At 35.3% G+C, this 144179-nt stretch overlaps 2 protein-coding genes and 1 long non-coding RNA gene across 7 annotated transcripts; all 3 read right to left on the reverse strand.

Annotated features, from left to right (window-relative positions):
* Nucleotides 1-5404: 5404 nt before the first annotated feature.
* LOC132905651 (triokinase/FMN cyclase-like) lies at nucleotides 5405-72725 on the reverse strand. 3 transcript variants are annotated; one of them, XM_060957156.1, is made up of 10 exons: nucleotides 72472-72723; nucleotides 72286-72355; nucleotides 66461-66571; nucleotides 64846-64934; nucleotides 51211-51427; nucleotides 42511-42756; nucleotides 34349-34738; nucleotides 31565-31818; nucleotides 9243-9370; nucleotides 5405-5605 (listed from the first exon to the last, which is right to left on the reverse strand). In XM_060957156.1, the coding sequence occupies exons 1-10, from the start codon at nucleotides 72676-72678 to the stop codon at nucleotides 5488-5490; spliced, it is 1830 nt and encodes a 609-aa protein (XP_060813139.1). In that variant the 5' UTR covers nucleotides 72679-72723; the 3' UTR covers nucleotides 5405-5487. The 3 variants fall into 3 exon arrangements, with proteins under 3 accessions (XP_060813139.1, XP_060813142.1, XP_060813141.1); XM_060957159.1 differs by lacking the exon at nucleotides 9243-9370; XM_060957158.1 differs by lacking the exons at nucleotides 5405-5605; nucleotides 9243-9370 and adding an exon at nucleotides 30914-31372 and having other exon boundaries at nucleotides 72472-72725.
* Nucleotides 72726-99489: 26764 nt separating this feature from the next.
* LOC132905660 (ubiquitin carboxyl-terminal hydrolase 16/45) lies at nucleotides 99490-139234 on the reverse strand. 3 transcript variants are annotated; one of them, XM_060957188.1, is made up of 15 exons: nucleotides 139071-139234; nucleotides 138714-138818; nucleotides 136075-136208; nucleotides 135811-136001; nucleotides 133834-133990; nucleotides 133477-133644; nucleotides 123704-123925; nucleotides 110660-110922; nucleotides 107574-107779; nucleotides 107131-107377; nucleotides 106727-107047; nucleotides 105360-105597; nucleotides 104894-105160; nucleotides 103106-103287; nucleotides 99490-100534 (listed from the first exon to the last, which is right to left on the reverse strand). In XM_060957188.1, exons 2-15 carry the CDS (start codon nucleotides 138799-138801, stop codon nucleotides 100462-100464), a joined length of 2757 nt encoding a protein of 918 aa, XP_060813171.1. In that variant the 5' UTR covers nucleotides 138802-138818; nucleotides 139071-139234; the 3' UTR covers nucleotides 99490-100461. The 3 variants fall into 3 exon arrangements, with proteins under 3 accessions (XP_060813171.1, XP_060813172.1, XP_060813170.1); XM_060957189.1 differs by having other exon boundaries at nucleotides 107574-107776; nucleotides 138975-139234; XM_060957187.1 differs by having other exon boundaries at nucleotides 138975-139234.
* LOC132905685 (uncharacterized) lies at nucleotides 103564-104886 on the reverse strand. Its single transcript, XR_009657843.1, has 2 exons — nucleotides 103859-104886; nucleotides 103564-103783 (listed from the first exon to the last, which is right to left on the reverse strand). It is a non-coding gene; the product is annotated as an uncharacterized LOC132905685 (long non-coding RNA).
* Nucleotides 139235-144179: the final 4945 nt, after the last annotated feature.

Genomic DNA, 144179 nt, shown 5'->3' on the forward strand with positions numbered 1-144179 from the left:
TACCAACTGAAAACTGATAAAAGTTACAAAGCAGTAATCAGAGGATTACATCCAAAGACAAATACAAGCAACATATGCGACGAACTAGCCAAAATCGGACACCAGGTAAGGGCAATAAACAACATAAAGAAATTTGATACTAAACAACCACTACCGCTATTTCTAATTGAACTGGAACCGAATACAAATAACAAGGAAATCTTTGAATTAAAACAAATCCTAAACACAATAATTACAGTCGAACCATCCAGACACAAAAAAGGCATACCACAATGCATGCGCTATCAACAATATGGACACACAAAAAACTACTGCAACAGAAACCCGGTGTGTGTCAAATGCGCAGAAAAGCATTTAACAACGTACTGCCCATACACGGGAAAAATAAACGAGGTAAAGAGCTACAACTGCAACGGAAACCACCCAGCCAGCTACAAAGACTGCCCAGCCAGAAAAATACTTCAACGCAAACTATTTCCGCCGCTTCGAAGCAAGATATACAATAACTATCACACACAACAAGACAGCGCAGAAACGGAGACGCCAACAAATGTACAGCACACAACGAATATCATTCACAATAACACCAATACCACTTGTAGTCGAAGCACGCACAAGTAACCAAACAAATAACACTGGTAGTCAAACAAAAGCAGAACAATAACACCATTGACGCTACAGAGATCAAAGAACTACTAAAGCAATCCATCAAAAACACCGAAATGATAACAAAAATGATAAGCGAACTAAACGAAGCATTCAAACAGCAATCATAACAAATCACAGCTATGATACAACTGATAACAAACATGCTAAGCAAAAAATAAAAATGGACATACTTAAAATAGCAACCTGGAACTCTAACGGCCTACAACAAAGGACCCTAGAAACCAAAATATTCATGTATCACAACAACATAGACATACTACTTGTATGAGAAACGCACTTCACAACAAAAAGCTACTTAAACATACCGTACTACACGATATACGATACCAAACACCCCTCAGGAAAAGCACACGGAGGGACCGCACTAATAATAAGAAACGACATTAAACACCATCTACACAGCCAAGTTAGTAAAGAACATGTATATAAGCAACCACCATTACCGTACAAACTAGCAGCAACCGTCTACAGCTGTCAGCAGTATATGCACCACCGCGACACAAAATTACAGCACAAATGTGGGAAGAATACTTCCAACAATTAGGCGACAAGTATATCGCAGCAGGAGACTACAACTCAAAGCACGCAATATGGGGATCAAGAATCACTACACTTCGAGGTAGAACCCTGGAAAAACACATCAGAAGAAACAACCTCAATATACTATCCACAGGAAGACCGACATACTGGCCGACAGACCTGAGCAAAATCCCTGACCAACTCGATTTTGCAGTCACGAAGGGACCAAACGGAAATGAAATAAATATAGCACCCAGCCTCGAGCTTAGCTCCGACCATACACCCATAATAATTACATACAGAAACAAGCCAATACTTTACAACAACCCAGAGACACTATGCAACAAATCCAACAAGTGGCAAACTTTCAAAGAAATAATCGAGAGCAAAATCAACTGCAACATCCCATTGAAAACACCCGAACACATCGAACAAGCAGTAACAACACTTACAGAAACTATACAAGAAGCAGCACGGGCCACTACTAAACCCGAATGAACCATTAGCAAACAAAACTGATCCCACCAGACATCCCCGAAAAAATTAGAGAAAAAAGAAAAGCGAAAGCAAAATGGTAAAAACATAGAAGAAAAAAAACAAAAACACCTAAACAAACTTGCAAAGTAAATAAAAAACAAAATAAAAGAACACAACAACGAGTTTACAAAGTTCATAGAGTCACTATCTACACACGAGAACTACAACTACTCACTATGGAAAGCCACAAAAAAAAAAAAATAAAGATGACAATAAAACCAGCCTCAGCAATCAGAAAAGCAGACAACACATGGGCAAGAAGCAACGAAGAGCAAGCCGAAGAATTTTCCAACCACCTATGCAACACATTTACACCACACAACATCAATAACAGCAACTACAATAGCCATACGGACGACGATGCGCTAACCACTATCACCGCAAATGACAAGCAGCACACCATACTTAAAACAACAGCACAAGAAATTACAAACATAATCGAAAAAACAAAAAACAACAAAGCACCAGGAATCGATCAAATCAATGGTAAAATCTTGAAAAACCTGCCTCCAAAAGCGATACGACTAATCGCTAGAATATTCAATACAATATTAAGAATCCAATACTATCCTAAACTATGGAAACTAGCAGAGATCATGTTACCCCAACCAGGCAAAGACCCACACGAAACAACATCTTACGGACCAATATCACTACTTCCCGTGCTCTCCAAAATACTAGAAAAAGTAATATACGCCCGTCTAAAACCAATAATAGAGAAGGAAAAATTAATACCAGACCACCAATTTGGATTCAGAAACAAACACTCCACCATAGAACAAATGCACAGGCTTGTCAACGAAATAATACACTCAATAGAAAACAAACAATGTTGGACAGCCCTATTCATGGACATAGAGAAAGCATTCGACAAAATAAACCACGAAAGCCTACTACAAACAATCAAGAAATAATTCGCGGAACAAATATACCAATTAACAAAATCATATCTAAACAACAGAACCTTCATAATAAAAATCAAGGACGCATACTCCGAAGTCAAAGACATCAAAGCAGGGGTTCCGCAAGGAAGCGTCCTAGATCCAATACTATACACACTATACACGGCCAACATACCACCAACTACCAATTGCAAAATACTGACATTCGCGGACAACACAGCCGTACTAGTCAGGCACAATAACCCTGTAACAGCAGCCACAATATTAGAAAAACACATCACAAAAATAGAAAAGTGGCTACAGGACAAACAAATTAAAGCTAACCCTAACAAATGCAACCACATCACATTCACACTGAGAAAACAGATAACACCAAACATCTTCCTGAACGGCACGCAAATAACACAAACAAGGCAAGTCAAATATCTTGGACTTCACATAGATACACACTTCACATGGAAACAGCATATCAAATCAATAATAGACAAATTACAGACAGCAAGGAGACAAATGCACTGGCTAACGAGCCGAAAATCCAAACTAAGCACAGAAAACAAACTAAAAATATACAAAATAATCATAAAACCGATCTGGACATACGGAATTCCACTATAGGGAACAGCAGCAATGAGCCATATAACCAAAATCGAAGCAATGCAAGCCAAAATCCTTAGGACGATAGTAAACGCTCCATGGTACGTTAGAAACGAGGACATTCGGAAAGACCTGAGAATACCAACGGTCAAGGAGGAAATTACCAGACTCGCAAGAAGGTACAGAGAAAGAATAGAAACACACCCGAACCAGCTGGCAGCGGAAACGAAGAACACAACAAACATCGCAAGAAGACTAAAAAGGAAACACCCAATAGATCTCATAAAAGATATAACCTAGCAAGCACGAAGATGGCACCCTGCTGGGGGTAGCCATTTACATGCTATATTTTTTTCCCCTTAATAACTAAGATATAATACTTTACCAAATGTCCTTCAGGACAAATTGTAAAAACCAAAATAAACTATAAAAAAAGAATGAAATTACTGATGTTGAACTGCAAATACGTAAAATCGCATATTTGACAGAAATGTGGCGAATGGGTGAGAGGAGATTGAATTTAAATTTTAACGCCAAAAAGAGTGCTGTTGCGAACGTCCAGTATATTTCGAATAGATATTGTTGTAAAAGATTATAAGTTCCGTCGCTAGACGTTCGTACGATCGAAATCACGAAGATAGATAATAGAATGTTCGCGGATAACTCAAAGACTCGTATACGCCGTTAATTGATGTTAATAACTGCCCGCTCGCGATCGTGTCTGTTTATTTATACTAGTCAGCAGGGAGTAAGAGTCGGAAGATTCAAATTAGTCTTAGAACGACGGTTGCCCTCCACGGCGACATTGTTTTTGCTTTTTTTTTGTTTTTTTATTCTTTTCATGGAGGAAATCCGCACGAACACCCGCCGCTTCTAGGGGGAAGAGCGGCGTGGTAGTGTCGGACTCCAACCGACTAAAACCTCCACGATGACCGTCCCTCTTGCGATCGAGGAGTGCCCTGGAACCGCTGAGGCGACACACCAGGCCCCCCCGCGCTCAACATTCTGTCCGTAAATGGCGCGGCGTGCTGCCATGTCACGTCGCGTTCTCTCCCAGGGGCCGTCCGGATCCCCAACCGGACTGCTTTAGTGACTGACCTAATTTCAATCCCCTTCGGAGGTCGCGGCGGCCTTCGCGCGCCTCGTGTAGGCGCGTCCACGGCCGATCCTTTCGGAATGGGTAACCCGCTCCCTCACCTGACACTGTTTTTTCCTAGAGGTAGTCTAACGCTATTTTCGTGTGTCGAAGCGGTGTCTTTGTTCCGAGGCACAACAAATGAGACGCCTTCGCTTCGCCTCGTCGTATGACTCATATGTCGCTACAGAAACATTCTATAAATTGCATTTCGTAGTGTCCTGCGTATACCTTTGAAAGAGTACTAACAAGTTCAGTCTATATAACGATCGCAAATAATCGAATTTTTCATGTATTAATTTTGTTTCGTGTTTCAAGCGTAATCTGTGATATTGGCATTTAAGAACTTGACTGTGTGTATGGAGCCATTTGGTGCAAAGTTTCAAGCGAAATTTGAATTAGCAATAGAGCGTAATTCTTGTGAATTTTCTCGGAAGCAAATATTCGAATTCATTCATATCTGAATTACAGTGTGTCCTTCGTTCTTTAAAAAAAAAAATGTATTTGATGAGGTTCTATGTTCGGTGCAATGATTGCTACTTACACGATTTTAACCAACTCGTAACCTACAGTTTATTGCATAGATGACCCTCTGGACAGCTTTGGCATTCCAAGATTCACAGTAAAATTGTCACTCGCGGCCAGTGTGCAGTTACTAATTCTGTATCTTCATTGTGTTCGTGGAGTGTTGGAAAATTTCAACCTAGTTACCAATTTTATGTTGGATGCTATGGTGTGTCTGAAAGTTAGATTTTACAGTTCGAAGACATTTATTTTTAAATAATAGCTATAAAGGTGTACGAGTTGATACGGTATGGCACGCGATTCTTAGATTTAAAGGAAAAGAATACAATAATTATGCAAGGTCAACAGATTAATGTATGATGATTGTAGAAACAACTTTCATTAACCTTATATTTTATACTTTATTATATTTTTTAAATATTAGTTTTCTTTGTAAATTGAAGCAAATAATACATTTATTTTTCATTATGAAATTGTTGAAATTTTTTGACATATTTGTACCATTTATAGTAACATGTCGTAATGCGTTAATGTATAATTATGTATTTAATAAAAATATCATAAGAAATTACAGTACTATGTTTCTTAATGACATAATAAGCAACATTAATTGAAATTTTTAAGCACATTTGTAATGGCTTCAACACAAGTCGCAACAGCATATGCACCAGCATCTACATTCTGGAAATATTGTGTTTGTTTTACATAACTAGCTCGTCCTACCCTGTAACACAAGTTAAATAAACAAATCAATTGAATTTAATGCAAGTGAATAAAAGTCATGTTTATATATATATATATAATATAGGATGAGTCATAAATAAATGTTCATACTTCGAGAGGTGAATCTAGACACTAAGTAAACGACATCTTATGTACATATATCCTACATATCTTAGTTTTCGATTTACATATGGATGTTTAAAGAAAATGTTCGAAATTTTCGTTTCCCTTCTATTTTACAGTAAGAACATTTCTTAACAGCACGTCCGCAAACTATTAGGGTCAGATGGAGCCATTAAATGGCAACCACGATTTAAATCCATTAGGGGGCGATTTGGTACAGTTTAAATTCAATTGTGTATTCAACACAAGTGAACCATTTATACGATCTATGGAAAAGATGGATTTAAGATAATTCGAGGAATACCTGATATTTTCAAGTACTTGAGAAATCAATTTGGATACTTTTAACATTTTTTTTTTTTAATCAGTCATAATTGGAAAACTAAGATATGTATATAATATATAGCGGCACGTGAGTTAGAGGACAATTCAAATCATGTTGTTATTTTGCCTCGGAGTATCAAGATCGTTAGGATACACGTAATGTAATAATAAATAAATTCCGGGCAAAACAATTTCGCTGCTACGTGCAACCGTCGAACAAAGACAAATTTGAATTTTCCGACTCTCCCCCGGCCAGTATAAATAAACGGACGTAACCGAATCAGTTCGGTTATCTATCGAGTATCCAACGAGTTATCGACGAGTACCTAACGAGCATTTATCGAGTATTTATCAGCGATCTTATTTTGCGACTTATACGCTGTATAACTACATTATTTATATTTATTTATTTATTTAATTTAAATATATTTGACGGGTTGCAACAGCAAGTTCTCATTATTCTAACTACCAATCCTCTACAAGTTCTCTACATTGATAACCCAGACGTGATAAGTGAACAAAGATGATAGTAACGAAGCTGCGGATAGCAAGTCCTCAGCTAATATAACGACTAGTATGCCTCTATTGCAACCCTCGAACATCACGGTGTGGTTCGTCTTATTGGAAACACAACTCGATGCGGCGGACATCACGACCGGCAAGTTAAAATTCGCAACCCTCTCCAAATGTCTCGACGGTCAGCTACTACAACAAATTGAGGGCATATTGACGAATCCCCCAGCCACGGGACGATATGCGAAGCTAAAAGAGGAACTCATTCGCATACTAACCGATACAGACAGTGCTCGGGTAAAGAAGTTGGCAGAAAGCGAAGAGATGGGGTTAGGCTCTCTCGCTAGCCCCTCCCCCTCCGAACCTGATGATATTTGAACCTCACGCTGTGGAGAAATCGACTATCCGCCCGCATGAGGCGTATCCTGGCCGCGGTCGACGATACGAACCCAGAAGAATTAATGCGGTCAGCGAACCTGATAGCAAAGGAATTTGGAGAGGAGTACCAGCGTACTGCCCGAATAACGACAGTAATTGATCCACCAGTTCAAAACGTTAGAACAAACGAAACTTGTGTCGCCCTTTCAACGCGTTAAGTGACCAAATGAACCAACTGAGGGCCCCGGTGAGTGCGCTGAGTTTCAATCATCGTCCTCGTCGGCGATCGAGATCGAGAAGTCGGAGTAGATCGAGGTCACGAGAAATATCGTGTGACTCCGGTCTATGTCATCATCGGACATTCTGGGACCGCGCACAAAAATGTCGGTCCCCTTGTAAATGGAAGTAGAGAAACGGGACCAGTCGTCCGTAAATGCGGCATACGACGACGGCTTGGGAACCCGCCGCATCTTCGTCATGAACAAGAGAACGAAAATTTCATTCTTAGTGGGCACCGGTGCGGACACATGTGTGTATCCGCGCAACAAGATACACGGACCTGCGAACAAAAGCGATTACGAACTGTTCGCAGCCAACGGAACGCGAATCGCAATTTATGGCACCATCACAATGTCCCTCAACCTATCGCTACCGTCGAGTCTTCAGGTGGAGTTTTGTAATTGCTGATGTACAAACGCCCATCGTCGGTGTCGAGTTCTTGAGCCATTATGGATTGCTCGTAGACCCACGAAATAAACGGCTCCTCGGCAAATATATATAATTGATGTATATAATTCACCTGTTAGGTATAGACATTACATTTATGACTCATTTTGTATATTAATACTACATTTAAGTATCATTATTAAATATAGCAGCATTATTGAATTATTAAATGTATTATTTTCTTTAATATAGCATAATTTCTTCTTGTACATATATGTACAATAACTAAACACAATAGTGTTTACATATATAACATGCGTAATAATATATGTAATGACATATACTATGTTATAATCTATATATATACATATGTGGTATACTTTATATATACAGACATTTATTTTACATTTAAAAGTTCTGAATGTTTTTAAACATTTGTACTTTGAAATGAATATGTTTCAACGTATAAAGAATAAATAAGTAACGCTACAAGTATAAGCTTTTAATTGTAATTTCGCCTCAAAATTCGTATTTAAACTGTTGTTAACTCTAAGTTAGTTGAAATGACGTCTGCGCCAATCTTAGGAATGTTGGTATAAGCATGTGAGCAAATGAATTTATAAATGAGTACATATAAGAACAATTGAAATCCACATAAATAGCATTAAGATAATAACAATAACAATGCGGTATCGATTGTTCATAGTTATTTTTTCGGAATCATGTGGTTATGAGATCTCAAAGTTATTTTAAGAAATGAAAGATTTCAGTTTCCTTTGTTTAATGATTTATGTTACCTGTTTACATGATTGAATGCTTACAGTTACCAATATGTATTATGATCCATAAAAACATACAACTCAAGAAATTACTTTCTGCATTATTTAGAATATTATATTTGTTTTCTCAAATCTATCAAACACAGAAAACAGAAAGTAGTGTTCTAGCCAGATACATATGTTTTGTTCTCTCAATTTTGTTATACAGGTACATGATTATATGGGATCGTGATACAATTAGCTGGTGGATACTACATGCAAAAATAAATCAAGAAAAAGAATAACATTTTCTCATTTCTGTTTCCTAACATTTTCACTAACTTGGAATTAATATATGGGTACTGGCAGATTTTTTAACTCATCTTTTTCGGGAATGCAGCTTTAAATGAAAAAATGTGATTCATTTTTCTAGATTTATTTTCGCATGTCGATCATCGTCCGGCCACGATTTTACCACGATTTTAAGGGCACCCTATATACAACTTCTGAGAAAACAAATGACTTACTTCTACAAATTTATTTATAAAGAAGTAAACGATAGCATTTATAATTACAAATAATAATATAAATTAAAAAGTATATGGAAATTAAAAAATACTCCAATTCTCATCATGTTTTTTCCATTTCTCAATTTATAGAGTTGATCATTATGACTTTTGTTATGAAATAAGATCTAGAACGCATACGTTCAGTTCGAAGTGTTTGGGCTTATGGCAACCCAAGATTGTTATCAAAACCTTCCGACTCGACATAACATACAAAACAATCATCATTATGTAAAAATAATACAAAACAATTATCGCTAAAAAGTTTTGATTCTTTCTACAAAAAATATACAAACTGTTCTGCACTTACTTAGCTTCCATATTCTTCGTGGATTCACATGCTTTCCAAGTTACTACCTTTAATGCATCACAAATTTCTATTAATGGCTTGTGCAACAGGTTTTCAAAAGTATCACAAAATGCATTGAGAGCGTCAACCTAATAAAACACAAAGTGTATTTAAATAGCGTTATAGCAAATTGATATTAAATGTATAAACGATCTTTTCACATATATATACAACATTTTATTTTTAAATTTTAAAAATACCTTAAGGGGATATCATTAATTAGTCGCGAAATTTAATTATTATAAAAGTATTCATATCTATAAAAAGGCTATTTTTATTAACATGTAAAGTAAATATACGTTATTTTACAGCATCATATGTTATTTAAATAAAATATCTCTTATATGTGTAGGAATGATTGAAAGTTCTGCTGGAAAGAAATAAGCCAAAAAAATTTCAAATTAATATAATAATAAATAGAATATTTCAACACAAAGCTATTCTTTTCACGCTGTAGTGGCACGTGAGTGTAAAAGAAGTCTACGGAAAATTCGAATCTGGGAGAGACCCATATTATTGTGCCCTTGAATACTAACGATTGTTTTGGTTTACAAGGTCTAGAAGCAAATGAACTCTGGACAGATTGTTATTGCCGTTTCTTGTAATCTTCAGTCAGAGTTACATAAGAAGGTTACCTTTTTGTGGTAACGTCCGTCGATATAAATGTATGAACGTCTTCCCTAGACAGAGTATTATTATCCTTTCTTCGATCGGCATAATCTCATTGAGTGAGCGACGATTACAACTACCATACACTATCTCTGTATCTGTACTTGTATTTATACTGATTTTAATACAACTGACTATTACAAATTCATCCACTCGTTTCAACGCAATACTCGAAGACTATCTTCCATTTTTTCGTTGGTCACACTCGCATACACACAGACGCCTTCGGTCAGTCGACTGCGAACCTCCGAGCCAAACGGACCTCTCAGCCCTAAAAAAAAAAAAAAAAGGGACAGCTGACCCAGACCCGAACAGTGCGCGCGCCAACTAGACAATCTTTCGCGTAGAGAAAGTCTAAGTGAAAAAAAAAAAAAAAGAAAAAAGTGACAGAAAGTGGAAAATTGATTAGTGACACCATCGCTATAAATAGGAAAAAAAAAATAATAACAACAAAATAAATAAAAAAATAGGCGACATCGATAATGAAGCAGAAAGCAAAAAAACGGAACCCTCCGTAATCCCAACAAAAAAAACGAGTAAAAGAAAAGCAATCTCGCCAAAAACGGACAAAGAAAACAACATTAGCATAAGACTTTCCACGCAAAAAACGCGGAAACTCAACCCACAACCAAAACTAGTGGGAAGGTCCAAAAGACTACCAGACACCCCGGAAAACACAGAAGAAGATCTCGTTCTAATCCAAGAAGAAAACAATACACAAGATCCCACCGTCAAAGAAAGCAAAACCATGAAAACTACAAGAAGCCCTCCCTCACCAGTGATACCAACAAAAAACAGATTTGAAGTGTTACAAACACAGGAAACCACTATACCTCAACAACAGAATCACACTCAAGCAACGTCAACAAAAGAATCAACAATACAAAATGCGATCGTGGAAGCCATAAGAAAGAAGAACAATGAAATGCGAATCAAAGCAAACAGGAGGACTACGTCCACATTGGGAACACCACACACCCAAGAAAAATCAAACGACACACGAACAAACAGCCCCCTCGCCCCACCTAGGAGGCCGCCGACACCACAAAATCAACACACTCATCTGATCAAACCAAAAGAGCAACCCCCACCGACAAAGACACCGATGGAACAAGCACAACAGGAACAGCCCACCAACCACCCCACAGAGGAACAACAGGACGCCCCCTCACCCACAAAAGGTAACAGGCCCCCGCCAATCAATATAACTCATCAAGACCCAAAAGACACCATTGCTCTCTTACAAGACGCTCTCAAAATCAAAAACTTTCACATCAACAGAATACACGCGAACAAACACGCTCTATACCTACATAATCTAAGCGACTACATTAAAGCAAAAGAATTACTGATAACAACAAACACAACGTTCTACACATACACACCAAAAGCACAAAAACATCACACGTTCCTATTAAAAGGACTAGACATTAACCTCACAGAGACAGAAATACTAGAAGACTTACAAGCATTAAAAATAGACGACATACAGTTTACGAAAGTATCGCGCTTCTCGACAAGAAAGTCAAGGGAAAGTAACAGACTGCTCCCAATATACATAGTACAGGTATCCCCCAATAGCAACGTCGTGAAATTACAAAAAATAAATAGACTAAGCTACTATAAAATAACGTGGGAAAAAATAAGAAAAAATGACATTACCCAATGCCACAAATGCCAACGATTAGGCCACACAGCACAAAACTGCAACCTAATCTACCGCTGTGTAAAATGCACCGAGCCCCATGGCCCAGGCGAGTGCAAAATAAAAAAAGACGATACAATCACAAAGGATAAAATATTCTGCGTCAACTGCAAAAGCTACGGACACCCCGCGTCATACAAAGGGTGCCCCAAAATCATAGAGCTGCGCCAAAAACTTTCAGAAAAAATTAAAAAAGACAAAGAAACAAAAATCAAACGACTAGAACAGATAAGCCGAAAATACACCCCAGAACTAAAGTTCTCGGACGCAGTGAAACAACAAGCAAGACCAAAGCAGGAAATCGAAAACCCCCCTCACACAATAAAACCAAAACTAGATTCGCGGGCAAACCAAATCCCAATTACAACCGAGATCATCCCTCAACAAATAATATTAAACGCTTTCGAAGATTTTAAAAAATGTATCATCCAAGCACTAAATCAACAACAAATACAACTCAACGAATTAAAAAATGCAATATCATCGCACGAAGACAGGTTCAACACCATCTTCAACTCCTTAGATATCGCAGTCGACAATTAGCCAAAACACACCAAACCAACAAACACAACATAAAACATCCAAATTAGATTTAAAACACCTGAAAATAATTGCAATAAATGCAAACTCTCTAATCTCAAACCAAAAAAGATACAGTATGCTAACCCTAATAAACAAAGAAACCCCCGACATCGTATTCATCTCAGAAACAAAACTGAACAAAAGACACAAAGTATCCTTCAAAAACTACTCCATAATAAGACACGACAGACCAAACGCTATCCAAGGAGGAGGAACGGCAATCCTCATAAAAAACCCCCTGAAATTCAAAGAAATCCAAAACGACAAAATAACAAATTTTAAAACCCTGGAGACGACAACCATAAAAATAAAAATAAACAAAAAGGAAAACTTACTCATCACCGCAGCCTACGCATCCTACAGAAACGAAAAAGAATTTAACGACGAATTCAATAACCTCTTCGAACTTTTACAGCTCGACAAACAAGAAAACTTCCACATAATAGCCGGCGACCTTAACGTAAAACACACAAGCTGGAAAAACCCACTAAACAATACGAGAGGAAACTTCATCAGAAACTGGCTAGACAATAAAAGCATACACTACAAAACAAACCTTTACAGCTCCGAGCTACCCTCCTACCCAAAAGGAGGCTCATACCTCGACATATGCCTAACAGATGCACGACTAAAAATCCAAAACTTACGACCAAATAACACGCTCAAAACCCTAGACTACGACAGCGACCATAAAGCCATACTCTTACAGATAAACAAAAACACATCCGACTACCTAACACTTGAAACACAAACCGAAACCCCCAAGTACAACTACAAAAATACAAACTGGAAAAAATTCCAAAAACTACTCGATCAGAAATGCGACCTAAATATCTACAACAACGTCAACCTAACAAACAGACAAATCGACACATACATAGACGAAATCGAAAAACACATACAAAGCGCACTCCAAAAATCCGTCCCAACCTTCAAACAAAAAAACTCTTGCGATCTATATATCAACAACAAAATAAAAGAACTACAACGAGACAAAAGCTACATACTCTCCAAAATAAACAATATAAAACACAACTACTCTTACGACAAAAGAGAGGAATTAGAATACCTAAAATACCTACTACACAAAATAAAATTACAACAGAAACAAGAATTCGCAAACTCTATAAACCTCTACTGGTCAAACAAAATAAAAAATATCTCCAAAAACGACTCAGCCAACATGTTCCCACAAATAAATCAAATCTTCAGACCGAAAGAACAAAACCCCAGCACTCCGCTCAAATTGCCCCCAGAGAAAGCTCCCCTCATCCAAGAAGCAGGTATAGAGATACACAACACCAGCAAAGACACCGAGAATAACTTCATAATAACTAAAACAACAGAAAAACTAGACATCATAGGCACCCACTTCTCCAAAACACATACCCAAAACGAACACATGGACCGAGAAGAATTAAACAGAATCATCATCGCAGAAACGAACAAACTCAAAAACGAAATAGAACAAGACATAACGTTAAACAAAACAGTCTGCACGTTCTCAAACGAAAACACCTCAGACAATCCCAAACAACCAGAAACAGAAATAAATTACTTTACAAATTATAACCAACTAAACAAAATCTTCGCCAAGCTAAATAATAAAAAATCCTCCGTCTTCGACGGCATCCCGAACATCTCACTTAAGCACCTACCAAACAAAATAAAATGGTACTACACAGTAATATTCAACAATGCGCTAAACAACGCATACTTCCCGAGAAAGTGGAAAAAAGCCAAAATAATAGCAATCACAAAAAAAAATAAAGACGGCTCATCACTCACAAACCTACGACCAATAAGTCTCCTCCCCAACATAAGCAAAGTATTTGAAGTAGTCATCAATAACCCCCTAACTACATTCTGCAAAAAAAAAACATTATACCAGAAAACCAATTTGGCTTCCGACACAAACACTCCACACTACACGCGACAAACAAACTCACGTCAGACATCTGCTGGGCACTAAACGCAAAACAACGAGTAGCCGCCTGCTTAATAGATCTCGAAAAAGCCTTCGACACAGTCTGGACCACAGGCCTCATTTATAAATTAATAAAAAAAAACTTCCCGAGATACTTAATCAAAATAATATGGGACATGATTACAAACAGAACATTCCTAATGACCGAGGGCTCCCATACATCGAACAAAGAATTCACCATAAAAAACGGACTCCAACAAGGAACTGTAAACTCCCCGCTACTCTTCAACATATACAACAGTGACATATTAAACCTGTTCGACATGAACAAATCTACCCACAAACGCTCCATAGCCTTCGCAGACGACCTAATCATCTACGTAACAGGCCGCAAAACTAAAACAATAAACACAGACCTCCAAGAACTATTCGACAAAATCAATGATTACTACCACACATGGAAACTAAGAATCAACGCAAACAAATGCGAAAGCATACTGTTCAAACCCAAAACCAGCGAAATCGGCCCAGCAGAAAGAAAACACTGCAAAAATTTCCAATTAAAAGAAAAGTCATCCGAAGAGACAATCATACCACACAAAAACTGCGTAAAGTACCTAGGCATAAACATAGATGACAAACTAAATTACAAACAACACATAGAAACCCAACTCGCCAAGGCCAATAAAGCATTCTGGAGAGCAAAGAGACTATTTTACTCGAAACATCTCAAGAATAATGTAAAAACATTATGCTACCAAGCTCTAATTAGACCAATTATAACATACGGTTGCCCAATCTGGTACAACATACCAGCATCGCTAATGGAGAGAATCCGCGTTTTCGAAAGAAAATGCATTAGAGCTTGCCAAAATGCGTACAGATCCGAACAGAGCGGATACAAAAAATATATAAAAAACAAAAAAATCTACGACCTAGCCAACATTCACCGCATTGACTGTCACATACTAAAACTAGCAAGAAATCATTTCGCACAAGCGTCAAAAATAAAAGAAAACAGCCTAATCTTCAGCGGCTTATACCCAAACGTTCTATATTACAAAAACACAATGAAAACAGGCTACATCCCCCCAGAAGCGTTCCTATACCTAGACGAAAAAAATTACCTCCAAGACCAAAACAATATCCCGATAATTTTCCACATAAAAAGAAAAATAGGGATAAAAACGATACTCTACGAGGAAAACCTAAACGGACTGACTGCAGACACCAGGTGGAGGTACAACATGGCCCTCCCCCAAAAAGACACTAAAGACAAACACAGAAGAAACACAAAAAAATATTGGTGGATTCCAAACCCATAAGAAAATATAAGTGAAAACTACCAATTCGACAAAAAAAAAAAAAAAAAAAAAAAAGAACCATTCCTACCACCGTATAACCTAGATGTAAGTACTGTAAATATGTAAATACTATAATCATTGTAAATAATATAAATTAACACCCCCCTCCCCTTCCCACTCATCCCCCCCACCCCAAATTCCCACAACGCATAAAAGTAATACACCGAGGAGTCCTGTTTTGCGGCCAAGTTTCAGGACAAAATACAACACACACAAGAATACACAAAAATCACGCACCAATGCGACTTAAACCCAAAAAAAACAAAAAAATAAACGCAAAAACCGAAAATCCACGACACATATTAGACCATGGCTACGTCGTACCGACGCGTATCGGTACTTTTGCCTAAACACACTATACTCAATTCATTGTTTATTGTGAATCTCAAAAATGTACAAAAAATCAAATATTGGCTAAATAAACTATTTAAAAAAAAAAAAAAAAAAAACAGTCGCCTTCGGTCAGTCGACTGCGAACCTCCGAGCCAAACGGACCTCTCAGCCCTAAAAAAAAAAAGGGACAGCTGACCCAGACCCGAACAGTGCGCGCGCCAACTAGACAATCTTTCGCGTAGAGAAAGTCTAAGTGAAAAAAAAAAGAAAAAAGTGACAGAAAGTGGAAAATTGATTAGTGACACCATCGCTATAAATAGGAAAAAAAAAATAATAACAACAAAATAAATAAAAAAATAGGCGACATCGATAATGAAGCAGAAAGCAAAAAAACGGAACCCTCCGTAATCCCAACAAAAAAAACGAGTAAAAGAAAAGCAATCTCGCCAAAAACGGACAAAGAAAACAACATTAGCATAAGACTTTCCACGCAAAAAACGCGGAAACTCAACCCACAACCAAAACTAGTGGGAAGGTCCAAAAGACTACCAGACACCCCGGAAAACACAGAAGAAGATCTCGTTCTAATCCAAGAAGAAAACAATACACAAGATCCCACCGTCAAAGAAAGCAAAACCATGAAAACTACAAGAAGCCCTCCCTCACCAGTGATACCAACAAAAAACAGATTTGAAGTGTTACAAACACAGGAAACCACTATACCTCAACAACAGAATCACACTCAAGCAACGTCAACAAAAGAATCAACAATACAAAATGCGATCGTGGAAGCCATAAGAAAGAAGAACAATGAAATGCGAATCAAAGCAAACAGGAGGACTACGTCCACATTGGGAACACCACACACCCAAGAAAAATCAAACGACACACGAACAAACAGCCCCCTCGCCCCACCTAGGAGGCCGCCGACACCACAAAATCAACACACTCATCTGATCAAACCAAAAGAGCAACCCCCACCGACAAAGACACCGATGGAACAAGCACAACAGGAACAGCCCACCAACCACCCCACAGAGGAACAACAGGACGCCCCCTCACCCACAAAAGGTAACAGGCCCCCACCAATCAACATAACTCATCAAGACCCAAAAGACACCATTGCTCTCTTACAAGACGCTCTCAAAATCAAAAACTTTCACATCAACAGAATACACGCGAACAAACACGCTCTATACCTACATAATCTAAACGACTACATTAAAGCAAAAGAATTACTGATAACAACAAACACAACGTTCTACACATACACACCAAAAGCACAAAAACAACACACGTTCCTATTAAAAGGACTAGACATTAACCTCACAGAGACAGAAATACTAGAAGACTTACAAGCATTAAAAATAGACGACATACAGTTTACGAAAGTATCGCGCTTCTCGACAAGAAAGTCAAGGGAAAGTAACAGACTGCTCCCAATATACATAGTACAGGTATCCCCCAATAGCAACGTCGTGAAATTAAAAAAAATAAATAGACTAAGCTACTATAAAATAACGTGGGAAAAAATAAGAAAAAATGACATTACCCAATGCCACAAATGCCAACGATTAGGTCACACAGCACAAAACTGCAACCTAATCTACCGCTGTGTAAAATGCACCGAGCCCCATGGCCCAGGCGAGTGCAAAATAAAAAAAGACGATACAATCACAAAGGATAAAATATTCTGCGTCAACTGCAAAAGCTACGGACACCCCGCGTCATACAAAGGGTGCCCCAAAATCATAGAGCTGCGCCAAAAACTTTCAGAAAAAATTAAAAAAGACAAAGAAACAAAAATCAAACGACTAGAACAGGTAAGCCGAAAATACACCCTAGAACTAAAGTTCTCGGGCGCAGTGAAACAACAAGCAAGACCAAAGCAGGAAATCGAAAATCCCCCTCACACAATAAACCCAAAACTAGATTCGCGGGCAAACCAAATCCCAATTACAACCGAGATCATCCCTCAACAAATAATATTAAACGCTTTCGAAGATTTTAAAAAATGTATCATCCAAGCACTAAATCAACAACAAATACAACTCAACGAATTAAAAAATGCAATATCATCGCACGAAGACAGGTTCAACACCATCTTCAACTTCTTAGATATCGCAGTCGACAATTAGCCAAAACACACCAAACCAACAAACACAACATAAAACATCCAAATTAGATTTAAAACACCTGAAAATAATTGCAATAAATGCAAACTCTCTAATCTCAAACCAAAAAAGATACAGTATGCTAACCCTAATAAACAAAGAAACCCCCGACATCGTACTCATCTCAGAAACAAAACTGAACAAAAGACACAAAGTATCCTTCAAAAACTACTCCATAATAAGACACGACAGACCAAACGCTATCCAAGGAGGAGGAACGGCAATCCTCATAAAAAACCCCCTGAAATTCAAAGAAATCCAAAACGACAAAATAACAAATTTTAAAACCCTGGAGACGACAACCATAAAAATAAAAATAAACAAAAAGGAAAACTTACTCATCACCGCAGCCTACGCATCCTACGGAAACGAAAAAGAATTTAACGACGAATTCAATAACCTCTTCGAACTTTTACAGCTCGACAAACAAGAAAACTTCCACATAATAGCCGGCGACCTTAACGCAAAACACACAAGCTGGAAAAACCCACTAAACAATACGAGAGGAAACTTCATCAGAAACTGGCTAGACAATAAAAGCATACACTACAAAACAAACCTTTACAGCTCCGAGCTACCCTCCTACCCAAAAGGAGGCTCATACCCCGACATATGCCTAACAGATGCACGACTAAAAATCCAAAACTTACGACCAAATAACACGCTCAAAACCCTAGACTACGACAGCGACCATAAAGCCATACTCTTACAGATAAACAAAAACACATCCGACTACCTAACACTTGAAACACAAACCGAAACCCCCAAGTACAACTACAAAAAGACAAACTGGAAAAAATTCCAAAAACTACTCGAACAGAAATGCGACCTAAATATCTACAACAACGTCAACCTAACAAACAGACAAATCGACACATACATAGACGAAATCGAAAAACACATACAAAGCGCACTCCAAAAATCCGTCCCAACCTTCAAACAAAAAAACTCTTGCGATCTATATATCAACAACAAAATAAAAGAACTACAACGAGACAAAAGCTACATACTCTCCAAAATAAACAATATAAAACACAACTACTCTTACGACAAAAGAGAGGAATTAGAATACCTAAAATACCTACTACACAAAATAAAATTACAACAGAAACAAGAATTCGCAAACTCTATAAACCTCTACTGGTCAAACAAAATAAAAAATATCTCCAAAAACGACTCAGCCAACATGTTCCCACAAATAAATCAAATCTTCAGACCGAAAGAACAAAACCCCAGCACTCCGCTCAAATTGCCCCCAGAGAAAGCTCCCCTCATCCAAGAAGCAGGTATAGAGATACACAACACCAGCAAAGACATCGAGAATAACTTCATAATAACTAAAACAACAGAAAAACTAGACATCATAGGCACCCACTTCTCCAAAACACATACCCAAAACGAACACATGGACCGAGAAGAATTAAACAGAATCATCATCGCAGAAACGAACAAACTCAAAAACGAAATAGAACAAGACATAACGTTAAACAAAACAGTCTGCACGTTCTCAAACGAAAACACCTCAGACAATCCCAAACAACCAGAAACAGAAATAAATTACTTTACAAATTATAACCAACTAAACAAAATCTTCGCCAAGCTAAATAATAAAAAATCCTCCGGCTTCGACGGCATCCCGAACATCTCACTTAAGCACCTACCAAACAAAATAAAATGGTACTACACAGTAATATTCAACAATGCGCTAAACAACGCATACTTCCCGAAAAAGTGGAAAAAAGCCAAAATAATAGCAATCACAAAAAAAAATAAAGACGGCTCATCACTCACAAACCTACGACCAATAAGTCTCCTCCCCAACATAAGCAAAGTATTTGAAGTAGTCATCAATAACCCCCTAACTACATTCTGCAAAAAAAAAACATTATACCAGAAAACCAATTTGGCTTCCGACACAAACACTCCACACTACACGCGACAAACAAACTCACGTCAGACATCTGCTGGGCACTAAACGCAAAACAACGAGTAGCCGCCTGCTTAATAGATCTCGAAAAAGCCTTCGACACAGTCTGGACCACAGGCCTCATTTATAAATTAATAAAAAAAAACTTCCCGAGATACTTAATCAAAATAATATGGGACATGATTACAAACAGAACATTCCTAATGACCGAGGGCTCCCATACATCGAACAAAGAATTCACCATAAAAAACGGACTCCAACAAGGAACTGTAAACTCCCCGCTACTCTTCAACATATACAACAGTGACATATTAAACCTGTTCGACATGAACAAATCTACCCACAAACGCTCCATAGCCTTCGCAGACGACCTAATCATCTACGTAACAGGCCGCAAAACTAAAACAATAAACACAGACCTCCAAGAACTATTCGACAAAATCAATGATTACTACCACACATGGAAACTAAGAATCAACGCAAACAAATGCGAAAGCATACTGTTCAAACCCAAAACCAGCGAAATCGGCCCAGCAGAAAGAAAACACTGCAAAAATTTCCAATTAAAAGAAAAGTCATCCGAAGAGACAATCATACCACACAAAAACTGCGTAAAGTACCTAGGCATAAACATAGATGACAAACTAAATTACAAACAACACATAGAAACCCAACTCGCCAAGGCCAATAAAGCATTCTGGAGAGCAAAGAGACTATTTTACTCGAAACATCTCAAGAATAATGTAAAAACATTATGCTACCAAGCTCTAATTAGACCAATTATAACATACGGTTGCCCAATCTGGTACAACATACCAGCATCGCTAATGGAGAGAATCCGCGTTTTCGAAAGAAAATGCATTAGAGCTTGCCAAAATGCGTACAGATCCGAACAGAGCGGATACAAAAAATATATAAAAAACAAAAAAATCTACGACCTAGCCAACATTCACCGCATTGACTGTCACATACTAAAACTAGCAAGAAATCATTTCGCACAAGCGTCAAAAATAAAAGAAAACAGCCTAATCTTCAGCGGCTTATACCCAAACGTTCTATATTACAAAAACACAATGAAAACAGGCTACATCCCCCCAGAAGCGTTCCTATACCTAGACGAAAAAAATTACCTCCAAGACCAAAACAATATCCCGATAATTTTCCACATAAAAAGAATAATAGGGATAAAAACGATACTCTACGAGGAAAACCTAAACGGACTGACTGCAGACACCAGGTGGAGGTACAACATGGCCCTCCCCCAAAAAGACACTAAAGACAAACACAGAAGAAACACAAAAAAATATTGGTGGATTCCAAACCCATAAGAAAATATAAGTGAAAACTACCAATTCGACAAAAAAAAAAAAAAAAAAAAAAAGAACCATTCCTACCACCGTATAACCTAGATGTAAGTACTGTAAATATGTAAATACTATAATCATTGTAAATAATATAAATTAACACCCCCCTCCCCTTCCCACTCATCCCCCCCCCCCAAAATCCCACAACGCATAAAAGTAATACACCGAGGAGTCCTGTTTTGCGGCCAAGTTTCAGGACAAAATACAACACACACAAGAATACACAAAAATCACGCACCAATGCGACTTAAACCCAAAAAAAACAAAAAAATAAACGCAAAAACCGAAAACCCACGACACATATTAGACCATGGCTACGTCGTACCGACGCGTATCGGTACTTTTGCCTAATCCACCCTACAACCGAAATTCATTGTTTATTGTGAATAACATACACATGTAATACTCATCTTCTTGGACAATAAACGTTATAAAAAAAAAAAAAAAAAAAAACAGTCGCCTTCGGTAATCAATCCAACTCAATCGTCGCATCACGACGTCGGCATCGGTACTTCAAACATGCTTTACACTTTCGCCGCGATTATATTCAATTCTTACATATATTTATTAAAACTGTTGTGTGCAATCACGTATATTAGTTGCAAATTATGTAACGATATGTAATAGTTTCTTCTATACTTAGTTAAGCGTTACCATTTATCACATTTCCTTAAAATATACTATGTTAAAAGATTACTTATGTTATAAACATTATGTGGCAGCAACACACCTTCATGCCGATATAATGGGTGATAGCCTGCTGCTATTTAGCCTTACAATAATTTATGACTGGGCCGAGTGCTCAGTAAGAACCTCTGCAGATTGTTTGAGCAAATGTTTAGAAAACCGATAGCCGGCGACTTGAAGTCACCAAGCTATGAGATGTCGATGCCATGACTGTTTAGAGAATGTGTGAAACAGTTTGACGAAGGATAAGTTGATACACAGATGGACTAATGACAAGTAATCCGATGTAGCATTACCAAAGAATAAAGAAATAAATAATAGAAGACTTTGAGTAAAGGATCTGACCACGGAGTGGCAAAGGCAATGATGCTTTTTGGTAAGCGGGCTGTGAGGCACCGCGCGACACTTACTTCAGAAGCTGGGAAGCACGAAGTATTCACAAAATTAATTTCTAACATGTATGTCTTATGTGAAAGAAATATAAAAGAAGAATAATAAATGGAAACAATCAAGGAAATTAAATTTCTTTAAAAGTGCACCTTTAATAATATAATTTAGACAGATAAATAATAGAAATACATTCAGCCAATCTTACAGTATACACATTGTTTGAGATAGGCAGGTGTGGATTATAAAATTTTGTAAAAACTTCGATGGCTGTCATGGACACTATTCTATCCTCTTCTTGTCCACTATTCTCTTGCTCGTCCGCAAAGGGCTAAATCTACAAATGACACGGGTCTAAACAATGCATTTGAAGAAATAAAGTCAAATCCTGATCCAGTTCCCTTTCGACTGCCGAAGAGTGCAGACGTGCCTGGTGCCCGGAGAGGTCTCTCAGTCGAAATCGGACGTGGAAAAAAGTGCCCCCGAAAGTGCGAAAAGCGGGGAAAACAAAGCAATGCAACGAGTGCCACCGCTCAGGATATCAAACAACGGTGAAACATACGCCATATACAAAACCATGGAAATCCATGAATGCACAGAAACCGAAATGGATACGACTCAGATGAGTGACGAGAGAAACACCACCAACAACGATCTAACACAACAAGACGAAAGCTGGAAGCTCGTAACTCCCAGCAAAAGAAGAAAAATTACAACAAACGCAAATACTAGGAGGGCTGCAGAAACAGTAAGTAAGCAGTGGCTCCAAGAAATCCCACTACAAAACCCCTTCAGCATACTACCACAAGAGAAGGAACCAGAAACAACTGAAACAACTGAAAAACCAATAACACACAACCCCAAACCACCGCCAATATACATCGATGCGCAAATAATAGACCCCCTCCTCGAACTGCTAAACAATACGGCAGGCAAAGAAAACTACTCAATAAAACAATTAAAACTGGACCAGGTAAAAGTGCAAACCAACGCCCCAGAAACCTACAGAAAAGTGGTAAAAGTGCTAAAAGAAAAAAACGCCGGGTATCACACCTACCAGCTCAAAACTGACAAAAGCTATAAAGCAGTTATCAGAGGGCTACACCCAAGAACAAACACAAGCAACATATGCGACGAACTAGCCAAAATCGGACACCAGGTAAGAGCAATAAACAACATAACGAGATTTGACACCAAACAACCACTACCGCTGTTCCTAATAGAACTAGAACCGAACAAAAACAACAAGGAAATCTATGACATTAAACAAATCTTAAACACAATAATCACAGTCGAACCACCCAGACAAAAAAAAGACATACCTCAGTGCATGCGGTGCCAACAATATGGGCACACAAAAAATTACTGCAACAGAAACCCGGTGTGCGTCAAATGCGCAGGAAAGCACCTGACAACTTACTGCCCATATACGGGAAAAATAAAAGAGGTAAAGTGCTACAACTGCAACGGAAACCACCCAGCCAGCTACAAAGGCTGCCCAGCCAGAAAAATACTCCAACGTAAATTGTTTCCGCCGCTTAGAAGCAGGACATATAACTACCACCACACACAACAAGACAGGGCAGAAGCTGAGACACCAATTAAAGTACAGTACGTAATGAACAACAACCACAACAATATCAACACCACTGGCAGTCGAAGCTACGCGCAAGCAACCAAGGAAGTAACACCAGTAGCCAATCAAAACCACAACAACAACACCAACGACGCTACAGAAATAAAAGAACTATTAAAACAATCCATCAAAAGCACCGACATGTTAACAAGAACGATAAGCGAACTAAACGAAGCATTCAAGCAGCAATCATTACAAATCACAGCTATGATACAACTGATAACAACCATGCTAAGCAAAAAGTAAAAACGGACATACTAAAAATAGCTGCCTGGAACTCTAACGGTCTACAACAAAGGACCCTAGAAACCAAAATATTCATGTATCACAACAACATAGACATACTACTTGTATGAGAAACGCACTTCACAACAAAAAGCTACTTAAACATACCGTACTACACGATATACGATACCAAACACCCCTCAGGAAAAGCACACGGAGGGACCGCACTAATAATAAGAAACGACATTAAACACCATCTACACAGCCAAGTTAGTAAAGAACATGTATATAAGCAACCACCATTACCGTACAAACTAGCAGCAACCGTCTACAGCTGTCAGCAGTATATGCACCACCGCGACACAAAATTACAGCACAAATGTGGGAAGAATACTTCCAACAATTAGGCGACAAGTATATCGCAGCAGGAGACTACAACTCAAAGCACGCAATATGGGGATCAAGAATCACTACACTTCGAGGTAGAATCCTGGAAAAGCACATCAGAAGAAACAACCTCAATATACTATCCACAGGAAGACCGACATACTGGCCGACAGACCTGAGCAAAATCCCTGACCAACTCGATTTTGCAGTCACGAAGGGACCAAACGGAAATGAAATAAATATAGCACCCAGCCTCGAGCTTAGCTCCGACCATACACCCATAATAATTACATACAGAAACAAGCCAATACTTTACAACAACCCAGAGACACTATGCAACAAATCCAACAAGTGGCAAACTTTCAAAGAAATAATCGAGAGCAAAATCAACTGCAACATCCCATTGAAAACACCCGAACACATCGAACAAGCAGTAACAACACTTACAGAAACTATACAAGAAGCAGCACGGGCCACTACTAAACCCGAATGAACCATTAGCAAACAAAACTGATCCCACCAGACATCCCCGAAAAAATTAGAGAAAAAAGAAAAGCGAAAGCAAAATGGTAAAAACATAGAAGAAAAAAAACAAAAACACCTAAACAAACTTGCAAAGTAAATAAAAAACAAAATAAAAGAACACAACAACGAGTTTACAAAGTTCATAGAGTCACTATCTACACACGAGAACTACAACTACTCACTATGGAAAGCCACAAAAAAAAAAAATAAAGATGACAATAAAACCAGCCTCAGCAATCAGAAAAGCAGACAACACATGGGCAAGAAGCAACGAAGAGCAAGCCGAAGAATTTTCCAACCACCTATGCAACACATTTACACCACACAACATCAATAACAGCAACTACAATAGCCATACGGACGACGATGCGCTAACCACTATCACCGCAAATGACAAGCAGCACACCATACTTAAAACAACAGCACAAGAAATTACAAACATAATCGAAAAAACAAAAAACAACAAAGCACCAGGAATCGATCAAATCAATGGTAAAATCTTGAAAAACCTGCCTCCAAAAGCGATACGACTAATCGCTAGAATATTCAATACAATATTAAGAATCCAATACTATCCTAAACTATGGAAACTAGAAGAGATCATGTTACCCCAACCAGGCAAAGATCCACACGAAACAACATCTTACGGACCAATATCACTACTTCCCGTGCTCTCCAAAATACTAGAAAAAGTAATATACGCCCGTCTAAAACCAATAATAGAGAAGGAAAAATTAATACCAGACCACCAATTTGGATTCAGAAACAAACACTCCACCATAGAACAAATGCACAGGCTTGTCAACGAAATAATACACTCAATAGAAAACAAACAATGTTGGACAGCCCTATTCATGGACATAGAGAAAGCATTCGACAAAATAAACCACGAAAGCCTACTACAAACAATCAAGAAATAATTCGCGGAACAAATATACCAATTAACAAAATCATATCTAAACAACAGAACCTTCATAATAAAAATCAAGGATGCATACTCCGAAGTCAAAGACATCAAAGCAGGGGTTCCGCAAGGAAGCGTCCTAGATCCAATACTATACACACTATACACGGCCAACATACCACCAACTACCAATTGCAAAATACTGACATTCGCGGACAACACAGCCGTACTAGTCAGGCACAATAACCCTGTAACAGCAGCCACAATATTAGAAAAACACATCACAAAAATAGAAAAGTGGCTACAGGACAAACAAATTAAAGCTAACCCTAACAAATGCAACCACATCACATTCACACTGAGAAAACAGATAACACCAAACATCTTCCTGAACGGCACGCAAATAACACAAACAAGGCAAGTCAAATATCTTGGACTTCACATAGATACACACTTCACATGGAAACAGCATATCAAATCAATAATAGACAAATTACAGACAGCAAGGAGACAAATGCACTGGCTAACGAGCCGAAAATCCAAACTAAGCACAGAAAACAAACTAAAAATATACAAAATAATCATAAAACCGATCTGGACATACGGAATTCCACTATAGGGAACAGCAGCAATGAACCATATAAACAAAATCGAAACAATACAAGCCAGAATCCTTAGAACGATAGTAAACGCCCCGTGGTACGTTAGAAACGAGGACATACGGAAAGATCTGGGAATACCAACGGTCAAGGAGGAGTATGTCGGCCAGTATGTCGGTCTTCCTGTGGATAGTATATTGAGGTTGTTTCTTCTGATGTGTTTTTCCAGGGTTCTACCTCAAAGTGTAGTGATTCTTGATCCCCATATTGCGTGCTTTGAGTTGTAGTCTCCTGCTGCGATATACTTGTCGCCTAATTGTTGGAAGTATTCTTCCCACATTTGTGCTGTAATTTTGTGTCGCGGTGGTGCATATACTGCTGGCAGCTGTAGACGGTTGCTGCTAGTTTGTACGGTAACGGTGGTTGCTTGTATATGTTCTTTACTAACTTGGCTATTATCTGCGCGTCGATGTAGATTGGTGGTGGTTTGGGGTTTTGTGTTGTTGGTTTTTCCGTTGGGTCTGGTTCCTTCTCTTGTGGCAGTGTGCTGATGAAGTTTTGTAGAGGAATTTGTCGGAGCCATTGTTGTCTTTCTGTTTCTACTGTCCTCCTAACATGGTGTTCCTCTCGTCACTCATCTGTGCTGCCTCTACTTCTGCCTCCTTTGGAAACGAGCAATCGTGATCCTCGTTTGGTTGGTTTGTTGTATCCACAGCTCCGTTTATAACGTATGTCTCGCCGTTATTTGTTATCCTGATTGGTGGCACCCGTTGCATTGCCTTGCTTTCCCCACTTTTCGCACTTGCGGGGGCACTGTTTCACATATCCGATTTCGAAGGAGAGTCGTCACTTGTTATGAACTTGACTGGGCACTAGGCACACGTCTATTCGTTTCGGCAGTCGAAAGAAAACTACGTATTCATATTTGACCGTCGTTATATGAATTGACATTTAGCTTTAGTTGCTAAAGGAAGAGACATAGAGTGGTGACTAACTCATTTGTGATAGGAAAATCTATAGAGTAACAACCAACTCTGCCCCGCGAATCGTCATTTCGTCACTCCTGCTCTTCTCGAAAGGTAGTGGACTTTATCAAATCCGTTTAGATACAGATCTTCTCCCTGATATCAGTAAGACATTTAACAGAGTAGCTAATAAGTTAATAAAGTCTCACTAGATTCTGAATCATATTATTCCTAATGATTAATTCGCTTTTCATTCAGAATACAACACCATTTATGCTATCAATAAGTTTATGTTTGATATTTTCTGGGTAACGAACGCTGATAGATTTGTAGGAGTACTGCTAATCGACCTTGAAAAATCCCTTGAACACAGTATGGTTGGATGCGTTGTTCTACAAGCTATTGAAGCAGAAACTCCCGGACCACTTAACTCACTTAGTCTGATGTACGACTCACTACAAAGAAAATCTTTAAGTGATATGAGTTCGTCCATAATTTTCTCACTTAATAATGGTGTGCAATAGGACACGGTAAATTCACCCTTGCATTTCGATATTTATTTCGGCGTCTTACTATTACTCTTTGACCTAAACAATCAGGATGAGAAATCTGCAACCGCTTTTGCAAATAATCTATTATTATGTGTGTATTTTCGTCCGGTCGCGGGGAGACGCGTTCGCTTTGAGACGCGTCAACGGGAGTCGTAAATTCCCGTTACGATGCACGAATCGACACCGCGAGCAGGGCGATCCCCTGATTTCAGTTACGAGAATAGGGGTGGTTGTGTTTGAATAACTGTAGTCTACAGTTACCTAATATATGTTTATTTAACACCATTAACAAAACGTGGGACTTACAGAAATTATTTTTCGATCTGACCCGAGGGTTTAGATGTTAGCGCGTTATAGCCCGAGAACCTGACTGACTGTCTGCTCTACTGCTCTTACTGAGGAAAACTCGGTGAGGGTGTGTTCTTCTGAACTAAGGACGCGGATTCGCTGTTTACTCTTTTCGGTAGAATAGTGAGGGTAACGATCCGCGATGCCCATTGGTTTTGGCCAATATTAATACATACAAGGAGAAAGTCTCCTGCACATTTGGCTCATGGGTGTCCTTGTTCTTGGGAAAAACCCAGCAGTTTCGCAGGGCACATCTGCTTTCTTCGCAATTAGCAAGGATGTGCTATAAACTAACGGAATTTTGGGACCTTCCAGAAACCGGCGCTGCTTATATGACTGTAACTTAATGGTTACCAGATGCGGTTTATGGGGGTTCCTTGGGCCTAAAACGGGTCACTGTGACGATGGGTAGGCCTAGGCGGCCTGACCATAAGGGATGTCGCGCGGACCATCTCACGCGACGTAACAATGTGCTTCCTACAGGAAATTTTCCCAAATTAACAAAATCTCCCAAAATACTTTTAACAAGCTTCAGTTCTATTTTCATAGTTGGAAGCTTCGATTTAATATGGGCTATTTCTCAAAACATTACAAAGTCAACTATAATGTGGTTAAATACTCTAACAAATTTAGCATTCTAGGGAAGTCATTTATTTTCAGTTGCCCTAAACCAATTAAATATAAATCCTCGATTAAATATTTAGATTTAAACCTTTTAGAATCGTAAAGTTTTTGGGTCTTAATTGTTATAAAAAATTAAGATTTCTAAATAATTTAAAGTTGGAACTCTATAGCTCAAATAACCATGCTGTCAAACAAAAAATTATTGTATTCAAATTTTTAAACAACAGTGTATATCTTTTATATTATAAATTATTAGTTGTCTATAATTATATATGAAATACTCATATGATTCAATATCTTCACTAGCACGTTGGAGAGAAGCAGGCTCGGCCGGAGGAAATATCTAAAACAATGCACAAGATGATTCAACTATCCTAGTTCCAATTTAAAAAACTAAAATACTAACTTAGAATTGTATAGCTATATGAATATTATGAGAATTTATTTATTTGAGTTAAAGCAAATAAGGAGTTATTGGGTGAAAATTAAAGATATCTCAAATAATGACTGAATTAAATACCGCGCGTTCTCAAATTCTCTTTATTTTCAAAAAGCTACGAAAATCGGATATCGAGTAGATAAAAATTGTCGGATCCGGAATGAGGAGCTATCTATGTTGAAAGAAATCCGTACAATAAGGAGATAGGCATCCTAATCACACATTGATATACAAAGTTATCCACTTAACTCGAAACCAGCGGTTGCAACAATATTGAAAACTACAACAGTTTAGTATATACGTCGCGAGCCACCTGTGAGCTGTTATTAGAAGTATAATTAGACAGTGTGGTTGTCGCTGAAAGATCTTAAAGTTGGTGTTACAATAAGGAGAAGACAAGCGAAATGAAATGAAGCAAGAAGGAAACGTACCTCGCGGATTTTCGCACAACGATTCCATGTCCTTGCACCCTTTTGAATCCGTCCTTCCAAACAAGCAAGTGCATCTGGTTTTATACACACATACAGCTCAATTTTTTTTCTTTTTTTTTTTATTATATTGCAATATTTGGATTTGGATTATCTGATATATAACTGCAATTTTTTTATTTAAACTCACATTCAACTACCAAAATTATTAATGAACTACAATAATATTGTCCCAATTTCTACAAACATTGCGGTCTTTTTTTTTATTTCGCCTGATAATTTTCATTTTTAATGTATTAATCATTTTCTTCTACATTGTACTTTAAAATTTGTTAACGATCACTTTCTACAAATTAATCTCTATTACCTCGTTTTGGATCGCTCTGTTGTGAATACATAGAGTGTAAAAATAAGGAACAAATTGAGAAACAACAAAACACCTCACAAGACTCAGATTTAAATAAATTAGTTAAAAAATAAAAATTAATTTAACTTTCGTACTGCACTACCTGGGCTCATTCGGACTAGTTGATGAACAGCGGATGTATGTTTGAACGATAAGAAGCCGAACGGTCTCTAAACCGTTTCACATCAGAATTCGACAATTTATATACAGGTTGTTCTGCTATAGGTGTAAAAAAATGTAAGGGGTGTTTCCTAAACTAAAGTAAGATAAAAATCAAGAATTAAAAATTGCGTCTTCAGCTTTGTTTTTTAGTTATTGACAATTGAGAATTAGCCGAAATATCCCTGTGTGCGAGCAAACCTCCTTACACGAAGGTCAGCCTGACCAGCAGGGTGCGCAGGAATCCTCCAATTAAACGGTACATGGACAGCAACTTACCTCGTACAAGTAGTAAAGAAGAAGATATACAGAGTAAATGAAATAAACAGAAAAGTTTATCAGACAATTAATTAACCTACGGCAGCTGCTAACATATTGCTAGTGTACAATTAGATTATATAAAATTTGAAAAAATAAATGACATTTCCGTACACAAAGTTTCTTCATTACCTTAATACGTAGAATTACACCTTATAAATGTTACCCACTACGTTTTTTAACAGCCTATACGTATTTTGTTTCTGTTAATAAATTATATTGCTATACATCATTGTTATTCTGCAAGTAATTGTTCTTCAGTTTATTGTTTTATAAGAACAATCGAATAATGTGACATGTTTGATAATCCAACCATTTAGAAAGTATAAAAAGTGTATCGACAGATCCGCATTAGAGTACAGTTCAGTACTGAAATTAAGCGAGCAGCATTCAAGATAAGCTTTTGTTATTGCGCAGCGTAATATACACATGTATTCGATTCGTCGTCGTCGTGACAACTAACGAAAATATCGTAGAAGCAAAAAAGATTATCGGTCATGTCACAGGTGGCGTAGCAAAATTTAAGTAACATAATATGCAGATTTAATTATTTACAATGTTAAACACCAACTATTGAAATCCCTAATATGCTTGGAAAATTATCGAAAGTTTATTGTAATGGTATATAATAAATATTTCTAAAAACTTACCATGGATCTATCACCCGGTTTCGCTTTCCCATATTTTATTAAGCAATTTAAACCACTGCGAAATGCACGTGCCCAAATTTGCAGCCAACCTTTTTCTTCAGAAGGTGAAACTAATTCTGTGGTAATACTAGTAAAAAATAAGCAGTACAATGCTCCAGAAGTGCCACCCATTTCTTCTTCGGCTATATGAGCTAGTTCAGTAAAAACTGACGATGGATGTGAGAACTGAAACTTGTCTAGATTTCCTAAAATTCCTGAAAATAAATGTTCATCAAAAATATTTAATTAAATTCGATCGTATTTTCTGCATCAAAAAAATGATATTAATTAATAAACTACAGACTTTTATTCAAATTCATATTTGTACGAATATAAGTAAAAAATAAAATCTTAATAAAAATTTACTTCATTTTGTCACCGAGATATTACAAAATGTGTATTTTATTTCGGATATTTAATACATTTCTGCATACTATGCTCATTTTGTATATTTCTGCACATTACAATTTTTTATAAATACATAAAAATCCACAGTCTAGTAATTAATTATATACAGGGAGTGTTTACGTTGCCAAAACCGAACATGTAAATATCTCCTTTACTATTCATGTTTAAGTTTTGATATAGCTCTCCTCGGCTTTTTCTTCTTGTAATATATGAATAAGTCAGGAATGATATTGCATACATATATTTGTTTCTGTTTTGTTTAAGATTATGCGAGCGCAGATGCGTCAGACAATTATTCAGTAGATTTTATCAGAACCGAGTCGCCGCGTATGTCGTGTGCATGTTTTGTAAGCAACAAGAAGTAGGAATATTATGAGAATCATTGAGATTTATAAGATTTATGAAAGGATACCTTTTTTATATTGAAACATTATTTATTAAGTCAAGTCTCCCTTGTTATTTAAACTCCAATTCCTTAAATGAACTTGTCTCATTACCAATCCAACAATTTTAATACAAAATCTATATATTATACACATATTTCTATATCATATTGCCTTTAATAAAAATTACGACAAATTGAGGGAATTATTGAAATATGAATTTCTATACTCATTTTTTTTAGAAAATATATGTTTGCAGTAAGTGTTTTATAACTACAGAGTTCAAGTTGAATGCGCCTATCCAAAGTACCTATTGCAATATGTACATGCAAATAATTGAGTAATCATCTTGGATGTACTGGAGCACCAATTGTTAGAAATATTGGGAATTTAATTCAGATTTTTTCTATGGGTTTAATTAAAGATAAGGTATAGCCATAATCTTTAGATTTTATAGAAAATGTAAATGAACAATAGAGAGTAAATTGTAAAGCAATAATCAAAGATCAACTTAAGTCGTTCATAAAAACGACTAAAAAACATTATATTTAAACTAATGGAGAGACATTTGTGTATCTTCTTTAATTAAAACATTTTTTCTAATTATATATGTATATTTTTGCAAAAAACGATATGGTCATGAATATGTAGTCCACTTTGAATTATTCATCTCTTTTCTTTAATATCATTTTTTTCTGGCTAACCAAAAGCAAAATATGATCTTTTACAAATACTCAAATCACCTTGTATATGATAACCAGTTTCACTTCGCACTTTTTTATTTAATATGTTGTCTTTAAAAATCTAAAGAAATATCATCATATTTCTTCAAATTGTAGTTAATTTATGATATGTACATAAATTTGTTATGTATTTTGTTTAGAAATAATTATCGTATCGTAATTAATTCGTACAAGAAACGAAAATAATCACGAGGCATTGTTAGAAACTTGCAAAATACATTAACATATAGTGTAATATTTAGTATATCTGTAGTTGATTCTGATATTAATCTTCAAAACTTGATAAGTTTTCCTTGAAATTGGAAAATAAAAAATATTTCCAATAAATATTATTTATTGGAAAATATATCTTATTGGCCGTTAATTGAAGATATCTTACAAACTCTTATTTGAAAAAACCTTACAAGTTATTATTAGAATAAATTTTAATATCTGGACGTGTTCGTCCTACTGAATATGACGTTGGATGATTACTTAATTAAATCAGTGGCTATCTTGCCGCTTACGCAATTCGTTTAATACCCGAACTCACCAAAGTATTCCAAAATCAGAAAGAGAGAGATGTGAGATAGGTACAACAAGGAGGAATCTCATGCACTGATTTTCTATGTGTGAATTACGGGTTTATGTTGCGCCATTGCTGTACATGTGTAAAGGCAAGGGTCTAGAAAATCGTCTAGTTCGTAGATATGTAATTCCGCAATCATAAAGTAATTTCTAGATCTCAATCTTCGATTCCAAAAAGAAAAAATTAAACGAAAACCAAAGGATTTAGAACATTTCAGCAAAATAGCATCCGTGACATAAACCTAAGTAGTTGTGCGAAGATCTAACAACATAAATGTTGAAATTGATCAAAACAGTGATCGGAAGATAAATAAAGAGAAAAAAAATTAGTTTTTATTATATCAAATTGAATGTTCAATATACGAATTCTTTATAATTCAACGTTTCATAAATAATAGTTAAATAATAGTTAATAGCCAAGTTTCATAATAAATTGTTAATAATTTTTCAGGCTTACTTAAGTTTAGGAGTTATTAGTATTAGAAGTTTAGGACTTGCATAAGACCTTAATACATAAAAAGGATGGTATATACCGATAAAATGCAGACCAATAATGTTGAATCTTGGTAGAAGGGTTCAACGATCATCATTAAATAATGAAGGAAATTTTGTATTTATTCCTAGACATGATATGGCATACATACCAGTAGCAAGTCTGTTAAGCGTCGATCCTGTGTCACCGTCTCCACATCCTCTATCTAGATCATTAAGATGAATTTCTTTCTGAATGATACTTTCACAAGCACTTTTCAAACATTGCTTTAATAAGTTCTGTAGTTCGACAGTAATTTCCATTCCAATTGTTTCCACTGTCCGTACTACTAGATCTTGAACAACCTTTCGTGCACTTTCTGTAGAAATGCTATATACGCAACCTGGCCACTTTGGTGCAATAGTAGGTGCATCTAGGCAACCAAGGAACAAACTTTTATTATCTTCGGATAATTTTAAAAGAGTGATATGCACTCCAGCACTGTTCAGTGACGTCATCAGTAGTCCCGCATACACACGAAGAGGCTCGATATTCATACTTCCTATATTAACAAACATTCTTTGTAAAACATTACAGTGATTAATGAACTTTATTATTAAGATTATTTATTCAGCTAATTTATTTAATTGTTAAGTTTATGATATATCAAACCGTTTCTTATGTTTTGTCATTTTCTTTTTTTTTTACGTTTTCTCTCACTTTAAAAATTTGGCGTAAAATTACAGAAAAGCATTATGAGCATAACTAAAGATCAAGACATATGAATTTGACCCCAAATTCAATACCCAAGATTCACTTCACAGCAATTGAATACTATCTGTAGGATATAAAGATTTGTCCATTACGTCTTTCAAGAATTCGACCTTCATAAATTAATTTGAATTAGGTTGGGTTAGATTTGGACTTCCTGCGGAGCTCCGCAGAGGGACAGGGGGTTTTCGCCGGAGAACGAGCCGCAATTACGCGGTTGAACCCAGCATGCGTAAGCCCATTGAGTATGGCGAGCCGACGAACCCGAGTAATTCGTGCGGACGCGCGTGAAAGGCGAGAGAGCGTCACAAAGAAAGCTTCTAGTCGTCATTGGAACTGAGTACTCCGACCGGCTGATCTGACTGCGAAGTGAGCAACATAGGAGGGTCCTAAATACTCTCCTCCCATGCAAGGCGGTCGGAGTGACAGCGATTCGAGCGAGGGGTCGGACGTCAAAGTGGATGTAGACATCAGTTACCTCCGGTGGTGGGAAGGGGGGATAAAATCGTATTTTTAGAGGAAAAACACCTCCCTGAGGAGAACAGTGGCGTGGGGATGATATTCGTTGAGTTCATGTGGCTACCCCATCGCGCTCGATGAAAGTCATTGTGAGGGTTTTAGTGGGTAAAAATACCATACTACATGAAAACAAAAGAAAAAATTTAAGCCTCACTAGTGAAGTCACTCCGAGAACCCACGTTCGATTTCCACAAAAGTGGAAAAAGTATTTTTTCCGCCACCACTTCAGGAGAAAGTCCGTGAATGCAAAGTAATCTGCGAATCAAAAAGCGAATTTTCCAGTACGAAAAAGAGGCACTGTGGCGAAAAGGACATTGACTTCCGCCAGTCTGCCCATCGCCATGGCTTAGGACCGTCCAACTGTACACGAAGAAATAACGGTGATATACGACAGGATGGAAAGGAGAGCAACAATGGAACGGAACCGAACACGCTGAAAGAAAATACTCCGAGCAAAGAGTACCAAGAAGACTGGCAGTGACTATGGCTAAGCGACATGCGTGCGGTCCAGAACTAGTCGGAGACTGTGGCGGGTCACCCTGGCCGTGAGGAAGTACCCTGAAAAGATAGGGGTCCGGTTTGTCATTGAACACAACCGAACCCCCAAGGATGGTTGCATCGGATGTGCATGGAGAGGGGCAGCCCATCCAGCTCCAAGAGGAAGGACCTTCGTAAAAACAAAGGCAAAGGCGTGAGAGGTACTGGTGATGTACCTCAGTATTCTCTGTGCCTCTCCTATCACGCTCGAAGACGGACACCGAAAGAGTTGAAATAAAGAGAAGTAAAAATCTTGTATTTAGAATCCGAATCTTCAAAGAATGTCACTATGAATTTTGAGAATTCGTTATTATTATGATCTTTTATTTTAATTTTTATTTCCTTTGCAAGTTTGTTTAGATATTTTTTGTTTTCACTTGTTCTATGTTTTTGCCATTTTGCTTTAGCTTTTCTTTTTCCTCTGATTTCGTCAAAGATGTCTGTTGGAATATTTTTGTTTGCCTGTTGTTTGGTTCATAAATAGTAGTTTCCCATGCTGCTTTTTGTATAATTTCTGTCAATGTTGTTACTGTCTGATCGATGTGTTCGGGTGTTTTAGTGGAATATTGCAGTTGATTTTGCTCTCAATTAGTTCTTTAAACGTTTGCCATTTAGTAGTTTTAATGCAAAGCGTCTCTGGATTGCTGTAAAGTATTGGTCTGCTTGTGTATTCTATTATTATCGGTGTATGATCGGAGCTAAGCTCAAAACTGGGAGTTATTTTTAATTTGTTTGCGTATAGTCCTTTTATAACTGCAAAATCAAGCAAGACAGGAATTTTGTTTAGATCTGTCGGCCAGTATGTTGGTCTTCCTGTGGATAATATGTTGAAATTACTAGTTATAATATATTTTTCTAGTGTTCTTCCTCGAGGTGTGTTAAATTTGAGCCTCATAGCGTGTGCTTTGCATTGAAATCTCCCACTGCGATGTATTTGTCACCTAAGGATTGAAAATACTATTCCCATTTTTGAAATGCCATTTTATGTCATGGTGGTGTATATACTGCTGACATCTGGAAGTAATTGCTGTTAGTTTGTGTTACGGCGCGCTAGACGGTCAGTGAGACGTACCTTTCGGTCTGACCGCCGACGCCTATCTCTCGTCAAACTGACCTGCAGTAACCTAAGGAACCACCATAAACCGAATCTTTTCAACTTAATTTCGATTCATACAAATATTATTCGGTTTATGGATGGTCATTTGAACAGTCATTAGGTTTATTGCACTCTCTTGCTAATTACGGGAAAAGCAGATGTGTCCCGCTAAATGGCGGGTTTTTCCCAAGACCAAGGCCACCCATGAGCCAAATATACAGGAGACTTTCTCCTCGCATTATGTTTATTAACTTCGGCTATAACCAATGGGCATCGCGGATCGTGTGAACAACGAATCCGGGTCCTTGGTTCGGTAAGGGCACACCCGAACCGATCTTTCCCCCTAAATGGCATGAGATGAGTCAGTCAAGTACAATTCTAGCCACCGAGGCAGTAACTTCAATTGACGCCAACGAGACAGTCGATTCTTCGCGTCAACATACTTCGGACGGTTCTTGCACTCATTCGGCAAACTAGTCTAACAGTTTCACACGATATCGGGATTCATCGCGTTAACCGGTATCAATTTCAACTTATTTCTATATACGTTCCAAGTGTTGTGAAAAGTGCGAAATAAATAAAAATATATAACTGGAGACTACAGTTATTTCAATATAACCACCCCTATTATCGTAACTGAAATCAGGGGATCGTCCTGCTCGCGGTGTCGATTCGTAGATCGTAACGGGAATTTACGACTCCCGTTGACGCGCCTAACGGAGACGCGTCTCCCCGCGATAGGACGAATAAACAGTTTGTATTTTAACGGTGGTCGTTTGAACGCGTTCGTGACTAATTTCACCATGCAACTGGTGTTTGATATCGTTTCTTATTATCATTGCAGTCCCTCCGTGTGCTTTTCCTGAGGGGTGTTTGCTATCATAGATGGTGTAATATGGTATTTTCATGTAGCTTTTTGGTGTGAAATGTGTTTCTGAAACAAGTAATATGTCGATATTATTGTTATACAGAAATGTCTTAGTTGCGAGGGTCTGTTGTTGTAGGCCATTGGAGCTCCAAGCTGCTATTTTCAGTGTGTGCATTTCTATTTTTTACTTAACATGTTTGTAAGTAGTTGCAGTGTGACTGTAATTTGCTGAGTATTGCATTTTGCTCACTTATCATTTTTGTTAGCATTTCAGTGTTTTAGATAGATTGAGCAGTTACCTAATTTCTGTAGCGTCGTTATTGTTGTTGTTTTGGTTGTTTATAGGTGGTGTTGGTTAGTTAGTTGTGCATAACTTCGGCTACCAAAGGTGTTAATGTTTCTATGGTTAGTGTTCGATACGATTTGTACATTGGGTGTTGGCTCTGGTTCTGCAATTTCTTGTTGTGAGGGATAGCTGCCCTATGTTCTGCTTCGAAGCGATGGAATCAGTTTTCGTTGTAGTTGTTTTGTGACTTCGCAGCCTTTATAGCTTGCTGCGTCGTTTCCATCACAATTATAGCATTTTACTTCGTTTGTCTTTCCTGTATATGGGCAGTTTGTTGTTAGGTGGTTTTCTTCACATTTGACACACGCTGGGTTTCTGTTGTAGTATTTTTTTGTGTGTCCGTAATGTTGACATCGTATGCATTGCGGTATGTCCTTCTTATAACGAAGTGGCTCAATTGTTACTCTTGTGTTTAGGATTTTTCAAATGTCAAAGATTTCTTTGTTGTTAGCTTTGGATTCAAGTTCTATTAGAAACGGTGATAATGTCTATTTCGTATCGTATCTGGTTATATTATTTATTGTACCTGCTTGGTGTCCGATTTTTGCTAATTCCTTACATATATTTTCTGTGTTTGTCCTTGGATGTAGTCCTCTAATTACTATTTTGTAGTTTTTTTTCTGTTTTGAGCTGGTATGTATGATACCCAGCGTCTTTCTCCTTTAGTGCTTGCGTCACTTTTCTAAAGATTTCTGGAGTTTTTGTTTGTACTTTTACTTGTTCTAGTTTTAATTGCTTTATACTGTAGTTTTCTTTTCCAGCAGTGTTATTTTAGTAATTCCGGAGGATTTATTTTTTGGGCATCTATGTAGATCGGTGGTGGTTTAACGATATGAGATATGATCTTTCCTTTTGGGTCCGTATCTGTTTCTTCTATTATTGAACCAAATGAATTTTGGAGTGGGATGTTTTGTAGTTACTGTTGCTTTTCTGTATCTGAAGTTTTCATGACGATTGTGCCTGGTATTATTTTACACTTTCTGCGCGCTATTGCTATCTTCCAGTGTTCATCTTGATGCGATAGTTTGTCATCATAGTTGTTTTCTTCTTAGTTTTGCATCGTTTCTATTTCTTTTGTAGCTTTATTTATTTAATATATTTTACCTTTTTTTGTTATTTTGATTGGTGGTATTTGCTGTTGCATTTTGTAGCTTTACCATTTGCCAGTGTTTGTTCTTTTCGTTCATCTAACTTCACTGCTTGTCGCACTTTCACACAAGCACAGTTTCTTACGTCTGTCTAGCTCGGCTGCTGAGACAGAACTGATTAGCAAGTTTCCCAAAAATTTCATCTGATCATGTTCAAACAGTAAATACAAATAAAGTAACAATTGACATATAAAACAAGATATCAGTAATATGGTATCGGTTTAACGTGTTGAACATGATCTATGATAGAATATTTAGTAATAGATATTTAATAATACTTTTGCAAGTCTCGTAACATGATAGCATCAAATAACTCGTAACATATTTTGCTGTATTACGGGTCGAGGCTTTGCGAGCTATACGAAAGGCCAGCGAAGGTATTTTATGACATATAGTTACAGTGTATTAACAAATATGTGATCGCATCTAACGCTAAGTCAGGCAGCCGCTAGGAATAATCAATAAACAATAAGTTTACAAAGACGAAACAGATGGAAATCAGAGAGCCTTTCGGATGGAGACATGCGCAAATTGACCTATAGCTAAATCGGAAAGTCATTCCAGGAGAGTAAAATTTCATGAACGAACCTGATTCGAAATCCAGCAAATGTTAGGAGATTGGAGGAAATACAGAGGATTCTGATGTGAAATAAAGGAGTTGTTGGATGCTAACGAACTTAATGCGAAATCAGGAAGCAGCAAGATGAGTTTAATTTTCGTGGACAAACCTGAGACAAAGATACTAGGTTGGAATGATTTCTTTCGGACTTTGAGACGTGCGAACGAACCTGATTAGAAATTAGCGAGTCGCAGGAAATATTATTACAGGCCACATAACTTTAACTAATAAAAGTTGACATGATTCTAGCGGTAAAGTCACGTTGCGTGAGAACGTTTAGCTAGGTTGTACGAATTGTGGGCTTAAATGTTAGAGTTTAAAATAATTAGATTCGAATTTATACAGGAAACCCAAATATGTATATTGTAATCAAAAGACTGTTATAAGCTTTTCTGTTGAGAATAAAAATGAATATATGTATACAGTATTGCTTGCTTGGATTTTTGGTTTGGACTGACAATGTGAAGATTAAGAGTGGTGTCGAAATAATAATGAATAGAATTTAGGTGCTTGCGAATTCTGCAGTGTTAACGATTAATTCGAAAAGGATCTTTATTCTGATCTCACTATACTACCTCTTAAAAAACGCGACGCGATGTTATGCAGAGACTTTCGCGACGTTCTGTCCGGGGAAAATAATTTCTCGGCTGGTGATATACCAGGAGAATACAGAAATTTCATGGTAAGATAGAACCTGTCTTTACCATTTACCAATTAACTCCTTCTGGGAAACGGTGCTCCCGGATATTTTCACAGTAGGTCTTAATAGCAATTATTTTCCCCATATCATTTTAGGATATTGAAATATTTATATGCGTATAAAGTACAAAATTGGTGTCCCAATTGGAAAAACCATACATATTAGAATTATAACCGAATCTGCGATAACACTATTTCGCGCCCATCAATATATACATTCAATGTGTCGCGAAAAGACTCACTTATGACATCAAAAACTAATAAATAATAAAAGTTTATTTTACATTGAATAGACCGTTATTAGGATCTATGTTGACTAGGTATGTTTTAATCATCCCGGTCAGTACTATAAGCTCTTTAAACATTATATCTTTTTTCAACGTCCTGTATAGTATAGTCGTTTGTCTCATAATAAATTACGAGCCCCTTGCTCGAATCTACAATTTTTACCTGCTAATGTATGTAAAATCCGAGAGCTCGGTGATAACTAATGTACACTCGTCTGTATCACGAGAATGGAAAGAGTTAAAACTCTATGTGAGTACTTATTTTATAGCTACATCCCTCTTTTATAAACATGGCAATAAGTTTGTTTGACGCAATCACGAACAGTATCATTTAGAGTAAGGTTGAATATAGATGCGACATGAATGAGATTTACACATCAATGAGAAATGAAAAAACTTGTGACGTGTTGGCAAAAATCTAAGCTATCGGTGATTATATCCAAAAAATTTTTATTTCCTTTTGATAGTTGCCTTTTGTTCTCGGGATACAGACGAGTATACATTACTTATCAGCCAACTCTGACATAATACTTCTTTACTATTTCAGATATTCGTTTAAAAAAAAATGTAAAAAATTTCTAGTATGTTTGCTGCCTGTTTATCATACAATGCACGTTACAAATAACGATGTGATGAACTCTATCAAGATGAATTATCTTAATTTGAAAGTATCTACCATTGCATCTTACGCGTAAACAACCATCCAAAATATATCATTTGCAAATATAGGAGTTAATGTGGTCTATATTCAACATTAATGACTATTAGAAACCTCTATTAGAAATCTCTTCGCCAGTTTCGGTAATGTACCCAGTATATACCGCTTAAAGTTAAAAAAGTTTACTAAATTTAGCTCCTCAATCCTCATACAAGAGAAAGGACGAGCAAATCATCGAATATTCTAAATATGGTCTGATTTTATGGGAAAATATTACATAACGTACGGTGTTTGTCGAGACAGGACAGTCTGCTACAAAAGAGAAAGAAATACTATTCTTTGACAACAGCGTCACGCAGTTTGAAATCGCTGTGTCTGCGGCAATGGTAAGTCGAGAGAGTTCAAAAAATAGTTATTTCGCATTCTCAAATATCGTAATACTTTGCCCGAAGCTTAATTACATTTGAGAATATTGTTTTAAAAGAAAGTACTCGCGGACTAGTATACTTTATTGCACAAACTGTATTATGCTGTATTATGTATGCACTGTTGTATTTCGTCGGAATTAATATAATTTATTTTCGATTTCATGAAATAAAAACTTGTTGTTTCATCACACTAGATCCCCCTCTTTTTCGGTTTGATTTATCTTAAATGAGTCCGACTCCGATAAAACGATTAAATACGCGATCATCGCTGTTATCTCCTCGTTGGATTTACCATTGGGAATTTTATTTTATTTAAAATTATTTAACATTTATGTATAAATATTTGATTGTTACTTACGAAGATGTTTCACAACATCATAAACTACAATTCCTTGTTCCAGTTGACTTAACGCTCCGAAGTTATTAATGATAACTGCAACTGAGTCTCCACTCTTCAAAGATAATGCCTCGCGTAAGCGTTTGAGCATGAATGCAACTATTTCACTGCAGGGTTTCAATTTCATTTTTTCATATCCAGCCTCTCCATGAATTCCCTGACCAACTTCGATTTCATCTTCTCCGAGCTCGAACATTGGAGATTGGCCTAAAAAAGTTAATATACGCTTTTGAAATTTCAACGGTGTTGAAAATTAAAGGATCGCTAAATATTCGATAGAAAAGATTGTCTATATTCAAGCTATTGTAATTTCATGAAAAAAAAATCGTATTACAATCCATCTCGGCTTGTGAACCTGCTCTTCGGCAATTTGAGACACAAAGCTTCCTCTTTTACAATTCTATATCTTTCAGAGATGTTTTTACTTTTTTTCTCCAATTCTATATCTTTTTAGACGTTTTTTAATGGATACAAGTGAGTGAAAGTAGATATGCTTCTTTCCTTCAACAATTTTATAAATTCAAACAACTCTATGGAATTTGCAACATTTTATTCGACATTTTAAATGAAAAATGAGCTACGCCATCATTCGAAGTGCATAATTCAAAGTGCACCACGAGGAAATGTGGAAGGAAGATAATATGTGTGTGTTTAGTGCGTGTATATTGCACTAAATAGTATGTATGATGCACATATAATGTGTGTGTTCAGTGCACGTGCTGTCTGTTTGTGCGTGTGTGAATTTAGTGTGTTTACAAGTAAGTATTACCTAGTCATTGCATTATACCTTCTTGACATTGCTCCTTCATATTAATGATTCGCTAGATTAATTCTTAGCGGATATTTGTCCACAGCCCTCAAAGTACATCTCCCAAAATTTCACAGTATGTTTTCTCTGATTTCGTAATCGACCTCCAAGAATAAAAATTAATACGTGGGAACAAGAACATGCATGAACGATGTTAAGAAGTCATAAGGCAATGGAAAGATAATACACTAAATACCTTTCAAACACACTAAATACTAAACACACGAGACACAAATTAGACCGTGATATATCCTGCGTTATACCAATATAGTTTTAAGGCTCACATTGAATTGCTATTTAAATTATGGATTTACGTTAAACTATGAATGTTTATACAGAATTTCAAATTCAAAGTCAAATATTCTGACTGAATCGTATTCTATTAATGATGAAATGATTGATGATGATGATAACTGATGATGAAGATGAAAAGATTGCAACTCAACTGTAGCGGCACATGAGCGTAAAAAAGTTCAAGTGGAAATGGAAAATTCGAATCTGCGAGAGACCCATATTATTGTGCCATTGAATACTAATGATTGTTTTGGTTTACAAGGTCTAGAGGCAAATGAACTCTGGACAGATTGTTATTGCCGTTTCTTGTAATGTTCAGCCGGAGTTAAATAAAAAGGTTAACTTTTTGTGGTAACGTCCGTCGATATAAATGTATGAACGTGCTCCCTGGGATAGAATATTATTATCTTTTATTCGATCGGCATAATATCATTGAGCGAGCAACGACTACAATTGGCACACAGTATCTCTGTATCTGTACTTGTACTTATACTGATTTTAATTGAACTGGTTATTAGGAATTTATCCACTCGTTTCTTTATCAAACAAACTTACACGTTTAACCTTTAACGCTCCGACTTTTAATTGTGAATATCGACAACTCCAACTTATTCTCATCATACTTCGACTTGCAAGTTTTTAAGTGTCAGATTCTAAATGCTACAGTGACGTGTAAATAATAATATTAAAGTCATTCAAAACAATCCTTATTCGTCTCAGAAGTAATATACCTTTGATTACAATATTATAGTATCGTGGACAAATGGCTTAAGAATTATCGGGTGAACCATAAACAACGTCGCGAAAAAGCCTAAGTGCCGACAGGTCTATCAATGTGTCGTCGATCCTTCAGTCGAATATTATGCGGAAAAAAGGCATTCGTGACCATGGCCACAGACGGTTACGAAACACGTACATGCTGGGGCCATGAGAAAAGATAAAGGGATGTTTAAGGGAAAAAGACGACTTAACAGGCAGTCGTGAGTTAAGAAGTCAGAGTGTAGTCAGCGTTGTCGGAAAATGTTATCAGCGTTGTCAAGGAGGGTGGTCCGCGTGAAAGACAGCGTTGGAACCGTGGTGACGAGAGTTGTAAATTAACTATTTAGTTGTCTTAGTTATAGCACATTACTGTATTTAGATTATGTTGAATAACCATCGATTCCTATTTAATCCATTCTAAATAAATAAAAAAATCCGACAACATTTATATTAATTATGATTGATATTTTGATTGATATGTGTGAAATTTTTTAAAACATTCATTGGGATGCAAACCGAGTTTGCGTTCACAGGTCTTACAGTAGGAAACTGTTTGTTTTTTCACAGCATTACTTCATTTTACTTCTTTAATTACAGATGTGGCTCATGGGTGTCCTTGTTCTTGGGCAAAACCAGCTGTTTCGCGGGGTACACCTGCTTTCTCCGTATTTGACACGAGTTTTTTTTTTTATTTTATTTTGGTTTTTACAATTTGTCCTGAAGGACATTTGGTAAAGTGATATATCTCATTGGTAAATAAAAAAAAAAAAATAAAATAAATATAGCATGTGGGTGGCTACCCCCAGCGGGGTGCCAGCTTCGTGTTTTCTAAGTTATATCTTTTATGAGGTCTATTGGGTGTTTCCTTCTCAGTCTTCTTGCGATGTTTGTTGTGTTGCACGTTTCAGCTGCCAGCTGGTTCGGGTGTGTTTCTATTCTTATTCTGTATCTTGTTGCGAATTTGGTAATCTCCTCCTTGACCGTTGGTATTCCCAGGTCTTTCCGAATGTCCTCGTTTCTAACGTACCATGGAGCGTTTACTATCGTCCTAAGGATTTTGGCTTGCATTGCTTCGATTTTGGTTATATGGCTCATTGCTGCTGTTCCCTATAGTGGAATTCCGTATGTCCAGATCGGTTTTATGATTATTTTGTATATTTTTAGTTTGTTTTCTGTGCTTAGTTTGGATTTTCGGCTCGTTAGCCAGTGCATTTGTCTCCTTGCTGTCTGTAATTTGTCTATTATTGATTTGATATGCTGTTTCCATGTGAAGTGTGTATCTATGTGAAGTCCAAGATATTTGACTTGCCTTGTTTGTGTTATTTGCGTGCCGTTCAGGAAGATGTTTGGTGTTATCTGTTTTCTCAGTGTGAATGTGATGTGGTTGCATTTGTTAGGGTTAGCTTTAATTTGTTTGTCCTGTAGCCACTTTTCTATTTTTGTGATGTGTTTTTCTAATATTGTGGCTGCTGTTACAGGGTTATTGTGCCTGACTAGTACGGCTGTGTTGTCCGCGAATGTCAGTATTTTGCAATTGGTAGTTGGTGGTATGTTGGCCGTGTATAGTGTGTATAGTATTGGATCTAGGACGCTTCCTTGCGGAACCCCTGCTTTGATGTCTTTGACTTCGGAGTATGCATCCTTGATTTTTATTATGAAGGTTCTGTTGTTTAGATATGATTTTGTTAATTGGTATATTTGTTCCGCGAATTATTTCTTGATTGTTTGTAGTAGGCTTTCGTGGTTTATTTTGTCGAATGCTTTCTCTATGTCCATGAATAGGGCTGTCCAACATTGTTTGTTTTCTATTGAGTGTATTATTTCGTTGACAAGCCTGTGCATTTGTTCTATGGTGGAGTGTTTGTTTCTGAATCCAAATTGGTGGTCTGGTATTAATTTTTCCTTCTCTATTATTGGTTTTAGACGGGCGTATATTACTTTTTCTAGTATTTTGGAGAGCACGGGAAGTAGTGATATTGGTCCGTAAGATGTTGTTTCGTGTGGATCTTTGCCTGGTTGGGGTAACATGATCTCTTCTAGTTTCCATAGTTTAGGATAGTATTGGATTCTTAATATTGTATTGAATATTCTAGCGATTAGTCGTATCGCTTTTGGAGGCAGGTTTTTCAAGATTTTACCATTGATTTGATCGATTCCTGGTGCTTTGTTGTTTTTTGTTTTTTCGATTATGTTTGTAATTTCTTGTGCTGTTGTTTTAAGTATGGTGTGCTGCTTGTCATTTGCGGTGATAGTGGTTAGCGCATCGTCGTCCGTATGGCTATTGTAGTTGCTGTTATTGATGTTGTGTGGTGTAAATGTGTTGCATAGGTGGTTGGAAAATTCTTCGGCTTGCTCTTCGTTGCTTCTTGACCATGTGTTGTCTGCTTTTCTGATTGCTGAGGCTGGTTTTATTGTCATCTTTATTTTTTTTTTTTTTTTGTGGCTTTCCATAGTGAGTAGTTGTAGTTCTCGTGTGTAGATAGTGACTCTATGAACTTTGTAAACTCGTTGTTGTGTTCTTTTATTTTGTTTTTTATTTACTTTGCAAGTTTGTTTAGGTGTTTTTGTTTTTTTTCTTCTATGTTTTTACCATTTTGCTTTCGCTTTTCTTTTTTCTCTAATTTTTTCGGGGATGTCTGGTGGGATCAGTTTTGTTTGCTAATGGTTCATTCGGGTTTAGTAGTGGCCCGTGCTGCTTCTTGTATAGTTTCTGTAAGTGTTGTTACTGCTTGTTCGATGTGTTCGGGTGTTTTCAATGGGATGTTGCAGTTGATTTTGCTCTCGATTATTTCTTTGAAAGTTTGCCACTTGTTGGATTTGTTGCATAGTGTCTCTGGGTTGTTGTAAAGTATTGGCTTGTTTCTGTATGTAATTATTATGGGTGTATGGTCGGAGCTAAGCTCGAGGCTGGGTGCTATATTTATTTCATTTCCGTTTGGTCCCTTCGTGACTGCAAAATCGAGTTGGTCAGGGATTTTGCTCAGGTCTGTCGGCCAGTATGTCGGTCTTCCTGTGGATAGTATATTGAGGTTGTTTCTTCTGATGTGCTTTTCCAGGGTTCTACCTCGAAGTGTAGTGATTCTTGATCCCCATATTGCGTGCTTTGAGTTGTAGTCTCCTGCTGCGATATACTTGTCGCCTAATTGTTGGAAGTATTCTTCCCACATTTGTGCTGTAATTTTGTGTCGCGGTGGTGCATATACTGCTGACAGCTGTAGACGGTTGCTGCTAGTTTGTACGGTAATGGTGGTTGCTTATATACATGTTCTTTACTAACTTGGCTGTGTAGGTGGTGTTTAATGTTGTTTCTTATTATTAGTGCGGTCCCTCCGTGTGCTTTTCCTGAGGGGTGTTTGGTATCGTATATCGTGTAGTACGGTATGTTTAAGTAGCTTTTTGTTGTGAAGTGCGTTTCTCATACAAGTAGTATGTCTATGTTGTTGTGATACATGAATATTTTGGTTTCTAGGGTCCTTTGTTGTAGGCCGTTAGAGTTCCAGGTTGCTATTTTAAGTATGTCCATTTTTATTTTTTGCTTAGCATGTTTGTTATCAGTTGTATCATAGCTGTGATTTGTTATGATTGCTGTTTGAATGCTTCGTTTAGTTCGCTTATCATTTTTGTTATCATTTCGGTGTTTTTGATGGATTGCTTTAGTAGTTCTTTGATCTCTGTAGCGTCAATGGTGTTATTGTTCTGCTTTTGTTTGACTACCAGTGTTATTTGTTTGGTTACTTGTGCGTGCTTCGACTACAAGTGGTATTGGTGTTATTGTGAATGATATTCGTTGTGTGCTGTACATTTGTTGGCGTCTCCGTTTCTGCGCTGTCTTGTTGTGTGTGATAGTTATTGTATATCTTGCTTCGAAGCGGCGGAAATAGTTTGCGTTGAAGTATTTTTCTGGCTGGGCAGTCTTTGTAGCTGGCTGGGTGGTTTCCGTTGCAGTTGTAGCTCTTTACCTCGTTTATTTTTCCCGTGTATGGGCAGTACGTTGTTAAATGCTTTTCTGCGCATTTGACACACACCGGGTTTCTGTTGCAGTAGTTTTTTGTGTGTCCATATTGTTGACAGCGCATGCATTGTGGTATGCCTTTTTTGTGTCTGGATGGTTCGACTGTAATTATTGTGTTTAGGATTTGTTTTAATTCAAAGATTTCCTTGTTATTTGTATTCGGTTCCAGTTCAATTAGAAATAGCGGTAGTGGTTGTTAAGTATCAAATTTCTTTATGTTGTTAATTGCCCTTACCTGGTGTCTGATTTTGGCTAGTTCCTCACATATGTTGTTTGTGTTTGTCTTTGGGTGTAGTCCTCTGATTACTGCTTTATAGCTTTTGTCAGTTTTGAGTTGGTAGGTATGGTACCCGGCGTTTTTTTCTTTTAGCACCTTTTCCACTGTGCTGTAGGTTTCTGGGGAGTTTGTTAGCACTTTTACCTGGTCCAGTTTTAATTGTTTAGTGCTGTAATTTTCTTTGCCGTGATGTTTAGCAGTTCGATGAGGGGGTCTATTATCTGCGCGTCGATGTAAATTGGTGGTAGTTTGGGGTTGTGCGTTGTTGGTTTTTCAGTTGTGTCTTGTTCCTTCTCTTGTGGCAGTGCGCTGAAGGAGTTTTGTAGAGGAATTTCCTGGAGCCATTGCTTTCTTTCTGTTTCTGCAGCCCTCCTAGTATTTGTGTTTGTTGTTAGTTTTCTTCTTTTGCTGGGAGTTACGACCTTCCAGCTTTCGTCTTGTTGTGTTAGATCGTTGTTGGTGGTGTTTCTCTCGTCACTCATTTGAGTGATTTCCATTTCAGTTTCTGTGCATTCTTGAGTTTCCGTGGTTTTATATATGGCGTATGTTTCGCCGTTGTTCGATATCCTGAGCGGTGGCACCCGCTCCATTGCTTTCCTTTCCCCGCTTTTCGCACTTTCGGGGGCACTATTTTTCACGTCCGATTTCGACGGAGAGACCTTTCCGGGCACCAGGCACGTCTGCACTCTTCGGCAATCGAACGGGAACTGATTAGCAAGAGTGTGCAACAAACCCAAGGACCGTTCAAAGGACCATCCATAACCCGAAAATACTTGTGTGAATAGAAGTTAAGCTGGAAAGATTCGGTTTATGGTGGTTCCTTGGGTTTCTTGCAGGACAGTGTAACGAGGAGTAGGCCTTGGCGGCCAGACTGAAAGGGACGTCACACGGACAATCTCGCGCGACGTAACACCTAAGTCAGGCAAAGACCCACACCAAACTGTATCTTACAGACCAATATCACTACTTCAAAATTCAACAACAATAGAGAAAGAAAAATTAATACCAGATCACTAATTTGGTTTCGAAACAAACACTCCACAATAGAGCAAATACGCAGACTCGTCAACGAAATTTTACGAACAATAGAAAAGAAACAATACTGTACAGCCCTCTTCATGGACAGTGAGAAAGCATTTGACAAAGTGAACCATGACAACCTCTTACAAACAATCAAAAACATTTCCCGGAACAAATCCGTCACTTACTCAAATCATACCTAAGCAATAGAACCTTTGTAGTAAAAATAAAGAATGTATATTCTGAAGTAAAAGACATCAAGGCAGGGGTACCGCAAGGAAGCGTTTTAGGACCAATATTATACACACTATACACGGCCGACATACCAACCACTACCAACAGCAAAATACTGACATTCGCGAGCAACACGGCTGTACTAGTCAGGCACACTAATTCAGAAACAGTAGTCTCCTTACTACAAGAGCATATCAAAAAAATGGAAAAATGGCTACAAGATAAGCAAATAAAAGCAAACCCCAGTAAATGCAACCATATTACATTTACACTAAGAAAATGGAAACCACCAAATATTCAATTGAATGGCACGCACATGGCAACACGAACAAGGCAAGTTAAATACCTAGGACTACACTTAGATACACAACATAGGTGGAAATAACATATTAAATCAATTATAGACAAAATAAAAAGAAGACAAATGTACTGGCTAACTAGTGGAAACTCTAAACTCAGCATAAAAAATAAACTAAAAATCTGCAAAACGATAATAAAACCAATTTTGTTGTACGGAATACCGATACGGAATACGGACAGCAACAATGAGCCACAAATAAACTAGAGTCGCTACAATCGAAGGTACTGATGACAATAGTCAACGCTCCTTGGTATGTCAGAAACGAGGATATACGCTAGGACTTAAACATACCAACGGTCAAAGAAGAAATCAATAGGTACGCAGAAAAATACAAGGAAAAAACGGCAAACCAGCTGGTTTCTGAAGCGAGCAAAACTCTCATAGATAGAAGACTAAAAAGAAAGCACCCTACTGACCTCACTAAGAAAATAAAATAGTCAAACTGGTATATGGTATTCCGCTGGAGGTAGCCATCCCCATGTTATTTAGCAATTAAGCTAGAAAAATTTACCAAGTGTCCAACTGGACAAATTGTAGAGTACGAATTAAATATTGAAAAAATAACGTACGCCTTCTTTCGCGGAACTATTCGACTGACGAACCGACGACACATTGATGGTCCGCTTGGCCCATTGAAGTTTCCCGACCCTTTCAGTCTGTCTGCACTTAGGCTTTCTCGCATCATTGTATATAGTTCACACGATATCATCCTCCAGCCTACCTAGGTTACAATACTTTACTTCTATTATATAAAAATATGCATTTTTATGAACATTCTCACAGTAATTATGATGTAGTTACTAATAATGGTAAGATGGGTATGATTTAAAATAAATAAGTATATAACATTTATGATTGAGAAATACATCTTGTGTAATTAATATTTTGATACTAACCGGGTATTGCACAAGCTGTTAATCCAACTGAATAAGTGGCTATATTTTGCAAAACATCATGTGCAGTTTTAGTCACTTCTTCAAGTGATAAACCTTGTTCTGCTAACGCACCAGCTATTTTCATAACAAATATTATTCCCGTTAAACCACGCTTGCCAGCGACACCTTGCTCCTCCTTCGGTATACTACAGTCTTCATTTACAATTACTTCCGAAATCTAAAATGTTAAATAGAATAAATTACACTAAATTACAAATACAATACAATAAAATACAAATAAAATACAGTTCGATACAATAAAAATACAATAAATTACAAATGTTAAATAGAAACAATTATGATTGTCTATTGCACTAAGCAGGACAGCGAGCTTGATTTTGTGTATCACTATCGCCATCGTACCGCCTGCAAAACTGCCTATTTTCTGTTACATCCGGTGACTCTTACACGATGCACATAGAATTAAGCAATAATCCTAAGGAACTGTCATAAAACGAGGTTTCTTAATTTACTGTTAAGGCCGGTAAGTTCTTTCTTTTATTTGGAAGAATTTTTGCAATCAGCTCTCATTGAGAATTATAAGTAAATTATTCTGGCGTGATATTATATCGTGTATAATAGGTGATTATCGTCTGTTTGATTCTAGCTGAATTTAATGTTTAAATCTAGAGGGTAATGTTTTTTTAGTCTGTGGATCTGATCCGTCGTGTCAAGTAATTGAGTAACTAATGGGTTTTGGTGGTTGTTAACTCTTATATCTATTACTGAATTTGGATATTTCTTCTTTAACTGTGGGTATCTTAAGGTAGCGATGTATTGTTTCGTTGGTAACATACTAAGGTGCATTTATTAAGGATCTTAAAGTTTTTGATTGGAATCGTTGGAGAATTTCTATGTTGGAATTACTCGCTGTTGCCCATAGTTGAATCCCATAGGTCCAAACAGGTTTTAATATGGCTTTATATAACATTATTTTACTCTGCATGTTTAAGTTGGAACGTCTGCCAACGATCCAGTAGAATCTTTTTAGTTTTGATTTCAGTTGTTTGGATTTATCTACGATGTGCCATTTCCATGTCATTCTTCTGTCCAGGATTATGCCCAGATATCTGACTGTATCTTTGTTTGGAATTGGAACATTATTTATGGTCACCTGGGGGAAGGATTGTTTTCGCAGCGTGAAGGTTATATGATTGGATTTATTTTCATTTATTTTGAAGCGCCATTTGTGGAACCACTTTTCCATAGAATCGAGACCTCACTGGAGAGGTCAATACCTTGAGGAGGCAATTATCGGGTCTGAGTAGGATGCTAGTAAAGTTGTATCATCAGCAAATGTCGCTGTGGTTATCTCTGTTAAAGTTACACAAGTTATAAAGGACACTGCCTTGGGGTATGCCAGCTTCTATTGGAAATGTTGCGATTATAGCGTCTAAGTATTTAATCACGAACAGCCTATTATATAGATATCATTTTAAGATGGAGTAGCAAGTATGTGGTAGGATTTTCTTTAGTTTGAACAAAAGTTCTTCATGCCATACTTTGTCGAACGCCTGCTGAATATCCAGGAATACCGCAGAGCAATATTTTTTCTTCTCTAAATCTTGGCTGATTAGTTATGATAAGTTAGACGATGAATTTGCTCTATCGTAGAATGTTGCTTCCGAAAACCAAATTGATGATCTGGCATTGTTTTCAAATCCTCTAAGAGAGGAAGGAGTCGTATCGTTAGCATCTTCTCAAATAGTTTAGACAATAGTTTAGACACTTGGGTAGAAGACTAATTGGGCGATAAGAGCTAGTTTCATGTATTCGTTTTCCAGGTTTAGGGATAAGAGTAATCGATGATATTTTCCAAGACTTAGGATAGTATTCAAAGCGAAGAATTGCATTAAAAATAGAAGTAATGAGAGCAATCCCTTTTATGGGAAGCTCCTTGATAGCTTTGTTACTTATCTGATCATACCCCGATGCTTTCCTGGGATTTAGACGATGGATTAATTCTATAACTTCCTGAGATGAGAAAGGTTCAATAGGAGGAAACATCTGGAAGGGAGAGTGCAAGTATTCCGTTATTTCCGCGGCAATAGTGAAGAAATACGCTTTGAAGACATGAAAGTTGAGTGACATGCAAACAAGTTGACTTTTTGTATAGGGCTACGCGCCCATCCACCTTGCAGACAGCGAATTGGAGGGATTATTTGCGGAGGACGAGTGAGTTTCCTGGATGCCTTCCATAGTGAGTAGTTGGAATCAGCTGTGGGAGAGCTGTGTTCTATGACTTTGCCATATTCTTCTAAGTCTGCGTTTTTCTACGGTTTTTTTAATTATGTAATGGAGGTATTCATGTTTATTAACAAAACTCTTAGTAGAGGTGGAAGAACGGATCGGATTTATTATGCTGATGTTTAAATATTCCGTGGCGGCTTCTATATCTTCGTTTATTTTTAGGGATATTGAGGCTGATGTTGAATGATTAAATACTTCCCTAAAGAGCTGCCCGTTTGTGAGTTGGTTATGAATTAGTCCATTAGGTTGAATTTCGATAATTGTTGAGTTAATTGTTACTATGACGGGTAAAGAGAGTTCCACAGAAGAGTTGATTTGGATATATCTTGGCGATATGTTTTTAGTTATAAAGAAGTCTAATAAGTTAGGTAATTTGTTAGTGTCAGTCGGCCCGTAAGTGGGTTCCTTTGTACTGAGGTAATTAAGTCTGTTGGCGTTAATGAATTTCAAAAGATTTTTATCTCTTACTGTGATAAGTCTGCTGCCCATTGCGTATGTTTAGCGTTATAGTCTCCTCCAGCTATGAATATATTGCCAGGTCTTCGAGGAATTTATCGAAGTCCTCTTTGGAAATAGAATGTCTAAGAGTACAATATACTGCTGATGTGGTGATTGGACCATGCCAATCTTTTATCGCTAAGTTTTTAGCTTGGAGGTAGTCCTTCTGGAATGATGGAAGCTCATAGTGTTTTATGCTGGTCTTGATGATAATTCCGGTGCCGCAGTGGGCCTTTCCACTGAGATGTTGGGTATGGTAAAAGTTATAACCATTTATTTTCAGATAATTTTTATCGGTGAAGTGAGTTTCAGATATAAGCATTACGTCAATTTCTTGTTGTTTTAGGAAGAGTTCTAGTTCGTATTTATGCTGAGCTAGACCGTTAGCATTCCAAAGAGCTATGCGTATTGGTTTTATTTTACGTCGGAGCGTGTTAATTTGTCCACGATGATTGTAAGCAATGATAGTAAGTTATTAATTTGCTCTGTTTGTTTCGCGATTAATTTTTCAAGCCAGTTGAAGTTATCCGTGTTTTGTGAACTGAGAATACTATTTTGTGATTGATCACTATAGATTTTCGGTCTGCTTTAATTTCCTTGAACTACCTGTGCATAAGAGGTTGGAGGAGTAGTGAATTAAGTCTGGGTTTGGGGTACTTATTTTTATACAAGGTTTTGTAGGCTGTGCAACCTTTATAGTTCGCAGGATGCTCTTCTTGATATAGAATGCACTTCGCAGGAGTTTCTGAAGATTTAGTGCACTGATCTGTAGAGTGAAGACCTGCACATTTAACGCAGCGGTGATTGTAGTTGCAATATTTCTGCGTGTGGCCGTACCTTTGGCACCTTTTACATTGAACTATCTCTTTCTTAATAAAAGGTGGCTCAATTTTTGCTACATAATTCATTAAGCGATTGATATTATAGGCTTCTTTGTTATTTGGCTTTTGTTTTAAGTCAATAAAGAATAAGGATAGCGGGTTTTTTGTGAATCTATGCCTTATATTGCTAATGTTGGTTACTTCATAGCCATCATTTAAGAATTCAAACTTCAATTCATCTAAGTTAGCGGAGTGGTGGATGTTGCGAAGTACTACACGAAAAGGTCTTTCTTGTTTCAGTTGATATATGTGAAAGTTTGCGTTCAGGATTTTTAGTAACTTTGTTAGTTTTCTATATGAATCTCGATTAGCTGGCAGGATTTTAACCTGATTATTTTTTATTTTAAGTTTATAGTCCTCTTTGTTAACATCTTCCTTGATAGACTTTGTCATTGTTTGAATGTTGATGAAATCATCAATGAAGATTGGCGGTGGAGCGGGATTTTTTTGCGTATCTTGATTTGTTGATGTTTCAACTACGTTCATAGAATCGTCTGTAGATATTGCGAATCTGTTATAAGTGGTAACATTGCTTATTGACAACTCGTTCCGGGTAGTGTTTTCATTTTTTTTTTTTTTTTTTTTTTAACTAAATCTAGCTTGCGTTTTTTGCTCTTGTTTGTGTGATTTGTAAGATGGGACAAGTTATCCTTTTGCCACGGAGGAGGTAGAACAGTGCGGTTATAGTTTTGCTCATGAGAGCCTGATCGATTTACTTGGGCCATCTTTGAGCTAGTTAATTCAAATTGAAATAACTAGTCATGAGGCTATGATATGTATTAAAGATTATAAGTGTCGGATTTTCCTCTAGTAAGTTTAGTAAATACTTGGTTTACTTCTGTTTCAATTCACTTTAAACAGAAAGTGGTCACTTATTATATTGTAAACTTCACTGAGCACTAGACACACGTCTGCACGCTTCGGCAGTCTACGACAGAATACGTGTAAACGAAGTGAAATGTAGATGTTACGCCACGAGGCTTAGCATAGATCGTATTTCTAACCGTCGCTCGCGGTCCTCCAGCGTCACAGACAGATCGTCTTGTCTGCCCGACGAAAAATATACAATGTATCAACGAGCGCATAGTTGTCGCCAAGCAGCGAGTTCCAGAAACGTCGATTTCGGTCCGTTATTTTATTCTCACAAAGAAGGTGGCCTACGTGATCATAGGCGCGAACGGTGGCGTGATCCAAGCGTAGTGTGGGGGTCGTCTCCCCGAGAAGACAAAGAATTGATCTAAGGACAATCAGTCTCATTTGAAGATTCAAACGACATACATAAGAGTTCTGACGATTGAAAATAAAGTCGCTTAGTCTAACGAATTCATTGACAGATGTCGTAAAGTCGAGTCGAATTTCTGTAACGCATTAACTGTATTCATCGCTAAATAATTTGTGACGCTTTTATTATTATACAATTTATTGTTGAATATACAAGCTATATTAACCTGTTAACACAGTGTTAAATTCATTGAACCACCTCTGTTATTTTAACCGAAACAGGGGAACGACTAATTCGCGGCGTCGATTATACGAATCGTAGCGAGAATTTACGCCTCTCGCTGACGCGTTTTCCTCGCGACCGCGTCTCTCCACGAACGATCGTAACAGTAGAAGTGAAAACGGACAACGCACCAAATAGAATAGAAAATTTCAATTTTCAACACAACCACGTGGGACACTCCTACGTGGCACACAGAAAAAGAACAGTAGTTTTATAGAAAAGAAAACACACATCCATTTCAATGAACTTAAAGTATGTTCTCAAGGTCAACATTCTGAATAACTTCTTCCTATGCATATATGTAACCGTAGTTCGGCCTTCGTTTCCAAGATATTCACAAAAAAAATTCAATTAAATTTAGTTTCAATTACACTTCGTTCTGGCATATAGATGACACACATTTTTATATAGCTCAACTTGAACTTGACTCATTAATGCTAATCATCTTTAATATAAATAAAAAGAGATAAAATAATTTTTATTTTATGCGACTTCATAAATGTATCGTAAATTCGATTACTCTCATTTCTTATTATTTATGTATAAGACGAAACATACTTTTATGTAGTTGTGTCAACTCAAAAAATACGATCGCATGTAGTTATCATTAGATTAAATATGGAGGACATGTATACATATCTGCTGGCTCTAATAATTTGTATGTACGTAACAAACAGGTACATAAGTCTTAGTGTAACATTTCAGGAATTCATTTTGTAGAAATTATTAAAAACTTTTCGATAAATAACTTTTCATCACAAAATGTCAAATTAATATTTTATATCATTCCACGAATATAGTCACAATGTTTGCTTCAAAATAAATAATAAATGCAATAGTTGTGCTTCTTTTCTATGGTAGAGTTTCCTTCTAACATAGAGCGTTCTTCTAATCTTTTTCTTTCCACGCTTAAAACACGTTACGGTCATAAAAACTAAAGACGATAAGGTTTAAAAATTGAGATGTTTCCGAAACCCACCTTGTAAACAGAATTCTAGCTATTTAAAGTATGAAGATTGTGCAAAGTAGGTTTCAACTTTCTTTAAACACACCTGGTGCACAGCCTGTCCGCTTCCTCAATATCATACCCTTGTGTTGTAAATTTTTTTTCGAAATGAATTCTCCATCATTACATTTCCATGTTTTGGAATAGTTTTGGAAGAACAGTATCATTCTGACAATCGACGAGGAACTTTCAAAGAACTGGAAATATTAAGTTAGAGTGTTACTTGGGATGTATTGTGTGTGTACTGTAACAGTACTTATATTGTAGTCATACTTACAATATACATATATTCGGAGAACTTCCGGACATGCACTTTTGCTACGGTGCGGCGAACGGCAATTGCACAAAAGCGCAAAATATATACACAGAAAAATATCCCAATAGGACTATACCTGGCGCAAAGATATTTTGCAGAATACACCAACGATTGTGAGATACCGGTACGTTAAAACCTGCGAAGTCTAATGGGCGAATTCAGTACAGCGATTCGAACCTGGGGGATAAAATACTGCATCGTATTCAAGAAAATTCAAGAAGAAAAGATCTTCGCAAATGGATGAGTCAGAAAATCCAAAGTCGTAAGGATATTATTTACTGATGAAGCAAAATTTAATAAATGTGGAATAATAAATATACGTAACGAACGTTTTTGGGCACGTGAAAATTCACAAACATTAAGAGGTGGTTCATACAAGATAGTGCACCACCACATTCTACCAACACAGTGCAAGATCACTTAACCAGCTGTTTTGGAAACAGGTGAATCGGTCGAAGAGGGCCTATACTTTAACCTCGGTCTTCAGATTTAAATCCTCTCGACTTTTGCTACTGGGACACATGAAGTTAGAATACTTACAAGTTGCAAGAAAATGGAGGACATATCAAACATCTATTATAATTTGTTGTATTTTTTGTGGACACTCACGGCCCGGACAATCGCGGTGCGTGTGTGATTTATCGTGGACACTTGCGGTCGGAACAATCGCGGTGCGTGTGTGATTTTGCTGTGAACACTTGCGGAGGCAAAGAGGAGGATTAGAGGAAACAATAATCCTCTCTACGAGTTTCATGTTCAATTCCTAAATACCATTTCTCTTGCAAAACGTCGCGCGGGGTTGTTTACGTCTCTGAATACCATGGTCTTCTTCTCTACGACTTTTATGAGATAAGCTGCCGCTCATCTGTCGCTCGGATTGAGGATCACTATGCGTCTTGCTACTTGGGTTAATCTCCTTTCGTTCGTGTAACGAGATTTGCTCGCGTGCAGGGATATTTTGGCCAGTTCTTAATTGCCAATAAGTAAGAAACAAATTGGTTGCCTCTTAGAAATAAGTCGAGTTAGTTGTTAATCGCCATCCGTAGTTGCTAGTTGTTAGATCTAGTTAGATCTCGATTTCGCTAGTTTACTTATCTCTAGTCCCTAACAATCGTTCTAGTATTAGGTTGTCTGGAAAGTATCTTTCTTTTACAGACACGTCTTTTACGACGATGCATCTTATACAAACATAAAATCTAATCTGTCGAACTTTGTGATCTTTATTTTAATAGAACAAAATGGATCTTACATAATTGAATACAATACTATAAAACGGAAAATGTTGTGCATCCATTATTTCCTTATAAAACGAAAGAAACTTATCGGACGACTTATAGTTATTCCACGCAGTAGTGATGATCCTTCAAGCTAAACACCTAATTTTATAGCGTTTCCGTTCAGACTGACCTACCATTGTTATTTTCGTTACGATCTGTCTGTAAACAGATCGGACACTCGCGGGCATATGTACTTTTTCTGTGAACATCCACGACCGGAACAATCGTGGTGGGTGTGTGAACTTTGTATAGACATTGTTAATATGTGCTTTTATTTATTAATTTACAGATGTTTAGCTCGAAGGATCATCACTACTGCGTGGAATAACTATAAGTCGTCCGATAAGTTTCTTTCGTTTTATAAGGAAATAATGGATGCACAACATTTTCCGTTTTATATTATTGTATTCAATTATGTAAGATCCATTTTGTTCTATTAAAATAAAGATCACAAAGTTCGACAGATTAGATTTCATGTTTGTATAAGATGCATCGTCGTAAAAGACGTGTCTTAATTTATTAAGGATTAGAGAATTTATAAAGGATTAGAGGAAACACTTATATTCGATATGCCGTTATGGATTTCAATAAATAATCAAGTTTAATGCTTAATCTACGATTTTTCTTATAAAACATCGCGCAGATTAGTTTACGTCTCCAAATGTCATAGTTTTCTTCTCTATGACTTATCTGAGGTAAGTTGCTGCCCATATACCGTTCGATTTGAGGACCGCTGTGCACCCTATAGCTGACCTATTTTCTTTCATGTAAGGAAATTTTCTCGTGCACAGGAGTATTTCGGCCGATATTTAATTCTTAATACCTAGTAAGAAAAAGAACATTTGTCATTTTTAACTTTCGCCTTATTTTGATTTCAAGAATTACCTCTTAGGATAGTTTTACACCTATAGCCGAAAGTCCTGTATACTATTGCTACGCTTCAGTTATGAAAGAGGAACTCCTTTTGAATCAATTGTAGAAACTTGGAGACCATGAACTGTCTATACATACGAATATATCTTATATGGGCATGTCAGAATAAGATGTAGATACTCTCTATCCCCCCCCCCTCTTTCTAAAGAGAAGGGCCACTTTCTTATACATGCAGTTTTCATTCTAGGTAGTTTCAACTTTTTTCGGGGCAATTCTGTTAAGCGTTAGGTAGTCTATCGTGGGGTTTTAGTCGGTAAGTCCGACACTACCCCGCCGCTTCCCAGAAGCAGCGAAGTGTTCATGAGGATTTCCCCACGTATAAAGAAAAGAAGAAAAATAGGGAAGAAAAGGTAGTTTCAACTTCAGTGGAGAGCGCTTGGTCATCGAGGCGCAGGCGCTCTACCAATGTAACGCATGCGTGTTATGCGCACAAGTCAGCAGACGCGTTTAAAATAACTCACCTTGAAGTAAAAAGGCAATGGAAATATTTCGAAATTGAAGAAGCCACACACAACTCAAATATAATATATACATATCGACACACAATTAAAGAAAGCTGTACAAACATTCAAAATCCTATTAAGATTATTTTATTTCAAGCACCCAAATAATAACTGCAAAATATTCCGCTACTTACTATTAGTAAGACAAGTAATGGAGTAATGCGAAAACTAACAATATTTGGCATTTTGTACAATTACTGAACAAATCAAATATACCAAGAATCAAATAACATTTAATAGATCTATGTAGAAATCATTTTACCAGAATAACAAAAAATCAGCATAATATACTTGTCGGGTTGGCGTTAGGGGCGTGTAATGAGTCTTCGCCGGTGTTGTTCATTGTTGTTGCACAAACGTTTATTACACTGATATAGTTGGTACAAGATTGACAAGCGGCCGCGGTAACTAGACGCTAATGATAATGACCCTAGGTTCGATATGGCGAATCCACGGTCCACAGGATAACGAATATACTTTGCTTCGAAGTCTAAGTCGGACTCGACTTACTACTCGTGATACAAGGATCGCTTGATTAGCTCTTTGCTAAGACGTAGATTATTCACCGATCGTACAAACACACTAGGCGTATGGCTAATGAGACTGCCAGAAAGGGAATGACTTTCCGTCACGACGACGCTGCAGCGGAAGACTATGATGGAATGTTCCTAAGGGCATGAGATCATCGGATTCGTCAAAGAAAGCCTCCACACGGAGGGTGAGGGAAATGGGCGTTGCTGTTAATTGGTTAATTTCTATATCGACGATTAGCAAAAGATGCTAGCCGCCTTTGAGAAAGAGTTCCTGGCGGGAAGCGTCGCACGTGAGGAAATCTGATCTCCCATATCTTTCCGCAATAGGTGATAGATTTACGGGCGGATAGAATAAAGACTGTTTGTCAATCGGAAGGACTTTAGTTAACTAAGTCCTAAGATTTGTAGCGGCTCCTCAGACTATCTGAGCATAAACTGTGAATGATGCATCGGCACCTGGCGATCATCTTACCCAAAGAATGGGGTCTGTGTGTGACGAACCGCGGGGCCGTTGGAATGTTTTATAGTCAAGTGTCGGTACTGCCAATTCTTTAAAGGAAAGCTATGTAACTTCATATCTCTGTTAGGCGGAACGTTCATCTCGCGACCGTGGCTACGCTTCGGCGACCGATTGTCGCCTCGAGCCTAAAGGCTCATTGTCTCAAGTTTCGAATGACTGTGTTTGGGTTATTTCGTAAATGCTACGGTATTGAGGTCTTCCAAGTAACTCCAACGGGGACCCGGTGTCCTTTCATCTCCGACATACTAATAGTAGGATTATCTTACCCACACCACAATACTTCGAAAAGATAAAAAGGTAGGATACATATCGCCCGTAATGTTCTTCTATTTAGACGTAGACGGAGTCATTACAGATGACACCATTATCCTGATCATATATCACATTGACCAAGAACCTGTCAACCTAAAAAGAACAGTATACCAAAAAACCCCTCACACAGGTTGTGCGCTTAATTAGGAAACGAAAATAAAGAAATGAGACCTAAAGAGAACAAGTGTTGCTGGAGGTTCAATTAACAGTACACAAAACAGTAAATACCGAATAATTACAAATAAGATGTATAGATATACACCTCACAAACCTTAGGCTTGGAATAGTATATAAGTTACTTGATAAGTCATGCAAGAAAAGCGTCATTCTTATCGCCAACAACCCATCTAGAAATGAAAAGACAAAAATGAAATATAGGCGAAAAAAAAAAATGAAAAATAACCCAAGATATATATCAAATCTACAAAATATGAAACTAGTCTACAAGAACGATTTTAGCTATTAAGACTATAAATATAAAATATGTAATGATGTAATTAAATCTTAAAATTCAATAAAACATCTATTATTTAAAAAATATTTATTTTAAAAAATTATATTTATTTATTTATTTTACTTTTTATATGTTAATTATATTTTAATTAATTATATTTATTTATTATATATTTATTTTAAAAAATTAATTAAACATAATAATTATTCATGGATAATAATAATAAAATAATTTATTGAATTATTTTATGCATATTTTGTTATAAATTATTTTTTATTTATTATTAATAAACAGTTTCACAGAAAAGATTGCGAATTGCTGCCGGAGCACTCCTGCGTCCTCTTCCATTCTGAAGGAGCTGTTTCTCAGGTCTAGTTTGGGCATTCAGAGGGACCACCCACCACTCTCAACGCTAAACCCTGAACCGTCGTGCAAGTCTGAGGAGATTCCAGATCCTCCTCGGCGTGTCGTCCCCTATGACCATCTAGGGCGGTGCAGGGCCACCCTTTGGCGCGGAAACCTACAAGGATGGGATGTTCTCACCCTCTCCCACTCTGCCCGCTCCTTTGCGAGCATTGCTTCTTCGCAATAGGAGCGGACTGTGAGGAACTCCTGCTACCCCCTCAGCATTACCTTCCACCACTGCCGAGGAATCCAAATTTTCGCCAATCGCTAGTCGGAGTACACGGTGGGGTGCCTCTCATGGTGGACAAAACTCCAGCGTATGCTCGGTCGTGTCCTCGCCCTCTCCGCATGGGTGACAGATATTCGTCGCCTCTCTTCCAATTTGCTGCAGGTACTCACCGAATACTCGATGCCCAGCGAAAACCTGCGTCATGCAGAAGGATAACGGGAGCCCTCTGCGGTTCGTTCAAACTTCCCAGTTCGGGAGGACCGATCTAACGGGCCGGTGGCTCTAGATCTGACCTTCGGCGTGTAAGTCGGAGCGCCACCGCTTCCATACCTCTCGCCTAGCTTTCCTCCGAACGTCTTGAGCCGCCTACCCAGCGGGGGAGGAGTCCTCGTCCGGACTTCGTACACCCCTTGGAGCGCCAAGACCAGGAGCTGTAACGGTGGAGACGCTGTCAGGAGAGACGCCGACGCATAAGATACCGTCCGGTACTCCCTTATGATACTGATGGCGCTTGTCCTATGCAGCCTCCGCAGCAATATCAGACTGCGACGACTCGCCATCAAATCTTCTGCCCACACCAGAATCCCGTACAGTACCCGGGAACGAACAACTCTCACATATAATCGGCTCGTTCACACACACAAGAGCCTGAAGTGCGTGAGATGAGGCGCAGATATTTCATCTGAAGCCCCACCCCGATGTCCTCCCCCTTTATATCCAAACACAGGTCGGGCAAAGGAGCCCCTTACACCGCCAGTCATAAAATCCGATAGCCTCCAACTTGGCTGCGGACACCCTCAAGCTCAGCTTGCGTATGGCACGCACCGCGCAAGCGACGATGAGCTTGCCGTGACGCAATGTTTCATGCCACCAACATCCCCAGCCAGGAACAACGTGTCGTCAGCGTTAGACGCCATGCCTGTGTCCGGTAGCATGAGACAGCGAAGCATCGCGTCGTAGCTGATGATTCACAGAATCGGTCCCAAAACAGAACTCTGCGAAACACCGTGCTCGAGGGGTCCCCACCCCTCTTCATCCTTGCTGGTGTACCGACCTACCTGTCACTCAGGTAAGGCCGGATAACACGAATAAGGTAAGGAAGCACCTCGAGGAATTCAAGGACCTCCACTATCCCATCCTAGGGTATGGTGTTGAATGTGTGGACTATGTCTAAGGATTTTTTCAAATTGTAAATACATTTTTCTCAAAATTGATTGACCATCTGAGGATGAAATGATTGAAATGGCTGAATTCCTTTGTTAGAGCATTCGGATATTTGAACGTTTCGGCGAACGTTCACCGAACAGTAAACGAATGTTCGGTTACACTCTTATTTTTTATTTTACTAAAATGGGGGAGATCGATTGGTCGCTCTGTTGGTCTAAAGCAAATCTAAAGGTCGGATTTTCTATATGCGTCCAACGCGCACGCTGTATTAAGAACGGTCAAAAACCCAGCATTACTAGATTGAGAGAATAAAAAAATCCTCTGATAGTGGGGGATATAGGATAGTTGCTGCACTAGTGACGTCGTGACTCATACTATAAACAAATGGAGATGCAGGAACAGTATCGTAGACGCATGGAGACGTAAGACGAAATTCATATTATATAACACATGCGACGTAGCTGTAAAGTGAGGTCAATGTGACGTTATATTATCATCAAATTGAGGGTATCGTCTGGAAACCCTGGATAAGCTCGAATCACACAATATCGCAGCAAAAACAGGAGAATGCTTCTCTATTGTAATGGTAAAAATCAGCAATCTCGTAGCGAGACAGTGCCACTTACGTGATTTGGGTTTTAAACTGTTTTTGATGTACATAAGAAACCTCGCCTTAAATGTACCATAAAAACCGACGATGTGTTACATACGTACATAAACGTTGATGTATTAACCCTAACCATATAAAGTATAGAAGCTAAAATTAATCAAAAAATTCAGTTTATAAATTCGTTTTCCTTTTTCTTACCTTTAGACCCTTTTGTCTCGCTTTTTCAATTGCTATTCCAAAATTAAGGCAATCTCCAGTATAATTCGGAACGACCATCAAAATACCAGCTGGAAACATATTATAGACATAAAACATTTTATAATTTAATGCATAACATTATATAACTCCATTTAAGATTTACGATAATAATATTAATAATACATTTCTGATCATGTATGCTATTATTAAATTTTTAAGAATAGCTTCCAAATTTTTCACATTTGATGCATGTTATATAAATAATGACATAGTATTTATGTAATAATAATTGTAATAATGTAATATTTAATTATAAAATGAAACTTCATTACTGACTTCTATGGTAATTAGTAAAACACATGAAATTGTTTGAATTGAAATTAATGAAATGACCTAACGCCTAAACTTTTAGTTAAATTTTCTAATATTTTTTTATATTTCAAAGCTTACGGAAGTAACATGAAATTTTTTATCATCTGTTACTGAACACTCTGTATAGATAATAAAGATAGTACAAAATCTGTTGTTTAACTTTGCGGAACTAAATCGGACATTCTGTGAAGTCTCGAAATTTCCGAAATTAGGATTAAAATTTTCGAAATAAAACCAGAAATTATTATTTCCTTTCCTTTTTTTCTGGAGATATCTAATAGATATTAGGATTAAATTTTAATTAGGATTTTTAGGATTAAAATTTTCGAAATAAAATCAGAAATTATTATTTCCTTTCCTTTTTTTCTGGAGGTATCTAATTCTAGAGGTATCAAGAACTAAAATTTTGTCAAATTGTTTTCAGATAATCAAAGTATTTAATGGTACCAATTAAAATCTAAGCAGAGATGCAATTGAATTATTATCAGTTAAATAAAAATAAATTTATATGTATCGTCACAATACGAGGTGTTTCGAAATTTCCAGGTTCTCCTCTCTATTTTAATTACATATGAAATAAAGAAAGAGAAAAATTGTAAGAGGAACAGAGGTGACATTGTGAAATAGTAAAATCCACCAAACTCCAATGAGTAGAAGTTCACATGTTTCAAAAATCGTACACGTAATTTAGGAGTCACGTCAACGTTAATTCATTCTTTACTTATATCCTGGGTGTTCCAGATCTATGATACATCGTTATACTACCAATTATTATACAAATTGATATTTAAAATTTAATATGAATGACTACGTGCGTATGGGATGCATATGACTGTAAATACAGACCAAATCGGCACCATTTTTTATTTTACGATCTCATTGTATCATTTCCACCAATCATATCAGAAATCAAGTCAAAATAGTCTATTATATCTAATAATATATTGTGAATGTAAGTTTCGTAACAATCGTAAAAAAACTAGTCATTTTTAAGATCTGTATTTTTCAAATGCTTTAGATAAGAGGAAAATTATGACAAACATTTTTTTCGTATTAGTTATAACATATTCCAAATATCAAAAATAAATATCAAAATCAATGTTACAAGAACAAATTGAAACAAATATCAGATATTTAGTACAAAAGTAACTTATCTAACGTAAATAACACGAAATACTCAATTTTGGATTTATTCCATCCTGTTCTGTCTAAATCCAACGAAATTATAAATCTTACAACTTACTATTATTATATTGAGAAACACGGTCGATGGCATAAGAGATATGTTTTGACGGTGGTGCTGCGTATATTGAGCCTGCTACAGCTGCAGCTAACATACCATTTCCAACATAACCTAAAAAAATATTTGAAACTAATTTTATATTGTTTAATTTTACTTATACTATTATATATTCGTTTAAAATTATATTATATGTACATATGTACATATATATTGCATCTACATATATATAATGAAAAACGCCTTCGTATTTTTAATAGTTAAAAAAATAGTAGTGGATAGCATTTATACCGGATATACTATATTTACACATGTACAGTGTACAGAGTTTAAAGATATTGTTGATAAAAATTATCACAGCGTAATTCTACACATTTGATTCGGTGAACATTTAACTAAAAGAGTCCATACGAAATTGTGTTAAGCTTGAAAATCAAAATCGAAAGAACAAATTTTTTTGCATCGTATCTTACTCATCGCGAGAATAAACTTTGCAACAGGAACCATAGGCCGCAACTTAACCGATGTTAAAGTTCTATTGTCTATTGCATTGACATAATTTGTAATATGTTCATATTTAACAATCAAATAGGAAGTAAATAACGGGATATTAATGAAGAAATAGAAAATTATTTCCTGTTTTTAAATCGAACGAAGCACCTACCTTCACGATTTCTAAATATTGCAAGATTACGTTTTATATGAAAATAATCTTCCTAACAAAAGTTAGATAGCCCCGATTCGGTGTTATTAGGTCCGATCCAGACGAATGACTTTTGTCCGTGCGATATTGCTGCAATCATATGTTTTTCTTCATTTTGTCAGTTAAGAACAATGAAGATTAACATATGATGACAGCAATATCGTGCGGATAAAAGTCACTTGTCTACGTCGGGACTTCATTTTTTCTGCAGGTAAATACTTGAAGGACATATGAAGATCCACTATATTTCTTTTAAATAGAATCACATTTCTTTATGAGTTGAACGGTACAACTCGTTATTCCACATAGGAAACTATCAAGTTGGTAATTATGTCAAAAAGCCAGCTCAGAAGGTATTCGTTATCTTTGTTACCTTGTTTCAAAAGTACAATTTATTAAAATATTTCCTGGACCAAGTACTTTTTTAACATAACCAACTTTAATAGTTTCTTGTGTGGAATAAAGAGTTGCCTTAACCAATGTATATAAAAAATGCAAACAGATACTGTTAATTATGCCGAAAAATGTTTCAAACAAAAGTTGAATAGCTTCTATTAGATGTACATTAATCGGTGTAATTAGCATTTTTATAGGTGGACGTGTAGAGGACCTTTGAAACTCAAATTTGTTTTCTTATGCATTTCGATATTCTCTATAAAAAGGTATTCAGCCATGTATGTTGCAAAGTTATTTTGGAGATATTGTAACTTATATTTTGCAAAATAAGAATTAGAACATCTAATGAACTTCAATGTAAGTTGATAACTTTTTTATAGAGAATGTTGGACTGCGTTGTTTAATCTATAAAGGAATATATGATTCCTTTAAAAAAAGAAACAGCTTTGACCATGTTCTCTACGCATTCCCTACAAAAATACTAATTACATCGATTACTGTCCTCCTCGGAATCATTCAACTTTTGTCTGAAGCATTTTTTGATATAATTAACAGTATTGAAAATATTCTAGCTTCCATCTTGGGTTACTCATCTAGTATGTAAACATATATTTAACATTATATTTTAGAATATTTAACGACCCAACGACAGCAATTAGATTTTCGTACAAGACAAATTTCATTTTGCAGTAACTAAGAACTTAACCAACTTATATTTTCTGCTACGAAATAATGAAGATGTTTTAGTTCCTGGGATCATTTTTATACAAATTTATAGAAACAGGATTCCATTAAAACGATCATTACTTATACATATTATCATAATAATGAAATATTATTGTTTACTGTATATAAACTATGAAGCATCAATAAGTTCATGGAAATTTAATGAAAAGTACAAGTTATAATATATACGTGATATTGAGATTTTAGACGATTTTCAAATGTTGCTCATCCCTACCTTTCCCATTCGCTTTATTCCGATTGCTTTTATCATAATGCATAATAGAAAAGCAAATTAGAGGGATACAGATTTTAGGTTCACTAATAAAAGCATAGAGAGCATAGAGAGTGATTGCCTATGATATGGTTGCCATATTTCGGTTACTATACTAAGCTATATTACACTAAAACAAGGCCCGATCGAGATAGAAAGCGTAGACAACTGTTATAATTTTGGCAAATTATAGCGTCGATGATACTGTGCAACAACTTCATATTCTTAATAGTGAGATCACACAAAAGCATTTTTTTACATCAGTCAATTTGACAGTTAAAGCATAATCAGAAATGAACAAAAATATATATATATATATATATATATATATATATATATAATTATAATTATAATATTATACACATATATATTATAATTGTACATTAATATATATATTAATTAATATATATATTAATGTACAATTATAATATTATATATATAAATGCAGTAAAATACTTATGATTTATATTTAATGTTAATAGTTTGTAGTGTTAATAGGTTACTGATGAGTTGATTAAATTCTATGTTTCGAACAGAAACGAAAATATTATGCAGGATATCTTCGAGAAAAACTTAACGGTCTACTGTAAGTAGCGACGTGCGAGTATCCGAAATCACGGACTCGGGGCTTGAGAAAAATCGAGCGCGTATTAGCGATGTACAACTAACCATTAGGAACCAAAGATTTAATGCATCTTCTTAATTCTTCAATTGTACTAAATTATCAATCGCCGACGTAAAGAGCTCATAAGAGTCGAGCAGAGATATTTTTTAGATTCAAAAAATTGCCCCTACAATTGTTACTTTATAGACGTATATATTATCCAGACGGAATATAAAATATACTCCTTCCACACGAATTGCATAACCTTGTACTTTTCTTGAATTAATTTTTTTTATATTTGTGACATCCATTTGACAATCGATGAATTCGGTTGTTGTTCTGTTTTAATTAAATATGTTACTGAAAAGAAAAATTTGAAACAATAAAACGATTAGTTTATATTCTCGTCATATATATATATTTATCTTAACTTTGTTGTCATCTTTGTGACGTCATAAACCTGTTTATGGTGTACAGCCATATCTTACACGACCATGCTCTGATATGTATGCGAATTTAATCAACTCATTAAAAACCTATTAACATTACAAACTATTAACATTAAATAGAAATTAGAAGAATTGTACTGCATTTATTTATATATATAATATTATAATTGTATATTAATATATATATAGTTATAATATATATATACTATATATATAATATATAATATACATATATATATAAGGAAATTTGCAACAACTAAATTGTGTATCACCTCGTACTTTATAACCAATTTTGGCCTATCCTAACGATTCTAATGCCATAAGAATAATAACCAAAGCCACCTGGGTCATCTAAATTGTACAATTAAATTTTTTTTGTTAGAAAATGTTACATTTCGCCATCATCGATAACTCTGTGCAGATTCTCTTCGAATTTTGCTCCGTATAAGGTGTTCACACATTTGTCTATAGTTTTCGTGCCAGTGTTATTTCTAATATACATATTATATATAATAATGTTATGTTACGAAGCACGAAGAATTGTTTTCTTTTTTTATGTTTACTTGTTAATGTCAGTACTCTTGTTTCGTTCATACAATAATTTTTAACATATTCATATTTAGAACACTATGGACATATTCAAAGTATATGAATATTATCGGTATGCTATTTGTTTATGTATAATTCAGTTACATATCACAAACAAAAAATGTAATCTATACCAAGTATGTTCATCACTTATGTTTATGTAGTTACATAGTGCCATTGAATTACATTAATGTTTCATTTAGGCATTAATAAAAACCCTTATTATAATTTATAGCAATTTTTTAAGGAAGTTTTTAACAAAAAGGAAACGATTTAATGATATTATTGATTATGAACTATTTGAAGAAGTGGAAAGAATTTAAACCTTTTATTGGAAAAATTGAAGCGATAATTCAACATACTATAATCGATAATAATTAACTTTATATAACAAAAGGCCCATAAGCAACAAGTAGTTTAATATATAATTATACTTATAATTACATTTAATGCCAGTTTAATTCGAGTAGATTGGATGTCATTTTTCTACAAAATAGAGAATAACATTAAAGAACAGCCGACAATCGCTAATTAAATACCAGAAAAAGCATGAATTAAAATCAGGGCACAAATTTAATCAAGATATATCAAGGAAAGCATAAATTGAAAAGGATTGAATTCAAATAGAAATGTTTAAACAGGCGTCATTTTAATGGTACTAGATTACATTCAATCATATGGAAAGAAAATTTTATTCTTTTTAACATCACATTAAAATTATAAAAAAAAAAGTCCTGTGAAAAGAAATCTATCTAACAACAGAATCAGTTCCATTGTTTAATTATTATGTAGTACTATCTATTTATAAACATTTAAATATATTGTTTTTTAGCATATACAATTTATAATTCATATTCTATACTTTTTATATATTTGGTATAACAAACAGTTAAGCTTTTTAATTTTAGTACAAAATTATAGCAGAAATAAAAATGAAACAGGAATATAAAAGTCGTGTCACCAAATTTGAAATTATACAGGATAGAATACATAAATCGGAACACCAAAATATCTCTGTTATTAATGGCCGTATGAAAAAACTTCACAGAATTAAGTTATACTATTTTAAAAGGCACATGCAATTGGTACATAATGTTTTTTCCGAAAGTTACTTTTTAATGAGATTTCAAAGGACATCACCATTTTTTTTAACAGGACCATATCCTTTAATACATTATTAAATACACTTCGGCATTGTCTATAAAAAAGCATTAACATATGTATGTTAACAAGCTATTAATATGGCAAATATTTTAACTTTAATTTATCAAATTTAATATAGAAAAGTCTCTTTCTAATATACAAAAGTTTCTTATATGTTAAATTTGACAAATTAAAATTAAAATATTTATTAAACTAATATCCTCGATATAAATATGTTAATGCTTTTTTATAGGTAATACAGAGGTGAATCGACTAATATATTAAAAAATGTATGGTCCTATAAAAGAAAATAATGATGACCCTGAAATTTCATAAAGAAATGACTTCCAAAGAAAACATCTATCAAATATCAAATATAACTTTATCCTGTGAAGCTTTTTCATATAACCATTAATAACGGAGATATTTAGGTGCTTGTAATTGCTTCCGATTTATATGTCCTACCCTGTATTTAAGATTACATTTAGTTAACATTTTCCATATATTAAGAATATGTATCCAATGTAGTCTTTAAGTATTTAAGTTTCATTAATCTTGTAACTACATAATGTAGGAAAGTTTCTTAGAAAATTAAGGAATTCCCAAATTCTTAAAAAATTTTGTTTTTTATATTACATAATTAATAGTCTCTAAACGCTTCAAAAATTTATATACGAATATACTTTTATACCGAACTGCAAATAAATTATGTTCTCTGTTTTTTCCCTTGAATGAATTACAGTTTTGTTTATTTATATCTTACATAAAATTCATTAAGTTATTGAATTAATGTATTTAAATGAAATTAGTAAATCCAAGTAGGATATTTATTTTTATACTTGCTAGCATTTAAGAAGCATGATATGACTCAAAATAAAATTGTATTCATAATACATAATAACATGCATATAGTGTTCCGATTTTTTAAAAAATAAAGTAAGCGCATACCAGCCGCGAAAGGTTCGTGTCCACTTCCACCGCCGCATATCAGGGATACCTTATGTTTCCGTTCTTGAAGCTAAAATACAGCAAATTGTTAGTAAAATTGTTCATGGAAACGTCAACATATTACAGTAAAGTTATGACAACACTAGGTGTTATTTATTTGTTTTATATTCAAGGTTATGTACGTACGTTTGGCATCAAAACGACTTTATGAGATTCTTGATACTCCAATTGCGGAAATGCAAACGATAATCCAAAAAGAGATTCCGTGACGGCATTATTAACTTCATTAACTAAGCTCTTCATAGTTCTGAATAAAATTTTCGTAGGATACACACTGTAGTAAACGTAGCTGTTCACGAAATCGTTCTGCTGCGTACTGTGAACGAAGAACATTCAAGATTAATCTTCTATCAGAGGTCAAGAATTATCGCACACGTTGAAATCACAATAAAGACACCAATAACTCTGAATGTATATTCACGAGCTACACGTTACCGTGCGATCCCACTACGATCATATGTCTGACTTTGTCGTATTTAACAGGAAAATAAAGAAAACATATGATTGCAGCGGGTTCGCGCTATAAAATATCGCTCGTGTGTATTCAAGATAATACACATGTATTCATCATGAATGTTAACCAGTTAAGCGAAATGCAATTAGATAACATCGAGTATTTATTTACACTTTGTGTATAGTGAAACTACACCATTTCTTAATGAATCTCGTTGATACTCGAACGTCACACATACTAGCTTGCAATGGCTTATGTAATTTTTGTTTATGTTTATATATTCATTAACGTATAATATCTATGAAACGTATTAAAATTGATTAATATCTTTAACTCCGATTATATATTAACTTCTGATAATCTTAGTTTTGTAAGTGCTACTATATTGCATTTGGATAAACATTGAAAGTACGTGATAATTGGGAAAATTACGAAAAATTCGTTCAGATAATTGAAATGTGTGAGAAAAATTCTAAGGACAAGGTTAAAGTATTAATCTGGATCTCTTTTAATTGTATTGTCATTGATGAACTGTTTAAAACACTCTCGCTATCACGGACGACTAAAGTCGCTCGCCACGATACCTTTGTTCAGATACCACAGGCAACTGAAGTCGCTCGTCACGAAAATAATTCAGTCAAATTAAGCCTAACAAAAGTGAATCCATAAACAAATTGATAATAGAAATATTTTTAGATGATATGATTTGGAATGATATTTAAAACAAAATAAATGACTTTGAAACAATTTTCCTCCGGTATTTCATAAATAAAATATCGATTAAACGAAAAATATATGACTTTTCTTATATTTCGCTTTACATGTTAAAAGGCATTTGTCATCCAACAAAAGGGTTTCAATGGAAAGTTGTGTAGATCATAGAATTATGCGTAAAATGAGACCTATTACACTACGATAAGTCCAATTTGTAGGTTACAAATTAGTAAAAAGTGCCAAGAAATCCTTTTTCTTTAAATCGTTTATAGCTTTAATTAAAAGTAGTATGCAGTATCGAGGAGCTGTGGATAAGCAAGTACTATTAGAAAGGAAATGAGAGTGCTCACGCTCGTAGTTCTGGTAGCAAGTACACGTGCTGCACCATGCGGCCAAGTGCTCAACTCAGCTAAAATTAGCGTATACAAGAACCTATAAAATTAGGGATCTGCCCTGCTTGGTTATACACTACCATAGACAAGAACCTACTGAGTTCCACGCTACAAGAAACTGTTTAACCCCTTAATTTAAGTTCCAATAGCGCTAAGCATAAACAGCAACAAGGTCGGTCACACGTCGAGCCATTTCACGGTTTGGCTGAGCGTTCGGAGTTGTGCAAATCGCACATGTCTTTTGATATGTAAATGCATTTGTAAGGTACAACTAATTTTATTTTGCAAGATGTTTGATAAATAATTACTACCAATTGGCCATTGAATAAGAAAGATTTATTATCTTGAAGTAAATAATAAATCAATAACATCGACGAACCACGTCTCTCACACGATACTGGAGGTTAAAGGATTAATTGCACGGTTCTAGGAAAAAGTTCCTACCTACTCTTCTATCCGAGATAGACAAATAGGAAAATAACAATTTTTTTATTATTATTATTTAATTTGTATTTTACAATTTACCCAGCTGAACATTCGGTAAATTTTTCTAGCTTAATTACTAAATAACATGTTGATGTCTACTCCTAGCAGGATACCATCTTCAAGTTTGTCTATTTTATTTCTTTAGTGAGGTCAGTGGAGTATTTTCTCTTTAGTCCTCTTTTTATGAGAGTTTTGCTCGCTTCAGCAGCTAGCTAGTTCGGATGTGTTGCCGTTCTTTCCTTGTGGTATTCTGGGTACCTACCGATTACTTCTTTGACCGCTGGTATTTTTAAGTCCTAGCGTACATCTTAATGACAAAATTGCGCAATAGTGAAACTAATTCTAAGTTGCCTAAGAAAAAGAAATTAATTGTTTACTATATTTTTATAAAAGAGAAAAGAGAAAATTCTTTTTCAAACGATCAGTGGAGTGATACAATAATTTTTATATTTTTCCGGATACCACTTAAATTTGACATTAATCCTCAGCACTTGGCATATCAATTGTACTGGCATAAATATTTTTTTATTGTCGCATGGAACTATATATTCTTTTTCCTTAGTACGTACGATGGTGTTTGTTAAAACAAATTCAACGACATTGTATATGAGCTCATTTATTGTTGTAAAATGTTATAAATTAATCAGTTCATAAGAAATCAAATAAGCCAGATTCACTACCTACTTATTATTAGATTGAAGTAAACGCTGTAAACAAATATCGAAACCTAACCCCAAACTTATCAAATTACAAAATATTACTGAATCATGAAAACTCACTTCAGTTGACATACTTTAGACGAATAAACATTGTAGATGTTAAAAATATCTATCAAATAAGATGTCACATGTTAAGATTGGTAAATTCGTTGACTCATAAATAATAAAAACTGTCCAAAATCGCACTATTTTCAATTACTAAATATTGAAATTGAGAATGCGAAGTTGAAACTGTATGAAAATGTAGTTCTTGTCGGATCTATGAAAATGTGAAATTCGAACGTCTGGGATAAGCGCCTGGTTTTCGTCATTCTCCACTGTGGAAAGAGAAAACGTCAACACTTGAAGGTTTTGACAAAGTGAACTATGAAAGCCTCTTACAAACAATCAAAAAACATTTCCCGAAACAAATCCATCACTTACTCAAATCATACCTAAACAACAGAACCTTTGTAGTAAAAATAAAGGATGTATATTCTGAAGTAAAAGACATCAAGGCAAGAAGTGTTTTAGGACCAATATTATACACACTATACACGGCCGACATACCAACCATTACCAACAGCAAAATACTGGCATTCGCGAGCAACACGGCTGTACTAGTCAGGCATACTAATTCAGAAACAGTAGTCACGTTACTACAAGAGCACATTTACAAAAATAGAAAAATGGCTACAAGATAAGCAAATAAAAGCAAACCTCAGTAAATGCAACCATATTATATTTACGCTAAGAAAACGGAAACCACCAAATATCCAATTGAATGGCACGCACATGGCAACATAAACAAGGTAAGTTAAATACCTAGGACTACACTTAGATACACAACTTAGGTGGAAACAACATACTAAATTAATTATAGACAAAATAAAAAGAAGACAGATGTACTGGGTAACTAGTGGAAACTCTAAACTCAGCATAGAAAATAAACTAAAAATCTACAAAACGATAATAAAACCAATTTGAACGTACGGAATACCGCTATGGGCGACAGCAGCAATGAGCCACATAAATAAACTAGAGTCGCTATAATTAAAGATACTGAGAACAATAGTCAACGCCCCATGTTATATCAGAAACGAGGATATACGCAGACTTAAAAATACCAACGGTCAAAGAAGAAATCGGCAGGTACGCAGAAAATATAAAGAAAGAACGGCAACACATCCAAACCAGCTGGGTGCTAAAACGCGCAAATCCTATATTGAGAAATATCTGAAGAAAAAGCATTCCACCGATCTCGTTAAAGAAATATAATAGACAAACTGTAAGATGGTATCCCGCTGGGTGTAGCCATCCACGTGTTATATATTAATAAAGTGTTGGAAAAATTTACCAAATATCCGGCTGGACAAATTGTAAAGCACAAATTAAATATTAAAAAAAAAAAGAAACTCGTACAAAAATAGGATACCAAATTTCATACAATCAATTGATACGGTTGTTAATTTTTATACAATCAATCAACTTAGGAAACGAGAAATTTTTAATTTGCAATAAAGGTCTTCGAGCTTATCTCAGTTTATGCTCCGAGTTTGCACGCTATTTGGGAGACCTATATTTATATATGCAGGTATAATAAAATTTTTTCATTCATATGCTTGGGTAAAATCCAGTTATAATTATTTTCGCTTAGATGTAAAACAATTTCGTATTTTGCATACCGTGGTGGAACTTGTTTCTATTAATTTCTGATTTCTTATAATATCGATTTCTATAGATTACAAATCAGTAAAAAGACTTTTTTTTGTTATTAATGATTGTAACATGAATAACCAATCAGCATCAAATAAGACATTTTTAAATACTCGTGCATCAGCTTAAATTTTAAAAAGGATGTCTTTTTGAATACTAGAAATATTTTCTAAATTATAGTTATAATTAGACTGCGGATTTTTATGAAAATTCATATTTTTATGAATATAATCATAAAAATAGAGGCTAAATAGATTTTATTTACTACATATTATAATGAAAACGAATATTAAATTTTGAATTTCTTTATACATTTTTGCTTATAATTATATAATATACTTGCATTCTGTGTAAATTTTCCATAAAATTCCGCAATCTAGTCATAACCTAAGCATATTTAACTTCTTCTTTCAATACCTAGTTCTTTACTGATCTACATTTTATACACAACGAATGGTAACAGCGAATAGTAGCAGGGACGGAAGCAATTCTTTGGATCTTGGTTGTGCAATTCCACTTTCGCATTATGGATTGTGAGATATGGAAGAAATCCTTTTAAAATAAGATGTTTTGCTTGTAAGAAAATATTGAGAGCCAAAACAAATGAGTTGGAGAGGCATACTCAAACCACAATCCATATTATAAATATAAGTCGAAAGAGATCAGAAAGCAAAACTGAATCAATTTCCTCCACCATTCTTGAAAAAGACGTAAAATGAACTGAACCAAGATATATGTGACGGATGATGGATGGATAGGTATAACGAAATGACGAGAATGATTGCTGTTGCAACCGTCAAATGTATTTAGAATAAATAATTAAATAGGTTCGATACTGTTGATAGACGTTCGTACAAAGTGTTTAACAAATAGAATAGGCGCACACGGATAACTTGATAATAACTCGGTATATACTCGATAATCGCTCACAATTGATTATTGGTAATTGCTTCGCTTGCGATCCTGTCCGCTTATTTATACTGGTCGGGGGGGGGGGGGGTCGAAAGATTCGAATTCGACTTGGAACGACAGTTGCCCTTGTCGCGTAAATTTTAGCGATGACGAGTTGACTGACTTCAGTAGATGACTGCTCTAATGGTAAGACTGTTGACTTGACTACACGAAGATTAGAAGAACAGTAGTAGACCCGTCTCGTACTATTAAGGAGGAGAGCTAGGTGTGGGTGTGCCTTTTTGAACTAAGAACGCGGATTCGTTGTCCACACTTTTCGGTAGGAAAAGTGAGGGTAACAATCCGCGATGCCCATTGGTTATAGCCAACGTTAATAAATAAAATTATGCAGGAGAAAGTCTCCTGCAGATGTGGCTCATGGGTGTCCTTGTTCATGGGAAGAACCCGCTATTTCGCTAGACAAACACCCGCTTTCCCGTAATTTGTAAGAGCGTACAATAAACATAAGGACCGCTCTAAGGATCCACAAACCGAAAAATACTTATATGAATAAAGGTGAAGCCAAAAAGATTCGGTTTATGGTATTTCCTTAGGTTTATTGTGGGTCAGTGTAACAATGTGTAGGTCCTGGCGGCCAGACCGTGAGGGACCCCGCACGGACCATCTCACGCGACGCAACAAATGGCAAGCAGAACTTGACCCGTGACACCATCAACGGCGACATTGTTTTTGCCTGGAGATAATCTCGCGCTAATTTCGTATGTCGAGGCGGTATCCGTAATCCGCGGCACAACAACAACATGAGTCGCTCTGTCTTCGCCTCGTCCTATGACTCATGTGTCGCCACATATGTTATAAACTATAGATACCAATATGTTGTAGAACATAATCGAAGTTTTTATTCTCTTAAATATTTTGTTAAAATGACGCAAGATGTAATGCGAGATTCAAATGTTGTAAATGAAAATGACATTGAAAAAAACGGAAATTTCAGCATTAATAAAAAATATTGCTAAGAACACGATTACGACAGGAACATCGTACTTGTTGCAACATAAAGTATTTTTGGTACTTGTCGATGAGATTACAGACATCTCAAAAATGAAAAATCTATGTATTTTAACACAATATATAGATAAAGGAAAAATAAAAACTTTTTATTAGATTATTTTCGGGTGAAAGATGGCACATCCGAACTGTTACGACGCGCTAGACGGTCAGTGCGACGTACAGTAGCGGACAAAAGTTTAAGACGAAATGGAAGAAATAAATAATTGATTTACTTTCCATAAAAAATATAAATACGGTGTTCTACTTTTGGTATTAACTAATTGTACATTTGTTTGTACACTTAGAAAAAAAATTTCATTTTGATATTTTGCTCAATAGCTAAGTTATAAAAAAGGAACGAAATCTGTATAATATTTCGTCGGTCAAAAGTTTAAGACTATACAAAAAATATTAATTTTTGGTTAAAAAATATACACAATTTTTGTTTAAATTCAATATTTTGTTCAATATCCGTTATTTCTTATCCCTTCGGTACATCTTCTTGGCATAGAATCTATTAATTTTTTATATTAATCTACCGTAATATTATTCCAGGCTGTTTCAATCGTAGAGTAAAGTTCATTTAAATTTTTCGGTTTATAACCTTGTACTGTCTTTTTTATGATGCTTCACAAATTCTCGATTGGGTTAATGTCTGGTGATTGCGACGGCCACGGCAGCACGGTGATATTTTCTTCTTGAAAAAACTGTTTCACAACCCGAGCCGTGTGCTTCGGATCATTATCATTTTGAAAAATAAAATCATCACTCATATTGTTGCGTGCAAAAGGTAACATTGTGTTCTTGAGTATGTCCTTGTATTGAAAACGGTCCATAATTCCATTGATACGACATATCGGACCAGGGCCGCTTCGAGAAAAACACGCCCACACCATAACGTTGCCACCACCATGTTTAAGAGTTTTTAAAACGCACTGTGTTTTCAAACTTTCGCCAATTCGACGTCTAACGTACCGTATCCCGTCAGAACAGACGCGATTGAATTTCGATTCGTCAGAAAACAATACCTTTTGCCAATCTTCACTTGTCCAATGCTTATGAGCTTTAGCAAATGCAAGTCGTCTTTTTCGATTCCTAGAACTCAGCAGTGGTTTCTTTTGGGGTTTTCGTCCTCTTAAGTTAAAGTCTTCAAATCTTCTCCTAACAGTTCTAGCACTAATTTGTGTATCGTTTTCATAGTTTATCTCCGCAGCAATATTATTTGCACTACGAAAACGATCCTTTTCGCTCAATCGATGAATCCGGCGATCCATTTTCGGTGTTGTTTTCCGTGGTCTTCCGTTTTTCGGTTGATCGCAATACATGCCTGTCTTTAAACATTTATACCAAGCTTGTTTACAAGCTGTTTCTGACCTGTTCACTATATTTGCTATTTCGGTGAAGGTTTTACTTTGCTTTCGCAGCCTTACGATTTGTTCCCTTTCGTTTTCAAGTAAATTCTTTGATTTACCCATAGTCTGTTCCTACCTAAATGAATTTTAAGCAATAAAAGGTACACTAAACAATGATTTTGACATTCCAGAATCAAAATGTTCAAAAACTGTACTCGTACTCACGTTTTACACAGATCGTCTTAAACTAATGTCCACTGTTTCCAAGTGCTAGGCGGTAACTAACTGTTGTAACTCCTACATTGTTTGTATTTAACAACTGACTGTCTGAGGTTACGAAGGTCAAACATACAGCTACGTTATTCCAAAGAGACAAACCGAATAGAAGAACAATATGCGTATAAGATGTTTGTAATCCGGTTTACAAATCATCGTCTTAAACTTTTGTCCGCTACTGTACCTTTCGGTCTGACCGCCGACGCCTATCTCTCATCAAACTGACCTGCAGTAACCTAAGGAACCACCATAAACCGAATCTTTTCAACTTAATTTCGATTCATACAAATATTATTCGGTTTATGGATGGTCATTTGAACAGTCATTAGGTTTATTGCACTCTCTTGTTAATTACGGGGAAAGCAGATGTGTCCCGTTAAATGGCGGGTTTTTCCCAAGAACAAGGACACCCATGAGCCAAATATGCAGGAGACTTTCTCCTCGCATTATGTGTATTAATATTGGCCAAAAACCAATGGGCATCGCGGATCGTTACCCTCACTATTCTACCGAAAAGTGTGAACAACGAATCCGCGTCCTTAGTTCAGCAAGGGTACACCCACACCGAGCTTTCCTCCTAAACAAGACGAGATGGGTCAATCACTGTTCTACTGTTCATCAGACAGTCAAGTCTCTGCTCTTCTACTAAGCAGACAGTCAAGTCTCTGCTCTTCTACTAAGCAGACAGTCAAGTCTCTGCTCTTCTACTAAGCAGACAGTCAAGTCTCTGCTCTTCTACTAAGCAGTCAGTCAAGTCACTGCTCTTCTACTAAGCAGACAGTCAAGTAAACTGTTCTACTGCTCCTCAGACAGTCAAGTAAACTGTTCTACTGTTCTTCAATCAGTCAAGTCGACTGTTCTACTGTTCTACAATCAGTCAAGTAAACTGTTCATCAATCAGTCAGTCACTGCTCTTCTACTCCTTAGACAGTCAAGTCACTGTTCTTCTACCACGCAGACAGTCAAGTCTCTGCTCTTCTACTAAGCAAGTCATTCAAGTATAATTCTAGCCACCGAGGCACTAACTTCAATTGACGCCAACGAGACAGTCAATTCTTGACGTCAACATACTTCGGACGGTTCTTGCACTCATTCGGCAAGCTAGTCTAATAGTTTCACACGATATCGGGATTCATCGCGTTAACCGGTATCCATTACAACATATTTCTATATACGTTCTAAGTGTTGTGAAAAGTGGCAAAATAAATAAAAATATATAACTGGAGACTACAGTTATTTCAATATAACCACCCCTATTGTCGTAACTGAAATCAGGGGATCGCCCTGCTCGCGGTGTCGATTCGTAGATCGTAACGGGAATTTACGACTCCCGTTGACGCGCCTAACGGAGACGCGTCTCCCCGCGACTGGACGAACAAACACGAACATTTATGCAAATACTTCGAATATACATTAAATAAGCATAATTCGTCCGTGGTTAATGTTATTAGCATTTGTATGGATAATGCATAGTATAACTCAATCGTTCCCCGCTTAGTATAAAATAATAACGAAGTTGCTATGTTGCTCAGTGCACCTCATTGCGTACGATGCATGTAATTATTTACCGATTCGTGTAGAGCAATTGCTGCATTTGATTTATTCGAATTTACTAAAAATTCGATAGGCAAGGCAAGACTAAAAATGATTCAGTCGTCGAGATTAAGATAGTTAGCATTGTTCAAACGTATCGAAGGAATACTGCAACAATAGGAAGCAATATATATGTCGGGTTATGGTTGGAACTTGGGTTAGGGGCGTGGGTATGTGTTACGTGCGCGCCATTCAATTGGATATTTGGTGGTTTCCCTTTTCTTAGCGTAAATATAATATGGTTGCATTTACTGGGGTTTGCTTTTATTTGCTTATCTTGTAGCAATTTTTCTATTTTTGTAAATGTGCTCTTGTAGTAACGTGACTACTGTTTCTGAATTAGTATGTCTGACTAGTACATCTGTGTTGCTCGCAAATGTCAGTATTTTGCTGTTGGTAGTGGTTGGTATGTCGGCCGTATATAGTGTGTATAATATTGGTCCTAAAACGCTTCCTTGCGGTATCCCTGCCTTGATGTCTTTTAGTTCAGAATATACATCTTTTATTTTTACTACAAAGTTGCTTAGATATGATTTGAGTAAATGATGGATTTGTTCCGGGAAATATTTTTTGATTGTTTGTAAGAGGTTGTCATGGTTCACTTTTTCAAATGCTTTCTCAATGTCCATGAAGAGGGCTGTACAGTATTGTTTTTTTTTCTATTGTTGGTAAAATTTTGTTGACGGGCCTGCATATTTGCTCTATCGTGAAGTGTTTGTTTCTGAATCCAAATTAGTGATCTGGTATTAATTTTTCTTTCTCTATTGTTGTTGAATTTTGAAGTAGTGATATTGGTCTGTAAGATACAGTTTGGTGTGGGTCTTTGCCTGACTTAGGTAACATTATGATCTGTGCTAGTAGCTTCCATAGATTAGGAAAGTATTGGATTCTTAAAATTGCATTGAATATTATTGTGATTAAACGTATTGCTTTTGAGGGGAAGGTTTTTCAAGATTTTACCATTGATTAGGTCGATTCCTGGTGCTTCATTGTTTTTTGTTTTCTCGATTATAATTCTAATTTCTTGTGCTGTTGTATTAGGTATGGTGTAGTGCTTGTTAGTTGGGGTACTAGTATATTGTGCATCTTAGACTGAATGACATTTGGTTTTACTGTTGTTAATTTTATATGGAGTAAATGTGTTACAAAGGTGGTTGGAGAATTCTGCAGCTTGCCCTTCGTTGCTTCTGACCCATGTGTTGTCTGCTTTTCTGACTGCTCGGATTAGTTTTATTGGCTTCTTTATTTTGTTCGTGGCTTCTCATAGAGAGTAGTTGGCATTCTTGTGCGCAGAGAGTGTCTCTATGAATTTTGAAAATTCGTTATTATTATGATCTTTTATTTTAATTTTTATTTCCTTAGCAAGTTTGTTTAGATATTTTTTGTTTTCACTTGTTCTATGTTTTTGCCATTTTGCTTTAGCTTTTCTTTTTCCTCTGATTTCGTCAAAGATGTCTGTTGGAATATTTTTGTTTGCCTGTTGTTTGGTTCATAAATAGTAGTTTCCCATGCTGCTTTTTGTATAATTTCTGTCAATGTTGTTACTGTCTGATCGATGTGTTCGGGTGTTTTAGTGGAATATTGCAGTTGATTTTGCTCTCAATTAGTTCTTTAAACGTTTGCCATTTAGTAGTTTTAATGCAAAGCGTCTCTGGATTGCTGTAAAGTATTGGTCTGCTTGTGTATTCTATTATTATCGGTGTATGATCGGAGCTAAGCTCAAAACTGGGAGTTATTTTTAATTTGTTTGCGTATAGTCCTTTTATAACTGCAAAATCAAGCAAGACAGGAATTTTGTTTAGATCTGTCGGCCAGTATGTTGGTCTTCCTGTGGATAATATGTTGAAATTACTAGTTATAATATATTTTTCTAGTGTTCTTCCTCGAGGTGTGTTAAATTTGAGCCTCATAGCGTGTGCTTTGCATTGAAATCTCCCACTGCGATGTATTTGTCACCTAAGGATTGAAAATACTATTCCCATTTTTGAAATGCCATTTTATGTCATGGTGGTGTATATACTGCTGACATCTGGAAGTAATTGCTGTTAGTTTGTGTTACGGCGCGCTAGACGGTCAGTGAGACGTACCTTTCGGTCTGACCGCCGACGCCTATCTCTCGTCAAACTGACCTGCAGTAACCTAAGGAACCACCATAAACCGAATCTTTTCAACTTAATTTCGATTCATACAAATATTATTCGGTTTATGGATGGTCATTTGAACAGTCATTAGGTTTATTGCACTCTCTTGCTAATTACGGGAAAAGCAGATGTGTCCCGCTAAATGGCGGGTTTTTCCCAAGCCAAGGCCACCCATGAGCCAAATATACAGGAGACTTTCTCCTCGCATATCGCTCATTTTGTATATTTCTGCACATTACAATTTTTTATAAATACATAAAAATCCACAGTCTAGTAATTAATTATATACAGGGAGTGTTTACGTTGCCAAAACCGAACATGTAAATATCTCCTTTACTATTCATGTTTAAGTTTTGATATAGCTCTCCTCGGCTTTTTCTTCTTGTAATATATGAATAAGTCAGGAATGATATTGCATACATATATTTGTTTCTGTTTTGTTTAAGATTATGCGAGCGCAGATGCGTCAGACAATTATTCAGTAGATTTTATCAGAACCGAGTCGCCGCGTATGTCGTGTGCATGTTTTGTAAGCAACAAGAAGTAGGAATATTATGAGAATCATTGAGATTTATAAGATTTATGAAAGGATACCTTTTTTATATTGAAACATTATTTATTAAGTCAAGTCTCCCTTGTTATTTAAACTCCAATTCCTTAAATGAACTTGTCTCATTACCAATCCAACAATTTTAATACAAAATCTATATATGTTACGTCGGCCGACTCTCTACCTGAGCCGGACCTCACATCGCGGACGGATGGCAGCCAGATGTCCGCACATCCTTATCGCGTACTCTTGAAAACACTCGCAGCCTGACTATAAATCTCAGAAAACTCTGGCGAAAGTCTTTCATCGCAAACAAGGGCTTTTCCACGAAAGCGTTTTCTAAGGTTTCTGGTTAACGTCTGGAAAACACGTGAACGCTAAGTGTTCACACGTGCGATGCCTCCTACTCCCAACTTTCCATCGAGGGTGGCTAATACCCTTCCTAGTCCATCGATAGTCTTACTAACCAATAGAAACAATTTCCATTACCCTCACTTCTCCAACCAAAAACTGTCATCAACAAATCAGATGATTCCGTGCGTTAGACACACCCTTCCTTAGCTCACCTCCGACACAGCATCGTCACGATCAAGTCAGTTCGTCTTCGTCGTCAATTCAATCAACACGTCTACCACGATCGCTCAGTCCAACGAACTCACTGAGAAGCATCGTAAAGTCGCAATCTAACATTCTAACCGATCAGTCGCAGTCGAAAACTCTCTGTACGGTCGCGTCCAAATCAGTCACATTGTATAAGATATAACTCGAACATTCTAGTGGTAACTTCCGATACTATTTAAACCGACACCTTATATAATCTGTAAGTGTTATTGTGATACAAATATATATTTATTCTACAATCGTAGAATAAGTTGCATTCAGTAAATCACCCCGGTTATCCTAAACGAAACGCGGGGAGCGACCATTTCGCGGCGTCGATTAGCCGAATCGTAGCGAGAATTTACGACTCTCGCTGACGCGTTTCCTCGCGACCGCGTCTCTCCGCGAACGGTCGCAACATTTGGTCCTTCGAGCCGGATCACGTGTCAGTGAAAAAGTGGACTTATCAGTGACCATACAGTGCCACGTGAATCCAACATAATTGGCGGAAGCGTTACCACTCCAGCGAAGTCAGGTGCATCACCTTCGAAGAGATACAACCCGTTGGTCGAGGAACGCAACCACGCAACCTCCCCGCCGCAGCGGGACAATCATCGACATCGCAAGTACAACCATTTCGACTTCACTACCAATGTGTCACCTTCGGGAAGGATCACCTTCCTCGCGAAGCGCACATCAACCACATTCCGCTGCACAGTGACAAGCGATATCTTGCAGCCGGAACAACTTCGGTCTCATACCGCAACTCTAAGGTAAGCTCTTTCAAAATATCGAAATCAGTCATGGCTCCCAATCTGGAAGAGCGCACAAAACAGTTGATACTAAAACGAGAGGGGTTCAGAAAAGAATTAGAGGCAGTTCGCGCAATACTCGACAGTTATGAGGAAGGGGCCCCTATCCACACCATCCAACGTAGTTTGAAAGAGTTAGAGATAGAATTCGCATCATTCAAAAAGAATCAGTGTGACCTAGACGATAGGGAAGAAGGCCCGACACAGCAGGAACGCGTGAATTTACAACGGACATTCTATACTATCTTCGGGGACGCGTCGGCCATCATTGACACCGCAACGAAACAATCAGAGCCGACGATCCGAGGTCCGACTTCGAACATTTCCTCGCCGGAACCCGTCGAGTTGCCGACAATTCAGTTACCCACCTTTTCGGGAGCCTACGAGGATTGGCCAGGTTTCGCGAATCAATTTCGTAACACGGTTCACGACAACCCGCGAATCGACGACTGCAAACGTTTGACATATCTTCGATCCTGCTTAACGGGCGCAGCGGCGCTAACCATACCATCTTTGAATAACGTAGCAACCAATTATTCCGCCGCGTGGGCAATACTAGAGAAAAGGTATAACAGGCCAGAGAAGATCGTGCAGAGACACCTGCAAGAGATATTCAACACAGGCCTCACATCGCGCACAGCACACCTAGACTTGCAATCCTACGCGACCAAACTAGAATGGCATTACAAGGCATTAGAATCGCTCGGACATTTGACGGCAGACTCCGTGCTATTATATCTATGCACCTTTAGATTAGACCGGGATACCGATCTCATCTGGAAGGATAAAACACAACACACACCGTTCCCCACATTCACGGAATTCCTCAATTTCTTGAACGATCGGAGTCTAATCAGCGAACCCTCAAGGACGACGCGCCAGCCACGCGGGCAGGCGTTTGTCACATCACGATCGTCATCAATTTGTCCAATGTGTAGCGGACCGCACAAGATCTGGACTTGTAGAACCTTTAAAACGAAAACCATCGAGGAACGTTTCAGGGCCGCCGAAGAAAGATCGGCATGCACTAACTGTCTGACGACAGGACATACACTCCCACAGTGTTCCGCCGGGTCCTGTCGCATTTGCGGACAACGTCATCATACTCTTCTACATAGATCCGACGCTCAGATTACGAATCGAACCATTTCCAGCAACGGGGCACCCGCGACGACACTCCCTGGCAAAAGTAGAAATACCTTGAAACATCCAAACGATACTCTACCAACAGGCCCCGACCGACGCCTGCAGAAAACACAATTCGGAAGGGTCAACGGGGGGAGCTCATTCTTCCCATTAACCGCAAGGGTCTTTCACACCTCCACAGCAGATCTCGAAGCGGACATCACTCGCCTTGGGGAACTCGACGATAAACCACGAACAAAACCCACATCAGAGGCGAATCAACAATACGAGGAACACATTCAAAATCACGTCCAACGCATCAACGAAGGGCGATCCATCGTCGCACTCCCCTTCAACGAAAAACTGCCTTCACGCGGATCATCTAAGACAATGGCAATGAAACGACTTGCCTCTCTCTCATCACCAACACGCGACTCGACGACGACCAAGTACGCGACATTATTATCGGAACAATCTGATTCAACGCTAGCAAACTCCTTGAATCAGACAATCTCTAACACTCGCAACTCTTCGCCTACACGCGAATTGAGGACAACCTCTCACGATCCTCCGGACCGGAAAAAACTGAATCCCGTCCAGAACAACTATGGTCATACTCCGCCGATGGAGAATATCTTATCAAATCCAGTGACGATTCCGTTGCATGATACACGGAACTCAACGCACGACACTCGCACCGCGTCACCGACACGCGACCTGACGACAACCACGTTCGCATCGTCAGCACCACAACACTCTGATTCAACGCCACCAGACGCATTGAATCAGACAATCCTTCACGATCGGCGGGATCGCGAAGAAGAGAGAATCTCATCAGACGACAATTCGGCTCCGCCATTGATCTCTACGAATCCGTCACAGGATGTCTCATGCCCTATCACGGTAATTCATAAAGTAGAGAACAACGTGTTAAACTCCGTCAATGGCACCGAGGTCTATCCGAAGTCGAAATCAACGACAAACTCTCCGGAATCCACGACTTTCGATTTATCCAGGAACAGGTGCTCCTCGATCATCACTTCGACGGCTAACAACCTATCCTGCATCACGGCATTTGTAACACATGAAGCAAATATCATGCCGGAAACTCAATCTCCAGAAAATAACCTGAGGACTCCGCCTTCGCCACGGCCGAAAGAGTCCACACGCGCGAGTGATCCGAATCGGAATGATCACTACCTTATTACCTACATCGCTACATCGGGCAACTCTTTGTACACCACGTTCAATCGGGCGTCGACCTTGGCTCCAACGAAACCAGGACGGTCTCCAATGCCCAAACCATCAGAATACGAAGAACCTTTGAAGCAATCAAAATGGTTCATCTGGCCTACCTCTAATGAACTCACTAGTAAGGCCGCATCATCGCATTTCCTGCCTAATCACTGCCCTCAGACACTGAGATTTAGGCATACCACGGGTTATGCGGAACCATCGGGCGCTCTACCCCACAATACTACGATGCCAAACGGACAACTCCAGAAGGATACAGAACTGATTAATCATCAACGCAATAACGCAGAGTGGCTACAGATGTCTGCAACTGTTCATTCCAACTCACTGTATCCAATCAGGTGGAAGGAGTTGAACCAAAAAGACGGTAAGTCGTCACTTATGTTGTCTTTTATAGATCGTGGGGCCACGCCGGCACAACCATCAAATATCATCAAGAAGACGCGCTACGGGTGGGACAGCGGGGGGAGCCCGGCCACCCAGTCATTTGTAGATCGCCTTCCAGCTTCTCCAAATCAGCTACATGTCAATCGCATTTGTCGCGATGAAAACGGTGAAATGTATGACGACACCTCCTGGGCCGAGGTGTTCCACGATAATTCAGGGACCGAGCTATATCACGACACTTCATGGATCGTGAACTTCAACGGCAAAGATCCTGGCAATACCAAGGATCACAACGATCCCAAATCCAAGGCTGGCCACGCACCTTCAACGCAACGGTCCTTCGGCCGTACAATCGAATTCGCCCTGATGACGACGCCATCATCGAACCAGCCAACATTTCTACGGCAGCAAGCTTTTTGGATCCAAGTGCCACTTAGTTTATACTACTATCGAATCAATCAGATTCAACAAAACTCAAAACGCCAACACACCCGCCAATACCAAGGAAAGTCACAATCACAACGTCCAACGCAGCGACATCCAACGCTCGTTAACTACCAAGGAACATCACTGGGAGAACTCGAGTCGGGCGGCTCATCGGGGGGAGCCCAGCCTCCCAATCAACTACCGAACCCCGCATCGTGTCAGACGAATCAGCATCAAGCAACACTGGAATTCCGTTCAACGCTACCTCTTGGATCAAGCTGGTCCACTACATTCCAGGACCGAGACGGTCCACGATCATCCAAGGACACTTCCTGGGTCAATAATCACAACCGCAAGTTTCCGTACAACCACAAGGATCACGACGGTCGAGACACCAAGGACTCCCGAACAGGACATAAACAACATACTTGTCAAATTATCATAACTCTGTTATTTTTCCAGATATAATCTGGACTCTCCGAATGGAACAGCATCCATTCATCAGCCTCGGAATCAACCACTGCAAACCATTTTATGTCAACGAGCAAAAGGATCGCAACCGCCACAAAATCCAGAGTCATCGCTCTTGGACAGGGATACCCCATCCAACTGTCTTCAACTGGCATCATGCGGATGGTACCACTACCGAGCAGATCGACACCAGATGACTCCGACCTAATCAGCAGCAACGCGGTCTAATGCGAGATCCACCTCACCAAATCAATCACATCATTTTGATCGGTACCCTCTCAACGGGGGGAGGATGTTACGTCGGCCGACTCTCTACCTGAGCCGGACCTCACATCGCGGACGGATGGCAGCCAGATGTCCGCACATCCTTATCGCGTACTCTTGAAAACACTCGCAGCCTGACTATAAATCTCAGAAAACTCTGGCGAAAGTCTTTCATCGCAAACAAGGGCTTTTCCACGAAAGCGTTTTCTAAGGTTTCTGGTTAACGTCTGGAAAACACGTGAACGCTAAGTGTTCACACGTGCGATGCCTCCTACTCCCAACTTTCCATCAAGGGTGGCTAATACCCTTCCTAGTCCATCGATAGTCTTACTAACCAATAGAAACAATTTCCATTACCCTCACTTCTCCAACCAAAAACTGTCATCAACAAATCAGATGATTCCGTGCGTTAGACACACCCTTCCTTAGCTCACCTCCGACACAGCATCGTCACGATCAAGTCAGTTCGTCTTCGTCGTCAATTCAATCAACACGTCTACCACGATCGCTCAGTCCAACGAACTCACTGAGAAGCATCGTAAAGTCGCAATCTAACATTCTAACCGATCAGTCGCAGTCGAAAACTCTCTGTACGGTCGCGTCCAAATCAGTCACATTGTATAAGATATAACTCGAACATTCTAGTGGTAACTTCCGATACTATTTAAACCGACACCTTATATAATCTGTAAGTGTTATTGTGATACAAATATATATTTATTCTACAACCGTAGAATAAGTTGCATTCAGTAAATCACCCCGGTTATCCTAAACGAAACGCGGGGAGCGACCATTTCGCGGCGTCGATTAGCCGAATCGTAGCGAGAATTTACGACTCTCGCTGACGCGTTTCCTCGCGACCGCGTCTCTCCGCGAACGGTCGCAACAATATATTATACACATATTTCTATATCATATTGCCTTTAATAAAAATTACGACAAATTGAGGGAATTATTGAAATATGAATTTCTATACTCATTTTTTTTAGAAAATATATGTTTGCAGTAAGTGTTTTATAACTACAGAGTTCAAGTTGAATGCGCCTATCCAAAGTACCTATTGCAATATGTACATGCAAATAATTGAGTAATCATCTTGGATGTACTGGAGCACCAATTGTTAGAAATATTGGGAATTTAATTCAGATTTTTTCTATGGGTTTAATTAAAGATAAGGTATAGCCATAATCTTTAGATTTTATAGAAAATGTAAATGAACAATAGAGAGTAAATTGTAAAGCAATAATCAAAGATCAACTTAAGTCGTTCATAAAAACGACTAAAAAACATTATATTTAAACTAATGGAGAGACATTTGTGTATCTTCTTTAATTAAAACGATATGGTCATGAATATGTAGTCCACTTTGAATTATTCATCTCTTTTCTTTAATATCATTTTTTTCTGGCTAACCAAAAGCAAAATATGATCTTTTACAAATACTCAAATCACCTTGTATATGATAACCAGTTTCACTTCGCACTTTTTTATTTAATATGTTGTCTTTAAAAATCTAAAGAAATATCATCATATTTCTTCAAATTGTAGTTAATTTATGATATGTACATAAATTTGTTATGTATTTTGTTTAGAAATAATTATCGTATCGTAATTAATTCGTACAAGAAACGAAAATAATCACGAGGCATTGTTAGAAACTTGCAAAATACATTAACATATAGTGTAATATTTAGTATATCTGTAGTTGATTCTGATATTAATCTTCAAAACTTGATAAGTTTTCCTTGAAATTGGAAAATAAAAAATATTTCCAATAAATATTATTTATTGGAAAATATATCTTATTGGCCGTTAATTGAAGATATCTTACAAACTCTTATTTGAAAAAACCTTACAAGTTATTATTAGAATAAATTTTAATATCTGGACGTGTTCGTCCTACTGAATATGACGTTGGATGATTACTTAATTAAATCAGTGGCTATCTTGCCGCTTACGCAATTCGTTTAATACCCGAACTCACCAAAGTATTCCAAAATCAGAAAGAGAGAGATGTGAGATAGGTACAACAAGGAGGAATCTCATGCACTGATTTTCTATGTGTGAATTACGGGTTTATGTTGCGCCATTGCTGTACATGTGTAAAGGCAAGGGTCTAGAAAATCGTCTAGTTCGTAGATATGTAATTCCGCAATCATAAAGTAATTTCTAGATCTCAATCTTCGATTCCAAAAAGAAAAAATTAAACGAAAACCAAAGGATTTAGAACATTTCAGCAAAATAGCATCCGTGACATAAACCTAAGTAGTTGTGCGAAGATCTAACAACATAAATGTTGAAATTGATCAAAACAGTGATCGGAAGATAAATAAAGAGAAAAAAAATTAGTTTTTATTATATCAAATTGAATGTTCAATATACGAATTCTTTATAATTCAACGTTTCATAAATAATAGTTAAATAATAGTTAATAGCCAAGTTTCATAATAAATTGTTAATAATTTTTCAGGCTTACTTAAGTTTAGGAGTTATTAGTATTAGAAGTTTAGGACTTGCATAAGACCTTAATACATAAAAAGGATGGTATATACCGATAAAATGCAGACCAATAATGTTGAATCTTGGTAGAAGGGTTCAACGATCATCATTAAATAATGAAGGAAATTTTGTATTTATTCCTAGACATGATATGGCATACATACCAGTAGCAAGTCTGTTAAGCGTCGATCCTGTGTCACCGTCTCCACATCCTCTATCTAGATCATTAAGATGAATTTCTTTCTGAATGATACTTTCACAAGCACTTTTCAAACATTGCTTTAATAAGTTCTGTAGTTCGACAGTAATTTCCATTCCAATTGTTTCCACTGTCCGTACTACTAGATCTTGAACAACCTTTCGTGCACTTTCTGTAGAAATGCTATATACGCAACCTGGCCACTTTGGTGCAATAGTAGGTGCATCTAGGCAACCAAGGAACAAACTTTTATTATCTTCGGATAATTTTAAAAGAGTGATATGCACTCCAGCACTGTTCAGTGACGTCATCAGTAGTCCCGCATACACACGAAGAGGCTCGATATTCATACTTCCTATATTAACAAACATTCTTTGTAAAACATTACAGTGATTAATGAACTTTATTATTAAGATTATTTATTCAGCTAATTTATTTAATTGTTAAGTTTATGATATATCAAACCGTTTCTTATGTTTTGTCATTTTCTTTTTTTTTTACGTTTTCTCTCACTTTAAAAATTTGGCGTAAAATTACAGAAAAGCATTATGAGCATAACTAAAGATCAAGACATATGAATTTGACCCCAAATTCAATACCCAAGATTCACTTCACAGCAATTGAATACTATCTGTAGGATATAAAGATTTGTCCATTACGTCTTTCAAGAATTCGACCTTCATAAATTAATTTGAATTAGGTTGGGTTAGATTTGGACTTCCTGCGGAGCTCCGCAGAGGGACAGGGGGTTTTCGCCGGAGAACGAGCCGCAATTACGCGGTTGAACCCAGCATGCGTAAGCCCATTGAGTATGGCGAGCCGACGAACCCGAGTAATTCGTGCGGACGCGCGTGAAAGGCGAGAGAGCGTCACAAAGAAAGCTTCTAGTCGTCATTGGAACTGAGTACTCCGACCGGCTGATCTGACTGCGAAGTGAGCAACATAGGAGGGTCCTAAATACTCTCCTCCCATGCAAGGCGGTCGGAGTGACAGCGATTCGAGCGAGGGGTCGGACGTCAAAGTGGATGTAGACATCAGTTACCTCCGGTGGTGGGAAGGGGGGATAAAATCGTATTTTTAGAGGAAAAACACCTCCCTGAGGAGAACAGTGGCGTGGGGATGATATTCGTTGAGTTCATGTGGCTACCCCATCGCGCTCGATGAAAGTCATTGTGAGGGTTTTAGTGGGTAAAAATACCATACTACATGAAAACAAAAGAAAAAATTTAAGCCTCACTAGTGAAGTCACTCCGAGAACCCACGTTCGATTTCCACAAAAGTGGAAAAAGTATTTTTTCCGCCACCACTTCAGGAGAAAGTCCGTGAATGCAAAGTAATCTGCGAATCAAAAAGCGAATTTTCCAGTACGAAAAAGAGGCACTGTGGCGAAAAGGACATTGACTTCCGCCAGTCTGCCCATCGCCATGGCTTAGGACCGTCCAACTGTACACGAAGAAATAACGGTGATATACGACAGGATGGAAAGGAGAGCAACAATGGAACGGAACCGAACACGCTGAAAGAAAATACTCCGAGCAAAGAGTACCAAGAAGACTGGCAGTGACTATGGCTAAGCGACATGCGTGCGGTCCAGAACTAGTCGGAGACTGTGGCGGGTCACCCTGGCCGTGAGGAAGTACCCTGAAAAGATAGGGGTCCGGTTTGTCATTGAACACAACCGAACCCCCAAGGATGGTTGCATCGGATGTGCATGGAGAGGGGCAGCCCATCCAGCTCCAAGAGGAAGGACCTTCGTAAAAACAAAGGCAAAGGCGTGAGAGGTACTGGTGATGTACCTCAGTATTCTCTGTGCCTCTCCTATCACGCTCGAAGACGGACACCGAAAGAGTTGAAATAAAGAGAAGTAAAAATCTTGTATTTAGAATCCGAATCTTCAAAGAATGTCACTATGAATTTTGAGAATTCGTTATTATTATGATCTTTTATTTTAATTTTTATTTCCTTTGCAAGTTTGTTTAGATATTTTTTGTTTTCACTTGTTCTATGTTTTTGCCATTTTGCTTTAGCTTTTCTTTTTCCTCTGATTTCGTCAAAGATGTCTGTTGGAATATTTTTGTTTGCCTGTTGTTTGGTTCATAAATAGTAGTTTCCCATGCTGCTTTTTGTATAATTTCTGTCAATGTTGTTACTGTCTGATCGATGTGTTCGGGTGTTTTAGTGGAATATTGCAGTTGATTTTGCTCTCAATTAGTTCTTTAAACGTTTGCCATTTAGTAGTTTTAATGCAAAGCGTCTCTGGATTGCTGTAAAGTATTGGTCTGCTTGTGTATTCTATTATTATCGGTGTATGATCGGAGCTAAGCTCAAAACTGGGAGTTATTTTTAATTTGTTTGCGTATAGTCCTTTTATAACTGCAAAATCAAGCAAGACAGGAATTTTGTTTAGATCTGTCGGCCAGTATGTTGGTCTTCCTGTGGATAATATGTTGAAATTACTAGTTATAATATATTTTTCTAGTGTTCTTCCTCGAGGTGTGTTAAATTTGAGCCTCATAGCGTGTGCTTTGCATTGAAATCTCCCACTGCGATGTATTTGTCACCTAAGGATTGAAAATACTATTCCCATTTTTGAAATGCCATTTTATGTCATGGTGGTGTATATACTGCTGACATCTGGAAGTAATTGCTGTTAGTTTGTGTTACGGCGCGCTAGACGGTCAGTGAGACGTACCTTTCGGTCTGACCGCCGACGCCTATCTCTCGTCAAACTGACCTGCAGTAACCTAAGGAACCACCATAAACCGAATCTTTTCAACTTAATTTCGATTCATACAAATATTATTCGGTTTATGGATGGTCATTTGAACAGTCATTAGGTTTATTGCACTCTCTTGCTAATTACGGGAAAAGCAGATGTGTCCCGCTAAATGGCGGGTTTTTCCCAAGCCAAGGCCACCCATGAGCCAAATATACAGGAGACTTTCTCCTCGCATTATGTTTATTAACTTCGGCTATAACCAATGGGCATCGCGGATCGTGTGAACAACGAATCCGGGTCCTTGGTTCGGTAAGGGCACACCCGAACCGATCTTTCCCCCTAAATGGCATGAGATGAGTCAGTCAAGTACAATTCTAGCCACCGAGGCAGTAACTTCAATTGACGCCAACGAGACAGTCGATTCTTCGCGTCAACATACTTCGGACGGTTCTTGCACTCATTCGGCAAACTAGTCTAACAGTTTCACACGATATCGGGATTCATCGCGTTAACCGGTATCAATTTCAACTTATTTCTATATACGTTCCAAGTGTTGTGAAAAGTGCGAAATAAATAAAAATATATAACTGGAGACTACAGTTATTTCAATATAACCACCCCTATTATCGTAACTGAAATCAGGGGATCGTCCTGCTCGCGGTGTCGATTCGTAGATCGTAACGGGAATTTACGACTCCCGTTGACGCGCCTAACGGAGACGCGTCTCCCCGCGATAGGACGAATAAACAGTTTGTATTTTAACGGTGGTCGTTTGAACGCGTTCGTGACTAATTTCACCATGCAACTGGTGTTTGATATCGTTTCTTATTATCATTGCAGTCCCTCCGTGTGCTTTTCCTGAGGGGTGTTTGCTATCATAGATGGTGTAATATGGTATTTTCATGTAGCTTTTTGGTGTGAAATGTGTTTCTGAAACAAGTAATATGTCGATATTATTGTTATACAGAAATGTCTTAGTTGCGAGGGTCTGTTGTTGTAGGCCATTGGAGCTCCAAGCTGCTATTTTCAGTGTGTGCATTTCTATTTTTTACTTAACATGTTTGTAAGTAGTTGCAGTGTGACTGTAATTTGCTGAGTATTGCATTTTGCTCACTTATCATTTTTGTTAGCATTTCAGTGTTTTAGATAGATTGAGCAGTTACCTAATTTCTGTAGCGTCGTTATTGTTGTTGTTTTGGTTGTTTATAGGTGGTGTTGGTTAGTTAGTTGTGCATAACTTCGGCTACCAAAGGTGTTAATGTTTCTATGGTTAGTGTTCGATACGATTTGTACATTGGGTGTTGGCTCTGGTTCTGCAATTACTTGTTGTGAGGGATAGCTGCCCTATGTTCTGCTTCGAAGCGATGGAATCAGTTTTCGTTGTAGTTGTTTTGTGACTTCGCAGTCTTTATAGCTTGCTGGGTGGTTTCCATTATAGTTATGGCATTTTACTTTGTTTATTTTTCCCGTGTATGGGCAGTTCATTGTTAAGTGGTTTTCTGCACATTACGCACGCTACATTTCTGTTGCAGTATTTTTTTGTGTGTCCATATTGTTGACACCGTAATAATCTAAGTGATTACAAATTACTATTAATGTATGATGTTGGATGTTCAAATTTTGTAAATAATGCTTGAGAAAACTTTATCTTTTAACTAATTCTCTCGGATAAAGTGTGAAAAAATATCTGCTTTTTCAAGTAAAGTTTTAAATACAGTTTATTACATAAGACTTTTACTAAAATCCTCTAGATACCTTCTCAGTCTCTGATAGATAGTTTTTAAAATAATACCGATAAATTCATATACGGTTATTTATTTATCTGGCCGCCTTTGTCACAATATCAGCATGTCCTCTATTATATCTAAAGCTTGGTATAATTCATAAATTAAATGAAAAAGTGTGTAGGTAAGAATCACTCATATGCAAAGCAATTTTGAAAAACGAATATCTCATTAAAATATCCGTAGACATAGAAAAAGTATATGATACATTATAGAGACTAAGAACTATCAAAATATTAACGAACTAAAAATAAAAAGCCATATAATTACCTTAATAAAAATTCTTTTAATTATATTACATTTTTTAGCGTAGCGACCAATATTACAGGCACAACTTGACGCGATTTTTATTGTCATTAGGAAGACAGTAATTTATTTCTATGTTTTTATTTCAATTATTGTTATTATTGCTATAAAAATTGTTAATTTTTATTAATAAATAAACAGTTATGTGGCCTGTTCAGGCCCGCATGCGAACAAGAAATAAACCAGCTGTATTCTGCCGCCAATGTTATGTTTTGAACAGTTTGTTCGGGATTTTGAGTAGCTGTCGTAAGCTCTTTCGTAAAATAACGCTGTCAACATGCGAATCTGAACTAGGATACACATTGTACTTATACTTAAATATATTTCTATTATACATTCATCCACGCATTTCCTCTCTCTCTCTCTCTCTATTACGAGATGTATCTTAACATTAACTAATATTAAGGTTAATCTGCTGTTAAGGTATATTACACGTGTTATGGAAATGTAATGTCCATTATTAAATACGTTCAGAGATTCTGAAAATCGTTCAATTAATAATAGATAATAAATCTCAGGGATTATCGGAATATACAGGGTGCGCCGTTAGAATCCGGACAAAAGAAGTTTTGTGCAGAAAGTTGTTTATTTAAGTCAATACACAAAAACACATGAAAATGTTGTTATATCTCATTTAAAGGGTCCTTGCTGAGAACTTTTATTCTATGTAACCACCCTCTGCCTCTATGACCTGCTCTATTCTTGCTCTAAAGCGCGAGCACGCTGACTTCAACTGGTCGCGTTTAATTGTCGCGAATTCTGACTCGATAGCAGCTCGTAGGGAGTTGACGTTGGGGTGCCTGCATTTATTAGTTTGTCTCTCGATAACGCCCCACACGTAATAGTCCAATGGGTTTAGGTCGGGACTGTTAGGAGCAGCTTCGTGTTTTAACGAACACAGAATCAAATGACAACGGGCAAATCTTTTAAGCTTGGCGGCCTCGGAGAGCATCTGACGGACTTTGAGAACGTAGGAGGCATATCTAAGATCCTCTTGAGCTATTCGACGGACAATCGTTTCACTCACCCCCAAGACGGAGGCTAATTTTCGGAGAGAAGTTCCCGGATCTTCCAAAATCATGTCTTGGGCCCTTTGAATAATTTCTGGCGTCCTTGTTGATTTTTCCCTAACCTGAACTTTTCTCGCCGGAGAAGGAGAACCCTTCTCGAACCACTCTGAGGCTGCGTATCTCTTAGCAATGTCGTATACCGTCGATCTTGGGTAGCTAAAGAATTTTATAATTTCGACCGGCGTTCTCCCGGCGCGAAGACTTTCTATAATCGCCGCTCTTCTATCGTATTCCGGGTTTTGCTTAACGAGTTCTGTCATTTTGAGGTTATAGAAGACTTATTGACATATTTAACTAACTTCAGAGTCAATCAGCACAAACATCTGAATTCTAATATGGTGGGAACTACAAATTGAATTCTGTCCGAATTCTAACGGCGCACCCTGTACTTGAGTATACTTGGAGTTGTGCCGCAGAAGATTCATCAAGTTCGACTGTCTTTTGATATTTATATTAATTCATCAAGACACCTCCACACCAATCAGCGAGGCGTATGTTCAATTCCAAAAATTTTATGACCTTGGTCATTCGTTATATCCGGCATATTCGAACCAATATCGACTCTTGAAGATACCTCTGTGATGTGAGCCAATCAACGACACGTATGATCGAGTGCAAAGGAATTGTTTCGCCACGGTCCGCGCGCATGGCCGTAACTTACACTATTATCATCAGTCTACAATTTTCACTATGTTTATCATTTACAGAAAGTTGTCGTGCTACGATACTTATTAATACAAATATTCATTTCTGCAAAGTAATTAATATATAACTATTTGCAGATTAAAAACAAATGCGTCAATGGTACACGTGAATGCACTTGATGATGCGGTGATCTTTAATGTAATGTGGTTAATGAATCAATGAAATAAATCAATAGGAAATTTATGATAATTGGACTTAATAGTAATTTATTCTTATAAATGCAATTGAAACACATAAATACATGTATTTGAATAATTAAGTTCAATCTAGAATTTGACTACATTTAAAGTAAATCATGATAATATCATATCCATACCAGCAGCACAAAATTTAAGTTATATTCATATAAAAGAAAATAAGTAATAATTAATAGTTTTATCCGTATCTGCAAAATATGTATTCCTTTGACAAATAGCTTCTTTATTCCGTAACTTGTTTGTTTGAAATTTATTATATTCTTAGATATTACTTTGACTGGTCCAGAAACAAATTTTTAAAAATATAAAACGGTATCAATTAGCTGAACATTTAAAAGCAAGACTTCAAATTTGTAAGCATGAAATGTGGATCTTTACACTTATTTTATCAATAGTAACAGTACATAGAACAAGTTTTTTAAAAAGTCAATGTATTATTTTACTTAATTAACGATTAAAATATTAATCGCCGTTTCAATTTACTAATTATGTATTTATTCTAAACATAAATTTCATCTTTACTCGCATTATTTTAATACTTTATCAGAATTTTGACATTCTGAAATCTTCCTCACAATCTGGTTGCAGATGGTTGTGCATATAAATACATTGAATATTTGATAAAATAAATATTTTATAATTATGTTCTAGTAAGCATAGTAAAATCATGAATTAATTTAAAAAAATATTATATAATGCATTCTCAACGTGATTAATTCGAATGAAAAACTACTTTAAATTAAAAATTCCAATTTGATATCGATAACAAACTGACCTATTCATCAGTCAATTTTAAATTAAAATCTAAATCTCCAGAAATAAATTTTAGTATTGCTCTTGATTAGTCTAAATCATCGTCGTTTATAATATTTTAAGATTCGCTCTATTATTTTTCATTTGACTTGCATTTTGCTGTTGCAAAATCCAAATTTCGCTGATTTCAGGTTGAGACTTATTAAAATGCTCAAAGAATTCTTTCATAAAATAGGAGGTAGGCTTGCCTTTGTAACACAGTTGTTTCGTCGACTTCTGTTACTCTAAAACATAAAATGAAATTATGAATACAATCTAGATTTACTTCTATTTATATTAAACTAAAATTTAATTTGTTCAACTTTTTTAACTATATAACAATTAGTAGCAGAATTGTAGTAGTAAAACTGAAGCATGTTCAAAACAACACATAAAAACATTTTTCAAACTTGATTTCATATCAATTTTTAATAAATGTTTCATAAAATTTATTTGTAAGCTTTTATAGATTATATAAAACTGCATGCATTAAGCAATCTGTAAACAAATTTTAATAATACTATTTTCTTCTTTTTTTTAATAGAAATTACAAATTTGACTTCAATCAGCAGAAAATGTAAGAAACTACAACTACATTTATACAAACAATTCTTAAGAAACATTTCCTTTAATAATAAAATTTCTCTCGTAACACTACAGTGTAAAGGACATAATACATGGTCAGATACGAACAAATTGGAGGGATAACTCAAAGAAAACAGGTGAAAATGAAAGAAAAGGTTATTAAAAGAGTGAAAGAAGGAAAGGAAGATCCTATTATAGAGAGCAGAGCATAATAAGAAATAAAGGAAACTAGAGACTAAGGGACAGGGTGGAGGACTGACAGTAAGAAGGCAAAAACATCAGAAGAAATGGAGGAAATGAGAAAACTAGGAAGCTTTTAGAGAAAGAGGAACCTTGTGTTAAACATGGAAAAGTCTAAAATAATGGTTTTCAGAAACGCGAGAGGAAAGTGGAAAATAGAAAAATAATTTTGGGAGGGGAGAAAAGTGGAACCAGTAAAAGAATTTAAATATCTAAAATACACCCTGAAACAAAATCCACTAATTTGACTTGTTAATTAAAGGTATTATGCTGCATGGAGCAAAGATATGAGGCTGGAAAGTACAAAACAGGCTGGAGATGATAAGATAAGTATAATAAGATAAGATAAGGTAAATATTTAAAAGGCATATTAAGACTTAATTGAAATATCTTGGGACATAATGTAAAGGATGAAAATACAGAAACAAAATTATAGTGAAAGCAGGCAGAAAATTAACAGCACTTGAAAAAATAAGGCGAGAGTCAGATGATGAAATATTAAAGGAATGTTTACAAAAGATAGAAAGAGAGAAGACAGTGCGATAACAAAGTAGCATAACAAAAGGAGAGAGAATTTTGCTGTAAAAATGGCCTATGAGAGGAGTAAAAAGAAGAAGAGATGCTGGAAAGAGTGTTATGAGCGAAGTAGTGATGAAGGAAATAGAAATACGAAGGCAATAGCTGTACAACAAGAAACAACAATTAAGGTACAATACAGAATACAGAGAAACTGAACAAGACGAATGCCAAAATAACTAACAGGAAGAAAAAGAGATATACAAAGTACAGCAAGATTCTGGTGCGAAAATGAAGAACGGGAAAATCTGCAGACTGTGCAAAGGACAAAGAAAAACACTGAAACACTTGACCACGAACTGGAATCTCACATATTTGGACCATTTTTATACACATTTAGACCAAGCCAAAGCTTTAAAAGGGAAGATGATAGGAAGAATCTTATTAGACAAAATGAAATGATTCCTAATGATTAGAATGTAGATATTTATGCAGATCCATATTTTTTATAAACGCAATGGGAGAGATGGACTCTAAGTAAAGATTTGTTTGGTCAATCAATAACGAGTACTATATTTGACTTATTTTCATAAGGGATATTCCGTTGTATGTGAGAAATAGATGGAGTAAGTTGAGCACACTAATTTTTAGATTATTAGTTATGGGGACATTTAAAATCTGTTGTTCATGAAACGTTAGTTAACAATGTTGAAACTCTTCATCAATATAATGATTAAAGTTGCCGACAAATCCATGTAGCCTGTTCAAAAAAGTTTGACAGTCTACGATGTAACATATTCAAGCCTCTATTAAAGGCTCTATTAAATCATTGTGAGCAATTATTCTGAAGGTAGGCAAGCAACTATTACAAGACAAAGCAAGCTTTTACTCGAAAGCAAAATGATATCAGGCATATATGTTTATACATATGTTTATATAGCATGAACATTTTTTCTTATTTTAGTATCCTGAATCTGCCCCAGCTATGTCTCCCATACCGATTCCTATATTACCTACACAGAGTATGAGTGTGTAGAGAATGGAAAGAGTTTTAAAACGACAGAACAGTTAAAAACAGCGTGCGGTAACATATTCTCTATTCTTTACATAGAAACTGAGGAAGATTTATCTCTGTAAGCCGATATTTAAATATTTTAATAAAGATATAATTAAAAATAAAAGATATAATTTGAACTTTTTGCGTCGGTCTGATGGATTTTATTTTATTCTCCATATCTAGGATTTAAATACATACAACAAAACATTCTATAATTTTGTATATCATGCATTGTCCTGTATACTTTCTCAACTTCCAAAAGCTACATAAATATTTAATTAAAAATATTCAATAGACTATTGATAATATGTTATATGTACGAGTATAATCTTTATAACGTTGCACATACTATGGTATCATTATTTCATTTAATTACATAGGATATACCGCATAATACATACATTAAAAAATTACATACCTGGAATCCGAAACATGATACCATTTACCAGGTGGCGGTCTTACTGTCAATGAGGGAGCTGCAGCTGCTTCTTCAGTTTCAGACTCAGAACTCGAAGAATATGAACTTTCTTGTAAATCTTTAGCATCTTTTGGTGGCAAAAATGACCATCGAGGATCATCTGATGTTAGTGCTAATCGTGACTGAAAAACATTCATAATTTCTTGAAAGCTGTATATTTTAATACTTAATGCGCAAAATTTTTTATGTCAAATAATAGATACATCCTTTTAATATGCAGTAATTAATTACAAGTAATCAAATATGTGTGTGAAGATCATACTAAATAAAAAAGAACTATATAAGAGGGGCACAAAAAATAATGTATATAGATTAAATGAGAAAAAGTGAAGTCTCATGACACATAACCGAGTAAAAAGGAAGCGGTGCATTGACTCTCATTGTTCTGTAGTCCTCCATCTAAACGCTTCCTTCTACTACCCCTCATTGATCTAGTTGATTGAAATCCTACAGGTCTCGTATTAAGTCGGTCGTCAGCTAAAAGTTTCTTGTAGGTCCGTCTGTGTCATTTTCTGGTTCTAACGATTTCTAATAGCTCCACTTTTACTCGAACGAACAGTATTTTATTATGTATTAGGATATCCCATAAGTAATGATACAGTTGTCGGTTTTCTTATGCTAAACAAAAATAAGAGATTACCTGTTGGCAATCAATTAATGATGGATTTTCTTGCATTTTTTATAATTCTTTACCTTTATTTATTAAATATTCTTTCCAATTTTTGTAAAACTTTGATAGTAACATCCATTATTTTAAATTTATCTCTCATAAAAATGATGTTACATCCCGTCTATATATTTTGATGACACCCTCCGACTTAGTATGGAATGATAATAATTGCAGCCACACCTTTACGATTTCAGAGGTTCCTATAAATGGGAGTAAGCGCATTCTTGCACGTGTGCTTCGAGTGACGTGGTGGACAGACGGGATGCGATGATCATATATCGTTCCAACTCGGAGCGCCGCACCGTCCAAGAATGAGCAGACTCAGCGACCACGAGCGCTATAACGTTTTTGCAGAGGAACCCCAATTTTAAAAAGTAGAACTTGAGATGAATAGTCGGTACCGCGAATTCACAAGTCTCTTGCCCCGATTTGTACACGTTTTGAGTAAGTCTGGCACGTGTACGGCAGATATCCGTAAAAAGGCGATAGGCTTAAATCTGTGGGATAGTGTACAGCTTTGTCCGGTAGATGTCCAGCGTTGCCCAAGTGCGTAAATCTACTTCGCAGATTGAAACAATGACAATCTTTTGTAACATAACTTGTTGTAAGGCTGGGACAACGGTACTACGAGACTGAGAGCAGAAACACTCAAACGAGTGTGAGTATATAGCACAGTAACGAAGAACAAACAGGCATCTAGAATGAGTTGTGAGTATCAACTATTATATTTCTCCTTTCTTTCTTTTAGTATCATAAATAAGCGTATTATTATTCATCAGATTCAATACATTTCTCTCTTTCTTTGACACTATCCCCTCTTTACACCAATAAAGGTCGGATCCACATTAAAAATAAAGATAAAGCTTGGACGCTTCTCATTCAATTGTGTGACGTGCTCGCTACCAAATACCGTACGTTACAACGGCATTACTTATGGGGTGATCCAATATTTATACTTGACAAATATTGATAATATTTATAACATTATATCATTTTAACAGTGCATTAAATAGATTTATAATAATTTATAATTAAATTCTTAACATTTAAATAATTACCTTTACGTAAGCCACGTAATGTCCACCGTGAATAGTTCCACTATGTTCAACAACACCATACAGTGCATAAATTCTAGCTTTTTTATGATTTTTACAGATAGGTGCTAGATCAAGTAATATTGGAAATGAAACATGCCTTGTTACTTTTCGAAAATCGACTCGTTGTGCTTGAAATCGTTTTAAATGGAGGATTAGAACCGCGGGTACTCGAGAGATCAGGTATTGTTTCGTACTTGGAGTGCAGATCATCTTACAATTCGGTTTCACCTGACATCATGAAAAATTTATTTCATTTAAGATCCTATTGCATTAAAAACTGCAATTTTCAAGCAAGGAATTTTTCAATCAAATATATATTATTATTATTTATTATTAGTTATTATTAATTATTATGAATTATTTCAAATATTATTAATTAATATAACTGTTAAATTGCATTGTTAAACTTGCATATAATATAATATACCTTTCTTTCTCTGGCAGTACAAGCTTCACAACTAACTTTATTGCTCCCACTCATCAACTCTAAAGCTGTAAACTGATTTAAGCACGATTGTATCGAACATTCTCCTTCCTTAGTTGTATATCTAGTAGGTGATTGCTGAAGACTACCACTAATTCCTATTTTTGAAATACCAGAAGTGATGTTATCAATTCTATTATTAACGTCAGTAGAACATTCTTCTGTTTTTCTCCTTGTTTTCCTATTATGAAAATAAATGTATGAAATTCTAAAATCATTTAAACTAAAGTAATATAATATAATTAGCATTAACGGCAGTAATATAATTTTTTGCAATCAAAAGTTGAACACAAATGATATAGTTGAATAATATAACTGACGTAATATTCAATTATAGTAAAATATAGGAAATAGACAAGTGTAAAAATACATGGTAAAAGCTGTACGTGAAATATCGAACTGATATAGTCTGGTAAGATAGTCGCATATTGCGCTCATCTTTATCTAGGAAGCTCAGACTATTTGTGCAATAATACATTTCTCATTAAAAAACAAAATGTTACAAATAAAGCGCGAATTTCTATGTAAACTTATACAATTTCTATGAACGCAATTAAATAATGGTATATTATATCCACTAATTGTACGCATGTATTATAATAAATAGTATGCTGTGGATATTATGTACTATATTCGATAATCTCATGGCATATATAATAAACAGCTGAATTATTCTTTACAGTGTTACGATATTAGTAACAAAGTATTGTTACTTCGTTAATAAACAAAGCCATACAATGTCTTAATCGACGAAAAAGGGCCGTTGTCGACATGTTCAAAAATATTCTTCTATCTTAATTTACACGACAAATCTTTAGATTTACAGAAACATAATTTTTTAAAAAGTGGCTTCCGTGTGTAGTCCGTATTTTTATAGAAGATATGCATCAATACTGATGATTACATATTCTACTTGCTTGACTGATTAATTTCATTTCATGTAATTAGTAAGCAACGATCTGGATATGAGTATATCCGCGCTCTCTTTAAATAGCACACCTAAACAAAGCAGGTATAGTTCTGGCTAAACGTCAAAATATATTTTCTACAAGACTCTACACCTAGAAATCTTGATTTCGACAGCTCCTTCTATTATTCGACACAATGTTCGGAAATTAGTATAATGATATAAAAATGGATGATGTATATGAACGAGGGGAGACAACATTAACGTTTACCTTTGATGTATATAGCTATAAAAATCAATATTCAATAATAATAAAACTAAAAGATTGTGAAATGTAATATTTAACATAAACATGAAATATAAAAGCATGAAATTTAAAAAATAAAATAAATTTCTACAATACCATTGATTACACGTAGATGCTTCTTGTTCGATGTGGTTAACAGAATCCGTTAAACTCAGGCTAGGTGTTGATAATTTAATATTTTCCATAGTTTCACCATTTGCTAAAGTAATCGTAGAACTTGAACTTTCTTTTGACATAATCGGATTGAAACTAATAGTTGGATCTTCTGGACTCGTTAAATCTGAGGTCATTGCTAAAGAAGTAGATATAGAAAATCTAGTTTGGATTCCACTTTCAGTTTCCAAGCTTTCAGAACTATCTAGAGCATCTAAAGCTTTTGTTTGCGATAAATTTGGTGTACATGCATTCGAGCTCGAACTGTAAAGCAAACATAGTATTGAATTAAATGTCTTATTTAATAAAAATAGCAAATTAATCTATCCTATTATGATTGATAATACCTGGGCAACGAATTTGCATCAAAACGATTTAAAAGTTGTATTAAGGAAACATTATTTGTTGCACCAAATTGTAGGTCATTGTCTAATGGTATTTCGTTAATAGCTTCCCTTGCTTTCATCGTATCAGTCGATGGAGAGGCAGGACTTGTTAACGTAGACTGTTTTTCTGAACTATAACCTGATTCAGCAACTTCTGGAAGAAGCCCTTCTATTTCTGCATTATCTTCCACATCTGCATCGCTTTCTTCTACAAAAATTTGTTACTATGTTTATGCGTTCAAATTACTATGATGTAAAAAAATGAAAAAAGAAAAAACAATTTTTCATGCAAATATTTTCTTCAATTCAATCATTTATCTGAATTCGAAAAATTATTTAAACTAAATGTTACAGTTTTCAAAAATTAATGCAAAATAATGCTTACAAAATTTAAAATATTTTACCTGATTCAAGTACACCATTATTTTCTTCAACAGTATTACTTTTATCCGGGACAGAACTATCACCATGATCACGAATGTCTTGCTTTTTATTTTTTCGTTTTTTCCGAGCAGCCTTCTTTTCTTTTTTTGATTGATATTTTGAAGGTACATGTGAAATATTATTTCCCATTATATCAAATGTATCTTCAAAGCCATTGTTTTTTCTTCTTAAATAAATATATACGTAATAAAGTTATTCAATTAGAATCATTATTACTTCATTAATTATAGCAAGACATCCAAAAGATGTGTAAGCAAATTCGCTTCTACCATTTTCAATATAATATTAAGAATATATTTATAGACTAATATAATAAAAATATATGTATGTGTTGATTTAAATGAATATCCTTAATAATTTATAAAATATTAACTACTACAAGGTTATGACGGATATAGTAATATATTTTTATTACTGTTCCTATTCTTATTTTTAGTAATGTTGTTAAGTACACTGTTACTATTTTTGGATAGAATGTCTCATGTAATCTTATATCATAATATATATAACATATACAAAGAGGAAACTAATGAATCCTTTCAATATACAGGATGAGTGCTTTATCCCTACAACCTATAACAGCGTTAGTACTTTTAAGAATGCACTAACGTATCTCAGATGAAATTATTTCTTTCCCAAATATACTTCCGGGTAATCGGGTATACTTCCGAAAGACACCGGCCGTCAATCGAGATGTGAGTATTGTAGAAAGAGATGGTGGACTGTGTGTATGTATGGAAATATGAAATCTCAGTATTCAATTCATGCGTTCGAAAGATATAGATCCTCGTATACGTAACAGGGATGAATCGACAAATTCATACCAACCTAGTGACATTGTTGTAATGACTTTGTATCTAACCCTATATTGAATATATCTATTTAAGTTGTGTGAAAGAGAGAGAAATATAATATAATTCAATAAATGTACATCGAAACGAACTTTCCAGACGACCCAATATACATTGTGTAATGTATACCTTTATTTAGTGTAAGAAGAATTCATATGAATGCTAAGGAATTAAAAGGAAGAATCTATCTTATTCGTGTGGTGTCTTTTGGAGCCGACATAACTGAGAAATGACGAGCGTACTGTGCTTCAATTGGTACACTGTAGATTGAAAACAGATGCTCCATGATCTAATAAATACGATCTCCAACTTAAAACTCCATAAATCCAATTCATAAACTCACATTCAAAGCAAGCAGTACATTAACTAACATAAAAAACCCGATGCATTGAAAATTTAAAGATATATTAAGAGAAATTCGATAATTCGATATTATGAAACGTGTCATTCAATGCTACAAGTATTAGGCAATAAACAATGCAATGCTTGAGAGTCGCGTAATATTTTCTGAGGAATCATCGCAGTTAATTTATTTGAAGATTTTATTTATTCTAATACATTGATTAAATTGATTGAATGATACTGATCTCTAATGAATGAGAAAAAGAAAAATAATAAATCTTGAATATTTTTGTTAATTTTCGCTGCAGAGCGACGGTGTTGGATGCTAGCTTATCTCATTACTATCTGTCGTAAACACGAATGCATCGATACTCATTTCTGTAAACGTTTCATACTCTTTCAAAGTCCATTTTATATTATCTATTCTGTAATTCTTTTTCTAATCTTTTCCAAATCATTCCTTTTTATAAACTACCGCACATGTCCCCAATACAAAAATTTAGATAATTGTAGAACATTGCAACGTGCAAATCCAAATGATCCTCTTCGTCAAGAGTTGAAAGTGCTACATCCGACTCAATTACTTGGAAGAATTTCATGTTGAATTCATCATTCATGTTGGACCATCGAGGATAAGAAGGAATGCATTCAAAAGTTAACCACGGTAAACATTGTCACTCATGACTCAATGCACAAAACAATTTCGATATAAATAGATGATGTCACGCTTTATCCGGTGACAAACACAAACAACATAGCTTCAAAAATAATTCGATATCGTTTTTGAATTCGTTAAATCATTTGAACGCAAATAGATAGGCGTACATTATAATTTAACCTCGTAGAACGAAACTTCCTAATTACTGTTATTACTGTACCAAGATTGAAATCATTTGATCAGCTATTGGAAGAACTGAATTGGATAGATGTACAAATAGAACTCTCGATTTTGATGACTTTTTGACATTTGATGGAGACCATGATTCTAATCGACTGTTTCTGTCAATACTATTACAGTGAATTTTGCCTATAGTTATACGTTTCTGGCAGCATATGCGTTAGTATTGGTTGACGTCCACCTACCGCCTATTTTCACTTTCACTTTCATTGGGAAAACTCAATTGGAAGAACCAAATCAGCACTCAACAGCTTTTTGTTATAACACTCTGAATCTACTCTGTTACTTTGTTGGATTCGTACAATAAATTTTACTATCATATCTAAAGTCCGAATTTTTTACCTTACTTGCGAAACGTTCGAGCTACGACGCGAAGAGATCACCGGTGATCAGTTAATTTCGTGATTTCTTGCGTCTCCTACATGACACACATGGGGAATTCACAATCAATCAGCTGATAGCGCATCACGCTGTCGCTAAGCCACAAGCAACCATTATTTTTTATGTTTCCGCACTCATCCTATCACAATACATACATATTTCACTTATTAAAAGTTGCAAATGTAATGTTTGAATCTATATACATGTTTATGTAGATTCAAGAGCAACACTCAAGAAATTTCCAGATTTTGTATATGTAAGAAACGTTTTAAAATGAAGATTTTAAAACACATTGTATACATTAAGAAGCAAAATATTACATGAAATTGAAAAATAGAAACGTTGTATGTAATAAAAAGGATAAAGATGATTTTAAACCTTTTTATGTGCATATGGTCTATATTTCCATCGCAGAAATATTGCCTAAGAATCACATAATGTTCTCCTGATAACTTTTACATTTCAACTTCTAAAATATGTACAACATCTCTGTACAAAATATTTTAATCAATAAGATTAAATGAGACATTCACGTCTTTCTTTTCTCTCAAATATTTCAGAAAATTATTCTTACTTCAAAACTGGTGGTTGTGGTTTATCTGCCATAACCGGCAAACTGAGATCTAAGAAGGGTTCTGTACTCTGTGAAGAATGATGACAGTCCAGGCATTCTAATGTTGAAACTAAAACCCCACGAAAAACAAGTTCTGGTCCAAGTAATCTTGAACTAGCCTGATTTCCATAAAATTTTACACGTGATTTGAGGTTTTCTTCTACACCCTCCGGATTAGTTTTTTCGTTCAAACCAACTTCTTTCAAAATTATACTCTGGTACCTCTAAAAAGATTATGTTTTCGCATTCACTAATACATATTGTTAAAAACAGCAATCGTTATAAATCTTTGACAAGTAAAACAATTAAAATTAATATTATATTCAATAAAATATAGTTCAAGTAAGTACAGTAAGATAACATTTATAAAAATATTTATAAAAAATGATACGTAATTATTAATAATATAATAATATTGTTACGAATACATAAGACTATCTATTCTATTACGCAACAGTTGCAAGAATTAAATGTATATAAATTAATTGCCAAATTTTGATAATCCACTTGCACAATTGTTGCATTGTTACAAACCAACATTTTCCTCGTAAATGCCAAATATAGAGAAAAAATGAAAGAGGAAACTGCTTTGCGTTATTTTATGATCAATACTTTAAAAAAAGCAAAAATGACCATAATTCTTTACATAAAATGCTACATATCGTTTAATTTCCATAACACAAAAGCTATTATGTATGTACCAAGATAAGATCAACCATATTGAATGAAACTTTAGAACCGTCCTCTCCGATTTCGATGATTTTTGAACATGTTGCGACAGATATGATTTTGAAGAACTTTTTATTCTACGTGTAACTGTCGGCCATAGTTGCCGAGGTATTTCCAAAAAGGTGACGATATCACTATAGTGAATTCTGTTTAATTATTTTTGAATAATTGTATTAGCGTGATAGCGTGTGTGTTAGTATTGGTTGATACAATGACCTATGGAGATATATAAATAACGTGAATGAGCGAGCTGAAAAATACAGGAATAGAAAGAGAACGTTGCAAACAGGCATCTTGTCTCCTAATCTAATAACACATGCATATTCATACAGTAAATAAAAATGTAACATCAATGAATGGCATCAGTGTAGATGCTTGATCAGACAAAGACAAAAGGAATTTCCATGTAACATTCCCTTTCGATTTCTATATTGCATTCACTTACGCGGTAAATGTACTCGCGTATTCTATTTTTATATTTCTATGGATCTAACCCAAACCTAACTCTTATCTTTTGTTTATAGCATATATAAACGGCGGATATGCGACCTTGAATATTCTACCAATCTTCGGATAAGAAATCCGTACCATTAATTATTTATAGAGGCAAAGGATTAAAGGAAACAATTTAGTCTACTCGAAAATTTCATGAGGTGATTTTCGATACACTGTTACAGATTTTAATGAATAGGCGGGATTAATATTTAGTCTATGATTTTTCTTATAAAAAGTCTTGTAGAATGACCTACGTTGTGCGGTGCGGACTATACACAGGCTGGGCCTGAGGGTGTCCCCAGCCAAATCGGAGGCCATATGGTTTTACGATTGGCGACGTAAGGTCGCTCCACCGCCCGGCCTGTGTTTAGACATAAACAGGAAGGATGTGAGGTGCGTGTCGATCGGTCCTCCCAAATTGGGAGGCTTGGAGGTAATGCTCGTAAAGGAGCGGACAGAGCGGAAGAGGGAGAGAACATCCCACCCTTGTAGGGTTCCGCGTCGAAGGGCGGGCCTGTGCCGTCCTAGGTGGTCATAGAGGCCGACACGCCGAGGAGGATCTGGGATCTCCTCAGATTTGCACGACGGCCCAGGAGATAGCGTTGAGAAGGGTGGTTCCTCCCAATGCTCGAACTAACTTAGGAACGACTCCCCAGAATGGGAGAAGACGCAGGAGTGCTCCGGTAGTAATTCGAAAGAGGTCCCGGGACACCCTATTGAGCGTCAGGCAGACACCATCCGTAAAGTCCAACACTACCCCGCCGCTTCCAAGGAGCGGCGGGGTGTCTATGAGGATTTCCCCAAATATAAAAAAAAAGAAGAAAAAAAGGATGGCTTACATCTCCGAATTCCACAATCCTCTTCTCGACTTGCACGAGGTAAGCTGCTGTCCATATATCGTTCGATTTGAGTATCCCTGCGCATCCCGCAATTTAAACTGATGTCCTACCTTCGTTCGTGTACAGAAGTTTGCTCACATACAGAGATATTTCGGCTAAGTTTTAATTGTCAATAACTAAGAAACAAAGCTGAAAACGCAAGTTTTTATTCTTGATTTTCATATTATTTTAACTTGAAGAATCGCCCCTTAAATTCTTTTACGCCTATAACCGAACACTCTGCATACTAGTAAATCAAGTTTTCGTAGGAGCTTCAGATTCGTGAAGTATGATATAATGATGAAGAAACGATAAGTGATAGATGTAAACGTGAACGAAGCAGCGAACGTACCGACTATATTTGTGACTATGTCACAGATACGCATATTTAGACAGGATTCAATGTGCTATTAAATACAGTTTTTGTGAATATTTCAGAAACTAGAACCAAACGGCTGTTACATAGGAAAAAGTTGTTTAGAACCATACCCCTAACAGCATATTCAAAAATCATCAAAATCGGTGATAAGGACAAATTCTAAATAATTACCTTTTGAATTCTAAATATGATAATTGTACTAGAACCATTACGGACTATTAACCAATCGCCGACAAAATATCAAAAACTAAGCAACAAAACCCGTCAACTCAAAGGTTATCAGTATCACGGGGACCGGCGAACAGAATAGATGTAGAGGAAATTGCTATTATACTTCGTACACTGCGTTCTCAAAATTATAAATGTAGTATTCTCTCCTGATAACATCATGAAAGACAAGCAACGGTAAATGTGTCACAATGTTCAGACTTTGAAACAAAGCACACGCCCTAGTTTCATATGAGCTTCACGGTGTTCATAATGGAGAAAAAGAAAGGAGAAGGGTTTAATTATAATCATTACCAAAGGAGTGGGCAAAAGGAAAAGAGGAAGGTTTAATTAGAATAATTACCAAAGGAGCTTAAAAAACTACAGAGACAAATGGAAAATGTGCATAACAGAAGAGTAACAACTTAGAAGTGATCAAAGACAGGTTCGAGCATAGCAGTCTGATGTTACCTCGTGAGACACAGCGAAGTTGAGGAATCTAAAAGTAAGTATTACATATAGTCGAACATTTTTCATAATATATACTGGAAAAGAGGAATATCAAGCTGCGCGCTTTAACTTCGAGAACGCCATGCTGGACTTGCTCACATACACAGAGACCTCTACCACAGATATTCGCGTGACATGCTTATAGAATAGAACAGAGATCTCTTTTTTGTTTCCTCGACTTGCAAGGACAGACACGCAGACGGTCGCAAAATGTCTGATACCAAAACAAAATAATACTATATGACGCAGATAAATCAAAATGATATACACTCGCATGACGTATATGCTAGCTACAAACAATTCATTGCCTATCTTTTGCAGATGAAGTCGAGAATTGCTGAGATGAATAAGAAGTTGATAAGTGTCTTGAAAAAAGAATTTCTTTTTGGTAAAAATCTCTCAGATAAAAGAGACGCAGGGTAGCAAGTTCGATAAAGAGATCAAATAATAACACCCTTTACATGCCGTTATCATCGATATACGATCAGAGTTACAACAAAATGAAAAAATAGAACAATCCGAGATAAATGTAAGTAAAATGGCGGGTAGATTAAACTCATTTGTAGACAATTAGCAAAAGATGACACCAGACAATTTCGTCTCAAGTTGCATTGTGGGATACAGAATACAATTCGATAAAGAGATTAGATAGGGAAAGCTATCCCAAAATATGATAGATAGGTTAGACTACGAGAGGACTCAATAAGTGACAGATTACTAGAAAAAGCAGTAATAGAATCTTATAGGGTAAACAAACACCAAGCAACTATTTCCTAGTCAAAAAAAAACCACATGGATCATCACGTTTTATTCCGAACTTTAAAAAATTAAACAACTTCATCCAGACCTAGCATTTCAAAATAGAAGACATAAGAATGGCGAAGAAGAAGCTGATTTCACCAAGTTGTTACATCAGAATAGTAGATCTCAAGGATGCGTGCTACGCAATATCCATACATAAAAAGAACCGAAAATGTCTTCGGTACGAGTAATTAGGACAATTCTTCGAATGTTATTTTTACCAAAATATCCAAAGTTACCTGCAGTCACGAGAGCTAATCTTGGTAGCTCTCCTAAATGATATCTTGTGCATTGGGGCCGATTACGTGGCATGTAATAAAAACATTACAGAAACGGCAAAATTATTCCAGTTTTTAGGTCTTAGGACTAAGGAAAAAGTAGCATTGTCCCGGATACTAGGTACAAATTTTGCGGGCTGATGATCGACTCGAGAGAATGTTTTATCGAGTTGGAATAGGGAAAAACGACTTAAGACGAATCTAACACCATTCGCGGCAGAAAAGGCGTGCCTAACAGTTATATACAGTTTACTGCACATATTAAATCGTTGGAAAAGGAAAAGACATTGGTATTAATAACTTCAATTATCAGAAAAGAATGCTTCTCCCAAAAACTATTCAAACCGATTGGACCTTTGATCTACCTAACCCTAAATTAACACTAACTTGGTGGATTAATCAATTGGCAAGGGTAAGAAAAAGTATTAAAAGAAATAAGTTCAGAATGGAAATATATGCAAGCGCGTCAAATATGTTGTGAGAAGCAACAAACAGCTCCATCAACGCCTTCGGATTCTTGGCAGAAAATGAAAAGAAACTGCACATAAATTACAAGCAAATTTTAGCTTGTAATTGATAATGATAGATAGATAGATTGATTGTAATTGATAGATAGATCTATAGATAGATAGATTGTAATTGATAGATAGTTTTAGGAAAATTGGCAGATCATGTAAGAGAAAGTCAGATACTCTTAAAGATTGATAATACAACTGCAATAACGTATATAAACAGAATAAAGGGTGTACGCCTCCCGCATAAATAAAATTAGCGAGGGACATCTGGCAATAGGCAAAGGACAAGTACATTGTCTTTCTTGCATCGCACATAGCATCGGAAGGTAATAAGCAGACGGACTGCTGAGAACTATGAATGAGTATACCGAGTGAGAACACAACGAGCCTTTGATATTATCACTAAAAGATTAGGTGAATACAGATGACTTATTTGCGTATAGAATGAATGCTAAACGCAAACTTTTCCTTTCTTAGAAACCAGATGCATTACAAATCGGCGTATTTACAGTAAGCTGGTCGAATCTGAAATTTTATGTATTCTGCCCTTTAGACAAATTCTCAGAATGCTTCTAAAAATAAAGCAAAATAGAACAACGGGCATTATCGTCGTCCTGGATTGGCCAAACCAACCGTAATATTTATTTTTAGAATCGGCGGCAGGAGACCCAATAATTCTCAAGCCTGACATTTATTTACTTTTAACTCTATGCAGGAGGATGGTGTATCCATAGCCGAGTCTACTGCGTTTGATTATAATTACAGCATCAAAGAGGCTTCCCTAAGGAAGAATACACTCAGAAAAAATCGGCATTTTACTAACATTTTGCTTATCTAGAGGAAACTATCATGAGACAGTACAGGTCAATACTATGGCATTGCTGGCAATTTTTCGAAGAGAATAGCCTTGATTTTTATTGGAGGGGACTGTAAGTTTTAGACGGGAAGGATCATTGGCACACTAAATACATACAGATCATCCTAATTTGACCGCAATTATATGAAGAAGTCTCGTTCGAGGCAGTCAGCAACTATTAATGGTTCATACGTTGTTACGCATGCACAATTATAGGTAGAAAGAATTCTCCCTAGATTTACCGACATCTTTTTGCGAATATCTCGCAAACTAAGACCGAGCGGCGGTTATATGCACAGGAAAAAGTTGTTCAAAATATTGATTTCTATAACACATCCAAAAATTATCAAAATCTATGAGATGGATAAGATATCGAAGATTACCCTGACTTTCTTTGTATTTATCATCGTTGTATATAATAACTTGGTTGACATGTTGAATCAAATTTGGGAGATGTATTAGTAATTATATGTAAATCTGTCACTATCCTAGATTCGATGATTTTTTAATGTTACCGGAGACATGAATCGGAGGGACTCTCCGATTTCGATGATTTTTTAATATGTTGTAGAAATCAATATTTTGAACAACTTTTTTCTATACATATAATCTTGGCCTTAATTTCCAAGATATTTATGAAAATATTTTTAACATTTTGTACTTTGATGTACGTTGGATGGATATATCTCACTTTCGGGAACATCTTTAGTGCCACAAATAACAACCTCATACACCGTCGTAACAATATGAACGAAGGATGGACGAGCTTGATTATTCCATGGATCTTTCGGATTACAGCCCCATGCACAATATTAAAAATGATTATCATTAATGTTCTTGGTTAGGTTTGGATTAATCTTACAAATTTAGCCACAGAGGACGGTCACCTAAAGGTTTGAGTAATAAATAATAACATCAGTTATAATAACATAAGTCAGTTAAAAGTAAGTCATAGTAAAATGGATTGTAGTAAGTTAGAAAGTTTTAATATTATGCCGACGAATATGGCTCCATTGTAAAGAAGTTAAGAAAATTACTATCTCACACATATGCTAAAGAAAAAAAGAACGTAAACACAATTACAAAATACACATCGATAACATTTACGTCTTCAGATAGATAAGGCAACCAAATTTCAATTCTGAATTACGATCATACTACAGAAACTTGTATATTGATAAAATATCACATTTCTATATTAATATCTAGTCATTGAGAGAAAAAGAAAGGGAGAAAGAGATGTAATGGGTATATTGAATAAAGTCATATAAGAAAATTACCTTTTTGGCGGTTACAGATACATATTTAATAATAAAATAAAGTCCTGTTATTAAAAATAGTTCGAATATAACTAATTCGAATAAAAGAATAAATCGAAGCGTAGAGTATTTTAAGCATTTGATATTATAAATTGAAATTAGAACTAGATATTAACAAGTAGAATTCAACATATCTGATTCAACTGAATTCAAAAAAATGAATTTCATTAAATTAGTCAATGATAAATAGACGTAACTTATAAATTATACTAGGTTTTTTATTATTTTCACCATTACAATTCTGATATTGTGAAAACGAAAATGCTATATAATACACTTTTTCAATTTATCTTAATATTTTCTGCAACATAATTAAAAAAATAAATAAGATCCCTTTGAAAAATATGATTCTTTTGATTCGCTACGAAAATAAACTACTATTTTCATAATTTTTGTTACTGCTATTTGTTGTCCACATAATATGTATAGAGGATAACGCTTCGTCGTTGTTTTTTTTTCTTTTTTTTTTAATAAATGACTGTAAATGGATGGAAAATCGTGTATCGCATTGAAATAAAGACACTGTATAGTATTAGTATTAGTATCTTTACAAAGTATCAAACAAGTATTGAGCATTGATACTTTATACAAGACAATTATTCCGCGAAAGATCCCAAGAGAAAAGCACCCAATCAGTCGGATGAAATTGTTCCTATGTTCTATTGTTCCGATATCAAAAGCCGATCCCGCCTCTGTGTGTATGTGTGATCCGTTTGAAATTATTTGTTTAAAATACATCTTTTAATCACCCTCTATAATACTGCGAAGCACCAAATGTATACCGAAAGTTTCGGGATCCTAAAATTCGATTCAGATATCAGTCATTGACCTACAGTGCTGGACAAAAGTATTGGCACAGCAAGATTGTTATGATACAAATGCTTATAACTATTAAACAAATTGATTTAAACAAAAAACTTTTTGACGTATTTATTTATTATCTATCCTAGTTTATTACATAACAAGAGCAACAATATAAATAAAATAATACGCAAAATAATAACAAAAATATATTTTTTGAACATTTTATGGGTGGACAAAAGTATTGGCACAGTAGAATATTTACGCTTATAACTAATTACATAATAAACTTCTAATATTTTGTTGGCAGTCCTTTTCTTTTAAGGACTTCCTTTAATCTTCTGGGCATCGAGTGGACTAATTTTTTAGTGAATTCAGGTACAATATTGCTCCATTCCTGCAGAAGAACTTTCTTCAGTTCAGACTTGCTTGTGATATTATGTTTCCTAATTCTTTTTTCCAATTCGTTCCACACGTGCTCAATGGGATTCATATCGGGACTTTGAGGTGGTGTGTTTAATGTGTGGGCAGTATTATATATTATCCACTGACGAACAATATACGCCATATGTTTAGGATCTCGATCCTGCTGAAAATAGAAATCCCTGGGGAGGTTTAATTTTTGAGTACTTTTCAAAAGATTTTGCTTGAGTATATTTAAATATACATATTTATCCATTATCTCATCAATGAATATAAGTTCTCCTACACCCGATGATGCCATACATCCCCACACCATTAAACCACCACCCCCATGTTTCATGGTGGCTTGCAGATTCAGTTCGTCCATCTCTGTGTTGGGTTTTCGCCATACTAATATTCTGCCGTCAGATTTAAAAATATTAAACTTACTTTCATCTGAAAACATGATCTTTTCCCAAAAATCAGTATCTTTCGTAACAAACTCTTTCGCGAATTCCACTCTTTTCTTTTGGTTTATTTTACTGATGTAGGGCTTTCTTCGTGCTGCACGGGCAGAATAACCGGCATCCTTCAATACCCTACGTACAGTTTTGGTACTTACTTCTTTTTCACACTCAGCTTTTAACATCGAAGCAATTTCAGTCGAATTAGTTTTTGGATCCTTCTTTACAATATTTACGATTTTCCTTTTTTCTCGAATTGTTACCTTAGAAGGGCGACCACTCCTAATTTGATTCTCTAGATTTTCTTCACTTTTAAAGCGTTTTATGACTGAACGCACAGTAAAACGACTTCTGTTTATGATTTGTGCAATTTCGTTGTAAGATTTATTCATCTTATATAAATTTAATATTATTTTTCTTTCTTCAATTGTGGTTTCTTTCGTTTTTCTAGACATTATTACTCTTTCTTGGTTTTTTGTTGTTTAATAACTGAAGTCTCCAGTTTCACTGATCGAGTGTTATAATAAAAGACTAACGGGAAGTCCTTAAAAGAAAAGGACTGCCAACAAAATATTAGAAGTTTATTATGTAATTAGTTATAAGCGTAAATATTCTACTGTGCCAATACTTTTGTCCACCCATAAAATGTTCAAAAAATATATTTTTGTTATTATTTTGCGTATTATTTTATTTATATTGTTGCTCTTGTTATGTAATAAACTAGGATAGATAATAAATAAATACGTCAAAAAGTTTTTTGTTTAAATCAATTTGTTTAATAGTTATAAGCATTTGTATCATAACAATCTTGTTGTGCCAATACTTTTGTCCAGCACTGTATTTGACAAATTGTCGAAGTTAATTTTCTCGAAAACAAAGCCTTATATGAAAAAAAAAATTGCATTCTACATTTTAGTCTCTTTTTTATGTAGAACATCACCTTCCAGATTGTATCACCGGTTACCTAATATCTTGCATATCATTAATATCATACTACAGAATCTTCAGGCGATCGTCAAATATCTTTTTGTCTAATTCATACAGTGACGTTGGAAGATAATTAGATATTTTTAACAAAGATTAGAAAGAAGGCAAATATTATTATATATTATAGAAGAAAGCTCCAATGGACTAGAACCAAAGAATACAATGTCATAAACTATAAATAAAAAAAAACTATTTACAAAAAATCGGGCAGCTAAGAAAACGTTAGCACTATTCATTATGAAAAGCAAAGAAACAAAGTGGAAAGTATTTTTTGAAATCTTAAAGCTGGATATGTGAGCGGAGCATTATAAGGCAGTTATAAACCCGATTAAACCGAAAAGAGGTAGCATAGCTCTAATGAAAAATGCGGCAGAAGGAATTTTTCAAGCTCATTACTAAGAATTATGATATAGCTGAATATATACTTAAACAAACATATAAAGTAGGATAAACAGGATGTAACAGAAATTTATGTGAATGATAATAAATTGCTCAACGCTATTGTAGTATCGTAGACGAAAGGCCTAAGAAATATCGGGCGAATTATAAACAATGTCGCGAGAAAGCCGAAGTGCCGACAGGCCCAACAATGTATCGTCAATCCTTCAATCGAATGGTTTCGTGGAAAAGGCCTGCGTGACCCTGGCCACGGTTACGGAACACGTGCGTGATGGGGCTAGGACAAAAGGCAAAGGAATGCTAAGGGAGAAAAATGAATTAACAGTCAGAGTGTTAATTGAGAAGTCGGATTGTGAGTTGAGAAGTCAGAGAGTGCGAATTGCGTTGTCGAGAGTGTGTTGCTAGTGTCACACACTCAAGGTCACCCGCTCAGAAACAGCAATAGGATAGGCTAGATATCCCGCATGCCACAGCCATCGAAACAATAACCAAATATTAACGGGATAGCCGCCTCTAAGATACACCAGACGACAACCCATCCAGAGGGACTAAAACCTCAGTATAAAAACCCTCCAAAATAAGCGCTCGAGATCAGTCTGCTGTAACGTTTCGAATCAGTCTGCTGTAATATTCTGAACCGTCACTCTGTTGGATTTTCATAATAAATTCTATTACCATATACAAAGTTCAATTTCTTCACCTTATCTGTGAAACGCGAACTGCGACGCGAGAAGATCACCGGCGATCTATCATTTTCGTGATTTCTTGCGTCTACTACGTGACACTAGCGTTGTCGAGAGAGTGTGGTCCGCCTGAGAGATAGCGTTTTATCCGTGGTGACGAGAGTTGCAAATTAACTATCTAGTTGTCTTAATTATAATACGTTATTGTGATTAGTTCACGTTAAACAACCGTCGTTTCCTGTTTAACCAACATCTGTTTAATCCATTTATTGTAAATAAACTAATTGTAGTAAAGATCCTACACTATGAAAGCAGTTAAAACAGATAAAATACAAGGAAGAAACAGGATTTTAGATTTATCAGATAATACGGCTTTCAAAAAAAAAAGAGAGCAATTCTAAATGCCATGCACATAATTATATAAAACAAAATTCTTCCTTATTCAAGAATTTGCCATAACGCATGTCCGCTTACAAGGGAAGTTCGACAACCCGAAAATTAAAAAGATCATTCTATCTGTTTATTGCTGGTTGGATTAATAGGAAAGTACTATTGTAACGGGAATATCTATTTATATCCAGTTTATTTTACGATAATAAAGACACCAGAGATTATATATATCACTTAATATAATTAGTATAATCACGATCTACACCCGATGTACACGATGTATAACGATTTACATTACACCTTTTGATTTTGTGTGTTCAAATTCGATTTTGATGTTTCAAGTCATTTATATATTTGTAGAGAACTCTCCGAAGAATATTTACAGATGTGGCATGAAAAAATAAAACTTCAAAAAATTATGTGTGGTAGGAGTAAATTTTAAAAGAAAGTCTTTTAATTTCTCACATCCATAATATAGGCCATAAAAAACATTACAACTTTCAATTTAACCTTTTTTCTATGTCTTGTATAATTTCTTAAATATTTAAGATAATATGGAAAGCCAAAATTTCTTTGGGCAGTGTTTTCGCCCCCTAATACAACAGGAAAAGAAGAAGTTTTGTTAGTAGCATCACATAGACTACATTTGTGCAAAGTTCCAAATCTTTTTGGATTTTCAAATTGCCGAACTTTCCTTATAAGACGCCTTTTCTTCGTCTTTCTCTTTTTCATTTGAAATTATTGCTATTATGGCTAGATCAGTTGAAACGGCATTTTGTTTTATATACTCGTATAATGTCTGATTTCAAATTGATTAGTATATTTATCCCAGGTATATCCTGGACGGTTCCCGGTAAAATATATAAATATTCGCGAATAAACACGCGAACATTGTTCGGCCACTGTTCGGACACGGAACGGACACGGTCTTAATAAATGGGCCTTTAAACATGAGATTCGCGAGAGTGAGCTCGGAAGAGCTTCCGCACTTTTAAGAAAATTCAATAAAACACCACAGATACCATCGCCAAAGAAAGTCGAGTGAATGAAAAAGCCTGACATTGACAATACAAAAGATGCAAGTTGTATTCCTTCTGGAATGCAGAGTTCCAAGCTTTGTAGTCTTCAACACATACGTCAAGAACACATAATAAAAGATGAAAGACTGAAAGGCAGAAGAAAATTCCATACTAATACCAAACAATTTCTTGTAAGAATATATTTTCTATAGTTTTTAGTTAAAAGAAATACCCTGCATATATATGCATCGATTCGCTATTACGTTAGTCACTAATTACACCTCAATATATAAATAATATAACGCTCTAGAACCGTAATAACACTGAGTTAATTTAAAAACTTTTAACTCAAAATCTAACACTAAGAAGACACATACAAATAACGTAACTTATCAAAATTATTATTTTGTTATATCTCTTTCTATGCTATTACGTATTTGATAACGTGTTCCAGTCGATCACGTTATCGCGGATATGTTAAATCACTAAAATTTTAAATAATTTCGTTGGGTTTTTAACAATGTCACATGATGATTCCGAAAAATATGATAATATCATAAATAAGATACCATGCTCTTCTTTAGTGCATTATAACTATCAAATATTAACTTCTACAACATTGCAAAAATATCTTTTAGGGTGTGCTATAAACAAAATAGCATAGTATTTACAAGAAAATTGAAAATCTTAATGAAGAATCTATTTCATTGCATTACTGTAATAATATTTAATTATGAATAAAGAATTCGTAACAATATTATTTTTTGATGTAATAATATTTTTTAACATAATTTTAATACTTTTAATTCTTTTTCGTTTATTCCGTTCTTAATATAATTCACTGCTGAAAACATTACTATATATAAGATGAAATAAAATAAATATGTACTCACCCTGAGATCTTCGTTTCGTACTATTTCTAGAAGATGTCTAAGAAGTTCATGCGAATCATGTTGTCCTCCATCCATACATTGCGTTGTTTTCTTTTTAAACGAGTTTAACAACTCTGATGGACGATAAGATTGACGTTCATCAGTATTTTGCATTTCTGTAAGTGTTTTGCATAAAATTGAGGTAAAACTGCCCCAACCTTCTAAAATACCCTCTATTGGTGGCTAAAAAATATTTTGTTAATGATATTTAAATAATTTATGTAATAGCAAATTATTTATGGAATAATATTACTATAAGCATATAATATCACTAAATGTATAAATATTATAATGCACATCTTGTAATATAAAGAAGACTTAATCCAATTGACAATTATTACAAGATTATACATAGAACCATTTGAGAAAATCTTACTTAGTTTTAAAAGGAGCATAATCTACGATATTAGTATTTTATAGAAATGTAACAACTGAGGAAACACTTATTCATTAAAGAAAGGAATGCTTCAATACTTGCAAAAACATTGTGTGCTTTTCTTATAATTATACATATAATTTTATGACTACAATCAAATCTGTTTATCTGAAGCTCTTATATTTTTAATAACTATTCTATAATTTACATCCATACATTGTCTAATCTAAGATATAATTATATCTTTAAAAATTTCTCAAATCATCTTAATTGCTGGTGTAATATTAAAGGAAATGAATTTACATAAAAAAATAAGTTGAAAATTTAGTGACGTTTTTTCGTAAGAGGCTTCATTTTGGAATAAATAGATGTTGAAGATTCATCAAGAATACATACAAATGATTTGACTGTACTGTGTATACTAATTTATATTAATTTTTGTTACGATCATATGTACATATATATAAACACTATTGACAGTGGCTTGACACTTACAATTCCTAAAATTTTTACTTACAAAAGCGATGCGAGAAAATAGATTTTCGAGATTAGATTTTTTCTCAAAACGTGTGCATAATTGACAGTGCAATGATTGATAAATTTTTTTCATGACTCAAATTACACCGATAATAAAATGGTGACAAAAAATAATATACCAACTACTTCCAGGAAGAGGTAAAGAAAAGGCTTTAATCAGATTTATGTTAACAAGCATGTTTGAAGGAAATAAATTTATAAAGGAAGTTTGATAGTTCAAAAATTTAGAAAAATTTGGAGTTCTGCAAAAACATAGCTCAGGTGATACCAACGAAAGTACAAAGTTTTTCTGAAGCTGCCACACTGCACGAGAATGATAGAAATCTTCATGCGTGTAATAATACAATAGAATTCTACTTGTGTATATATTTTCATCCCCTAGATAATTTTGTATAAACGTATGTACTACTGTGTACTCATCTATTTACATAACCAAATAATTTTGATAATCCGATAGACTTTCATTCTTTTAATGAAGCAAGAACTATTCCGCAACGTATATGGTATGTATAGTAAAATCACAATTATACATTGTGCGTTATGCGAAAGATATTTCTGTTTTAAAAAGAGTATCATTATTGTAACTTACGTAACCACCACAGTAAGCACAACCGTGCGAAATATATATATATTATTCTACTATCATAAAAGTATAACCATAACTACACATATAACGCTTGTAAATTAGTCTTAATGAATTCATAGTCGAAATATGAGTGTCTCTGTCATATAGTATATGCGTATAATAGTATATAATACATGTATATACATATAATAAACTATCTATTTGAATGTCATTAGAAATTAAAATTACAAAAAATAAAGGAAGAAAAACTTTTCTCAAAAATTCTTTACATAGTATAGAGCATGGAAAATGTCGAAACTATAATCCCCTTTTCCACTTGTCATTAGTCGCTCGCGACCCTCAGTCATATAAAATCCATTGTTGAATATGGTACAATTCCTATTCGCGCCTAAGGATGCGATGTCGCGAGACGCGAAATCGTACAAAGTCAAGATCAATTGCATGCGACTACAAAGTATATTAAATACATATATGTCATACCCACATCCTGAACAACTACATGTGACTGAATGTCATTTTACTGTTAGAAAACCTCTCTCTTCAAGACGTTTTAATATATAATACTATTAACTTATATTGCTATGCATTATTATATAGCAATAATATATAATAATATCATATTATAATAATATATAATATTATAATTTATAATACCTTTAACATAAATAATTAATATTATAATGATGAAAGATTTTCTACCGTAATACTACACATATGTTTGGTTGTTAACATTCGACAGAAACTTCAGAGTTAATTATCTTATTTATGTCATTCAGCTGTTCCAAAAAATTTTTTATCCAGTACTAACAGTTTCTCGACATAACTAGGTTATTAACTTTTTATAAGGGATGCTTTAATGAATTGATTAATATGTTAAAAAATGTATAGTTTCGTTAAAAAAAATTAAGCTGACCTATATTTGGTATCGCGCGCGATTAGCCGCAAGTAGAAAAGAATTCTAGGTTCTAGCTACGCGTTATATAGTCGACAAACAAATCGACCGAACAACAGTTAAAATCGCATAACGATGCGACGGTGTCCATATATATACATATGTATGTATGTATGTCAGTAGCACGTCGCGAAATAGAAAAGAATTGATGGCGGAGCGGCGAAGAAAGACAATAAAGCCGTTCACCAGCGCCGTGTCATGCGGAAATAAACATTTGAGAGAGTCGTATAGCGTGGCCATCCCACAGTGGGTTCCGCTTTATTTTCGTATCAGTCAAACAACACTATTGCAATAATGAAACTTTTTTATTTTTTGTTAATGAATGATTGAAGTGAGGCCAAACACCTACGATTGTTATCGTATTGTTTACGATAATAAGATACGAGCGAACCAATCGTATATAGGATGGGGCATAATTTAACGTGATCAGCGTTTTTATAGGAGGATGTGTAAAGAATGCATGAAGATCAACTTCGTTTTTTTAGATGGAATTACATATATTTTGTTACATACATTCATTCTTCGGAGCATTCTACGTCAAATAGTGTTAAAAGACAATATTAAAAATGTCAACAATAACCGATCTCTAACAAATGTATTTTTTTTTAATGCTAAAAAAATTGCTGAATATAGATTTAACTGAACTGAAAATACGCGACGTTTGGTCGTATCATAGAGTCATCGCTCTTCCTAACATTTCTTAAAAATGGTTAAGAACAGGGCCCCGCCGGTTGATTTTCGGAATTTCAATCCTAACCGACGCTACGCACAGTAGAAGCAACTGGGTCCCAAGCACGGTATTCAATACCAATTGAATTACGTTAAAAATTAACTCTTCAGATTTCTAGCTTATGATGCCTCATTAAGAGATTGAGAAATAGACAGGAAAATTATATTACTAATAATAATATAATATAAATTATATTACTGTATATACATATTTGTTTATTCGTATCTGTTTCAAGAAGCAATGCTTAGCACGTGTCACCGTGCAAATATCACCAGTCCGTGCTTTCTACTCCAGTGAAGTTCTTTCCACAAAAATCAGTAAATTTGTAAACTCAATATCTCAAGAAGTAATTAAAGTTAGTCGTATATATAGAGAGTTAGTGAATTCTTTTTAAGAAACACAATCAAATAATCTGAAGAATATGTTCCATGTAGAAAAACGAATTTGATCTTCTTTGCTTGAAAAATAATTACGTAAAAAATATTCGCCTTCATCAAAAAATGTATCTGTCTTATGCCATATAATCTTCATATGAAAAACTTTTTGTAGCAAATATGTACATACAGTAGAAAATATGTAAAGGACTGTCCAGAGTTACCGTGGACACTCTGTATAAGTATGTGATAAAAATTAATATCTCGTACACCATAACGTCCGAATGTAAGTAATGTTCCCTTTTATATCGAAATGATCGTCAGAAAATGGTTCGTTAAAAAATGGTGTCTTTTATTAGTACGAAAATTGTGTTCTTTTTAATCTTATAATTTCTTATATTTAAAAAAGACGATATGATCAATGACATTCAATTCTATAAAAAGACAGCCCTTTCCAACGTTTATTTTTTAAAAGTGGAAAAACAATTTTTCCAAACATTCCTGAATATAAATCGTAAATGGCAGTCTGAAACTGTCTGTACTGCCGGTCGCTTGCTTCTCACTTATAGAGCTGCTATATGCCGGATATTAATTTTGGTTACTCGAAGGAAAACGAAAGAAACATAGCGTATTATAATTACGTAAGATCACAGAAGATTACAAACTATTCGAATTTTTACAATTTTTGTAACCATACATACTGAAGGACTTCATCTATACATATAAAATTGACAATAGGAACAAAAGTTTTACTATAATACCGAAAATCCAAATTCCAATTTATCTGTATTTTGTAGAATTGTTTGAAGTTTATGAATATTGAATGAAACAACATTTTACAACAAAAATTAACAATTAATTCGATAAGATTTAGATACTTAGTAACTATATATAACTATATATACTATATTACATATATATAGAAACTATATATACGTAATTTAATTGAAAAAGCTACAAAAAATAATAAAAACTAATCAAAAGATTACAAAATTATACATATATTATTCAATAATGGATATTCAGCACAGCTGTTAAACTTTCAGGGTATCGACTTTTCATGTTCATAGTTTCATTTTAAAAAAAAAATTGGTTTATATTTCCCCCACACATCCTTCTATAAAAGTTAATCGCGTCAAATGATGTCCCCCTCTAAACTCCAACTTTCATTTAAAACATATTACATTAAAATCGTTACTTGCGCAGTAATGGAAGTGATTCCAACTACGTGTCCTGTATAGACATTTTACCGCACAATTTTCATCGATGTTGGCTCGACAAAAATCAAACTGGTCGCCTGCATGGCGTGCGAGCCTGGCGATCGTATCAAATATTAACTAGAGTTGGGGCCTTCCAAAAGGCCACTTTCAACTTCGTATCGGTGAAACAATAATAATCCAGAGGCACAACATTTTAATTTTATATTTTTTCTTAATAAAAATTTCATTAATACATTGAAGAGATTTTCTTAATTAAAGTGAGATCAAACTTCATTGCCCAATTTTATAACAATATCGTGTTTGATCTCATTTTAATCAGGAAAACCTCACCAATATGTTAATGACACCTTTATGAACAAAACATTAAAAATAAAAAATTTTCACTGTTGCATTAGTATTGGACTCTCTGCTAGAAAGCTGAAACTGTGCGACCCTCTCAAGTCAATGTTTAGTATGGTAGTATCCATGTGATGCGATAAAAATGAAATTTCATACAATTCCAGTGATAAATATGACAAATATCATTGCATGAATGCCATGTAGAAGGCGTCCATTTAACATTAGGTTTTGCGGACATTTCGATTGTGTCAAAATGACGCGTATCCGTAGAAATAGGTATACCACATAGAAAACTTTGAAGAAAATGAATTTCGACATATACCAGGTATGTAAATATGAAACCGGAATTTTTATAAAGAAAATACACGTTTATTGTATGAAAATGATTAAAAATATTTTATTCGAAGTATTGCCCATCGCTAGCTATACATTTTTCCCACCTGTCTGGCAATTGGTGAATGCCACGCCAAAAAAACTGTCTCTCTTTTGAGGCAAACCAGTCATCGAGCCATTTTCGTAAGAAGTGAAGTGCTGGTCAGAAAGTGCGTGTCCCATCGATGCAAATAAATAGTAATCGGACGGAGCCAAGTCTGGTGTGTAAGCCGCGTGCGAAAGTATTTCCCAACTGAACGCTTCAATCGTTTCCTTGACCGGTTTTGCTGTATGCGATGGTGCATTATCATGGAACAAAATTACTTTGTGTTGCCTTTTTTGATATTATGGTCGTTTTTCACACAAAGCTTGATTCAAATCGATCATTTGTTGTCGGTAGCGCTCAGTATTAACGGTTTCGCCAGGTTTTAACAGCTCATAATAGATCACACCCTTCTGATCCCACCAAACACAGAGCATTATCTTCCGTCCATAGCGACTTGGTCTTGTAGTCGATGTCGGTGGTTCGCCTGGAGCTACCCATGATCTTTTACGCTTAGGATTCTCAAAATATATCCACTTTTCATCGCCAGTCACAATTCGGCGGAGAAATGACTTTCTTCTGTATCTGGCGAGCAGCATTCTGAATGAAAGACAGCAGGAAAACCGAAAAACCATCGCAACCACTTGCGACAAGTTTTTTTTCTGTCTTTCCTGCTGTCTTTCATTCAGTTCATGTGGAACCCATTTTCTCACCTTCTGGATCTTTCCCATGGCTTTCAAACGTATGGAGACGGCTTCTCGTGTCACGTTTAATCGATCAGCGAGTTGTTGTTGCGTTTGAGCGTCATCCTCATCCAACAATGCTTGCAATTCGCTGTCTTGAAACTTTTTCGGTGGTCTTCCACGTCCTTCGTTCCTCACGTCAAAATTGCCACTTCTGAATTTTTTAAACCACTCAAAGCACTGTGATTTACCAAGAGCATGCTCACCGTAATCTTCGACAAGCATTCGATGCGATTCTGCAGCAGTTTTCTTCAAATTGTAACAGAAAATCAATGCTGTTCGCAAATCGTAATTTCCAGGCACAAAATTCGACATGTTCAACGCTATTACAAACTATGCTGTTGTATGAAACTTGTATTGTTGTAGATCGAAAATGTTTGTGAGATGTCACCAAAGACTTTTGGCATCAATGACGCAGTTTAGTGATAACTACATTATCAGCTAGGGTCATCTATAAGCAAATTCCGGTTTCATACTTACAGGTCTGATATTTGTCTCGTTAAATGGATAAAAGTCAGTATAAATGGTAGAAGAAAAATATAAACGACTCGTGTAATTACCTCACGAAATTCGAAATGCATCGAAATTACGCGTCTCGTAAACCTAGTGTTAAAATGTTGTGTCTGTTTCGTGTCGTATGGGTTGATCAGTCGGTTTGTCAACTGTGCAATGTGCAACTAGGACCTAGCCTATAATTATAAAAAACTAAGTATCAAAAAATTATAAAACTTCTAATTTAGCTGCTTTTCATATCATGTGCAGTTTCGTAAATATTCAAAACTACACAAAAACTTGTATTTGTTTTGAAGAATGGTTTCATTATTAACGTCACTTGAACTACATTTCTATGAACTTTCAAAAATTTCTGGATTTTCGAGTTACCGGATTTCTTTTGCTAACGCGATGCAAATAGATAAAATGAAACTTAGACCATTTACTCTACAGCTATTTTTGTAAAATTGATAACAGTTCGAAAATAAAAATATTTTTTCAAAATTTATTGATTCTTTAATTTTGTTACTTAGTATACAGAGTATATAGATTAATCGGGATTTAAAGCGATCTCTGCGAATATTTCCGAAACTCATCATGATACTGAAAAATATTTCGAACAAGAAGTGATTTCGAGGGGAACATAATTTGATGACAGGTTTTTGTAGGTGGATACATAGAGCACATATGAAGGACAACTTCATAACTTTCAACTTTCATTAATGAAACCATGTATTTTTAATACATAATTAATAATGGGAAGAGTTATTAACTTATTTATGTCGAGAAACCATTATCTTAGTAAATATTTTAACTTTTGTACAGTGAAACCTCTATATTCATCACATACTTTCGGCAAGAAAATGTTACGATATGCATCCAAATATCCAGTATTCATTACTAAAAATCTAGATTACTCTAGACTTGTTTGCCTTATGCAAATACACATTTCTTAACATATTTTCTTGGCCTTAGCTATACATATATTGGTTTTATCATTTTTTTAATATGTTTAAGATATTTTAAGGTAATCTAAATAGTATACTTCAAATAGACGCTTGTTTCTCATTCGGTTGTTGCTAGCATCTTCTCAAAAGTCACAATATTCGTACAAAAGAAGACTGTTGAGAAAGTATCGTTGCCAACGTTGGTGATTCAACGAACAGTACTCCAAAAAGGAGTAAGAATTAAAGGGAACAATGCAAAATGAACACGGACGAAAGATGAGATGAGAGATAAATAAAACACTTGAATTTATTGTCACAAAATGTAGTTAGATTGAAATAACTAAAGTAACAAAAGAACTTAAGTTAACACTGAATACCAAGTGCAGCAGTAAAAAGATCATACGAGATAAGTTTAACAATTAAGACCATTTATTAATTCGATTCGACACTGAGAACTAATTATTCTCTTGTTTGTTAATTTTTATAATACAAAAAGTTGATTCTATATTCATCCAACTTAATATTCGTCAGTCCTTCAGGAACAAATTAATGACGATAATGAAAATATATCCTTGTGGAAAATTACATATTATTTTATTTACTTATTTTTTATTATTTAAAAACTAAAAAATAAATGTAGAGAACAGTAAACATTATGAAATAAACTGCATCTAGTTCTGTAAATTAAACAAGTGAAAAATAAAGACGAGGAAGATGAGCCAAGAGTTAGGCAAAAAGAAATAAACTATTTTATGCAAACAAATAGCTATACGATTGAATAAAAAAAGACAACAAAATCTTACAGAAACAGAAAGGAATGAAATCAGTAACTATATATTCCATGAGGTTTCACTGTTTTCAGATTTGTTTTCTTCGTCCTTCACACGACAAGTTTTAGAAGATAAGAATTAAAATATCTGCTAGACTGAGACTATGCGCGCACTAACAACAATTTGTCACATTCGTTTATAAGTTTATATGGACATGTGCACATTTGAGTACGCTACTGTAAGACGATTTTTTGTTATTAGAAAAAGCGGAAAAAATTAAACTTTTAATTGATACAAGAAAGAGCGACAAATTAGTGTTAATAATAATTTTGTGTATAAAATACCAAGATAGAAAACTAATACATTTAAAAAAAACATATATGGTTCCACTAAAAAAAATAAGATTATCCCCCATATGTTCTATACATTTCTATCTACAAAAAATTATTCATATCAAATAGTGCTCTCCTCGAAACAGTTTAACTTTTGTTCAAAGTATTTTTCGCTATCATGAATAGAATGCGAATTTTTATATAAATTTATATTTTTCAGAACATAATTCAAAAAATAGAGAATTAAGTAGAGAAATTTCAATAGAAGATTGTTTCACGTACCAAACATCATAACAAACACTATACTTTGGGTATTTTATATATTTCTTCATATTATACGTGTTCTATGTAATTTTGAACTTTCAAATTTCCTATAAATGCATGGAAATCCGCAGTCTAATCATGAATAGTTTCAGAGATATTCATAAGGATCGATTTAAATGGGACATCCTATATAATGTTAATATAAATACAATAATTATATGGAATAATATAAATAATTATATAGGATAATATAAAATAAACATACAATTGCAAATGATTATTGCTCAGGAAACTAATTTTTTATGCTGGTAGCAACTAATTATACATTAAAGAAAGATGCATTTACTGCAAAGGTATTAGATACTATTAATTTAAATATAAAAAGTATATGCAAATATTATTTCTACAAATATTATTCGATATAGCTCAGATTTATTTCAATACATTAAAAGAATGTAATTTAACTTATTTTGTACATGACTTGTTTAGAGTAATTATACTTTCCAAAAAAATTAAGAAAGTAATATTGTATATGATGCAATCACATTTATATGTTAACTTTGATTAAAAAATTCATTAAAAAGCATTTAATTCTTATGTTATGTTGTTACATGTTATTTAATGTATATTAATGGTATACATTTAAAAACAACTTACTAGATCAACTTCTTCCGAGTTATTAGCAAACTTATGTTTGCCTCCTGGTAAAATGAATTTTTGTCCAGGAAGACGCAAATCATCAAGAACTTTGACTAAGAAAGGTGTTTGTGCTAAACATTGCAGAACTGCATTAAAAAAGCAGGTGTTTCCCAAATTCATTAAACCCTAAAATAATATAGGCGGATATTTTAATCATATAAACATATTATGAGTTGCATTTACATTTATCAAGTACATATCTAAATATTATTCTTACATAATTTCTTTATGTTTGTCAACATATTACATTGCAAATGACTTTTTTAATTTACTGAAATTCATTAAAACAATAACCGAAATTACCAAAATACATACCCCTACTTTAGGCAAATTGTATAAACTTTTTTCTTTATCTACTTTATTTATATCTATGGTTTCCTTTTGACATTGTGTCATTGATGTCTTAGTTTGTAATGAATTTTTTACTATGCTAGATCTTTTTATAAACTCCACTGTTTCTTGAAGCTTTTTTCTAAAAATTAAAAATTATTACTTAGTCTGTAGGTTGAAATCTAGAAAGTTGAAAAAAGCATATTACAGCGCAATTTTGAAATTATAACAAATGTTTTTATTACTTAATTACCTATACTATAGACGTTGCAAACAAAATTTCTTTAAATTTATTTCATAATCTAATTTCATTATTAAGTTTATTATGGTTATATGACCAGGAAATATTTAAAAACCGCTTGTAATATTAACACCTTTTCTTTCAAAGCATTTCTTTAAACTTTATGATTGTAATCAAATACTAGAAATTATTAGAAACATATTTAATTTCTTAATTAGTATATATAGGTTATATATATTAGTATATATAGATCAAAAAATATTATTGTAAATGTTGTTTAGTAATTAGGTGGTATAGATAATTTTTCTGTAAATATAGTAATGGAGATATATCAAAGTCAAGCTAATTTTTTTAAATGGAACTCTGTATTTGTTTATTGCAATATAGTAACGTTTGTTGAAGCAAATACAACTGCCTGATATCAATCTATGCAGTGAAATGTCAAAAATTAAATCCAAAGACATCAGATAATCTCAACTCTGTAACTGATGTAACTGCATTGAGTAATCCTCATCAGGTTATATAACTATAAATAACAGCTTCTTATTTCTTCTTATCCGCCTTAGATTTATACCTTTAGTTTATAACTAGGAGTCAGTTCAAAAGGTGTCCTTCAGTGAGTCAGAAAGTCGAAGGACAATTTAAGCATTCCTTTAACCATTTATAACATCAGTTTCTTAGTCACCTTTAACATAAGAGCTATTTCGACTTTTGGCTTACTAAGAGCAACTGACTGCTCGAAGCTAAAAATATAAATCTAATATGTATATGAAGAAATAAGAAGTTCGATCTCTGTTAATGGTTTTTATTTAGTTTACTTTTCTGTCTGCCTGGGTAAAATATTTCTAAGCGAAGTTTCACTCATTCTCCAAAAAGATAGAAAGCTGAAATTTATATGAAAGCTGAATAGGACTAAAAAGTAAAAATAAAATATACAAGTTAAAAAAATTAAAAAAGATCGTTTTTTAAAAAAATGTACTAGGAAAAAGAAAATTATTTTCTTAATCAATTATCAGTAATCAGGGCTCATATTAACTAATAGTTCTACAGTTTTCAGAATTTTAACAGTTCCAGAGTTTCTCTATTTGATTAAATAAATCTCAGATTCACGAATTGAGTCAAATATTCTATCATTTTTACCTCGTAATGGTTAGAGAATCATTTTTCTTGCCTTCGTTAGAAATTTCCCTGTATATTATTATTACATTCAATAATTTAATGATATCTGATTAATAAAAAATTATTTTCTTTCGTTTAGTACATTTTTAAATAAAAACCACATGTTTTTAATTTTTTAGTTTATATGTTTTATTTATAGTACTGAGGTATAAATCTAACAATGAGATACATAAGGGGAAATAAAGAGTGCGATCTTTACCTATAGCGTATAATCTAATCAGCGATGTTCGATGTCGTTATTCGATGCAGTCGCGCCAGCTATCGATTTGCGTTGATCTAACGCCTTCGGATCTAATTTATGATATTCCACTATGTTATGAATAAAAAAATACAGAGTTCAATTTAAAAAAATTAACTTGACTTTGATACTTGTATGCTTTGGACTTATATACTTTCCGATAATTTCAATCCCTCGTGAGATATTCCAGTATAGTTATTCCAGTTAAACGAAATAATGTATATAATATATTCAATTTTTTGGATTTTTTGCGCGTTTTGTTTTATGTACATATATAAAGTTGTACATTTATTTTCATACATACCTACAGCCAATATTAATCTTTGTTTCACATTGAAAACACCAAACACTCCAATAAAGACTCTCAACTACCATAACATGACAATCACTATGTGGCTTCTTATAATGTTCCAAAGCATGACCACATTCTTCTCTTCCACAACCTTGATATCCACATTGTAAACAAATCAGTACAGCTGAAGTTGTTACACACTCCTGAAGTTTTATATATATTCACTTTAGAAATAACATTAAAATGAAAAAAGGCTTTAAGTTTTTGAATGTATACCTTTTCATTGAGCTTTGATGAATTATTTTTGCACTTTTTACATATTGAACATTCCATACTAATTCCCACTTTATTGACACATTTCTTAATTTTATTAAAATTTACTGCCTTTGGTATATGTGGACATTTATTATCTATAAATATTAATGTATATATTGCTTAATATTTTTGTAGAACTATTAACTAAACATACTATACATAAGAATTTAATTTATTACATCATTATTAAGTTTATTAATAGGTTCCTGCATACCTCCTGTTTATTTTCTACAAATTCAATTTTTGAAACATCTTATATATTTATTTCAAACTATGTAATTTCCATTATTATCTATGATAGTTCCTCATCTATGTATATAGATGTTAGATTATAGAGACTATACTACTAGATATTTCGAATGCTTATAGACTCTTTCTAAATATCTAACTATCCCTATAAAACTTATAAATAAAATTTACCCTATAAAGGAGATTAATGAAAATATGTCATTTTAAGCACTATTTGTATTACCATGTAAGTGCATCAAATAAATCATTTTATAGTTTATAAATTTTGAAGCTATATTATTTCAAAATGATAGTTAGGCCTTATCAGATATCAATACTTTGTACATAACACTAGATCACAGTTTTATTTGATAAGTTTTGTGCTCAAGTCACCTATTATGTTGGCTTCCATTTAACGATATGACTAATATAATGAAGTTTCCAGATCACATCAAATGTGACATACAACCAATAAGAGTTATGAATATTTGTTCAGATGATTTGCACTGGTGTATGCTTACTTACGAATGATATAAAAAGCTTTTAATTAATACTTGAGTCAAAAATGTATTTTTAATATGAAAGAATAGAATCGGGATCAAAAAGCTTTCCGTACATACTTATGAGCATATAATACAATATATAACAATGTAAGAATGCTATTGCACTAAACAATATTAAGTCAATATCATTTTCTTAAACAAAGGAAATAGATCTGAAATTAACTAAGTATAAAATTAATTCTAAAAATGGAAATTTCTATCCCTCTACATGAACTACTAATGGAATACAGAACAGAAATGAAAATACTTCAAAATGTTGCTAATATGTTAATATAAATATATATCAATATAGATATATATTAAGATAAAACTAAATCTTTTGAAGTTTGAAAACATAGTGAACAGCACACATCAATTGAAACCTCTTTATAGATAAACAATTTTAAAACTGATTATAAAATTGAATCAGAAACTAAAATTAATTAATATGATTGAAACTAAATATAGTAACAAAGTTGTATCTCAAATTATTTTTAGTATCATTCGAAAAGCAGATTATAATAAATGAATATAGAAGTGAAGAAACTCTTTTATTAGTAAATTAAATAAAAAGAAATGAATAGATTTTACAAAAATTCATATGGACAAATTATTACATATAAGTAAATAATCAAATGGAAAAAAATCTTTATTCAACCATAAAGCATAGCGCTGGTAATATGAGTGAGGTAGAAATAGTATAACCATCAATTTATTAAATGCAATATCCGTTTTACATTTTGAAATATTATCTGCATGACAAAACACAAAACTTAAACCTGGATAGACTGTTTATCTTCCAGCAAGATAGCAACTTTATATAAATTATGAAGAAAGTTAAAAAGGGATTGTTCTACAATATATTTAATCAGCTTTATACCCTTTAATCATTTGATTTGAGCCCAATTAGGCATTTGTGGGATGAATTAGGCAAATACATCAGAAATTGTAATACAGCAGCAAAAAAGAGTCAAAACAAATGTTAATAAAAAATTATAATAATGTTAAACTTGCAACGATAGCAAAATCAGTTACTTCTATGCAAAAAAAAAAAAACGGAGAGAGATATTCAAAATCAAACATGTGGATCATTAACTATCATAAAAAAAAAGTAAATTTTTCATTCAATTTAAGTTCATGTATGTACACAAAGGCTTTTTTCATTTAACTTTTGTTCAGTTATCATTTACATCTTACTTCTGTGTTAATAAAAGTAACAAATTCTTCTTTATTTTTGTCACATTGATTTTTAATATGTCACTATCAGAAATACTCAAATAAATTTGAATAAAAATTCGAACAAGATATGCCAAGATTATTTGATCTACTATGTATCAGTGTTATATTTATTTTAACATTGAAATATGGTTTTCTAAGAACAAAGAAGTAGACAGATTTTGTGCAATAACCTAATATTATCACAATTTATTCAAATACATAATAAATGAATAATTTAATTAGTGAGAACAATATAAGGATGAATATAATTATTATATAATTCATAAGTATGAATATAGATACCATAAGAATGGATATTGCACAATCATTATACAAAATTACTATATAATTTATCAATGTTTAAATTATACATTTTTCGATATTTATCATTATGTACTCATTATGCCAGATAACTACATAATTTAATTATACTTTAATTATACTAAATATACTGTACCAAATAACTAAATATTTACTAATTAATTCTTTAAGACTTAATTCTATTAACGAAACAAGTTAATATAATCTAACTTTTTGAAAATGAATATTTCCTTATTATAAAAACAAATAAGGGTTTTGCAACCAAAGTTTCTTAAAAAAATGAATTCTAACCTGTATTATTAGATTCATTACACGAATCAGTTGAACATTCATATAACTCTCCATTTGCATCTGGTTGTCGATTACGTTTTTTACTCATCTCGATGTATTTTCAAACTGCAACGAATATAATTGTTAGAACTTTTAATTTTTGCCACTTAGTAATTTAGTAAACAAAAAAGCATGTGAGAATTTGGTTAGACTAGTTATTCTAGAAACTGTATACGATAATCCAAACAATTCCTAACATATAAACGTTATGCGTTATTATACCTTGTATTAAATCGTGGAATAATTTTTTTAAATTCACGAAGTGTTATGCTAATTATTCAAAACAAACTAAATACAAGCACTAAAACAAAATATTACCGTAGCAATTACTATGTTTGCACAATCCATATACTGTACGTGTACTCTACTACGATCATATAAACAGGTCTCGACACTCGTATAGTAAAGCCTAGGGAAAACCGTCCGAAAATTGAGTCATGATTAATTGTGAAAAATCAACATGGAAGACAAGAAGGTTCTCGTTCTACGCATGCGTAACGTTATAAACGTCTTAGACAGAGACAGAGATACTCTTCTCATCTCTGTCTGTCTCGTAAAAATGCGGATTTTATTGACCTACCATGTTGATTTTTTACGACTAGACACGACTCAATTTTCAGGCGATTTTCCCTAGCGACCGACAAGAGCTGTTTATAGGATTATATACTATATCACTAATATCACCACTAGTACCACTACTGTACTTTCAAAATATCCAATCATACAATTGCAAACTATCAAAACTATAATATGGACAGGATTGAAAACTTAAAGTTACGATATACTGTGCACTTGGCTTTACACAGGGTCATCCACTCATTTATACTACTGATATCTATAATATGTTATATACTTATTACTTACAGAAAAAGAACATGTGATATAAGCGAGTGATTAACTCATGTTCCTAAAGGAAACGCTCAAATTTTATAAGAGAATGAGATAACTAAAAAATAAGAAAATGTCAATTATAAGTAAAAATGTTATATAGCACTACATTATAGTTTAGTTTATAATTTATATTCTACATATCGCGGCGTATTTTATAATCTTATAAATTTATATTTCCAGTGCTATTATTATAGGCTAAATATTATAACAATGTACAATTTAACATATTCAAATCGGCGTGAACCGGCAATCTACACTTCTATCTGGCAGAATAGGTCATTAGTGGGTCACATCTGTTTAGGCATCAGGCGGCGTGATCGGTAGAACACGATTCATCATGATTCACATTATTTATGTTTCCAATCTTAATTTATAAGAATATAATTTAAGAAAAACTAGAATAAAATGCAAATGTTATTGGAGAAGATGCGCATGAAAAAATGCGCCGGCTTAAACGTGTTAAACTAACATGACAAACTGATAAAGTAATAAAGGGAAGGAGGCAACTAAGGAAGGTAGATAAGGTGTGCTTTTGCTTAACACATTTGTCAGCCAATTGTGTATCTTTCCATGTAACGAGCACGGTGCTTTGTCCACTAATAATATCTCACGTAAGTAATGGGATTTGCAAAGTAACTTGCGAAATGAATTATTCTACAGAAACGGAAATTTTGTATGGCTCTCATTTTTTAACGTTTCCAAAAATCTTAAATTGTATTGTTAACATGATAGAGAAAGATAAGAACTGCAACTTCATAGGCAAATTATAAAGAAGTATTAATTTAATTTATTTATATCCGTATTACTACTTTTTATAGATGAAATTCTCAGCCTCCCGCTAATCACAATTACAAAATTTAGACTACAACCCATGCTCAATGAAGGAATTTGAAGTTATTTACTAATTTTCTACTTTATATATATTTTATTTATTTTTACTTTAATCGACTTTGTTTTATTGACAAAAAACATTTAGATCCTTTGTCACCACTTTTACATCTCAATCCCCCGTCTGTGAAAATATTTCTAAAAAATTGATGTCTATGGTATTAACAGAGAGAAAAACGCCCATTGTTCTAGTTGTTCCACGGTACATACTGCACCACGCGACCAAATGCTAAAGGTGTTCCACGCTAGCATATACAAGAACCGATAAAGTTAGGGTTTTTTCCCATTTGGTTCCACTTGCTAGCATATGCAAGGACCTATTTAGTTTCATAACAAATGAGATATACTCGCTGTGGTTCTACGCTACAAGAGTCTATTTCATTGTACAGCTCTACGGAAAATTTTCATACCTTTTTATCCGAGATAGACAAGTATAAGAATAATAAAATCGTGCAATAATTAAATTTAGTTGCCTCAGAAAGAGAAATTAATTGTTTATTATATTATTTTTTAGGGACAAAAAGAAAATCTTTCCTTTTAAACGATAATGGATCAATGAAAAGGTGCTCAATGATGATCAATGATTTTAATATATCTTCTATACACGACAGTTTTTTAGATTTGACATGAAATTTATTTTCCTCGCGATAACGTTTTTGTTATAATAAAACCTAAATTTCATTTTAATATAGTAACTGACAGATTCCAAATAATATTTCTGTTGATGTTGAGTAGCTGTTTTGTATGCGTGTTTGTTTATAAAAACGATAAAAATAGAAGAACAAATTAACCGCAGACAATATTTCACGTCATGATTAATTTGTGATGCACGATTTTTATCCATCTTACTTTCATTACTGAATAAAACTTATAATTATTTAGAAGTTTGCCCTCATCACGGACTTTTATGCTTTTTGAAGATGCTGTCGGGACCATGATTCTGAACGCATTTGTCTTATATATGTAACCTCTGCACGGCCCTAGTTTCCGAGGTATTCGCAAAAAACTGTCGGTAGTAGCTCATTGAATCCGGCCCATATGTGTATATTACAGTGCGATTGCACGCGAAATTTTACTTGATTGCCTTGAAATGTAATTTCATGTAATCGAGTCTTTTTAAAGCGTAAGGATAATTTTTGACATAATAGAATTATTATTAATAACAATTTATTTGTTGGAGATCTCTTATCGATGATAGACTGATGGTAGAAAAAATAGTTGAAGTTAGGAAAGTTGCTGGGGGTAGAGGCTCGAATTTCCTGACTTAGCATTTTCACGATATCGAGAGAGAGGAGAAATTAAGTAATTGGTGAGTGTATGTTTCGAAGAAAGAGAAAGTATGTGCATCCGTAGAAACTCATAGTGTCCATCTGATGTTACAAATCCTGTTTTCGGTATCGATACCGCGTCCATTGGAGCTTGGTAGTATCCCAAGGCCAAGTCCAACATGGTGAGATATTTATAATCTCCCAAGTCAATCTGGTCCTTAATTAGCGGCATGGGATATTTGTTCTTTACCGTTATAGCATTAAGACATCGGAAATCAATTCATAATCGCAGGTCTCTTCTTTTTTTAGCTGGCATACGTCGAAGTCGACTCTTTTACGGTTCCGTTCTCTAACAGCTCATTTGTCGTGCTACCAACTGTCACAGTTTCAGCCACATGATAGGAACGATAAGCAACCAACACATCCGTTATACATGAAAATTATATATTAATTAATAATATTATATAATATTTAAAAAATTAATATAAATTAATAGTTAAAGTTTTACTTGGGTGTATTGTGTGTGCAGTGCGCATAGTGCGTGTATTGTACACATAATGAGTGTTATATGCAGTGTAGCAGTATTTACATTGTAGCCATATTTAATACAATATGTGTATACTTTCGGACATACACTTTTGCTATGTTGCAGCGAGCGGTAATAGTACAAAAGTGCGAAGTTTATACACCGAAAAATATCCCAATAGGACTATACCCAGCGCAAAAATATTTTGATAAAAATAGACCAACGACTGCGGGATACCAGTACGTTAAAACCTGCTAAATCTAATGGACGAATTCAGCACGGCGATTCGGATCTGGGAGATAAAGTACTGCATCGTATTCAAGAAAATTTAAGAAGAAAAATATCTTTACAAATGAATGAGTTGGAAAATTCAACGCAATTCCAATTTCCTCGTGAGGATATTATTTACTAATAAGACAACATTTAATAAATGTGGAATAACAAATATACGTAACGAACATTTCTAAGCACGTGAAAATCTACACGCATTAAGTAGTTCATGCAGGATGGTGCACCATCGCATTCTACCAAGGCAGTACAAGAGAACTTGACTAGCGGTTTTGGAAACAGGTTTTTTTTTTTTATTTTATTTTGGTTATTTTACAATTTGTCCTTATGGACATTTGGTAAAGTGTTATATCTCGTTGGTGAAGAAAAAAAAAATAAAATAAAAAATAAATATAGCATGTGGGTGGCTACCCCCAGCGGGGTGCCAGCTTCGTTTTTTCTAAGTTATATCTTTTATGAGGTCTATTGGGTGTTTCCTTTTTAGTCTTCTTGCGATGTTTGTTGTGTTATACGTTTCAGCTGCCAGCTGGTTCGGGTGTGTTTCTATTCTTACTCTGTATCTTGTTGCGAATCTGGTAATCTCTTCCTTGACCGTTGGTATTCCCAGGTCTTTCCGTATGTCCTGGAAACAGGTGAATCGGTTGAAGAGAACCAATGCTTTGACATGCTCGATCCCCAGATTTAAATCCTCTCGAGAGTCAGACTTTATTTACAAGAAACTGGAGGACATATCGAATATGTATTGTAATTTATTGTATTTTTTGTAGACACTCGCGGCCGAAGCAATCGCGTGCGTGTGCGATTTTGCTGTAGATACTCACTGTCGGGACAATCGCGGTGCGTGTTTGATTTTACTATGGACACTTGCGAAAGTAAAAGATTAGAGGAAACAATAATCCTCTCTACTCGGAAATTTCATAGGGCTGTTTTCGATAAGCTCTTATAGATATCCACAAGTAAGCAGATTTAATGTTCAATTTACCGTTTCTTTTGCAAAATGTTGCGCAGAGTTGTTTACGTCTCTGAATTCCATGGTCTTCTTCTCCAAGACTAGTACGAGGTAAGCAGCGGCCCACGTGTCATTCCCGGTGTTTCCCGCTGTTTAGGCTGACCTCCTTTCATTCGTGTACAGGGAGGTATGCTCATGTACAGGGGTATTCTAACCGATTTTTAATTGTTAATAACTAAAAAGCAAAACCGAAAACGCAATTTTTTTATGTTTGAATTTTGTCTTATTGCAGCTTCAAAAATTGTCTCTTAAATTATCAAGAACCTGTAGCCGAACACTGAATATTTAATATGCATTTTAATCACGTCAGTTTTCCCTAAGTATTTCATGGATACGGTAATCCAGTTGTAGCGGTATTCGACGACGGAACTTTCCGATAGCTTCGCAACACAAAGCGTTATATCATCAAAGTGTAAGGCCGACATGCTTAATGTACCATCGAAATCCCTATGGTTCTTCCGCCGAATATTCGGAAGAATGTACATATACGCGGCAACGGTCGCGGACATCCAACAAACGCGTGCGTAGTGGGGATATCGAGGGGTAACAAAGAAAAG

The sequence above is a fragment of the Bombus pascuorum genome, chromosome 3 (assembly GCF_905332965.1).
Source record: "Bombus pascuorum chromosome 3, iyBomPasc1.1, whole genome shotgun sequence".
Lineage (NCBI taxonomy): Eukaryota > Metazoa > Arthropoda > Insecta > Hymenoptera > Apidae > Bombus > Bombus pascuorum.

Bases quoted from the DNA above. Each gene is read 5' to 3' on its own strand.
- LOC132905651 (XM_060957156.1), bottom strand. From the start codon at position 72,678: ATGTTCTTCGTTCACAGTACGCAGCAGAACGATTTCGTGAACAGCTAC. The intron at 42,757-51,210 runs GTTAGTATCAAA...TAACTTTTTTAG, and splicing joins AACAGCTTGTGCAATACCCG to GCCAATCTCCAATGTTCGAG. The intron at 9,371-31,564 runs GTAAGTTTTTAG...GTGTTTTATTAG, and splicing joins AACCGGGTGATAGATCCATG to GTTGACGCTCTCAATGCATT.
- LOC132905660 (XM_060957188.1), bottom strand. From the start codon at position 138,801: ATGAGTAAAAAACGTAATCGACAACCAGATGCAAATGGAGAGTTATAT. The intron at 110,923-123,703 runs GTGAGTACATAT...TAATCTTTTTAG, and splicing joins TACGAAACGAAGATCTCAGG to AGGTACCAGAGTATAATTTT. The intron at 107,780-110,659 runs GTAAGAATAATT...TATTTATTTAAG, and splicing joins CCACAACCACCAGTTTTGAA to AAGAAAAAACAATGGCTTTG.